This window comes from Aethalodelphis obliquidens, unplaced genomic scaffold, assembly GCF_003676395.1.
Source record: "Aethalodelphis obliquidens isolate GAN/ISIS:26980383/991018 unplaced genomic scaffold, ASM367639v1 scaffold4, whole genome shotgun sequence".
NCBI lineage: Eukaryota > Metazoa > Chordata > Mammalia > Artiodactyla > Delphinidae > Aethalodelphis > Aethalodelphis obliquidens.
Window position 1 is genome coordinate 37,912,611 of NW_020837948.1, and position 144,179 is coordinate 38,056,789.

At 37.8% G+C, this 144,179-nt stretch overlaps 2 long non-coding RNA genes across 2 annotated transcripts in view; both read right to left on the reverse strand.

Annotated features, from left to right (window-relative positions):
• Positions 1 to 23,463: 23,463 nt before the first annotated feature.
• Positions 23,464 to 88,588, reverse strand: LOC113613734 (uncharacterized). Its single transcript, XR_003430350.1, has 3 exons — positions 88,425 to 88,588; positions 65,625 to 65,726; positions 23,464 to 23,525 (listed from the first exon to the last, which is right to left on the reverse strand). It is a non-coding gene; the product is annotated as an uncharacterized LOC113613734 (long non-coding RNA).
• Positions 88,589 to 123,870: 35,282 nt separating this feature from the next.
• Positions 123,871 to 144,179, reverse strand: part of LOC113617304 (uncharacterized) — a 122,619-nt gene continuing 102,310 nt past the window's right edge. Inside the window, exon 3 of the long non-coding RNA XR_003431577.1 lies at positions 123,871 to 123,969. This is a non-coding gene — a long non-coding RNA (uncharacterized LOC113617304). The remainder of the gene's footprint in view (positions 123,970 to 144,179) is intronic.

Consider the following 144,179-nt stretch of genomic DNA (forward strand, 5'->3'; position numbering starts at 1 on the left):
TTTGTTTTTTTTTTCCAGTATTTGGCTTTTGTTCAGATTTTACTGGGCCATTTGTCTTTTCCAGAGTTGTAAGAGTTCTTTATATGTTCTGGATACAAATCTTTTGTCATATAGATGTATTGCAAATATTTTCTTTCAGTCTCTGCCTTGAATTTTCATTCTTTTAACAGTAATTTTCAAAGAGCAAAAATTCTTAATTTTGATAAAGTCCAATTTATCAACTTTTTCTTCTATCAATTGTTTTTGTGTCTTATTTAGATCTATTTTCCTACTTCAAGGTTACAAAGATTTTCCTGTATATTTTTTTCTAGGAGTTTTATAGTTTTTAATTTGACATTTGAGTCTATCATTCATTTCTGGTTAATTTTTGGTATGGTGTGAATTAAGGATTAATGTTTATTTTTTCCCACATAGATATCCTGTTGTTCCAGCAGCATTTTGTTGAAAAGAATTTCCTTTGTTACTGAATTGCCCTGGCACTCTTGTAAAAAAATCAATTGACAGTATGAGTCTATTTTTGAGCTCTATTCTGTTCCATTGATTTATGTGTTTATTCTTTTACCAGTATCACTTTTTCCTGATTATTGCAGTTTTATAGAAAGCTTTGAAATCAGGTAGAGTGAGTCCTCTAACTTTATCCTTTCTAAAAAATGACTTTGGCTATTTCAGGTCATTTGCATTACCATGTACATTTTAAAAACAACCTGATGATTTCTACAGAAAACCTGCTGGGATCTTTGATTGGAATGGCATGGAATTATAGATTGATTTAAAGGAATTGATATATTAACAATATTGAGTCTCCCAATCCATGAATATAATTGTATATGTGTTTAGGTTTTAATTTCTCTTAAAAATGTTTTATAGTTTTCAGTGTAGAGTTATTTTGTGAAGTTTTTGTTGATTTTTTTTACAATATTTTTGTAAAATTCATTCCTAGTACTTTATGTTTTGATATTATTTGTAAATAGAAATATCTTTTAATCTTACATTCTAATTGTATGCCGATGATACATAAATTATTATTGATTTATATATATATATATTTTTAACATCTTTATTGGAGTATAATTGCTTTAGGATGGTGTGTTAGTTTCTGCTTTATAACAAGTGAATCAGCTATACATATACATATATCCCCATATCTCCTCCTTCTTGCATCTCCCTCCCACCCTCCCTATCCCATTAACCTTATATCTTGTGACTTTGATAAATTTGCTTAGTAGTTCTAATAGTTGTTTTGTTGATTCCTTTGGATTTTCTAAATGTAAAGCAATAAAAATCAGGAACTTAGCATATGTTGGTCATCTATTTAAAATTTCAATTTTCCTCTGAAATCTCCAAAGCCTTTCAAATAGTTGTCTTTTGTATTTTTTCCAGGGTTTATAGTTATTATCTATACAGGTAGCTCCTAATTACTATTGTTATTTTATAATGAGGAAATTGAGACTACGGGAAATTAATAAATTTGCCCAGTGTCACACAGTAGTAAATGGAAGCCATATTTTAATTCCAGGCCTGTCTTAATTTAGAGCTTTCACTGCATATGCATCTATGAAACTACCACAGTGCCAAATAAGTGCCCACTGAATACTAACTGATTACTATTCAAAATGTCTATTTTCTGTTTATTGTTGATTACTTGAATTCTGATATTTCAGTGGGAATGATAAAGTTCTATCTGATTGAATGTCATTTGTTTTGGTTTTGCTTCATTTGTTTGTTTTTGTTTAATTTGTCTTTCACCTGGTATGGACATGGTCAAGAGTTAGTAATTGTATACTTTCCCACTCTTTGACATTCAGTGGTATTTGCTGAAGTAGAGAAAAAACATCCCACCCACTTCGCTAAGGGAAAAGAGAAAAATAATTTATCACATATACTTAAAACTTAAAAAGTGAATTTTTTTCAGGAAGCAATTTTCAAAGACATATTTAACATAAAGATGAAAGATATACTTCAAAAGACACACTTAGATATTTTTACCTTTTCCAGCTGAGGGTATGAAAAGGTATAAGTAACATGCATATTTTTCACTATTGGAATTCTTTTGAGTCTGGGTGGGTATTGGGGGCATGCATGCCTTTTCTTCTTTTTCTAGAAGAATGAATGTATTAAAAATTGTGGCAATCCACTTCGTTTTTTAGCTTTAATGAGTTTGATAAGACTTAATTATATTTTTTAGAAGTTTATTTAGTTTATCAGTCTTTTCAAAAAGCTAGCTTTAGATTTTTGATTTTTGCTCCTAATTTTGGAATTTTTTGGTGTGTTGTGTCTACTTTTCTGTTTTCTTTTTTAATATTGGGTTGGCCAAAATGTTCGTTTGGTTTTAAGTGAAAACAGAAGACACATTTTTCATTTTCACAAAGAACGTTATTGAACAACGTATTCACTAACCAAACAAACTTTTTGGCCAATCAATAATTTCTGATTTTATCTTTATTAATCTCTTTTTCTGTCACTTTCTTTGGGTTTGGTTGGTTGCTCCCTTTCTAGCTTTTTGAAATCAAAGCTTAGTTCATTTATTTTCATTCTTTCTTGTTAACTCACATATGTACCAAAGACTATAGATTTTCTTCTGAGTTTTTCTTTGGCCATATCCCACCACTTTTGATATACAGAGTTCTTATTTATGTTTATTTCTAAATAGATGCTAATTGCCATTTTAATTTACATCTTAGTCTGGGTTTCCTTGAAAGCAGTTCCTGAGACAAAAGCCTGGGTGTGGGTAGTTTATTTGGTAATGTGACCTTATGCATCAGGTGTGAGGAACAGTAGGAGTGGATAGGGAAGAAAAAATACCAAGACCAGGATTATCAAAATGGGCAAAGGTGATCAATCTCATGGGGACCTTTGAGGAACGTTTTAAATTATGTCTTAGAATTGTCCACCCGGAGGTAAAATGTGGATACACCATCTACCATCAGCTCCCAGTCTTCAATAGCTCAAGAGTAGTCCTATGGGTCTTAAGTCCCTTGTACTTCAAGGTTGAACATACCTAAGTACAGAACAACCCATGCCACAGCATCAGAGAAGTCCCAGGGCAGGGAGAGAGGTGAATAAGATGTGACCCAAGGCCATGGTGCTCTCAGGTGCATATGCTTGAATATACCGAAAGCTTGTGTGGAACTGATTATCAAAGGGTGGCTGCATTAAGAGGGTGCCCAGAGGATATGAAAGTACACAAGGCCTCTGATACAATTTCCTTTTTAACTGAAGAGCTGTTTAGGGGTGTAATTTTTTAATGTCCATAGAGTTATTTTTTGCTCTACTTTTGCTGTTAGTTTCACATTTTGCACATCAGTTTTTTTAAGGGTAGATTCCATACTTTCTGTGGATTGTATCTCTCCCAGAATTCCAACACTCAACATGGAAGAGATGCCCTTTTGAGGAGAAAGTCCTATTTACCAGAAGGAAATATAGAAACAAAATTTATTTACCCTAAGGTCTAGTAACTGCTAATATCTAGACTATTTCTCAAAACCCTCCCAGTCTAATCTAATAAACCCATATTTACAGTGCATCATGACCGATACTACAAGGAAGTATACAAAGGGCAATGGGAGGAGAGGGGAATAAAAAATGAAACTAGACTGGGTAGTTCAGGAAGCAGTCAGAGACAATGTGACTTTTGAGTGGGGTCTTGATGGCTGACTAAGATTTGTCAAGCATAAGGTACAGCATGAGCAAAGGCCCAGAGATTTGAATGAACTCTGTGTTTACAGAGAGTTGATATTGCCTACATCAGTAGGAAAGCAGCTTATCTGGTCTGTTCACTCTGGGCCCCAGAATTTTTACTATAATTTCCAGGTACGGTCTACCTACCCTAATCATCTATCCAAAACAATAAGTAAAATGACTTTATTATATGTACTTTATAAACACAACAGGATTAATTAAAAATAATTGAAGACACTGTGGAATGAGGAATATATGCAGTTTATAAAATGGTCCAACTATATATATAAAATACATATGTAGTACATATATATACATGTGTAGTACATATGAAGTTGATATTAACTTTTAGTTTTATTTTTACTAGAGAATTGGCAAAAGCTTTGGTTAGGTATGATCACGGAAATTTTTTTTTCTGCTCTAATTTCTATCCCGTTGATTTTTTTTTTTTTTTTTTTTTTGGTCTATTCTGAAGGTTCTAGGTTGGTGTGCTCTGAAATGGTGGTTTCTCTGAATTGGTATCTTTTATAGAAGTTCTAAAGCTTGAGGTTTCATAAATTTGACTCTGTTAAGAACAGTTTTTATCAACTGTATTTCCAGGGAAGTTTTGCAAGCCCCCAACATAATTTATAAAATGTCTGTCTCAGGTTACTTATTACCCAGAAAAAAGCTTCCATCTTTATTTTATATTTCCGTTGCTTTATATATCTGTCCATTCAATTAGAGTACTCTACTCTTTCTACCCTTACTGTATTGAGTCAGAGGAAAAGAGGCTTTTAACTCTTTCTGTTTTTTGGAAAGTGAGAAAACTTCCACACATAGGCCAAATTGAAAAAAAACTATTTTAATTTGGAAACATGGACTTGGTGGTTCTCCCTATGTATCATAAGGACACATACCTTCTGGCTGTAGCAGCCTGTGATTTAATTAATTAATTATTATTTTTTTTACCATTGTATATCCATAGACACATAGGTGACATCTTGTTATAGAGACACTATGGTTTTTAGAGAATTGTCATAACTGGAACTGTGGTTTTAAAAGATTCTTCTGGGATGGAATGGAGAGAGTTAGTCAAGTGAGAGGTGATGAGGGCCCACACTAAGACACCCTAAGAGAGGATGGAACAGATTAAAGACATACTCAAAACACAGATTGACCTGGACCTGGTGAACTGATTAGATTTGGAAAAAGTTAGTGAAAGAGGAAACATGGATGATTCTGGGGAAAATAACTCTGAGATTAACATCATGAAGTTATTTCCTATTATTTGAGAAAATTTAATTCACCTGCCAAGGCTATTTAATTATTCAAGTTAGAAAGTAAACTACTTCAGTTTCACACTTTAAAATGGGAGAAAAAAATCTCAATGGCAGGTACAAGTTTCAGAAACATGATTCAGCAAATCAAAGGGCTCTGTATGAGCCTTACAGTATTTGTTTATTTTAGGTAGGTTGAGGGAGGCTTATCTAGGAAGAAATAGACTCAGAGTTAGCTTAAAGATAGAAAAAGTTACAAGGAGACTACATAACTGGCAGGTCTGTAGTACGTACTAAAAGGGAATATGCAGAACAACTGACTCTGTTTAGTGAAAAATAACAACAAAACAAACCAATTCTCCCTCACACTTTCATTTAAATATTTAAAAGTGATTGATGGAAGCTAGGTTCTCCAAAATCAGAAAAAAATTTCTACTTGTCAAAAAAAAAAAAAAGTTGTGAAAAGATCATTTGTTCTTTGGATCTTTCAGTGAATGACCACTGAGCTGTTTTGAATTAATGTATCTTTCACTATTATAGCACAATTTCACATATAGACAACACTAATGTACACTATTGTTTTTACCTATTTTCTGTCTTTTTCCTCTTTCCCTGCCCCCTTTTCTCTTGACAACCAAAGTCTATGGGGACAAATTGGACTAAGTGTATTAAGAAATGCTTCATAGACTGAAAAAATGGGGTGAATTGTCCATGAAAGTTCTGCTCATCATCATGAAGATTCTCTTAGAAATTTAATTATTCTGATAGGGTGATAACATTTTCCTGGAAAAAAAAAACTTTATATAGTGTAAAATATTTGTGTGTATGCTGAACATCAGATGCTAATAGGTCATATTATAGCTAACCATGAGAACAACTCTACATGACTGGCCAACAAACTTCCGTAATTCTTATACTTTTGCTTCCCAGTCAAAAGAAATCATCAAAATTACTTGTGTTCTCAGTCCTTGGAATTAAATCCATGGACTACCCTTAGAGGCAATACATCTACAATATTACTTTCTCTTTCTCTAGCAACTGGTTTTTAGAGTCCTTAAGTGCCTATAATTTTGGATTGGTAGAAAATATTTGTACTACAAATTGTAAGAGCCTGTATTAAGGGATAATTGCTTTTAATAGAGAAGACATTCTAGTGGTAAAGAAAACTTTACACTGTGAGAATTAAAGCAATTATCTGGCTACTACAGACAAGCTAATCCTTTCTTTTGTCAATATCTGGCTAATTTGAAATGCTTTTTGTTGAAAACCTCCAAATAATTCCTTTACTCTTCCACGCATTTTATGTTGTGAATATGCTATCTTAATGATCCCAGTGTAAGTAGATAAAATGAATTACCTCAAATAATATTGTGTTAGTCCTACGTAAAATTTTCTGAGTTAGGATAAAATAAATGTTTATTCTGTAAGTAGAACTTAGACTTTCTATCATCAAATCTGCCATCAATACTCTCATCAGACCATTGACCTCCATCCCCACAAGAGAAGCTGGAAAGTAATTTTTAAAAAGTAACGGTGAAAAAAAAAAAAAGTAACAGTGGTTCTTCCTCTTTCTCTTTCCATTTTCTGTTCTTTTTCTTCTTAAATAATTTGGTCTAAAAGTGCTTTAGGGGCAGAGCAAGGTAGGTGGTGGGAGGGGAGGAGAAAAGAGAGGGTTAGGTGGAGTGTCCTGGTGGCTGGGAGCAAGGTGTGGGAGTCTGAGGAGGGTGAGAACATGTGCACAGTGTGAGGGTCAGAGCCAGAGCTTGTTGAGGAGAACATATATGCATGGTGTCAGGTTGGCACAGTGTTTGAGGCACTGCAATAAGGAGGACATTCATACAAGGGGACAGCTCAGAGCAGGTGGCATAACTCAAAAGGGGTGAGGAGGGCTCCTATGTAAGGGAAAAGGAGGCATGGTGATGAGCAACTGGTTAATTACCGGGGATTGACCAAATAAATAAGTATATTAAGGATAATGTGAATCAAGTTTCTCACTGTAAGATGAGGGACTTACAAATACAAAAAGAGAGAAAACTAGGATGAACCTTATGGTGTTAGATTGGAATCTGTGTAAAAAACCAGGTGTTGGTGTAAACACTTGGTTTCCAGTATGCAGATAGGGAAATAATCATAAATGTAAATGAAGTACACACACTTGTATGTGCTCCCCAGCTTTGTCCACTAAGAGGGTTTGGGAGGAGCAACTCCCCAATGGACGGTGGCACATATGAAGTCCAGGTCTTGATTTCTAAACACCATTTTCCACTGTAAGGAAGGAATGGCTGATTCCAGGGTTTGGATGAGGGGATTACAAGGTGATGCTGAAATATCCTGTGCCATAAAGCAAGGAGGTGCTCAAGAATGATAGGGACATAACCGAAGGATCCAGGATCCAGCTGGAAGGGGCTGCCACTAACTAAATTTGGGATAAACTGAACATCAATATAAATAATGATAGTAATGTGTTGTAAGCCATTGAAAAAATTGGAATGCATGAGTCTATTTTGATATAAAATGAATGCATTAAAAATATGATGAGAAATAGTTTAAAAGAAGCTTCTCATAAAATTAATCACTAATTACAATGGGAAAAAAAGTTGTAGCATCATTCTATGATATTCCTGCCAAAGATGCATAATCTGAATCTAATCGTAAGAAAAATATTTCAAAGTAACCCAAGTGAAGGACCTTTTATAAAATAACTGGTATGTAATCTTCAAAAATGTGAGGAAAGCGAAAGTAAGACTGCGGAAATCCAGGGTGAAGGAGATTAAAAAGACACAATAAGTAAACGTCATGTGTAATTCTTCTAATATAAAAGACAATATTGAGATAATTGGCAAAACATGAATAGGGGACTTCCCTGGTGGTGCAGTGGTTAAGAATCTGCCAATGAAGGGGACACGGGTTCAAGGCCTGATCTGGGAAGATCCCACATGCCGCGGAGCAACTAAGCCTGTGAGCCACAACTACTGAGCCTGCACTCTAGAGCCCATGAGCCACAACTACTGAGCCCATGAGCCACAACTACTGAGCCCACGAGCCACAACTACTGAAGCCCGTGCACCTAGAGCCTGTGCTCCGCAACAAGAGAAGCCACCGCAATGAGAAGCCCGCGCACCACAACGAAGGGTAGCTCCCGCTTGCTGCAACTACAGAAAGCAACGAAGACCCAAAGCAGCCAAAAATAAATAAAAATAAATAAATTAATTTTAAAAAATACAAAAAAAAACATGAATAGGATATATGAGCATGAGATGACAGTAATATGTCAGTGTTAATTTTCTGGGTTTGACGGTTGTATTGTGATTATCTAGTGGAGGAATGTCCTTGTTTGTAGGAACTACCCACTGAAGTATTTGAGGGTGAATGGGCATCAGATCAACAACTTATTCTTCAATGAGTAGGGAAAAAAGATTTTTTGTAATTATTTGCAACTTTTCTGTAAGTTTGAGAGTAGTTCAAGATAAACATCCTAAAACAAACAAAAAATGTAACCCTAATCACATTGTTCAGGGTTCATTACTGGGTATGCCCAATTATTATAGGAGAAAAGACATCAACATTCTGAAGCCCACTTTCTTCTCTTTTCCCCTTGAGCTTTGATTCAGATTTTCAAATGTTATTTCACCACGTAAAACAACATCCTTAGGAGATCCCCACCCCCTCTGCCCTATACCTTACTAGCAGTTAATATTGTCCAAACCAAATTATTACCAACTAGCTAAAACACTTTAGAAAGGCTTGCGAAGTGCATGTGGACATTTTACTTTCAGGTTTTTGCCTATTAAATTACAAAGGAAAGCTTTCTCTCAGGCCCTGCACTTCACGTAATTTTAAGAGCTCCTTCCATGACAAGTTGCAACTAATCCTTTAAGGCATTTTTTGTGTCTCAGAATTCTTAAACTGCAGCCAATTACCGCCAATCATCTATTTGGTGTTAAACCTGAACAAGAACTTGTTAATGTATGTGTACCTTGACCTGTTTGTTTCTCCCTAATATTCTAATTCATAGCAGCAATGAATTTTGATATAAACATTATTGGAAAATCTTCCATGACTGAACGTTTCAAGGAAGAACATCACAAGCTACAAAGACAAATGTTTTAAATTAATTAAGTTCCCTAGAAAGATGTTAACTTGAAGTCATGTTGGTTAAGTTTTTCCTCATCATACCTTCAGAACAGATCTATCTAAACATGAAATGGCTCACCTTCTTTAGACTATACTATGGAAAATACTGCTTCATTACATATAGATAAACTTAGTTTATTTGTGTGTGTAAATCATTTTCATAATTTTGGTCAACATGGTATAGAACTGTTATTATGAAAATTAGCAAAAAAATTTCCAAAAATATTTGCAGGAAGAAGCATACTTGTGTGCTCTAATTTGTGATGATACGCATGTAGAATAAGTCCTGCTGACTTGCAGAATATATTAACAACATACATGTATAAAACATTCTGACTTATCTGAAAATATTTAGATTCTTAGTTTTATATTGTGAAATGTTAAGCCACTTTCTTATTTATTACATCATATTTGTTGAATACTGATTGTGTACAAGACAGTATATGGCCAGACTATATGTATTTTTCATGCTTGTTGGGAATATTTTACCCAGTTTATATGCAAAAAATGCATGTGCATTTACCTATTCCTGAAAAAACTAAAATATAAATTAGTTCAAGGAAATAGCTAAATCTGTGAAATGTTCATTGTTCTCATAAGCAAAGATCAATGATAATGACTGATTGAAAATTGTACAGTGATTGTTGGGCTTTAACTGTGTCTGCTTTTCTTATTCTATCCTAAGAGCCTGGTAAGTTAGGTACTTTGGAGAGCAGTGTCCTTTTATTTATCCTTCTAAGTTATTTTAGCTCTGAGGAAGATGGGAAAATATTCATCTAGAAGAGTATGGTTGCTTTATTTGAATAAAACAGGAATTTAAATTTGTATTTATTATGTTGTATCTTCTTAACTATTTGTCTTCCATTTTTGGATAAGAAAATTTATGTTTCTTTTTTCTAATTCGTTTTCCACACTCCCATCCATCGTTGGTTTTGAAATAGCAACCATGGTTGCATTAGCACAGGATTCTTGGAGATTTTCATACTGTTGATTAGTAGAGTCTGTTTTACCCAGGGTTCAGAAACATAGATCAGTGAAAGAAAGACGAGGCTACTGTTGAAGCTACAAGTACAGTTTCTGTGTCTCTGTAGGAGTTTGGTAGTACAAAGCAAATGAAAAATCTGTCCTAATATCAAGGCTGAGTAGTGACAGTTGCCAAAGTTTTCAATACAACCCAAATTGCTGTTAACAGTAGCCAAAGGGAAGATCCATAAATTCTTTCATTTATTCAACACTGCCAGCCACTTTGCAGGGGAATGAGGTTATAATGGTACCCAAATCAGATGTGATTCCTGTCCTTATGGGGTTTATAGCCTGGTAGTGGAACAAAGAGTGAAATAAGCAAGCAGACATTATACATTGTGGTAACAATATGAAAAATGACAGAAATAAAGAGGAAAGATAGAGGTGGCTATAACTTAGGAGAAATAATAAGCAGAGAGAAAAACTTTTCAAGAATGGGCTGTGAAGGAATGGTATTGAGTGTAGGGAGTGTTTCCTTGGGCAAACGGATACGTAGGAGCTCCGGACACATAGGTAAGACCAGATTCACTGTAAGGGAAGAGAGGTTACAAACAGAAGAAGGGATGTGTGGTAGTCAAGATAAGCTTTGCTCTCTTTGTATTTTGATGGAGGAGTACAAGAGCTTTGATGAAATGGTTCTTACTCTACCTGAACATTTAAAAATGTACAAATGGCTTCTGCTACTTAAAACGCTCCTATAGCTCCCCATGCCACTAGAATATGTTCCAAGGTCCTTACCATGGCTTTCCAGGCTCTGAATCAGGCTTCTGACTATTTCTTTAATCTCGTTTTGTGTCTCTGTCCTATTTGCTATGCTTTAGAAACATTAGGTACCATACACTTTCCTATGAGGCCAAGCTTTTTCTTGCTGCAGGCTCTTTGCACTTGTGAGTCTCCAGTCTGAAATCTCTTCCTCCCTTTCATCAAATGGCTGTCTTCTTATCATCCTTTAGGTTTCAGTTCAGTATCACTTACTATGGGAGGCCTTTCCTAATCATGTTGTGAAAAGCAGGATCTCCTCTGCCCTTTGCAGCTTTATGTTCTTTCATAGAGCCTTATTTATTTATTCTATAATATCTTTTATAACTTGTAATTATTTTTGTCATTGTTTCTGTTTAGTATTTGTTTTTGCTTATTAATCTACTCCAGTAGAACATAAGATTGTGAAGTCAGGCTCTTCCTTGTTCACCAGGCAGTGTCTGTCACATAGACTTACACTAATAGACAAGAGGCAAATGAATAAAAGGAACCAAATGACTCTCTGGTTGAGGTTGCTGGTCCTGAAACTGAAGCTCTCCAGCACTACCATGGCAGTGAGCTTTTTAACACAAAGTAAATTTCATTTATATAAGGAACTTAGATTATCAAAGTCAAGAGCACCATATACTTTATAGTAGAAAGTATATTTTAAGTCACAGTTTGACAAGTTTCAGAGAGGTCACTAATATTTTCATGTGAGCCAGAGTTCATCTCTATGGCACGCTTGTTAGATTGTGGTTTTTGAAAAACTTTCAAAGATCTGTTTATTCACCCAGGAGCTTTCTATTTAGTGGGAAGAAATGAATTTGATAACACGAAAATACAGCAGCGATTATCTGTAAGCGTAAGACTTATTCAGAGGGGCAGAAGTAAGCATGTTACATGCAGCAGCTACTTAGATATCTAAAATCCACAGGATGGAAGAGTCATCACAGCCAAATCTCATTTATCCTCAAGATCTCAACATTTCTAAGAAAAAATCTAATCAATACAGATTGTTTATGTCATGATAGCTTTTGCTTTTTTCATGCAGTGTCATTGAAAATGTTTCAGGATGCATTATTTTTCCTTACAAATACATGGCATCCTTTACTAGATTCTCTAAGGTTAGCTCCCATAAAGGATTCTGCTGTTAACTTTGCCCTCCCTTTGAACTGCATCTGAAATAAAGCTCTTTGAAATATATTGATATTCTTGGCTGGTTGGATTCTGAAGGAAACATAGAAATATCTGTATGTGGGAAGGAATGACTTTTTAAAATTTTATCATCAGTATAAAGAAAGCCAGATACTCAAAAATTATATTTTTGCTTCCAGACTCGTACTCTATAGCTCATTACTACAAATAATCATCATTATAATTTTGTCACTCTGTAGGAGAATTCTATTTCATTTTAATATAATCATCACTCCATCTTCTATGTTCTTCTATTCACAATTTTTTAAATGCCATCCAATTCATGACCAATATAGTTAAATAAGATGTGGCTTTCTTAAAAAAACAATGGCAACATTATGTAAAGTTTGTTTATTTATGTTGATAGGAACTAAACGGTGAGAGATATATAGATGAGTGGAGAAAAAGCTATTGATACACTTAGGTAGCTTTTTAAAGATTAATTGTAATGATCTCTGCTTTAAGTTTTACCCAAATGGGAGCTGTGTCTGGCAGGGTTAAACATTTGTGTTACAGACTTCTTTGAACTCATGCCTTTAATATTTTCCTTAAGCATTAAATTATTACACCAAACATATAATTATATGAACACACACACATATCTATATATCTATATATCTGTATCTATATATCTATATAGATATACCTATTATATATACATATATATATGTATATATATATATATATATATATATATATACACACATATATATATTTACATGGTGATTTTCAAAATTCAGTGGGGTGCAGGTAGTACTTTGTAAAACTGCAGATATCCAAGCCCAAACTCCAGAATCAAACTGAGTAGCTGGAGGGTCAGGCCTGTAAATATAATCACCCCAAGTGATTCTGAGGCCAGTGATCCATGGTCTGCTTTGAGAAATCCTGCTGCAGGTTATGTTTGGAAGCAAAGAAGGGGATCCCAAACCTTGTGATGATACAATAAGAGGTCCCTGGGAGTTGGACTCAGGAAGTGAGAAAAGCTCTTTTCAGAGAACTTTGTGGTCCCAACTGTGACTTTGTTACAGATACCCTCCCTCCCAGAAGTTGTCTCTAGGATAAAAGCAAGACTGAAGCTTCCTGTATACTGTCAAGGCAACAGATGTCAATTGGCTTTGGGGAGCAAATTGAACAGCCTAGTTTAGAGGACTCTAAGCTCTAGGAAGACCATGATATCCTCTCACATATAATATAAAAGAGTTCATTTTTCTAAATGTCATAAAAAACCATATGCATGTTGAAATTAAAATACCTTCTTAAAGATGTTCTAATTGCAAAAATTAGAACTGCCAGTAAATTCACCAAGGCAGAGATGTTTGCTTTCTCTGTCTCTCTCTCTCTGTCTGGTGCCCCAGTTTTGCTGGAGCCCTTAAAGCCTGATGACTCTGCCTACAAATTAATCTAGCCCTGGCCTGATTGGCCATTCATTTTTTCTTATGCTCTATTTATTCAATCAATAAGTATAAAAGTTGTGGTGTATGCATTATCGTCACAGAAGGTAACAGAGCAGGGGAAAGTTGAAGGGTATGCTCTAGGGAAATGGCGATCAACCCCACCGGGGTGAAGTTTGGGATGGGAGCTAGATGAAGCCAGTCTGGAGACTCAAGCTCCCTATTTACCACTTTTATATGGGAGTAAAACAGTAAAAGTGAAGCTTAGGAGACCATATTATCACTATTTTCTTTTTCTTTTCATTTGAGAAATCTTAGTTCAATTTTTCAATATCAGAAAGCAATTGGAAAGTGAAGACTGAGAATAAAAGGCCCCCCAAAAGAAACGTTTTACAACATTGTTTCAATTGTATCTGACAGCCTTCTGGAAAAAAAAAACAACTATAACTCAGTTTTCATTCTGCATCCAGTTCACCATTTGTCTTATGCTTAAATTTCAATAGGAACATTTTTTGTTCTTTAAGTACAAAGGTATATATTCTATATTCCTATAGGATTTTTGAGTCTAAGCAAAGTGTTAAACATGGTGTTGAAACTATTAAAGAATACAGGCTTTTCAATTCTCATTTAAAGCCTACTTAATTGAAGTACAGATTCTTCTTTTCTACATTCATTGCAACATAAAGGACAGAAATGAACTATTTCGTTTGTCTGGCAATATTGGCTAGGAAGTTAAAGTTTTAAAGAAAGGGAAGTAATAGACTTTTGGCTGAATTTTTACTACTAGGGGATGGTCCAAAAGAGTGTTTCCTCTTTCCTTTAAAGCACAAAGTGCTGGGATTTAATTGCATTATAAACCATTTCCTTAACATATCCATGAAATAACAAGCATCCATATACTTCGTCCTCTTTTTACTGTAACATGTCAGAGAGTCAGCTGAAATTAAATGGAAAAAAAAGGTTTTGAGGTGAAGAGACCAGCAAGTTAATATTCCCAGAGAAATAGAAAGAGACAATCATGAATAGGATCGGGGCTTTCTTTTGTCCCTTTCTCATTGGAACCTGTTACAAAAATGACGTTGGTTCTTTTGCGGGATCTTAACCAGCTCTAAAAGGATAAATGGACACTAATGCCTCACTATCTCAATCTAAATCCAGTGTATTAGGGGGAAAATGGAAAAAAATCTTCTAAATGGACAGGAATTTGGAGTTGGACTCTGGTGTGAACACTTGGCTTAGAAGGGAGAAATTGAGGCCTGTGTCTCTTTCTCAGTCACCTCCAGAATGATCTAGGACAAATGTACAATGTCCATCTCCCTTCTTCCTGTCCCCCAAAATGAAGTCTCTTTGGAGGATTGTGTTTATTTCTGCTGTTATCGTGGCAGAAACGGGTCTAGTTTTTCCCATATGCCTTTTCCGCAGTCAAGGTGTTAGTAGTTTTGAATAGCAAACACTTAAAGAATCATGAAGGATGATCCAAGAGCAGTGCCCTCCTCCTTTTAATGCACAAAGCCTCATCTCTGTTCTTTATAGATCTTCATTGTTTAGCTGGGGAAGTATAGTGGTAAAAACCTCAGGTTCTTCAGCAAGAAAGTTTAATTGTTAGAGATATTTACTGATCACGCTCCCTAGCACCTATGCACCCTATTCCATTAACAGCATCCTGGATAACTGCACCCTTGTCTCTAGGTTTGGCCATTTAGTGCATAACATTGCTCAAACTGCAGCAGTTCCTTCAGGAACAGGCTTGTGACCCAATCACAATGAAAGGATGCAGTGAGGCTTTTCCTGGGACTGCTGGGCAATAGACATTTGTGTTTTCCTGCTGGTGTTGGTTGAGCCTGGCTGTGAGGCTGGATCTACTGGAGACATTCTGACATCACAATAGGAGAGGTTATTTGAGAACTGAGCAAACACAGAGATATGTGGATAAGAATGAAGAGAGGGACACCATATACTGATCACATTGTGTGAGTTACTTGTTAGGTTCCTTGTGGAGTTAGCCTTAGTTCCGCTCCTGGACATTTTAGTTATGGGAGCTCATAAACTCCCTTTGTCCTTAAACTACTTTTGTCTGGAGTTTCTGTCATTTGCCAAAACATGAAGCCTAACTGATACAGTTGAATTCTAATCTCAGCTCAGTCATTTTCTACTTGGTGAAAGTGGACAAGGAATTTATCTTCTCTCAATGTAGCTTTTATAACCTAAAAGAAAGCTATACTAGGGACTTCCCTGGTGGTCCAGTGGCTAAGCCTCCAGGCTCCCAATGCAGGGGGCCCAAGTTTGATCCCTGGTCAGGGAACTAGGTCCCACATGCCGCAACTAAGAGTTCACATGCTGCAACTAAAGATACCGCACGCAGCTATGAAGATCCCACATGCCACAACTAAGACCTGGTGGAGCCAAATAAATAAATAAGTAATTTTAAAAAAAGAAAGCTATACTAAAATTATCTACCTGATAGATTTTTTGTGAAGATTAAGTGAGGTTGTACTTGTCAAATGCTTGACTGCAGTAAATGCTCAATAAATACTAGCTATTTTTACTATGCAAAAAAAAAAAAAAACAAAATGTACCACAACCTCACTATCCAGGACAATAAATATCTCCAAAAAACTTTAGAATCTGAGTGTCATTCTTTTGTCAAAGTTATACAATTTCTTGTAATACTGAAGTATCATTCTAGTTCAAATTTCATTCTTTCTCTCTTCCTATATTTGATGAAAAGACTTAAATCCTTTAGGCTCAATAACTGCTATTTCATAACTTTTTAGCTCACCCCAATTTGATGTGATGCTGAACCTAACTGAAGTATGTGGTAATAGAGAAATGCACTAGTAGAGAGGATTTTGAGAAACTATGAGATTTTTCAAAATAATAGTATTAGAAGTTGACAGTTAAGGAAATGATGACAACAAAAAGCAAAGTTCATTGATCAGGATACATCTAGGAGAGATACCTTTCAACCTTGGAGCCTCTCAATAGAGGAGCTAAACTAATGAAGGAGAATCAAGTGGTGGAGGTGCTCTCCACTCAAGAGTTCTCTCTTCCACTCTCTCATCTTTGACAATTCTCTCAGCTCTGACCTTCATCCAGATGACTCCTAGGTGTACCTCTTTAGGCTTTGCCAATTTCACACTCCAGATTTCCCCCACATCTCTGCCATTTTTACTCTCTCTCTTTTTTTTTTTTTTTTTTGGTACAGATAGCCCAGTGGCTCAGACTATAATCTTAGCTTGTACATTCACTCAACTACCGATCCTGTAGATTCTAATTCTTATATCCATTGATTTCTTTCAGTTTCGTCAATGTCCTGGTTAGGTCCTGATTGCTTCTTGCCATAGATTTCTTTTGTAATTAATTATTTTTGGTTGTGTCGGGTCTTCGTTGCTGGGTGTGGGCTTTCTTTAGTTGCCGCAAGAGGGGGCTACTCTTCGTTGCGGTGCACGGGCTTCTCATTGCAGTGGCTTCTCTTGTTGTGGAGCATGGGCTCTAGGTGCGCGGGCTTCAGTAGCTGTGACGCACAGGCTTAATTGCTCCGCAGCATGTGGGATCTTCCCAGACCAGGGCTTGAACTCGGGTTCCCTGCATTGGTAGGCGGATTCTCAATCACTGAGCCATCAGGGAAGCCCTGTTGCCATAGATTTCTAACAACCTTCCTCATATACTGTCATTATCTGTCTCATTTATTGCCTTCCTTCCTACCTTTTCCCTCTTTTATTAAAAATGTTATTACTTCCAGAGTTACGTTACCTAAAGAACAATTTCCATCACGTTGTCCCCCTTCCGAGTCCACATTACCTTTGGAAGTGCCCCCCAAAGTTTGGATCTCATGGACCAGTGAAACAAAAATCTATCAGGGAGCTCAAAACTGTGTTTCCAACTTTTATTTTGCCAAATAAGAATATTAGAGCCTCTTGCCAAACTGCCTTATCTATTCTTACCATCACTTCATAACAGCAATTGCATTTAGTTCCAAATATAAGTGGAAAGACAATCTCAGAATAAAGGAAAGACCTTTGAATTAAATGCATTTTGTTTCATTAAAAAAAAAACAACAGGGCTTCCCTGGTGGCGCAGTGGTTGAGAGTCCGCCTGCCGATGCAGGGGACATGGGTTCGTGCCCCGGTCTGGGAAGATCCCATATGCCGCGGAGCGGCTGGGCCTGTGAGCCATGGCCGTTGAGCCTGCGCGTCCGGAGCCTGTGCTCCGCAAACGGGAGAGGCCACAACAGTGAGAGGCCCACATACCACAAAACAACAACAACAACAACAACAACAAAAAACCTTACAAACTGTCTTGATTTTTCTCATTTCTCCTCAGTCCAGTGAAAATTTAGACTTAAACCATCACTGGCCCATGAACAGCTTTTGGGAATCATTGATCTACAGAAAAAAGTGGAAGTTCTGAGCATAGCATGTGAGACCCAATCCAACTGGCCTAAAGAAAACTTCAGTTTGTGAGGCAAAATGTAATTATTTATTGTTTCACAAATGCATTTTGAAAATTCCCTCTTCCATGCCTCACCCATTCTCTTGTCTGAATTGTAAGTTTCTTGGTTATTCCCCATGCCACCCCCCTCAATTCTGAACTCTTACTGAGAACTAGCTCACACGCTGTCTTTCTCCCCATTAACGGTAATTCTCCCATTCATAATTAATCTCACCTTTTGTTCTCAGGTCCATTACAGCTGAACCTTTCATACATTTTATATTCTACTTGCCGTGTGTTATGTTATTACTTATGCACAGTTTACTCTGTGGGCAGGGACTATTTCTTATATCCATGAATATGCTGCCAAGTAAATATCTGTGGAATTTGGGTAGAATTTAGTAACCTCAATTTTATGGGAAATGTAGTTTTTAGAAGATACAAAAATAACATCATTCATAGTGTTTCATTCAGTATCAAAGGTTTAGTTACAGAAAGCATTCCTATGCCAACAGAACAAGAAGAAGCCCTTTGGTCCCAAAGGGCTAACAGAAAGGAGCAGTAAGAGGGATAGTGATCCTCCCATAGGAAGGGCAAGCTTGGAATCCTGTGGTTATTTATGTCTGATTGTCACTGGATGATGCGAGCTGATGGTTACTGGAAAAGTCCTAACCAGGAGGCAGGTAGCCAGGTTTACCTTAACTGACTTGCAGGCAACGTTCCTATGTAGTCTCGCTTGCTGATTAGGAGAAATGCCAAGGTAAGTGCAGAGGGTTGACAGGAAGATAAACAAAAGTCAGGCCACAAGGAATGGAATTAAAACAGAACAAAGCACAGACACCTTTTCTGGCAATTCATTTGATTCCAGCACATGTATTCCAAAAGGAAAAGTGCTTTGTCAGTTTAACTGGGAAAGGATTAGCAGGTTTGAGGTGTGTGAACGATATTCCTCCCCTAAACATGATATTCCTTGACTCTTTGCTCTGGTTCAAAAACTACAGTGTAGTGAGATAAAGAAATAGGGAGAAAGAAAAAAAAAGTGTGAATCAATTTACCAAAAGGAAATAAATTCAGAGCTAAGACTATTTTGCCTCTGACACAAACAAGTGCTATTTTTTTTTTTCAAATGCCATTGAATTGGAAGTCTGGTAGCCTCGTAGAGATGCCTATCTATCTATCTATCTATCTATCTATCTATGTATCTATGTATCAATCTATATCTCCATCTATCTATTTAATGACCTGTACTTTCAGTCAACTTGCCATTCCTCACAGTGAGATTCTACAAGAGCAGGAAGCTGCTATGATATTCATCTGGGCAAAATGTTTCTCATCGTGCAATACTTGGTACCTGCTAATAGAGATTCTGGCTGCCTCTAAGGTCCTAAATTAGTTGCATAGATGCTTAGAGGTATCTCTGCCTGGCCAGCCTAACACTGTATATAGTGGAAAAAATAAATTTGAGAAAATTCATAACATATTTCTTGATTCACCATTGTGAGAGCAGAAGGCTGTGTAACAGCAATATTTATAGGCTATGGTTTCAAATACTGTGGTATGCTTCAATGTGCTGTTGAAAAATATAGACAGCAAACATCATAATGAGTTGAGTAGGATTTGAAACCATGTCAGACAATTGAAATTCTAACAGAGGACATGTTTTTATAGAGGTCTAAGAGCTTCATTTCTAGATATCTTCCTTTCTATTGGTTGATTCAATAACTGTATATAATATACATGCTTGCTCCTACTCTCTTGTCTTTCCATGTAAATCATTCAATGATTATGGCTTAAGTAAAAAAGAAATGTAAACTACATTTCTGGGAAATGCTACAACCGATTATTTTTTATCTCTGTTATTTTTAATTTGTGCGCTAATCTCTTCTTTAAGTGTATAAATATACTTGTTCCTAGATTATAACATGTGATTAGATTAATGGATTTCATAATAAGTGAAAGCAGAGCATACCCCAGTCAGGGTGATGGTATGGACTTAACACTACAGGCTGATGAATTTATCTGGAGTCTCATCAGAGCTGACCTCCCAATGACTCAGATGTTTTGCTTGAATTTTTGCTTTAGTTCTCTGATACAGCTCCCTTCAAAGGTCAACCATTGTTCATCTAATTACCTAAACTGATATGAGCAATGAAGAGTATCACTTCTTTAATCTCTGTCCATGAGGCCTGTAGTACATGTGATATTTCAAAGTTTTGTTAAAGAGAAAATTTTGGAATTGAGAAATACCTATTGGTTAACATCTCAATGAACTTGGAATAATTTTCTTTTGGAAATACACTAAGTTACGTGTGACTATGGACTGTTTGTGTCCGCCTCTCCCCACCGCCACCCAATTTATATGTTGGAACCCTAACTGTATTTGGAGATGAGACCTCCAAGGAAGTAATTTAAGATTAACTGAGGTCATAAGGGTGGGGCCCTGAGCTGATAGGATAGGATTAGACAGCATCAGAGTCTTTATAAGAGACACCAGAGAGCTCTCTCTCCCTGTCTCTTTTTCTGCAGACTTACAAAGAGGTTTATGTGGGCCTACAGTGAGATGGCAGCGGCTTACAGGCCAAGAAACAAGGCCTCAGATGAAACCTACCTTGCTGGCACTTTGATCTTGGACTTCCCAGCCTCCAGAATGGTGAGAAATAAATGTCTGTTGTTTAAGGCACTCAGTCTATGGTATTTTGCCATGGCACCCCAAGCAGACTAATACAACTGGAAACTTGTATGAACTGTGAGAAAATGCGAACTTTACTGACAAGAGTGGCTGTAGCACACAATCAGTGTGATAATTAAGATCCCAGGAACTACAGTCCCTCAGAACAACTTTCCTATTACCCTTGTTTTGTTCCCTCACCAGACTTCACTTTCTTCATTTGCAAAATTGGGATAGTAATAGATTCAACTTAATGAGGTTGATACAAAGATCAAGAGTCAACAGAGGCTTGGCAGACCTTAGGTGCTCAGGTAATATTAGCTATTATTATTAGTATCATGACCTCAAAATAGGCAAAACATGAAGTGTCGACTTCATGTAGTGAAAATGAGCAAACGCACTTACGATCTTCCGTAAACTAAAACCGCAAATGCTGTACTCAAAAGATTTGTTATTCTGATTTAACAGTGCAAACAAAAACTAGTTTTTCCTCTTCTTTTGGAATTGTATTGGTGGTAGCAATATTTCATTTTTATGAAATTCTTTTTTTATAGTGTACTAAAATAATTTTTTAGCATAGGTCGTATAGCATGTTAGATACTTCATAACATATTCTTTATTTGGAAGAATAATTACCTGTTCTGATAACAGGATATATGCAAACTCACTGAAAATAACTCAAGACTGGAGCTGAAGTCACACAGCAAGTTTGTCAATGCTGAAGCATGTGGAGAAGGCCTCCTCTACAACCAAAGCTGTTGGGATGGTGATGTTACATTAAAGAGCAATGGGATTAGAACTAGGGAGGAAAGATTCCTCCAGTCAGGACAAGTGTGTCAGCCCTACTGCAAAGATAAACCTGCAAAGCTTCAGAACGTGCTGCATAAAAGTCTGTGTAGTGACCAGTCTAAACTTTTGTTGGAATGGGTCTAACAAAATTTCTGAGGTTCTGTATACCGGGAAATTCAATTTTTTATTTCACAACTTGGCAAAAATCAACTGGTAGTAGAATTAAAACGTGCAAAAGCCAGGGAAAGAGAAAGAATAGAAAGCCCATCTTTTCCATCCTCCCAGTCACAAAATTTGTGGTTGATGGTTCATTGAACACTACAAAAAAACAGCTTTTGATATGGGTCAGTGGCAGGATTTGTGGCTTATGCCCGCCTTGGCCTTGTGGAAATGTTTCCACAAAATTTTATTTGAAAATGCCCCTCCTAAGAAACAAATTAACAAAGGAAGGACCAGACATGAGATTGGGAAATACTGTAGGGAATGGCGTTCTTTAAGAGCAGGTCTGGGTCTGCCTGAAAACTAATGAATTACTTAGTCTCTTCCACTCTGAAGACATGTTCTTTGATTAGTGTCTGGGGCTGTTGTAAAGGGACTCAGTTTGTGGCTGCTTCTCTTTCTCTAAACTTTGTAAGAGGCAAGAAACACTGGTCAGTATTCCTCACAAACTAAGTATATCTCCTCCAATTATCACAACTACAATTGACACCAAGCAATTTAGAGGAGAAACTAATTTAACCTTCAAGCATTTCAAGGTGCTTTTTAAACTACTTAATGTAGATCTAGATATCACAATGACTGACAAAGTATTATCAGCATCACCATAGGAACCAGAAGTGTTTTACATAGTCCTAAAAGGATCTAACACATTTTCAAAAGACAAGCCCCACTGATACCACCTGCTGTTAAGACGTTTCAGTTCTTTGGTGTCTGTTATCTCTAGCAGTCCTTGATCTTCATATTTTAAGATTTGTTTCACTGGTGAGAGGAAGAAAGGTCCTTTTCTATTGTTCAGTAGTTCCACTGTTTATCTCAGCCTTACAAATGCCAGTTGAGGTGAATGCCTATTTCATTTGGTTTCTGGTATGGCTCCAGTTCATGACCCTTTGAATACTAACAGGCCAGCTAAAACACTGCCTGTGAGCCAGGGACACTTAGAGATAGACCTGGCACCGCAGGGCAGGCTAGAATTGCAAGCCAGAGTCCTATTGTAAACATAAATGCATTTATTGTAAACATAAATGCTGAATTCTGGGCAGTTGAGACTTGTACAATATTTGAAATCTTTTCCTTCGACCTTGTGGGTAGAAAGCCAAGGGCCTATATTTCCTGCAGTCTGTGATTTAGGATTCTGAAATGTATATTTGTTTCACCCCTGTACTTTTCACAACCAAATTTGCAGGATCAGCTAAGCTCTCCTGTGAATTCAGAGAATCTTGTTACAAAAGGCAAATATTTTTCTTAGAGTGAGTAAATAAACATAACAAATCCGAGCAAATATCAGTTCATAATTCCTTTGGTGCTAAATTCCATGTGCTCTAAAACTCTTTCTTGTGTTTGGGTAGAGAGGTTAACATTTTTGTTTAGGCTTTTTTTTTTTTTTTTTTAGTGAATTAAGGCAATAAAATTCACTCGACTGAGGTTTGATGAGGCTAACTAATTGGTCTACAGCCATTCCACGGTCTGATTTAGGCTTTCTTGACTCACTAATGCTACTCATCAGCCTCATTTGGTGAATCATGTGGGCAAACATCCCACTGATGTGAGAAGTCATTCTGAGGTCAGAATTATTCAGACTGTTTTGTTCAGTGACACCAGTCTCTCTCTTTTGTTTCCCCCAATCTTTTGTTTTGAAAAATTCCAAGCCCGCGGAAATGTTGAAAAAATAGTGCAATGAACACCCACGTACGCTTCATCTAAATTCACAAATTGTTAATATCTTATAACATTGTGTGGTCTCTGTTGATCACCTACCTATGTAAGGATGAATATATATATGTGTTTATATAACACATACGTGTATGCGTATATGTGTGCATATACATATGAGTGGGTGTGCATGTGTCTATATGTATTTTTAATGAAAAATTCATTCTTCTATTTACACGAGGGGATGAATAAATGAAGGGTTAAGAGGAGAGAATATATTCCCTTACCTGCTTGCACTCATGATTTCTGCAAAATCACCTTCCATCCATTTCTTACTAGGCACCAACTCTGCAAAAATTACATAGATTCACCAGATAAAGAGGAAATTTTATTAATTTAAATTTATTTTATAATTTTAAATTTATAGCATTTTCTTATTATTAATTCAATTTGTGAGATTCATGAGCCTATTTTAATGAAGACAATATCTTAATATCGGGGTGTCTAGTTGGTATTTGCAGTCATGTCAGTCTCAACACCCAACTTATAGGTGAATTTTGTTTGGCTGTTTCAGTAAGAAAAAAAAAATGCTGACTTAGATAAGTATTTGTGAAAGGTAGCACCTTATTGTGAAATCTCAAGATGCTTTTAATAAATTTCTCTGGAAGCTTTAAAGAGATATAAATGACATTGTTTATTTTGAGTTGCAATGGGATAACAATATTTCAAAAGTAGTTTGCATTCCTTATCAATAAAGGTAAGTCAGGTTAGAAGTAATGTAATCTAAAAATGATGGTTAGAGCTAATTATAATATAGTGGTATCAGTAAGTTATGGATTTACTTCTTGTTGGAAAAGTGACATAAGCAGATATACCTAAGCCTTGTTTGGCATGTAATTTAACTTAGCCCACATTCGTTGTCATAAGAATGTAGTGTTTGCTTGAAGGAACAAGTGTAGGCCTGATTTTGAACAAGACAAGTAAATAAAATAAAATCTTGTTCGGTGTTAGTGCCATATTCAAATGTTTATGAAGAGAATACTGGAAAGCTCCACATAAAAGTACTGTATAAGCAGTATTGAAAGGCATTGTGTTAAAAGGTGTGATGACCCACAGGCCTCTATTCCTTCTCTTGGCCTCTTCTTTCTCTGTCCCCTTTTTCCAGAGGTGCTGGTAGCCTGGCTGCTCCTCCCACTCCCCAGGCATGCTCCTGCCTCAGGACCTTCGCTTCGGCTGTCCCTCTGGCTCCCTCCCCACTTCCTTCAAGTCTTTACTGAACTGCCACCTTCTCAGACCGATCTACTCAAACCTCTTGAGTCATTTTGCAGCCACTGCTTAATTTTCTTCCATTGCCCTTATAAAATTTTAATATGCTATATAATTTACTTATTTTGACTATTCTTTTTTGCTACCACTACTAGAATGTAAATTTCATGGAGGGAAAGGATTTTTGTCTGTTTCTGTTCATTCCTGAATCCTAAGACAAACTATTTTCAACATATAATATGCACTCCATGAATATTTGTTGAATAAGTAAACATAATATTTTTGAATATATACATATTTTATATATAAAATTTACAATATACATTTTAAAAAGTGAAATTCAGATCAAATATTTGCAACCCCCTGAAGGGCTTTATAGAGCTCTAGGGTTTTACATGACCAGTTTGAAATCAGTTGCTAAAGACTTTGTTCTTCCTATATTTCTGGCAGTTGAAGATTGTATAGGAAGTCCAGGAGTGAAGGGGAAAAAAATAAACTTTTGGCATTCTTTCAAACTGTTCCTTTGAACAAAAGATATCAGAAAATATACCACTGCCACATACCAATGTTCTCACATACTTGTTTTACTCAGTTCCAAATATAAAAAAAAATGTTTAGAACCACTTTATATTTCCTTCCAATACAATTTAAAGCTCTATTATTAAGAAATTAATAGAAGAGTTCCCTTTCTAAGCTTCATATAAATTAGACAATGAAAGGCCTTTAGTGATCATCTAATACAAATGCCTCATTTCCAGGTGAAAAAACTGAAGCCTCGAAGATGGAGGAAGAGTAAGACGCGGAGATCACCTTCCTCCCCACAGATACACCAGAAATACATCTACACGTGGAACAACTCCTACAGAGCACCTACTGAACGCTGGCAGAAGACCTCAGACCTCCCAAAAGGCAAGAAACCCCCCCACGGACCTGGTTAGGGCAAAAGAAAAAAATAAACAGAGACAAAAGGATAGGGATGGGTCCTGCACCAGCGGGAGGGAGCTGTGAAGGAGGAAAAGTGTCCACACACTAGGAAGCCCCTTCGCGGGCGGAGACTGCGGGTGGCGGAGTGGGGGAGCTTCGAAGCCGCGGAGGAGAGCACAGCAACAGGGGTGCGGAGGGCAAAGCGCAGACATTCCGGCGCAGAGGATCAGGGCCGACCGGCACTCACCAGCCGAGAGGCTTGTCTGCTCACCCGCCGGGGCGCGCGGGGCTGGGAGCTGAGGCTCTGGCTTCAGTCGGAGCACCGGGAGAGGACTGGGGTTGGCGGCGTGAACACAGCCTGCAGGGCGTTAGTGCACCGCATCTAGCCGGGAGAGAGTCCGGGGAAAAGTCTGGACCTGCCGAAGAGGCAAGAGACTTTTTCTTCCCAATTTATTTCCTGGTGCGCGAGGAGAGGGGATTAAAGACGCTGCTTAAAGGAGCTCCAGAGACGGGCGCGAGCCGCGGCTAAAAGTGCGGACCACAGAGACAGACATGAGACGCTAAGGCCGCTGCTGCCACCACCAAGAAGCCTGTGTGCGAACACAGGTCACTATCCACACCCCCCTTCCGGGGAGCCTGTGCAGCCCGCTACTGCCAGGGTCCCGGGATCCAGGGACAACTCCCCCGGGAGAACGCACAGCGCACCTCAGGCTGCTGCAACGTCATGCGGCCTCTGCCGCTGCAGGCCCGCCCCGCACTCCGTGACCCTCCCTACCCCCCGGCCTGAGTGAGCCAGAGCCTCCGAATCAGCGGCTCCTTTAACCCCGTCCTGTCTGAGCAAAGAACAGACGCCCTACAGCGACCTACACGCACAGGAGGGGCCAAATCCAAAGCTGAGCCCCTGGGAGCTGTGAGAACAAAGAAGAGAAAAGGAAATCTCTCCCAGCAGCCTCACAAGCAGCAGATTAAAGCTGCACAATCAACTTGATGTACCCTGCATCTGTGGAATATATGAATAGACAATGAATCATCCCAAATTAAGGAGCCGTGTGGATGAAAGGCTCTTGGTGCTGCAGCCAGGAGTTAGTGCTGTGCCTCTGGGGTGGGAGAGCCAACTTCAGGACACTGGTCCACAAGAGGCCTCCCAGCTCCACATAATATCAAACGGAGAAAATCTCCCAGAGATCTCCATCTCAACACCAGCACCCAGCTTCACTCAATGACCAGCAAGCTACAGTGCTGGACATCCTATGCCAAACAACTAGCAAGACAGGAACACAACCCCACCCATTAGCAGAGAGGCTGCCCAAAATCATAATAAGTCTACAGACACCCCAAAACACACCAACAGACGTGGACCTGCCCACCAGAAAGACAAGATCCAGCCTCATCCACCAGAACACAGGCACTAGTCCTCTCCACCAGGAAGCCTACACAACCCACTGAACCAACCTTAGCCACTGGGGAGAGACACCAAAAACAACAAGAACTACGAACCTTCAGCCTGCAAAAAGGAGACCCCAAACACAGTAAGATAAGCAAAATGAAAAGACAGAAAAACACACAGCGGATGAAGGAGCAAGATAAAAACCCACCAGACCTAACAAATAAAGAGGAAATAGGCAGTCTACCTGAAAAAGAATTCAGAATAATGATAGTAAAGATGATCCAAAATCTTGGAAATAGAATAGACAAAATGCAAGAAACAGTTAACAAGGACATAGAAGAACTAAAGATGAAACAAACAATGATGAACAACACAATAAATGAAATGAAAAATACTCTAGATGGGATCAATAGCAGAATAACTGAGGCAGAAGAACAGATAAGCGACGTGGAAGATAAAATAGTGGAAAATAACTACTGCAGAGCAGAATAAAGAAAAAAGAATGAAAAGAACTGAGGACAGTCTCGGAGACCTCTGGGACAACATTAAATGCACCAACATTCGAATTATAGGGGTTCCAGAAGAAGAAGAGAAAAAGAAACGGACTGAGAAAATATTTGAAGAGATTATAGTTGAAAACTTCCCTAATATGGGAAAGGAAATAGTTAATCAAGTCCAGGAAGCACAGAGAGTCCCGTACAGGATAAATCCAAGGAGAAATACGCCAAGACACATATTAATCAAACTGTCAAAAATTAAATACAAAGAAAGCATATTAAAAGCAGCAAGGGAAAAACAACAAATAACACACAAGGGAATCCCCATAAGGTTAACAGCTGATCTTTCAGCAGAAACTCTGCAAGCCAGAAGGGAGTGGCAGGACATATTGAAAGTGTTGAAGGAGAAAAACCTGCAACCAAGATTACTCTACCCAGCAAGGATCTCATTCAGATTTGATGGAGAAATTAAAACCTTTACAGACAAGCAAAAGCTGAGAGAGTTCAGCACCACCAAACCAGCTTTACAACAAATGCTAAAGGAACTTCTCTAGGCAAGAAACAAAAAAGAAGGAAAACACCTACAATAACGAACCCAAAACAATTAAGAAAATGGGAATAGGAACATACATATCGATAATTACCTTAAATATAAATGGACTAAATGCTCCCACCAAAAGACACAGATTGGCTGAATGGATACAAAAACAAGACGCATATATTTGCTGTGTACAAGAGACCCACTTCAGACCTAGAGACACATACAGACTAAAAGTAAGGGGATGGAAAAAGGTATTTCATGCAAATGGAAACCAAAATAAAGCTGGAGTAGCAATTCTCATATCAGACAAAATAGACTTTAAAATAAAGACTATTAGAAGAGACAAAGAAGGACACTACATAAGGATCAAGGGATCGATCTAAGAAGAAGATATAACAATTGTAAATATTTATGCACCCAACATAGGAGCACCTCAATACATAAGGCAAATACTAACAGCCATAAAAGAGGAAATCAACAGTCACACATTCATAGTAGGGGACTTTAACACCCCACTTTCACCAATGGACAGATCATCCAAAATGAAAATAAATAAGGAAACACAAGCTTTAAATGATACATTAAACAAGATGGACTTAATTGATATTTATAGAACATTCCATCCAAAAACAACAGAATACACATTTTTCTCAAGTGCTCATGGAACATTCTCCGGGATAGATCATATCTTGGGTCACAAATCAAGCCTTGGTAAATTTAAGAAAATTGAAATCATATCAAGTATCTTTCCTGACCACAATGCTATGAGACTAGCTATCAATTACAGGAAAAGATCTGTAAAAAATACAAACACATGGAGGCTAAACAATACACTACTTAATAACGAAGTGATCACTGAAGAAATCAAAGAGGAAATCAAAAAATACCTAGAAACAAATGACAATGGAGACACGACGACTCAAAATCTATGGGATGCAGCAAAAGCAGTTCTAAGAGGGAAGTTTATAGCAATACAATCCTACCTGAAGAAACAGGAAACATCTCGAATAAACAACCTACCCTTGCACCTAAAGAAATTAGAGAAAGAACAAAAAAACCCCAAAGTTAGCAGAAGGAAAGAAATCATAAAAATCAGATCAGAAATAAATGAAAAAGAAATGAAGGAAACGATAGCAAAGATCAATAAAACTAAAAGCTGGTTCTTTGAAAGGAAAAACAAAATTGATAAGCCATTAGCCAGACTCATCAAGAAAAAAAGGGAGAAGACTCAAAGCAATAGAATTAGAAATGAAAAAGGAGAAGTAACAACTGACACTGCAGAAATACAAAAGATCATGAGAGATTACTAAAAGCAACTCTATGCCAATAAAATGGACAACCTGGAAGAAATGGACAAATTCTTAGAAAGGCACAACATGCCAAGACTGAATCAGGAAGAAATAGAAAATATGAACAGACCAATCACAAGCACTGAAATTGAAACTGTGATTAAAAATTTTCCAAAAAACAAAAGCCCAGGACCAGATGGCTTCACAGGCGAATTCTATCAAACATTTAGAGAAGAGCTATCATCTATCCTTCTCAAACTGTTCCAAAATATAGCAGAGTGAAGAACACTGCCCCACTCATTCTACGAGGCCACCCTCACCCTGATACCAAAACCAGACAAAGATGTCACAAAGAAAGAAAACTACAGACCAATATCACTGATGAACATAGATGCAAAAATCCTCAACAAAATACTAGCAAACAGAATCCAACAGCACATTAAACAGATCATACACCATGATCAAGTGGGGTTTATTCCAGAAATGCAAGGATTCTTCAATATACGCAAAGCAATCAACGTGATACACCATATTAACAAATTGAAGGAGAAAAACCATATGATCATCTCAATAGATGCAGAGAAAGCTTTTGACAAAATTCAACACCCATTTATGATAAAAACCCTGCAGAAAGTAGGCATAGAGGGAACTTTCCTCAACATAATAAAGGCCATATATGACAAACCCACAGCCAACATTGTCCTCAATGGTGAAAAACTGAAAGCATTTCCACTAAGATCAGGAACAAGATAAGGTTGCCCACTCTCACCACTCTTATTCAACATAGTTTTGGAAGTTTTAGCCACAGCAATCAGAGAAGAAAAGGAAATAAAGGAATCCAAATCGCAAAAGAAGAAGTAAAGCTGTCACTGTTTGCAGATGACATGATACTATACATAGAGAATCCTAAAGATGCTACCAGAAAACTACTAGAGCTAATCAATGAATGTGGTAAAGTAGCAGGGTACAAAATTAATGCACAGAAATCTCTGGCATTCCTATACACTAATGATTAAAAATCTGAAAGTGAAATCAAGAAAACACTCCCATTTACCATTGCAACATAAAGAATAATATATCTAGGAATAAACCTACCTTAGGAGACAAAAGACCTGTATGCAGAAAATTATAAGACACTGATGAAAGAAATTAAAGATGATACAAATAGATGGAGAGATATACCATGTTCTTGGATTGGAAGAATCAACATTGTGAAAAGGATTCTACTACCCAAAGCAGTCTACAGATTCAATGTAATCCCTATCAAACTACCACTGGCATTTTTCACAGAACTAGAACAAAAATTTCACAATTTGTATGGAAACACAAAAGACCCCGAATAGCCAAAGCAATCTTGAGAACGAAAAACAGAGCTGGAGGAATCAGGCTCCCTGACTTCAGACTATACTACAAAGCTACAGTAATCAAGACAGTATGGTACTGGCACAAAAACAGAAATATAGATCAATGGAACAGGATAGAAAGCCCAGAGATAAATCCACACATATATGGTCACCTTATCTTTGATAAAGGAGGCAGGAATGTACAGTGGAGAAAGGACAGCCTCTTCAATAAGTGGTGCTGGGAAAACTGGACACATACATGTAAAAGTATGAGGTTCGATCACTCCCTAACACCATACACAAAAATAAGCTCAAAATGGATTAAAGACCTAAATGTAAGGCCAGAAACTATCAAACTCTTAGAGGAAAACATAGGCAGTACACTCTATGACATAAATCACAGCAAGGCTCTTTTTGACCCACCTCCTAGAGAAATGGAAATAAAAACAAAAATAAACAAATGGGACCTAATGAAACTTAAAACCTTTTGTGCAGCAAAGGAAACCATAAACAAGACCAAAAGACAACCCTCAGAATGGGAGCAAATATTTGCAAATGAAGCAACTGACAAAGGATTAATCTCCAAAATTTATAAGCAACACATGCAGCTTAATAACAAAAAAACAAACAACCCAATCCAAAAATGGGCAGAAGACCTAAATAGACATTTCTCCAAAGAAGATATACAGAGTGCCAACAAGCACATGAAAGAATGCTCAACATCACTAATCATTAGAGAAATGCAAATCAAAACCACAATGAGATATCATCTCACACCAGTCAGAATGCCCATCATCAAAAAATCTAGAAACAATAAATGCTGGAGAGGGTGTGGAGAAAAGGGAACCCTCTTACACTGTTGGTGGGAATGTAAATTGATACAGCCACTGTGGAGAACAGTATGGAGGTTCCTTAAAAATCTACAAATAGAACTACCATATGACCCAACAATCCCACTATTGGGCATATACCCTGAGAAAACCATAATTCAAAAAGAGTCATGTACCAAAATGTTCATTGCAGCTCTATTTACAATAGCCCAGAGATGGAAACAACCTAAATGTCCATCATTGGATGAATGGATAAAGAAGATGTGGCACATATATACAATGGAATATTACTCAGCCATAAAAAGAAACGAAATTGAGCTATTTGTAATGAGGTGGATAGACCTAGAGTCTGTCATACAGAGTGAAGTAAGTCAGAAAGAGAGACAAATACCGTATGCTAACACATATATATGGAATTTAAGAAAAAAAAATGTCATGAAAAACCTAGGGGTGAAACAGGAATAAAGACACAGACTTACTAGAGAATGGACTTGAGGCTATGGGGAGGGGGAAGGGTAAACTGTGACAAAGCGAGAGAGAGGCATGGACATATAAAAAAAAACAAAAACTGAAGCCTCAAGAAGTTGTATCAAGCCCTAAGTCATGCAGCTGTTTAGTAGAAACTAATCAGGATTAAAACTGGGTCTTCTGTAGCCCAGCTGAGTTCTCTTTTCAATACATGCATGAAATGACATGCTCTATTTTTATAAAACGTGGAGTCATTTAAAAATAGAAAAATAGCTCTCTAGCACAGGAAGCGATGGATTAGAGATAGGATTTCACTAAAAGGACATGCTCAGGTGTCCTCCTATACTGGAAGGCCAGCCTTACATCCTGTTTGTCCAGATGAGAAGTCGCAGAATCAACTTAAACAGTTTTTATCACCACTTTGAACTTTGAATTCCTTAAAAGAGAATTTTTGTTAAAGAAGAGAGAACACAAAACTTGTAACAAGAATTGGACTTAAAAAGGGAAATACCATGCAATTTTCTTTCTGTTATGCCAAAGAAGTAATGCTGATAAGAAAGAATTAACAGCATGTCAGCAGATAAGCTCTTCAACATCCCCTGGTAAAATCTTTGTGTTGTGGAAGAGAGCTTCAAAGCAGGTGAAAATGTGGAGGAGACCTGAATATGATTTTGTTTAAGTATGGTTTTGAAGATTAAATACTTTTTGGTTTCCAGGTTCTCATTAGTTTCACTTTTCAAAATATGTAGGAAAAGAAACAAAAAATATTTATATTTTTTCAGTGGAAAATCACTAGTTGGGAAGAAAATAAATTTTTTTAAAACATTCAGATCCAGATAATTATTATTGTTACAAAACCCATTTTGCATATCCAAATATTCTGAAAAAAGCTAAGGTAAAAACTTCAAATGAAGTGTAAGTTTGTGAAGATCCAGTCCTCTTCATTTGTTATCCTGACACAAGCCTCCTTGGAGTGTGAACAAAAGCCTCAGACTATGAGGATGGTTGGCGGATGCAACTGTTCCCAGATTTGTGGAGTACATCCCTGCTCTTAGTTTTTTTTCTGTGTCATTAACCAAGATCTTGTTAAACAAAATAAAAATGCATTTTTGCTCATGTACACTTAAGTAATTTTAATGTTTTCATGTTAGTTCATTTTAAATACTAGTTTTATTTTATCTGTTTATCTCCCTCCCCGTCTCCCCAATTTCTTCTCCTGGGAAACTAAAACAATATATGAATAATACACAAGAATATACTAATGATATAAAGAATGTAACAACACAGAGAAATATGGAGAAAACCAAATATCTCCTCCTGGATCATGCTTTCTGTCTAACCCTACCCCCTTCTCAAATCTCTCTGTTCTCACTTTGTTCTCAGAAGCAAATCTCTGTACTAGTTTTGTCATTTCTTCCAGTGGTTGAATTCTGAAACGGAAGTGAGAATGAAGAAAATATTAAAATAGACTATATTTTATATCCCTGATTTCAAACTATACTAGAAAGCTACTGTAATCAATAAAGTATGGTACGAGCACAAAAACTGACACATAGGTCAATGGAACAGAATAGAGAGCCCAGAAATGAACTCACACTTATATGAGCAATTAATCTATGACAAAGGAGGGAAGGATATACAGTGGAGAAAAGACAGTCTCTTCAATAAATTGTGTTGGAATAACTGGACAACTACATGCAAAAGAATCAAACTGGACTACTTTCTCACACCATATGCAAAAAAAAAAAATTCAGAATGGATTAAAGACTTAAATGTAAGACCTGAAACCATAAAACTTCTAGTAGAAAACATAGGCAGTATGCTGACACTCATCTTAGCAATATTTTTTCAGATGTGTTTCCTCCAGCAAGGAAAACAAAAACAAACAAATGGGACTACCTCAAACTAAAAAACTTTTGTACAGCAAAGGAAATTATCGACAAAATGAAAAGGCCACCTATCAAATGGGAGAAGATATTTGCAAATGGTATATCCAGCAAGAGGTTAATATCCAAAATATACAAAGAACTCATACAACTCAATCTCAAATAAAATAAGCAACTTGATTAAAAAGTGGTCAGAGGACCTGAATAGACATTTTTCTAAAGAAGGCATTTTTCCAACAGGCACAAGAAAAGATGCTCAACATTGCTAATTATCAGGGAAATGCAAATCAAAACCACAATGAGATATCACCTCACACCTGACAGAATGGCTATTACCAGGAAGACAGAAATAACAAGTGTTGGTGAGGATGTGGAGAAAAGGGAATCCTTGTGCCCTGTTGGTGGGAATGTAAATTGGTGCAGCCACTATGGAAATCAGTATGGAGGTTACTCAAAGATTAAAAATAGAAATACCAGGCAATCCAGCAATTCCACTTCTACATATTATTTGAAGAAAACAAAAGCACTAATTTGAAAAGATATAAGCACTCCAATGTTCATTGAAGCATTACTTACAACAGCCAAGATTTGGAGGCAACCTAAGTGCCCATGGACAGATGAGAGGATAAAGAAGATGTGATATACATATACATATACATGTACATGTACATGTACACATATATATATAAAATGGAATATTACTCAGCTATAAAGAAGAATGAAATCTTGCCATTTGTGACAACATGGATGCACCTGGAGGGTATCATGCTAAGTGAAAGTGCTTTCAGGCAGAGAAAGACAAATACTATACGATTTCACTTATATGTCAAATCTAAAAAATAAACAAATGAACAAATATAACAAAACAGAAACAGAGATACAGAGAACAAATAGCTGGTTGCCAGAGGGTAAGGGGGTGGGGGGGATGAGAGAAATTGGTGAGGGATATTAAGAGGTACAAACTTCCAGTTATAAAATAAATGAGTTAAGAGAATGATACCTGCAGTGTGGGGAATATAGTCAATAATAATGTAACATCTTTGTATGGTGACCAATGGTAACTAGACTCATTGTGTTCATTATTTTGAAATGTATAGAAGTATTGAATCACTATGTTGTGCACCAGGAGCTAACATAGTGTTATAGGTCAATATACTTCGAAAACAAACAAGCAAACTCATGGAAAAAGAGATCAGATTTGTGGTTACCAGATGTGGGGCTTGGGGGAAGGGGATTGGCTAAAGATTGCTAAAACGTACAAACTACCAGTTATAAGATAAATAAGTACTAGGGATGTAATGTCCAACATGATAAACATAATGAGCACTGCTCTATGTTGTACATGAAAGTCGCCAAGAGAGTCAATTGTAAGAGTTCTCATCAAGGAAAAAAATTTCTTTTTCATTTCATTTCTTTTTCAGTTCTTCTATTTTGTAGCTATATGAAATGACTGATATTCACTACACTTATTGTGGTAATTATTTCATGATGTATACAAGTCAAATCATTGTGCTGTGTACCTTCAACTTATATAGTGCTGTATGTCAATTTTATCACAATAAAACTGGAAGGAAAAAAACAGACTCTGAAGTGTTTGGGTCAGGAATGGACAAGAATTCTTGCACTCACCAACTTCTATTCAACATTGTACTGTAGTTCCAGTGATAGCAATAGGATAAAAAAGTATGGTTGCAAAATAATAAATAAAACTGTCATTATTAGCAGATGATATATTTCTGTATGTAGAAAATCCCAAGAGTCTACAGATGGGGTCAAAGTAAAAAAGAACTATTTTATTTCTATCAACAAGGACTATAAAATTTTAAAAATTTAGAAAATTTAAAATGACATTTATAAATAGCATTGAAAAAGTATCAAATACTTAGGAAGATTCTCAAGAAAGAAAACTACAAAATGTTACTGAGATAATTATAAAAGATTTAAATAAATGGAGGGATGTATATGTTCACTGATGGAGAGATTCAACATTTAAAGATGTCAACTTCCCCCAAATTAATCTATAGAAACAATGTATTTCCAATCAAAATCTCAGCATTTTTACTTTGTGGAAATTAAAAAGCTGATTTTAAAATTTATGTGGAGATGCAGAGGGCCAAAAGAGCCAAGACAATCTTTAAGAAGAACAAAGTTGAGGGATATCCTCTAGTGAATATCAAGGCTTCATATGAAGTTAGAACAATTAAGATACTGGTATTGTCCAAAGAATAAATGAAAAGCTCAATGGAAATAAATAGAAAACCCAGAAACAGACCCATATAAGGATGCTATGTGACATAGGTGGCACTGCAGAGCAGTAGGGAAAGAACAGTCCTTTTAATAAAGGGTGCTGGGTCAATTCAGTCAAGGGGGCTGGGGAGGTTGGGAGAGGACCTGACAATTCCACCTCCTCCTGACCCCTACTCAGCTCATAAAGTAATTCCCAGTGCACTGTGCTATAAATGTGAAAGGCAAAAAACAAGGCATCTGTAAGGTAACATATAGGAGTATCTTTATGAACTTAGAATAATCAAAGATTTCTTAAATATGATGCAAAAATCGCTAGCCATAAAGAGAAAGATGGATATAATACCGTAAGAGTAGAAACATCTATCAAAACATTCTCTTAATAGAGAAAAAGCAAGTCATTGTCTATTTTTAAAAACTCAAGATCTGCAGTGTTTTTTATTCCAAAATATATATTTTGTTTATATTTTTAGATGAGATTCTCCCTTATGTTTATCTTCAAGTGTTAATTATGCTAATTTAAAAAAAGCTCTGTTTTCTCTTGGATTTTTATTCTTCTGTTGCATAGTATCTTTCACTGTGTTTGTTTTCTTCAAATGTTTGATTATTGCTTGTGAGTTCATTTTGCATTGGTATTTAAATTTCCCATTTTCCCATTTGTGAATGAAGGTTCTGATTAGAGCAATTTTCCTCCAGTTATTGTGAAGAAAGTTGTTTGTGCCACTAGCATGGGGGTGCAAGGGCTGTATCTTTTCGGTTTGTGCGTTCCTCCTACTCTCGGTAAATACTACAAACCTGGAGAATTCCTCTGCCTCTGCAACGCCCTTTTCCAACATTCGTTGCTTTAGTCCAGAACTAAATGCTACTTTGAACTCTCTGCTGTCATTCAGCATAAGCAGAAATGGAAGGAGGTGCTGAATTGCCGTGTTGCTACTTGTCTTCCCCAGTTCCCGTTGTGATCACTACCAAGCCCTACCCACTCTGGATCTATTTACTCATAGTTTGGAGCATCATTCAAACTTCATAGAATTCTCCTCCTTTTCATATTTCAGACTAAGGTTTCTCCTCCAATCATCATGGCTGGTTTCAGGGGTAGGTGACTCGTGGAGTCCCACAGGGCCCAGCACTCTGAAGGGCCCTGCACTTGGCTTAATGTTCTCCTGTTGCCATCTTGAAGTTCTTAATGTGTTTTGAACCAGGGTGCTGGATTTTCATTTTGCACTGGGCCCTTCAAATCATTTTAGCTAGGCCTGTGGGTCTGATACCTCTTCAATACAATCTTGATTCCTTAATAGCTTTCAGAATTTCTCAAACATTTTCTTCTGTTATAGTAATTCTTTCCTGTATCCAATACAATTACATTTTTTAGTTTGTAAGCTTTATTGAAGTATAAAATTTACTTGTTTTAAATGTATAGTTTGGTGATTTTTAGTAAGCTCACGAAGTTATGCAACCATCCTCACAATCGAGTTCACAATCTAGTTCCGTCACTCCAAAAAGATTTCATGTGACCATCTGAAGTCACTCCCTGTTCCCATCACTAGCACCAGCACGTCTCATATTTTAAATGTATTTTTAAAAATATGATTCTTAGGTATGTTTGTGCATGGGGAGAAGATTCTAAATTCCTTTTAAAGGAAGTTGGAGAAGAAAAGCCTTAAAGAGAATGACAGTCTTCAAAAAAGTAGTGTGGGAAAGAATCTTTCTGAGAAGTCAGGGACCTTCCTCCTCTTTTTCTTCCTAGTAGGTCATTTGTGAGAGGCCATTTTTGTGTGAATTCAAGTCTGATGACAAGAGAATGAATAGGAACTGTTTAGAGTTTGGCACTTCTAATTAAACAAAATCTGTTTCTCTTTGTATTCTTTTAGAATTTCAACAACAAAAAATTACTTGAAAACAATACAGCCATACAGCTTAAACTTATAAGTTGGTTCATTGCTAAACTCAATAAAACAATAATTAGAGCTATATTTTTCCAAGCAGACTTCTTATAATCATTCGGCTTTTGATTTTAATTTTTATAAAATAATCTTTTCTGATTATAAAACTCCTAAATGGTTATATTAATAGAATTGCACAATGTAGAATGATATATAGAGGAAAATAAAATCTCCAATTTTTCTAATACTGTATCACATTTCTTCCTAATATTTTCTTTTGCATATATGTGTGTATGTAGCAGGTTTTTTTTTTTGGTCCAGTCCAACATGGGATCATAACTCATATACAATTTTCTGCTTGGTGTATAACATATATGTGACCATTTATACACATTCATAAATATTCTTCAAAAACATAATTTATTTGTGTGAGTAGCAGCTGATTTTGGACAAGAGAAGAGCCTCGGAGCAGGGTTCAAATACTAGACTGAATATGAGACTGATTAACACCTATACATGATTCAGATCTTTCTCTGTAGCCAGAAGACTCAAGATGATAGAAATTCCCCTGTAGGCCCCCTCATTACAGAACCCTAATAATGAAACAGGCTAGAGAAAGGAGAATATTCTTTTAAAGAATTTACTTAGGCAGATTAAAATAACACTAATTCCTTAAAGGTGATTACTTTCTACATATTTCCTTTTTTTTTTTTTTTGATGATTTTGTTTATTTGAAATGACCAGAATGGGCAACTCCATAGAGACAGAAAGTAGATTAATGGTTTTCAGGGTCCAGGGAAGCAGGGAATTGGCAATGACCACTAATGGGTAGAGGATTTCTTTTGGGGGGTGATAAAAATGTTCTAGAATAAAATGATGGCACATTGTGAATATACTGGGTTGGTCCAAAATTTCATTTGGATCCCAACAAACTTTTGGGCCAATTCAATACTTAAAATTTGTCATCAAGTTGTACATCTTTAAAAGGTGAATCTTACAGTATGCAAATCATACATATTTGTTAAGATATTTACACTACAGTATTTGTAAGTTTCTGCTTTCAAGATCTATACCTAGTGTAACTCCTAGCACATAGTAGATGTTCAATAAAGTTAATTGGTGAGAGAATGAGGGAGAAATGAGAACAAAGTATTCTATTTATTCTTAATCAATATTTAGGCTGCTGATCTCCCCAAATGCAGAAAACACACAAATATCTAATTTATTAGATAAGTCCTGTAAAGTCATATAAAATCACTTGGCAAGTTGTCTGGCACATAATAAGCATTCTATAAATACTAGCTATTATTATTAATAAAAATAATCTGCCTCTGTAGAGTTGGAAGCCCGAGCACACAGCAGTGGCAGCCAGGAGCAAGTTGTAGTTGCAAATGGGTAGCAATGGTGGTGGCAACACCCAGGGATGGGGACGGGCCTCTCCAGTCTGGTTTGTCCAATTGGAAACTTGCTGGAAGTACCCCTCAGGACACCCTTCTTTTCATCTGCAGATATATTATTGAAAATTGCAGCTCAGCCCTGTCAGTCTAAATTACATTAGGAGGATTAGGAGATGCTCTGAAAGGAGAAAACAGGATTTGGCAATTTGATTTCAGGAAAACTTGAAAGGTCAGAGATGGAAGGCCAAGGTGAAAAAAATAGAGCTTTGAGCTTCTGCAGTGAGAACCAACCATCAGAGCAATGACGGTAATGAAAGTTTAGGAGTAATGTCTTCAGTAACAATCATCAACCATGATAGAATTTTGTCTGTTTGGGGAGGTGGGAGATGTAGTGAATTGTCTAAAAGGAATGCTGTTTGTTAATTTTGCTGTTCTCATAGGATTTCTAGTTAAAATAGTATTTTTGGTTCATCAGAACTGTTTTCCTTATTTAGTAAAGCTAAAAAGTTATTTTAATTGCCCCTTAGCATTTCTCATTATTTTTGTCAAATTTTATACAAAACTGCTTTTAAAAACAGTGCTAAAACTTTCATGCTTTTTCTTTCTTATAAGCAACTGGTAATTACTAAGAAGTTAATGAAATAAAACACCTCTGTGAGATTTTCTAGAATATGTTTTTCACACATAGTCAGTTGTTTGTTTCACCACTAGTTATCATGTCATGTTTTGTTGGTTGTTTGCAGATAAAAGTTAGGTGGTTGTTTTTTTTTAAAACCAAGTAGTATAGTTATATAAGTAGACATATGAGCCAGAAATATAACCATGTATTCTTGATCATTAAGTGGTTATTCTTATGGGCTTGGTGTCTGACCCTGGATGAGTACTCAATATTTCTGAGCTGCAATTTCTTATAAAATATATAAAATAAAAATAATGGTGAGATAGCTTCATCCACTAGAGGACACACAGCAGAAGCAAGAAGAACTAAAATCCTGCAGCCTGTGGAACAAAAACCACATTCACAGAAAGATAGACAAGATGAAAAGGCAGAGGGCTATGTACCAGATGTAGGAACAAGATAAAACCCCAGAAAAACAACTAAATGAAGTGGAGATAGGCAACCTTCCAGAAAAAGAATTCAGAATAATAATAGTGAAGATGATCCAGGACCTCAGAAAAAGAATGGAGGCAAAGACGGAGAAAGATGCAAGAAATGTTTAACAAAGACCTAGAAGAATTAAAGAACAAACAAACAGAGATGAACAATACAATAACTGAAATGAAAACTACACTAGAAGGAATCAATAGCAGAATAACTGAGGCAGAAGAATGGATAAGTGACCTGGAAGACAGAACGGTGGAATTCACTGCTGCAGAACAGAATAAAGAAAAAAGAATGAAAAGAAATGAAGACAGCCTAAGAGACCTCTGGGACAACATTAAACACAACAATATTTGCATTATAGGGGTCCCAGAAGGAGAAGAGAGAGAGAAAGGACCCGAGAAAATATTTGAAGAGATTATAGTCGAAAACTTCCCTAACATGGGAAAGGAAATAGCCACCCAAGTCCAGGAAGCGCAGCGAGTGCCATACAAGATAAACCCAAAGAGAAACAGACTGAGACACATAGTAATCAAATTGGCAAAAATTAAAGACAAAGAAAAATTATTGAAAGCAGCAAGGGAAAAATGACAAATAACATACAAGGGAACTCCCATAAGGTTAACAGCTGATTTCTCAGCAGAAACCCTACAAGCCAGAAGGGACTGGCATGATATACTTAAAGTGATGAAAGGAAGAATCTACAACCAAGATTACTCTACCCAGCAAGGATCTCATTCAGATTCAATGGAGAAATCAAAGCTTTACAGACAAGCAAAAGCTAAGAGAATTCAGCACCACCAAACCAGCTCTACAACAAATGCTAAAGGAACTTCTCTAAGTGGGAAATACAAGAGAAGAAAAGGACCTACAAAAACAAACCCAAAACAATTTAAGAAAATGCTCATAGGAACATACATATCAATAATTACCTTAAACGTGAATGGATTAAATGCTCTAACCAAAAGACACAGGCTTGCTGAATGGATACAAAAACAAGACCCATATATATGCTGTCTACAAGAGACCCACTTCAGACTTAGGGACACATACAGACTGAAAGTGAGGTGATGGAAACAGACATTCCATGCAAATGGAAATCAAAAGAAAGCTGGAGTAGCAATTCTCATATCAGACAAAATAGACTTTCAAATAAAGACTATTAAAAGAGACAAAGAAGGACACTACATAAGGATCAAGGGATTGATCCAAGAAGAAGATATAACAATTGTAAATATTTATGCACCCAACATAGGAGCACCTCAATACATAAAGCAAATACTAACAGCCATAAAAGGGGAAATCGACAGTAACACAATCATAGTAGGGGACTTTAACACCCCACTTTCACCAATGGGCAGATCATCCAAAATGAAAATAAATAAGGAAACACAAGCTTTAAATGATACATTAAACAAGATGGACTTAATTGATGTTTATAGGACATTCCATCCAAAAACAACAGAATACACATTCTTCTCAACTGCTCATGTAACATTCTCCGGGATAGATCATATCTTGGGTCACAAATCAAGCCTTGGTAAATTTAAGAAAATTGAAATCATATCAAGTATCTTTCCTGACCACAATGCTATGAGACTAGCTATCAATTACAGGAAAAGATCTGTAAAAAATACAAACACATGGAGGCTAAACAATACACTACTTAATAACGAAGTGATCACTGAAGAAATCAAAGAGGAAATCAAAAAATACCTAGAGACAAATTACAATGAAAACACGACAATCCAAAACCTATGGGATGCAGCAAAAGCAGTTCTAAGAGGGAAGTTTATAGCTATACAAGCCTACCTCAAGAAACAAGAAAAATCTCAAATAAACAGTCTAACCTTACATATAAAGGAACTAGAGAAAGAAGAACAAACAAAACCCAAAGTTAGCAGAAGGAAAGAAATCATGAAGATTAGAGCATAAATAAATGAAATAGAAACAAAACAATAGCAAAGATTAATAAAACTAAAAGCTGGTTCTTTGAGAAGATAAACAAAATGCATAAACCATTAGCCAGACTCATCAAGAAAAAGAGGGAGAGGACCCAAATCAATAAAATTAGAAATGAAAAAGGAGAAGTTACAACAGACACCGCAGAAATACAAAGCCTCCTAAGAGACTACTACAAGCAACTCTATGCTAATAAAATGGACAACCTGGAAGAAATGGACAAATTCTTAGAGAGGTATAACCTTCCAAGACTGAACCAGGAAGAAATAGAAAATATGAACAGACCAATCACAAGTGATGAAATTGAAACTGTGATTAAAAAATCGTCCAACAAACAAAAGTCGAGGACCAGATGGCTTCACAGGTGAATTCTATCAAACATTTAGTGAAGAGCCAACACTCATCCTTCTCAAACTCTTCCAAAAAACTGCAGAGGAAGGAACACTCCCAAACTCATTCTATGAGGCCACCATCACCCTGATACCAAATTCAGACAAAGATACTACAAAAAAAGAAAATTACAGACCAATATCACTGATGAACATAGGTGCAAAAATCCTCAACAAAATACTAGCAAACAGAATCCAACAACACATTACGAGGATCATACACCATGATCAAGTGGGGTTTATCCCAGGGATGCAAGGATTCTTCAATATACGCAAATCAATCAATGTGATACACCATATTAACAAACTGAAGAATAAAAACCATATGATCACCTCAATAGAGGCAGAAAAAGCTTTTGGCAAATTCAACTCCCCCCCCCCCCAAAAAAAGGTATCCTGTTTATAAGGTTCTTGTGAGGAGTAAATGGGAAAATAAGTGTTAAGCATAAGACTTGGTGCATAGTAAATGCTCAACAAATAGTTTTTTAAAAAACATTTTATTTAAGTGTGTGAATGTGAGAGATAGTCCAAGAGGCATTGTTTTCCTGACAGACCATGTCTATATGACTGTGCAGGAGGATTGTAAACATCTGTGCCTTGGTTACTGTTTGCCTGATTTACTTAACCATGTGGATTTTGTCAACTATTTTCAACTAATCACATACAGGTAGTACCATCTACACTGCACAGATGGTTTCTTCAACCCATCAGTAATGCCTGAGTGGGGCATCACCAGGGACCAGGCATGTTAAAAGTTAGAGGCAAGGAAATTTGGGTTTTTACATTTTAAGTCTCCTAGAGTGCTTATAAAGTCCTACATGGCTCAGCTCTGATTATGGAAAAGCTGATCTTTCTAAATACATATTTTTTTTAGAGATTCAGAACCATCAGTGTTGCCTGACTCATCAGGAAGTGTTCTGAGTCTGTGACAGCAGGCAAAGCAAGTAGAAATGGTAGAGGGAGTTAAAAAAACAATTTAATGCTTATTTCAATGTTCATTTTTATTACTAAAATATTAAATGAATGTAAACATAAGGGAGCAGAATTTTTCATCTTTCCCAATTTCCTGTTTCAATTATCCATTTTTGTAAAATGTCACGTGGGCTTGTCACTGGGAGACAAGGAGGCAACACAACTACGTGCTTTGCAGTCTGTGTGTGGATTGAGTAACAATCGTGCAGTGACCAATCACTGACAGGCTTCACAAGAAGCGACATAGTTGGTCATTGATCAGGATACGTATCTGTTATCTATGTAGTGATTTGTGGACTGAAGAGCTAGCAGCGAAGTTTGTACTTTATGCAGTTACTCACAGTTAATATACTGTGGTAATGGAAACGTGAACCCAGTTGCCTGGGACCAGTGTTTTTAATTAAACCATAATAACTGAAATGTGCATACTGGAACTGTGCAAAGCAAGGATTGCCAGGATATAGTTACATACAATGAATGAAGGGGATGACTTCCCAATTTGGTCTTGACAGGCTGTGAATGGCAGTACCTCTTCCTATCCCAACCCACCTGGGGGGGCGGGCAACGTTGGTCTCATGGAATCTGAAGAACATGGTGCATTTAGTTCTCTGACTATGCCATCCCCCATAAAAGGGGAATCATGCTGGTCTTGATTGAGAAATGAGATAGAAATGAGGTAGAATCTAGAAACTGTATTTACTTCTGCTCCTCTTATTCTATAGTACAGCTGAGATCACTGAGGATTTCAGTCTAACTTGGGGATTTGATTGTTTCCTCCATTCTCCCCTCGGAACTTTCCCTCCTCCCCGCTGGCCCCGCACACCTCATGGACACTGACAAAAAGGGCTCAAGTCCTACAGGGTCAAGTCTCTGTGACAGTTCCAGAGGGATAATATTTGTCAAGGTCAGATCAATGATATTAAACACAGAGGGGCAAAGAACCAAGAAAGGTGAGGAATTCATAGCCCAGTCTGTAAATGAAGAGGATTGATGGTAGCTGGAGACAAAGAGAGGATTCACTGGAAAGAGGGTGATATGGTCTTAGGAAATAGGAGCTCGAGAGCTTGGGGAGATTCCTCACAGGGTTGTGATAAATGGTCTCATATTTGCAACACAGTGTCTTTCACATAATAAGACATTACAAATATTTGTTAAATGAAGCAAAGAGTATTGTTGGGATTCCACCACAAAGACAAGCATTTTTAAATTAATATTAAGTTTGGAGAAATAATATTTTATAAAACCTAGACTGAATATGAATATATAGAGCATGCAAATAAAATGGACCAAAGATAAAAGTTAAACCCAAGGATATTCAATGGGAAATTCTTTTTTTTCTCTCTCTATTTGATAATTTGTGTTCCTTTCCAATGTCCCCGAGGGAGTCCGGTTGCTCTTTTGGAAATGTAAATCATGACATGTAGTTTTTTGCTTAAAATTTTCCAGTGGCTGCCACTGCACCAAAAATAAAATCTGAAGTGCTTCCCATGGCTCACCAGCCCTATGTAATCTGATGCCTCACAAATTCTTTAATCCCATCTCTTATCCTCATCCCTCACCACTCTCCCCTATGCTCCAATATTCTTTAGTTACATTGGCCTTTTTTTCTGTTTCACAAATATGCCAAACTCATTGTGGTCTTAGGGTCTTTGTTTTTGCTGTGACCTCTGGCAAGTTCAACCTATAGATCTTCACATGGAAAACTCTTAGCACAGTGTCTAACATATGGAGTCGGTAAATATTATTTATGATATTGTTCTTTGGGATTTCTTCTGCCCGTAGAATGTCCAATTAATTCTGTATTTCCTCTTTAATTTTTGCCTGTTTTTGAGGTAAAGGATGCATAATAACAAACCTCTCTATTGGGAAAAAGATGAAAGGTGTGTCTGCCTCAGTCAGGAAAATCTGGTTATGCTGCAGTCACAAATAGTCCCCCAAATCTCAGTGGCTTAAAACAACAAAGGTGTATTTTTGCTTATGCTACATATCCAGTGTGGATTGGCAAGAAGGTTCTACTAACTGCAGAGATGCTAACATTTTATGATACCACCAACTCAACATGAAGTTTCAGGGTTTGCATGTCAGAAGAAGAGGATGCAGAGTAGAGCATTGTCAATTAAATTATTTATCCTAGATATGACACAAATCATTGCTCAGATTTTATTGACAGTAAGTCAGGATCTGTTGTCTCCTATCTGCATTCCCATCTTTCTATTAGGTCTTGATGGCAGGGACTACATTTTTTAATTGGGGTTTCCAAAATAATTTGGGAATACTTTTAACAGTTTAGATTCCTAGGTTCCACCCTCCAAAGTTCTAATTTAGTTGGTCTGGGATGGGGAGTGGTCATCAATTTATCTGTAGTACTTCTAGTAACTCAGTTTCCTGTGATTTGAAGACCACACTTTGAGAAACACAACTCTAATGACTAGAACAATGGTTTATTGATTGTAAGTGCTTAATAAATATTTTTTGATTGACTGTACAATTAGGGTTCCCTTATGAATAAAGATTTAAATGACTAAATCAGTAATCTAAATGAAGAGCATCTGTATATGCTAACCTGCATTAGGAGGAAGATAAAGGTCCTGAGTTTTTATCATTTACCCTAAAATAACTTATAACTTTGGTGGGGAGGTGATGTTGGGACTATCTTCCTTTCACTTCATTCAGGTCACTAGGTTGAGCCACACAGGATCCCAGCCATGTCATGTCCCTCATTCAGGAAGAAAGCCCAAATTAAAGGATATTAAAAAAAGAGCAAAAAATGTCATGAAAAACCTAGGGGTGAAACAGGAATAAAGACACAGACTTACTAGAGAATGGACTTGAGGCTATGGGGAGGGGGAAGTGTAAACGGTGACAAAGCGATAAAGAGGCATGGACATATATACACTACCAAACGTAAGGTAGATAGCTAGTGGGAAGCAGCCGCATAGCACAGGGAGATCAGCTCGGTGCTTTGTGACCGCCTGGAGGGGTGGGATAGGGAGGGTGGGAGGGAGGGAGACGCAAGCGGGAAGAGATATGGGAACATATGTATATATATAACTGATTCATTTTGTTGTGAAGCTGAAACTAACATACCATTGTAAAGCAATTATACTCCAATAAAGATGTTAAAAAAAAAAAAAAAAAAGAGCAGATGAACACTTTGATTCATTCCATTTGAAATGGACTATGTAGAAAGCAATATAATCTCTTGTAATTAGAAGTTACTTTGTGTGAATCAAGCCCACATTTCTTTGACCATGACAGATAATAGCCTTCTTTTTATGTTGTATTAAAAATCTAATGGCAAATAACTTTAAAACCCTACTAACTGGCAACTAAACTTTTTGTCACTTATCTCAGCGGTATTTTCACATTCTGATCACAGAATAACAACACTAGGAGTAAAGATCATAATGGTGTTATAAAGTAAGAACCATAAATGTATGCTTTTTAAGTGAAGTTAATGGTCCCTTATGATAGATTACTCATCCCCTTGAAAAGCTCAACCATTTAAAAACCAGATCTACTACATTTTCAATTTTCAGGCTTTTCTCTGAAAGGCAGCTTCAGAGTGAAGGTCTCCATGGATATATATTCACAGCATTATGTTTTGGTTCATAAAATCTGAAGGCTGCTATAGTATTAAAATGTTCATGTAAAGCATGCTGGAGTAAAACACAGCAAAAACCAGTGCTTAAAATATCCATTAGTTGTTTTAAAAATTAATTTGTAGGAGATTCTATTTTCATAACTGCTGTGAGATCTTTAATAGTATCACTGTTTCCTCCCTCTCTGGGCATGTCAGGCTACGCTAATAGGCTATGTATGAGTATGGGCACTCACACTGGAGTATGGGCTAAAGAGAAGATAACAAGAGAATATATGTTCGATTATTGTCTTGCTAGAAATATTTGTTGTTTCTTTAGTATCTGTATTCTGACCAGTGAATCTAAGTATCTTGGCTGGGAATTGAATAGGTAATTTTGCCTTTGCCTGAATGTGGATCAAGTTTAGTTGATACTTCTCTAATAGATAATGACAAACTAAAAGAGCTGAAAGAAATGCAAGAAAATCACATATACTCAAAGACTTGTTTCCTTACTGCATGAAGATTTGTGCTTTTCCTGGATCACATCTGAGAAGGCAATGTGCACAGTGGAGTCATGGTCTTTCCTGTAGATTGCTCTGTAATGTTCTTGTTAAAAAAAATGGCTTTACATATTTAGAATATACTGTGAACAATAGTAGTCAAAACAATTATACTTGTGACTATTATTGTTCATGGTTTATTCTAAATACAGAAAGAGTCATTGTGATGTGCTTGTTGATAGGTCTCATAATATTGTCATAAAGCACAGAGTGGGATTAATATTGAGAGTCAGGAGTTTTCAGCGTCTACGTTGCTTGGGATGTTTAGTGTGACACAATTTTTTTTTTTAATTCAGGTGCAGAATTGAGATAATCGTATCCCTCAGCTCACAGCTTATTATAATTACTGGTCCTGGGAAAGCCTCTCTCTTTATTTCTTTCTCTATTTTATCTTTATTTTCCATGCCTATTTCCTTATTTCCTCCAAAAATAATGTACTGTTTTTGTTATGTATCTTTGTATGTGTTCTTGTGAAATGTGTATTGTTGTTTTGTGCACCTGCATTTTTAATATTCATAAATGGAGCTAGGTAATAAATCTCAGTCAGTTTTACCTTGTTTCACTCAGTCTCTATGTTGCTCTGTATTTCTACTATTCGAGGCTGCTCGTTTCTGTATCATTTATTAAGCTCTGTGTAGTGTTCACACTCACTTTTTAGAAATACAATTTTGCTTGTCTTCTCTGATGCTCACGATTTATTAATTTGTTCACTTTCTATCTCCATCTTTCTAAAAATCAAATGTATTTTGAAAATGAAGGTCATTACATACCAGGATAAGGTCAAACAGCAGCATTTAACAACATTTTCCAGTAAAGTTCCAAAATGGCACAGGAATATCACAGCTCTCCGACCAGGGAGAAGACTTCCCTTATTAGATGAAGTCATCATATGCATGAAATATCCCATACTGCTCTTTCAGTCTCCCCCATACTTTAATTCTAAGTATTAGCCTAACAGTAATTATGAAGCTACCCTTCAGAATGTTCATTTTCATTGAGACATAGAAGCTTCTTGTGCAGATGTGGGATCAGGGATGCTTGAACAAATATATATGTTTAAAATAACATAAAGCCAGGGCGACCTGGAATCAGACCTGCTTGTGACTGGCTTTTGCTGTCACTGCGCAGGTCATTAAATGACTCTACCTTTTTTCTCTTCGTAGATCTTGGACAATAACTCAGAGTATCTTGAGTTTCTTAAGGAAGAGTGATGATTATTATTAAGGAGAACCATCTCCTATTCTCTTTTTTAAGACCTTTGGGACCTAATGAGGAATGTGAACCGACCTGATGAGGACCCACCTCTGAGAGCACCCAGCTTGCACCTCCATCCTCTGGCCTGTGCCAGGAGGTTGTGTGCCTAACCTGCTCAGAAATCATTCCTTTCTGTCTGTCACTGAAGCCTGAACACACTCCAGGAATTATGCACTAATTAATGTCAGCACATTACAGGTGAAGAAAAAAGGGAAATTGCTTGGACTTATTTCTGAGGAAACCTTCAGCAATTCTCTTTAGTGCCAGTTAATGTGTACCTCACGGCAGCAGTGAACCAAATCATAAAATGGGGCTCATGTAGATGAGTGCCCTGGAGGTGACCCATGTGAGCCTCTTGACCAGTATTTGTTTCCATATTGTGTCTATTTTGTTAGGATGCTACTTACAACACAGGATGATCTATTTGGTGGCATCAGATAGGCTAAGAATTTAAACTGCAGCTTTGTTAGCAATAAGTTCTAGAGTGCATATGCAAAAATCTAGGAAATAACTTTCAAAATGGCACTTTCCTGATTTTAATTTGTTGCTGCATTATGATCTTTGATAAATAGCTTTTCCAAGAGTGGAACACATAATAGATCATTACATGGATCTTAGGAAGTCTTCCTCTTTTAATAAAAGCAGTTTCTAATATGTTTTTATGTCTATAAAATTAGGAACTGGATGCTAAAATCCAAATAATCACTTTGGATAATCATGATAATAGATGTGTACTAATATATCATGTTTGATCTAAAGTTTTGAGAGTAAATCCAATATATGAGATACCAGTCAGGAGTGAGTCTGCAGTTAGGAATGGGAGAGTCATTCTGCAGAAAAAGCAGTTGGAGCTGCAGTAAACCAAAAAGGGGGGTTCAGTTTTATGTTTATTGTTCTTTAGCCTTTGTTATTATTTCTTCCCCATTAGGGATGCCATTGATGTGCACTTTAGACTTCACCTGAGTAAGAAAGTCTGGGCTTGGACAGTAAGGTCTGCTTTGCTCAGACCTTCAGCTCTTTAGAGAAGATTCTATGCCATCTAATCCCTCCATCTCCAGCTCAGCACGGCACCTGGCACACAGGATGGGGCAAGATTATTTCATAAATGAGGACTACAGAGTCAGGTAGACATACCTACAAGGTCAGGCCAAGTTTTGAGCATATTAGTAAACTGTTGGAGAACCATTTTGGTACATGGACTTTGGAGTTAGACAAATCTGGATTCCAGTCCTGACAACTATATCGCCATGAGTAAGTACTCCTTTTAGGTCTCTATTTCCTCATCTGTAAATTAGAGTTAATAATGGATTAGCAGAGAAGAAGGGAGAGGGGTGTAGTGAAGACGTATGTGACCACATCAACCCCAACGATTTTGCTAAAATTAAAAAAAAAATTAAGTTCTAAGAAATTTGGCTCTTAATTAAATACTGCCTTGATTGTTCTCTAACAGATTTTTTTCTAAATCTTAATATGTTAACTAGAATGAAGGGATTCAAGAGCATGAACATTTCTCTTTGTTCTCCCAAGTATCTAGTACAGATTACATGGAAGCCTTAGTCTGTGTGCTTTCTACAAACCACACTATGTAGGGGCTGGATATGGAAGAACATGCAAGTGAAAAAGTCATGAAAGACTTGTGACCACGTGGCTAGCAAGGAATTAACTTCTCCAAGGAGAGATTTGTTACCTACCAACGGATGCTTAGAGACCACAGAAAGAATCTCAACTCGTCTAATAGTACCTCGTTAGGAATGAGATACTTGGGCGCAGGAATGAACATTTGCAGCCCTATCCGTATTACTCTTCCAAACTCTGCACCACGTTGTGTGCCCCTTTATTTTCCTCTGTCGAGAACGTTTAAACTTTCCTATCCAGGCACAGTTCTCTGCAGTTTGCATAAAAGTTTTAGCAAGTAAGCAACAAAATTAAGAACCAGAATCCTGGACAGTAAACCAAAGTGAAGAACTATATTCCTTGGCTTGGCAGGTAGATATCTGTGTGGATGAAAGGCTCTTGGTGCTCCAGCCAGGAGTCAGTGCTGTGCCTCTGAGGTGGGAGAGCCAACTTCAGGACACTGGTCCACAAGAGACTTGCCAGCTCCACATAATATCAAACGGAGAAAATCTCCCAGAGATCTCCAACTCAACAACAGCACCCAGCTTCACTCAATGACCAGCAAGCTACAGTGCTGGACACCCTATGCCAAACAACTAGCAAGACAGGAACACAACCCAACCCAGTAGCAGAGAGCCTGCCTAAAATCATAATAAGTCCACAGACACCCCAAAACACACCACCACACGTGGACCTGCTCCCCAGAGAGACAAGATCCAGCCTCATCCACCAGAACATAGGCACTAGTCCCCTCCACCAGGAAGCCTACACAAGCCACTGAACCAACCTTAGCCAGTGGGGACAGACACCAAGAACAGCGGGAACTACGAACCTGCAGACAGCCTACAAAGAGGAGACCCCAAACACAGAAGGATAAGCAAAATGAGAAAACAGAAAATCACACAGCAGATGAAGGAGCAAGGTAAAAACCCACCAGACCTAATAAATGAGGAGGAAATAGGCAGTCTACCTGAAAAAGGATTCAGAATAATGATAGTAAAGATGATCCAATATCTTGGAAATAGAATAGACAGAATGCAAGAAACATTTAATAAGGACATAGAAGAACTAAAGATGAAACAAACAACAATGAACAACACAATAAATGAAATTAAAAATACTCTAGATGGGATCAAGAGCAGAATAACTGAGCCAGAAGAATGGATAAGTGACCTGTAAGATAAAATAGTGGAAATAACTACTGCAGAGCAGAATAAAGAAAAAAGAATGAAAACAACTGAGGACAGTCTCAGAGACCTCTGGGACAATATTAAACGCAGCAACATTCGAATTATAGGGGTTCCAGAAGAAGAAGAGAAAAAGAAAGGGACTGAGAAAATATTTGAAGAGATTATAGTTGAAAACTTCCCTAATATGGGAAAGGAAATAGTTAATCAAGTCCAGGAAGCACAGAGAGTCCCATACAGGATAAATCTAAGGAGAAAAATGCCAAGACGCATATTAATCAAACTGTCAAATATTAAATACAAAGAAAACATATTAAAAGCAGCAAGGGAAAAACAACAAATAACATACAAGGGAATCCCCATAAGGTTAACTGCTGATCTTTCAGCAGAAACTCTGCAAGCCAGAAGGGACTGGCAGGACATATTTAAAGTGATGAAGGAGAAAACCTGCAACCATGATTACTCTACCCAGCAAGGATCTCATTCAGATTTGATGGAGAAATTAAAACCTTTACAGACAAGCAAAAGCTGAGAGAGTTCAGCACCACCAAACCAGCTTTACAACAAATGCTAAAGGAACTTCTCTAGGGAAGAAACACAAGAGAAGGAAAACACCTACATTAAGAACCCAAAACAATTAAGAAAATGGGAATAGGAACATACATATCGATAATTACCTTAAATGTAAATGGACTAAATGCTCCCACCAAAAGACACAGATTGGCTGAATGGATACAAAAACAAGACCCATATATATGCTGTCTACAAGAGACCCATTTCAGACGTAGAGACACATAGAGACTGAAAGTAAGGGGATGGAAAAAGATATTTCATGCAAATGGAAACCAAAAGAAAGCTGGAGTAGCAATTCTCATATCAGACAAAATAGACTTTCAAATAAAGACTATTAAAAGAGACAAAGAAGGACACTACATAAGGATCAAGGGATCGATCCAAGAAGAAGATATAACAATTGTAAATATTTATGCACCCAACATAGGAGCACCTCAATACGTAAGGCAAATACTAACAGCCATAAAAGGGGAAATCGACAGTAACACATTCATAGTATGGGACTTTAACACCCCACTTTCACCAATGGACATATCATCCAAAATGAAAATAAATAAGGAAACACAAGCTTTAAATGATACATTAAACAAGATGGACTTAATTGATATATATAGGACACTCCATCCAAAAACAACAGAATACACATTTTTCTCAAGTGCTCATGGATCATTCTCCAGGATAGATCGTATCTTGGGTTACAAATCAAGCCTTGGTAAATTTAAGAAAATTGAAATTGTATCAAGTATCTTTTCCAACCACAACGCTATGAGACTAGCTATCAATTACAGGAAAAGATCTGTAAAAAATACAAACACATGGAGGCTAAACAATACACTACTTAATAACCAAGTGATCACTGAAGAAATCAAAGAGGAAATAAAAAAATACCTAGAGACAAAATACAATGAAAACACGACAATCCAAAAGCTATGGGATGCAGCAAAAGCAGTTCTAAGAAGGACGTTTATAGCTATACAAGCCTACCTTAAGAAACAGGAAACATCTCGAATAAACAACCTAATTTGCACCTAAAGCAATTAGAGAAAGAAGAACAAAAAAACCCCAAAGTTAGCAGAAGGAAAGAAATCATAAAAATCAGATCAGAAATAAATGAAAAAGAAATGAAGGAAACGACAGCAAAGAACAATAAAACTAAAAGCTGGTTCTTTGAGAAGATAAACAAAATTGATAAACCACTAGCCAGACTCATCAAGAAAAAAAGGGAGAAGACTCAAATCAATAGAATTAGAAAAGAAAAAGAAGTAACAACTGATACTGCAGAAATACAAAAGATCATGAGAGGTTACTACAAGCAACTCCATGCCAATAATATGAACAACCTGGAAGAAATGGACAAATTCTTAGAAATGCACAACCTGCCAAGACTGAATCAGGAAGAAATAGAAAATATGAACAGACCAATCACAAGCACTGAAATTGAAACTGTGATTAAAAATTTTCCAAAAAACAAAAGCCCAGGAGCAGGTGGCTTCACAGGCAAATTCTATCAAACATTTAGAGAAGAGCTAACACCTATCCTTCTCTAACTCTTCCAAAATATAGCAGAGGGAGGAACACTCCCAAACTCATTCTATGAGGCCACCATCACCTTGATACCAAAACCAGACAAGGATGTCACACAGAAAGAAAACTACAGGCCAATATCACTGATGAACATAGATGCAAAAATCCTCAACAAAATACTAGCAAACAGAATTCAACAGCACATTAAAAGGATCATACATCATGATCAAGTGGGGTTTATTCCAGAAATGCAAGGATTCTTCAATATACGCAAATCAATCAACGTGATAAACCATATTAACAAATTGAAGGAGAAAAACCATATGATCATCTCAATAGATGCAGAGAAAGCTTTCGACAAAATTCAACACCCATTTATGATAAAAACCCTGCAGAAAGTAGGCATAGAGGGAACTTTCCTCAATATAATAAAGGCCATATATGACAAACCCACAGCCAACATCGTCCTCAATGGTGAAAAACTGAAAGCATTTCCACTAATATCAGGAACAAGACAAGGTTGCCCACTCTCACTACTCTTATTCAACATAGTTTTAGAAGTTTTAGCCACAGCAATCAGAGAAGAAAAAGAAATAAAAGGAATCCAAATCGGAAAAGAAGTAAAGCTGTCACTGTTTGCAGAGGACTTGATACTATACATAGAGAATCCTAAAGATGCTACCAGAAAACTACTAGAGCTAATCAATGAATGTGGTAAAGTAGCAGGGTACAAAACTGATGCACAGAAAACTCTGGCATTCCTATACACTAATGATTAAAAATCTGAAAGTGAAATCAAGAAAACACTCCCATTTACCATTGCAACAAAAAGAATAAAATATCTAGGAGTAAACCTACCTAAGGAGACAAAAGACCTGTATGCAGAAAATTATAAGACACTGATGAAAGAAATTAAAGATGATACAAATAGATGGAGAGATACACCATGTTCTTGGATTGGAAGAATCAACATTGTGAAAATGACTCTATTACCCAAAGCAATCTACAGATTCAATGCAATCCCTATCAATCTACCACTGGCATTTTTCACAGAACTAGAACAAAAAATTTCACAATCTGTATGGAAACACAAAAGACCCCGAATAGCCAAAGCAATCTTGAGAACGAAAAACAGAGCTGGCGGAATCTGCCTCCCTGACTTCAGACTATACTACAAAGCTACAGTAATCAAGACAGTATGGTACTGGCACAAAAACAGAAAGATAGATCAATGGAACAGGATAGAAAGCCCAGAGATAAACCCACACACATATGGTCACCTTATCTTTGATAAAGGAGGCAGGAATGTACAGTGGAGAAAGGACAGCCTCTTCAATAAGTGGTGCTGGGAAAACTGGACACATACATGTAAAAGTATGAGATTAGATCACTCCCTAACACTATACACAAAAATAAGCTCAAAATGGATTAAAGACCTAAATGTAAGGCCAGAAACTATCAAACTCTTAGAGGAAAACACAGGCAGAACACTGTATGACATAAATCACAGCAAGATCCTTTTTGACCCACCTCCTAGAGAAATGGAAATAAAAACAAAAATAAACAAATGGGACCTAATGAAACTTAAAAGCTTTTGCACAGCAAAGGAAACCATAAACAAGACCAAAGGACAACCCTCAGAATGGGAGAAAATATTTGCAAATGAAGCAACTGACAAAGGATTAATCTCCAAAATGTATAAGCAGCTCATGCAGCTCAGTAACAAAAAAACAAACAACCCAATCCAAAAATGGGCAGAAGACCTAAATAGACATTTCTCCAAAGAAGATATACAGCGTGCCAACAAGCACATGAAAGAATGCTCAACATCATTAATCATTAGAGAAATGCAAATCAAAACTACAATGAGATATCACCTCACACCAGTCAGAATGGCCATCATCAAAAAATCTAGAAACAATAAATGCTGGAGAGGGTGCGGAGAAAAGGGAACACTCTTGCACTGCTGGTGGGAATGTGAATTGGTACAGCCACTATGGAGAACAGTGTGGAGGTTCCTTAAAAAACTACAAATAGAACTACCATACGACCCAGCAATCCCACTACTGGGCATATGCCCTGAGAAAACTAGAATGCAAAATGAGTCATGTACCAAAATGTTCATTGCAGCTCTATTTACAATAGCCCAGAGATGGAAACAACCTAAGTGTCCATCATCGGATGAATGGATAAAGAAGATGTGGCACATATATACAATGGAATATTACTCAGCCATTAAAAGAAACGAAATTGAGCTATTTGTAATGAGGTGGATGGACCTAGAGTCTGTCATACAGAGTGAAGTAAGTCAGAAAGAGAAAGATAAATACCGTATGCTAACACATATATATTGAATTTAAGAAAAAAAAATGTCATGAAGAACCTAGGGGTAAGACAGGAATAAAGACACAGACTTACTAGAGAATGGACTTGAAGATACGGGGAGGGAGAGGGTAAGCTGTGACAAAGCAACAGAGAGGCATGGACATGTATACACTACCAAACATAAGGTAGACAGCTAGTGGGAAGCAGCCGCATAGCACAGGGAGATCAGCTCGGTGCTTTGTGACCGCCTGGAGTGGTGGGATAGGGAGGGTGGGAGGGAGGGAGATGCAAGAGGGAAGAGATATGGGAACATATGTATATGTATAAGTGATTCACTTTGTTATAAAGCAGAAACTAACACACCATTGTAAAGCAATTATACTCCAATAAATATGTAAAAAAAGAAAAAAGAAAGATTGTAAGTTCCCAGGAGGCATGAACCAAAAAAAAAAGTCATGACAAATATGGTTTATTAAGAAAAGTCTGTTTGAAGCTTCCTAGCTCTATTCATGCACTAGTATTCCTGCAAATAATCTGTGTAATTTTTATTATATTTTGGTAAAGTCCTGAAAGATGAGAGAGCTGGAAGGTAAACGAGAGCAAAAAACTTTGGTCCTCGTTCTGGGTGGGTAGCAGGTAGACTAGGACAGGCAGAGAAGTCACCCAGGGGGATTAATTTGTTTCTAACAGTGATAGTATTGGAGGAAGAGGCTTTTTTTAAATAAAGGTGGGAGCACAAGATGCACTTTGAAACATTTCAAAGCTGAAAGAAATAGATGTTTTAAAAATTTAATAGAATGATACCACAAACCTATCAAATGTCTTATATATCATCCTTATACATGAAAGATAGGTATTAAACCCATTAGAATGGCTTCTTGTAATGGAGGAGAAAAAGTGGGGCCACAAGGGAATAAAGACACAAATGCAAGGGGCCTTCTTCAGATCACTGGTGATCAAGAGCTCTGAACTGAATATGATTAACTTGACTCTGCACTTGGGGGTCAAAAGAAACCAATCACCACCACCACCAAAACAATGAAACTAAAATACATGGTGTGAGTGTGCAGAGTTCCAATGTGACCTCTTTTCATTTCATACACTGGGGAATGATGCTTCAGGCTATGGAGTTCCTGGGATTCCCAGGTGCACGGGTATGTGTGTGTGTTTGCTTTCCTGTGACTAAACTGTCAGGAAGAGAAATGGAGCCTGAGAAAACTGCTGGCTTTTGATTGATTTGGCTTTCTTGAGTTAGAATATTCACAGACCAATCATAGCTTTTCCTTTCAAATAGGAGCTCTTCTTAATTCTCCCATGTCGTTTTTTTTGTGTGTATGGTGTGTGTGTGTGTGTGTGTGTGTGTGGGCACGTGCATAGATCTTTGGAGTTCAAAAATAACAACAGCCACCAATTCAAGACCCACAGACTCTAAGGGTTAAAATGCTGCTGCAAAAAAAACCCCAAAAAATGAAAAACCACAAAAAAAACCCCAATAACATTATTTACTCTATTAAATTGTGGTTAGACAAACAATTGCTACATACTTGAAAATCTGCCTTCTTTACCAGGTGAATTGGAATCTCTCCACATTTAATAAAAAGGGAAGAATGTGGGAACTTGGCTGAAATGTAAGACAAAGGGAAATAAAATACTATTTTTCAGAAAGAAATGTATAGGGATTTCTCAATACATTGAGAAAGTGATCAACCAGAAATATGGATCATTGGTTTAAAGATTGAAGATTAGGTTTTATAAACTACCTGTCTCAGTTATTCTGTTCCAAAGAGAGCAAATGCTGTATGTGCCTCCAATAAGATAATGAGATTGTGGTCATAAAAAATCTCAAATATTGTACTATATCTTGTATGTTTTCTATACGTGACCATTTAGCTATCATTTTACCTCATGTCTGATAGGTTTAAGGTAACTCCACAAATATGCCTAGAGGCATGAATGTGCTGGTGAATGAATATACTCAGCCCGCCTGTACCCCTATACGACCAAGTTTTTCTCCCTATCTGTTCACTTACCCAGAGATTCAAAAGTTAAAAAAAAGAAACATTATCCCAAAGTTTATGCCCAAGGCTGTGATCCATCCTACTTCATGAGCAAAACAAGGCTGGGCCTGATCTGTGCATTTTTGGGCACCAGGCAGCAGCTGCTTGTCATCTACCATCACTGGAGTGTTTCCTCATTGATTGCACTCCTTTTTCGACTCTTTCCTCATAAAAGAGACAGAGAGAAGGAGAATGGAAGTGAAGGAAGGAGGGTAGAAGGGAGGGGGAGAGAGAGAGAGAAAGGGGCCATCATGAAGACCACAGCCACCTCACAGCACTTACAGACTGACTGGTGGATATGCAGGGTGGAGAAGGCACACCCACGATCAAAGCCAAAACTCACCTGCCTGCTTCACTTCTGTGTGTGTACAACCACATGCCAGCTGAGCATTGGACAGTTTTGTCAGATTATCTACTTTTGGCTCAATTCTACTGGCTTAGGTAGCTTGAAGAAGAAAGAGGTCTCCTTCATATGTTGCCCTCAGTGTAGAAAATGAGAAATGATGCAGCAGCAATAAAACCTTTACAAATTCAAGGGAATTTTTCCTGAGTGCATAAAAGTCAAGATATTAAGGCAGAGATTAAATCATATCAACATGGAGGAAGTAAGTACATTCTTAAACTGTAACTTCAACAGTTTGCTCTTATTCAGTGCAAGGATAGAAGGTTAAGTCTAGATGTTGTTTTCATTATTTTTGTTGTTTATATTTACAATATGGACTAGACACAACTGTTCAATGTATTGAAAATGTTTCTTAAGTAAAATATGAGCATGAAAGTTTCCATAAACAGTTCCACTTAAAGGAATATTGAACTGGGAATATAAATTGGTAAAGACTAGACTTTCTGAAAGACAATATGAAAATGGCTATCAAAAACCTTAAAAATGTGCTTGCGGGACTTCCCTGGTGGCGCAGTGGTTAGGAATGCACCTGCCAATGCAGGGGACACGGGTTCGAGCCCTGGTCCGGGAAGATCCCACATGCCACGGAGCAACTAAGCCCGTGTGCCACAACTACTGAGCCCACATCTAGAGCCCATGCTCTGCAAGAAGAGAAGCCACCACGATGAGAAGCCCGCACACGCAACGAAGAGTAGCCCCACTCACTGCAACTAGAGAAAGCCTGCGTGCAGCAACGAAGACCCGATGCAGTCAAAAATAAAAATAAATAAATGTATAAAAATAAAGGTGCTTGCCAAACACGTAAAAGTCTATTTTTAAAAAAAATATTCTAAAAGAATTAAAGTTGGTACAAGGTAGCCTTATTTGTAATAGTATATTTTTTGAAAGTCCAAAAATAGGAGAGTAGTTAAGCAGATGATTTTATATCCATAAAATGGACTTTGTAGCCTTAAACAATCATGTTATTAAAAAATATTCATTGTGGTGAAAAAATGGTTAAAAATATGAACAAGTGAAAGATGTGGCCTACAAACTGTTTGAATAGCATGCCTATTTTGTAAAATAGAAATGTAGAAGCATTTGTAAGTGTAGGAAGGACATTCAGCAAAATATAAAACGTTATTTTTCTTTTCATGCTTTTTTGTATTTTCCAAATTTTTTCTTTGAGTACTTTCTTATGTGCTAGGATATAATCCCATAAATGCTACTAAAAATACTCATTAATGTTCAAAGGGCTTTCTCTTTCTGAGGCTAATAATTTGGTTACACTCAGAGGTTGTGTCCCACATGATATACTCTGGATACTGGGATAGACGCATTCAATGGAAAGACCCTCACAGCTGTCTCAAACTTACATTACTTTGGGAGGTTGTGAGTGTAAAAAGATGAATTAGAATGTACTATAATCTTAAGGGAGAATGGTTCTCCCTAGGTTTACCATCTTGTACATCACCCATAACCAGATGTTCATACTATAACACAAACGGTAACAAACTATGAGTTTATAAAATGAAAGGCACTTTCATACATTGCTGATAATGAGGAGGGGGAGGTCTGACTTTCAATTGCTTTGGCAATCCTAACCCTGTATTTCCTGATTCTGATACAACTGAAACCTTGACTTTCTCATATTACAATGGTTTATATAGTATATTTAAAGATACCCACAGAAGTAGATGATAAAGCAGTGTTTTATGGTTGGAGTATGTAAGCAGCTGGATACCACTTTGTTTGACTTGTACAGAAGACTGGAAGTTCAAACATAAACTCAAATGATTACACCTTTGTTTAGCTATCTACGACTGTTTCTTTATCACAGTCACGTGAAATCCATTGGAAAGTGTAGGGGTAATAACAAACACAGTACCAAACTCCATTATAATAAGTACTGCTCCAGTGTATAATCTCTGGATTGGTATCTCTTTAGATTCAAGGTAAGGGGAATAGCTTCCTATAGCCCACTTTCTGTTTAATCACACAGTGATTGTTTAAGGCACATTCAAAATCCGTATTCAAGGAGCACTCATTCACAAAAGCTCATGTACTCCCATTCTGACTCTGAGGATGAAAAATCTCTGCCAAATCCTTACCCGACCTCCTGTCACTTTACCAAGCAGCCCTTACTTAAAACCAGAGTTAACAAATGTAGTACATCCTTCGCATGTTGCTTTATATTTGGAAAGAGTAAATAAATTAAATCAAAGAATTTAATGACAAAAGTCACTAAACAATTTTAATTTAAGAGTCTTGGGTTGGACCTCATATTTTCTTAAGTAAAATGAAGGGAAAACGTGCTTTATAAAACAATTTCTATTCTGTTGGTATTTGAGAGGAATCCTGTCTGCTGCTGATAAAACCTTTTTTACCTTTGTGAACATGGCCAGTCATGACAGAATGCTCTCAATAAAGGGATTAAAAGACTCAAACAAGAACCCCAATGAAGCAGTGGAAAACATTAAGATTTCAGACTTTTTTCATCACATCTCTTATTTCACACAATAAAAAGCATGACTCTGTTCAAGTTAAATGTCCTAGCACTGATTGCTGGATATCAGAGAATGGCTGTTATTTAAGGTGTTATCAGATTACCAAACACTTGCATTGTTTGCTTGATTGACAATTTTACATCTGGTGTACTGAAATATATTCTGCTTAGCAACTAATATTAAGCATAAGAAAATGTTCTGACTATGGCATGGTTGTGAAAACAGGTGCAGGGTATCTGGAAAAAATTTTACTCTAAAAAGAAAGACAAAAGTGGTCTTCAAATGAACAGCTTGAACCCAAAGTATGTTATTCCATCTAATAATAAAAGCAAGTGAAACTTTCTATTTCTAAAAGTTATGTGTATTCCAACAAAAATAAACTTAGTTTCAGCTACCAGGGCAAACTCAATCAACTAATTGAGTTATAATAATTTTTCTTCAAAAAGTGTTATTTAAGTCTAAGGACACTTTTATAATCATTACAGTAATCTATGTTATATTTTGATTCCTCTGTACTAGGGCTGAGTAAAATAGTTCCTACAGTTTTTTGAAATGTAGGAACTCAAACATAAACTGTAGGAGTTAAGAAAAATTGAAGGCATTTTTACCTTTTTCGACTGTTGCAGAAACTGTATTTTAGACTCTTTAATTTTAGGCTCTTTAATGAACAAAATGAATAATGGCCATATCCTTGAAGTAACTAGAACCAGGAGACTCTGGGGTTTTTCTTGATGATTTCTAAGATGTATGGGAAGCTTGAGTTAGGATAAGTAGTAATGTAATTCCCAGGCTTTAGATGGTACGAAACATGTCAGCAGTGGTTCCTGCAACTAAAAATTGTTTATTCTTTTATTTTTAACCCAAATGAAAATTCTGATGCCCCACTTCACATCTATTCTTATGTTACTTCTGATTGATTCTGGCAGCAATGGACTTTAATAAAAAATAGGTTTTTTTTAAAATTAAAACTATTTAAATTAAACCACAATCTAGTGTAGAAATATAAATACCTATTTTTTGTTGGTTTGAAAATACTGGAAAAATGCCTTTTCACCATTTAAACAGACTTGGAAGTCATCAAATGACCATATTCCAAGTTAATCACAAGCAAATAAAAATGAACTGCTATTTTAAGGTTTTTTCCCCTGGTGTCTTCTACCCAACATTTTTCAGATTCTTTTCTCCCTAAAGTTATTCAGTTTTGACTCAAATACAGTTATCAGCCTGGTACAGAAGTTCCCAAAGAATGATTCATTCATTTAATGGCCTCTGTCTTCTTCCAGGCAATGTAAGAGGAACAATTGTTTGGTCTCCTTTCTGTGCTATTCTTTTGCTCAGCGGGAACAAACTGGCCTCCATATCTCTCAGCGCAGCCTGCCTCTTTTCAGCCCTCCTAGTTTAGTGTGAGAGCACAAAGGGGAGTGATAAGCTTGGGGTACACCTTCTCCCACTCAGAGGTGCACAGCTGGGAAGGAAGGCAGGAAAGTTCTTCTCATAGCCCACACAAAGTACTCCGCAGCAGGCTGCAGCTCTGACAAGCCAGCAATCCTTCCTTCAACACCTAAGGTGCATATTTCATAGAAATAAGTGCTAAGAATAGAAGTGATTACACTGATCAAGAGTGGGGAGGGGCATGCTGACAGAGTTACCCTCATATGGCTGGGGCTCAGATGCATAAAGCTGTCAAGAGATCTGGTTTTAATTGAAATGCAAGCGTTTGCCATGTGGGATTCTACACATAGGGCCGTTTTGCCTTATATGGTCAGTAGCATATGTTTTGGCAAATTAAAACAAAACAAAACAAAATTAGTGAATATGAGTTGCAACAAGAACTTATCAGGAACCCTAGAAAAAAATTATATCCACCGAATGCTATGTAAAAACATGATATTACATGTTTGATTGTTGTACAGATTTAACATGGCATTTAAAAAAGTATTCCACAATTCATTGCTGTTTTATTCACTTGTAGAGAGGTAATTCTCTTAGAGATAGGTTTTTCTTGTGATTGATATGTGAACAACTGGCAAAGCACTTTGGTGTTTTTGATTACTTATTTGGCATTAGGATTACTTCTTTGAGAAGGTCTGAACAGTAAAACAAAACTGCTACAATATTTTTATTATCATGATACAAAGTAAACACTGAGAACTGACTCACCATCCAACTGATGTAGAAAGATCAAAGAAGACCCATATCATAATTTAACCTTAAGTGAAGGTTTGTGTGGCGATAACAATTAGGCTATCAGGTCAATCCTAAGATATAACTTATTTAGTCTACTTCTCCCTTTCAAGTTTTAAAACATAAAGCCTTCATTGGCAAATTAGTCCAGTTGTGGGTTTAGAATAAAAGCCAAGTTCCACGAGGAAATGGTACTTGTTTTTAATTTCTAAGAGGTCTGTACCTTCTTTTGACAAAACTTGAGGACTCCGCATTTGCAAACTCACTGCTGGCATATGGACTGGCATGAAATCTGGCCGTTCTGTTTTTGCCTTTTTGTAGCCTCTTAGTAAAAATGTTTTTAGGAAAGTGTATTGCAAGATGAAATGTAAATACATTCTTAGTAGGGTGAAAAGCTTCTGGCTTTATTATTGGTAAAGGAATAGTTACACCCTTGGATATAGTAGATCATGTTTGTGTCCTGACAGTAGGTGGAATTTACAGTTGAAGCACTGTCCTTTCTTGCCCTGTACTGCTTAAATCTCACCTGGCCTGTGGCCACCCACTTTACCTAGACATAAAACAGACTACATAAAGAGAAGGTAATAGATATGCCACATAATTATCTTACCTATCTGCATATTGTTGACTAATTTGTTGATTAATTAAAAGCCATGTACAGTGATCATCATGATCCAAGTCTGGATAAACCTGACATTCAGCTTCTGGGAGGCTGTGAGAACATAGTCTAGATTGTTGTCATACCAGATGTCAGGTGCTTTCCTGAGAGGCTTCATTGTTTGCCCAGGAGAATTCAGGGCACCTTCAGGAAACCCCATCTTACCTGGGCGACACTTATCAGACTGCCAACTGGGGGAGAGGAGGACCTATAGTTATTGCCACAAAGGAATCAATTATAACATCTTAGTGCTCCTTAAGGTTTGCCACTGTATAACCCAGCTACAGTCACATTTGCTTCCTTTGTCTAAGGAAGAGGTGAAGACCCTAGGTGTCACAAGCTGGCACAGAAGATAGGGCAGAGGGTCACCTGGTTAAAAGGCCAGTAAAATCCAGCTACAACCAAACCGTCTTCCCTCATGGTTAGCGACGAACTGTGGGACAATGCCCTCGCCCCCGTCATCCTCTGATACCAGAGAAACCTCAAAACCAGCCACTTCCTTTGCCCACCTCACTGTTAGGTACCTGGACTTGGTTCCTGGAATGTGGAACTGTTCAATTACTGGACTCTTGTCTTTAAAATTCACTTTTGTTGTCATTGGTTCCTGGACACCAACTCCCTTCTGACCACTTGATCTCAGAATCCTGCCTTTTCTGGCCACTTTCTCGTGAAAGTTTGTTTCCCACTGTCTGCCACTTAACCTAGCACTAGAAAAACCAGAGTCAGAGCCTCCCCAGGAAACTTCCATGCAGGCCAAGTCCTGGTCCAAACCCTTGGCTAGGTGTTGACCTCAGATTTCAAATCCTATATGGATCACTTTGATCCAGTAAAAGGAATCTGAGTAGATGAGTTGGGCCTTCAGCAGCAGGCCACATTGGGATGAGGGTGTTCTGGTGTTCCTGAGAGTGTATCAGTAATGAGTATGAGTATGTGAAAGTGTGCAAATGCACGTGTGAGTGTGTGTGCAAGTGGGAAATAGTATGACAGGAAAACCTTTGCTGGTAGCAAAGTCTGAGAGAGAAGTGGATCTCCTGGATGAAAGACAAGTGATCCAGGTTCTAGTTTTGCTTCTACTGCCATCTCTCTGGATGACCTAGAGTAAGCCACTTTCTGTCTCTTGGATCATAGTTTTTATACTCAAAAAATGGAAAGTACTATAAATTCCCTGTCCTACAAAAAGTATGTCCTACAAAATCACCATCATGATTATCTTCAGTCTGACTAACTGTATACTAGAAATTCCACATAGAGCTGGAAACAGGAGGCTCTGGTTGAGAAACTCAATGGCAGGCTCAAGCCCCACTGTCACACACTTTTGGGGTTTTGTTAAAAATAGCACAGAAATAGAAACTGAAGGATTACTGGCCTCACCCTAGGTGAGAAGAGGACACCTACGGGAGTGACATCAAGAGGAATGTGAGCACCCCAATGCTCCTCTGCAGGTCCCTTGGCTGAGACATCCCTCTCCTAAAGTCTTCCGAGACCCAGACATGGAAATAAACTCAACTCCCTCTCCTATTGATCTAAAAAAGTGCTTTGGCTCTTTAATACAAAGAATTGGGTGAGTAGGAGACATGGCATGCCATCTTAATTTGAGAGCAAATGAAACATGCCCCCAAGTGGCCTCCATCAATTACAACAAAGAAAACAAGCTTGACTCACCTCACTTCTCCCATTGACCATATTGACGGCTTTCCCAGACTTCCACATAGAAGGCAGGCCCAAGAAGCATCAAACATTAGGTGATCCTTTCTTTTCTGGCTGCTAAAAAATAAATCGCAATTTAACAGAGGTGCTATTAAAGACTCAAACCAAAACCAGAGACAAATGTAAACATCACCTCTTTGAGTAAGAAATCATTAATAAGTTCACAGATCTCTGTTCTAACTCAGACTGGGCAATGGGATGATCAATTTATAAGCAACATAGATGAAAGAGAGAAGTAGATTTGTAAAGCAAATATATTGGAAAGTCATAACCCACTACCCCTCTCAATTTAAACTTAGACCATTAAAGCAAGAATGGGCTTTAGAGATGAACCAGAAGAAACAAGATGAAGATCCAGAAGACTGAGCTCAGAGAGGGCAAGTGACGGCCACAGGATCCAGCAGCTTAGGGCTGAGTGTCACTTCCTGCCTCTTAGATTGATGCCTTTGCCACTATTTTCTGCTGTTTGCTCTATCATTATACTTTAGGAAAGTCAAATATTTTCCCAGGGTTGAGATTTTAAGCAGACATTACTGTGGTTCTTTCAATGTTCCTTTTTAAAGTTTCCTCCTTGGGTTTGGCCTCTATTTCCTAGTAGGATTTTCTACCTGCCCTCTCCTCCTGACCGCAGACTTGCAAGTTGGCACAAACCCCAAGCTGGCTTTCCTCTTCCCCAGACTCCCTCTACCTGAACATTTTGCTTTGCTCTCTTAGTGTCCCATTGCCCCCCTTTTCTCTCTTCAGTCACACGGTAGCATCTCTAGTTCCTGTAATCTCCACCATATATATCTCAATTTTCCTGACTTCCAGAATCACATCTGTGGTTCTAAAAGTGTGGGCCTCAGGCCAGCAGCATCACATTACCTGGGAAATTGTTAGAAATGCAAATTCTCAGGTCTCAGACCAGACTTATTGTCTCAGAAACTCCAATGGTGAGGCCCAGCAATCTGTGTTTTAATGAGCCCTCCTAGTAACGCTGACCCTTGCCCAAGTCTGAGAACCACTAACCTACTGACCTACATTATCTTCTGGTAGCATGAATTTCAGGGAGGAGTTCTGCATAGGACTGCTTGTATTAAGATCCTGCTTTCTGGCTGGTACTTTGGACAAATTAATATCTCTGTGCCTCACAGTCCTCATCTGTGAAACCGGGATAATAATAGAGCGCTTCAGAGATTTGTTGTGGGGATGAAATGATACAAGATATGTATGTAATGTACTTAGCACTGAGCAAAACCTAAGAAATGCTCAAAAATATTAGGACTTACTTTTTCATAAGATAGTTCTACTCATAACACATGAAATGTAGTCACTTTCCATATTGTACCCTTATGAAACTTGTAAACAAAAATTAATCAATGTGAAACCATGTTACTTAAGTATGTAAATTATATTCCAAATCAAGTCTTGATATTATCAATATCTATGAAATTACTATGTTTGCATTTAAAATAGTTATGTGAATTTTTAATTTGTATATTTCAACACAATAAAAATGATGGCATAATACAAACTCATAAGAATCAGTTTAGAGAAAGCTATTTTATTGCCACATAGGAGTAACCCCAGAAAACAGTTTGCAACTTTGTTCCTGTAGCAGCTGATATCCTAAAAGGAACACACACGTTTGTTGTTAATAATAAAGCACCCTGGTCTTTTTCAGTCTAGGACAACTGTAAACTTGCCTGTGTAGAATGTCCTTGAGGCATAAAGGCAAACTCATCAGAACAGGACCCCCCAAGCAACTCTTCAAATCTGAATCATGCATTTTTCTTGCATGTAAATATAATTTAATATTAATTGATACTACTGAACATGCATTCATAATTGCTGCTATGCTTGCAATATAAAGAAATGAGTTCATAGAATTTCACATATAAAATGATTCCTATGTATATGTTTCTGAATATATAGTTAAAGTTGTGGGATCCCTTTATGTATAAGGTCTCCTTACTTAATGCTGAAGTGTAGTTTGTTTCTCTTCCATGCAGATTTCAAACACTTTATAATATCATTTATTATACTTCTAATTAAAAAATCAAAATGCTAGATATGTCATTGCTCTCACTCCAATGAGGAGTTCCACTGATTAGCAGAGAGCTTTATACGTGATACCCCAATTTTATATTACCTACTGTTTTCCAGCATGACCATTTAGTTGATGGCTATTGCAATTTTAAAACTCGTGTTACTTAGAACATATGTACAGCGTATCGTCCTGGTGAAATGGCTCAGACCAATAATAAAAATAAAAAGCTCGCCCAGAAGGGACCTTTTCTAAAGCAGGCCAAAAACTGTATGTGCATAGCAATTTTGGCAAGTCAGTGGTAAAGTCCTCAGCTGCGAATATCTTGGACATAAGGTTATGCAATTGTGGTTATGGAAATATGGTGGTTGTTAATTTAATTCCTAGCTGACCCAATTTCCATTCATATAAAATATGCTTTAGGGCAGTCATCAGGAGACCACTTTGACTTTGGTTTAAATGGAATTTCCTTGCCTTTTATGACATTTCAAATTTTCACTAAAAGACAGAAGAATTCTATAAAATAAATGGCTTAAACACGTAAAAAATGTGTAGGTAAAGTTTACAGTGTATCAACAAAGATTTGTATGTAGTAGTTAAGTAAAAGGAATTCTAGGACAAAAAATTAAACATAATGGAATGGAAACCATAGAAAAACAAGTCTAAATATCAGACGTGAATGGGAGCTGCTCCATTTGGAGGACACAGTTCCAAGAGTTCTCTGAGCTCTTTCTCAGTCAGTTTTGGCCCTGAAACCACGCTGTTTAGTGCTAGGGAGGAGATCTGGAAATCAGAAATCCGCATTCTGGTCCCAAGACACTTACTAAGATGCCCAAGATTCTCTTTTATGGGGTTAATTATTGTTAATTTTATTAATAATCACCTTGGAATAAGGAATCTGTACTCGAATTCCCATTGTGAAATCAATCCTTTTAAAAAATAACAGAACCACTGTTAAGACTGAAACACTGAGAGAGAGGATAATGGAATCAAAAGAGCTAGAAGAGCTCTGCTGTAAAAGAACAGATTTATAAAAACAAATAGGGCCAGACGTCTTGATAGTGTTTTCAATAGAATTAAAAACTTAGTGAGCACAATGAATGTACCTTAACACACATATATTTTTGTAATGCATTTGATACAGTATCTCAATAAATCTTGTTTGCCAACCTAATTAGCATTGGCTTTGCAAAGTGCTCTGTCACGTGGACTGAGAACTGGCTGGAGGACAAGTCCTAATGACTCAGGGCAATGTGTTGACTATAGGGTCAGTGTGAGGTCTGGTTTTGTTTAATGTCTTTATTAACGACCTGGAAGAAAGAGTAAATAATTCTTGAATGAAATGATATTTTAATGACAGGCACATGGGCTAACTAGAGAACACAAGAAGTAAGTACCAGTTCCAGGCTTGCTACTGATTTGAAGGAGGCCAGTCACTTGATCTTTCTGAGTATGTTTCCCCATGTGGAAAATGGAGATAATGGTGCTCTTGTGAGAAAGCAAAGATAAGATTTTATGATTTCAAATACAAAGTATGATAATACTCCCTCTGATAGTATTTGGTGCTTATCTACTCCTTACAATACTTGTTAGGAGTCACTTTAACATGGCAGAACATAGGGTAGGGGCAGTGTCAGAGAGGAACAGAGCAACATTGTAAAGGGACAACATGTTTGGAGGACAAATGGCTAAAACTCCCTGAAAAGGAGCTTTGTAAATAGGTAGAGGAAGCTTAGAAAGAATAGAAAGCTGACGAACAGCAAAAGAATCTTTTGTGGGAAAGTAGATGCGAGGGTGCAGAATGATGCAGAAGAGGGTGAAGCTCTCTTGCTGAGTTTTGGGAAGTGACCTCAGGGAGACTTCCCACGCCATCCACCTTTTCATCCTTCTGGTCTAGGGAGACTGCACATGGAAAATGCGTTTACATTAAAGTACTCCTTAACTGCTGTTCAGTTTTTATATTTAAAAAAACTGAGCTATTTAAATGCAAAGGTAGAAGTCAGTAAACTATTTCAGATCAAACCCAAAAAGTGATTTTCTTGGTAGGGTCACTTCTAGTCTGACGTGGTTGTAGTTTCAGGAACAGTTTTCTCGGTTTACACAGGGCACTTAGCTAGAGGGAGGTGAAATGGGTGGGTGGTGGTGCTCATTTACACAAATGAAGCTAAAAATGATTTACCAAGATTTTTTTTCCCACTGAAATATTATCAAACAGACCAGAATTCTTGTGACAGCTGAAGAGAATTTTTTTTTAGTTACAAAGAATCTCAGGAATCAAATTACCATTGGAAGATCACTGGTTCTTGCACTGTAAAGCAGGTTTGCTCAAACCAGCCTGATCCTAAATATTTCCCAGGACGGCCTCTTAAAAATATAGATCTCTGCGTCTCAGCCCCGATCCACCAAAGCAGAATCCCCAAAGAAGCTAAAGTAATTGTTATGATCAGGCAAGTGTGAGAAACTCCAAGGTAAAGGGGACTGGATTGTTCTAAAGAGTTAGCTAATCAATCTACAATAGTCTGACATAATTCTATCTACTGAAGTGTGGTCCTTCCAAGCTGACCCAGAATATTTATGTTAGGGCTTTTTTATTTTTAGTTTTTTTCCTGCATAGAATTAAAGATTACATACAAAATAGAATAGTCCATTGCTTTTTCAGTTTTCCTTACCAATCAGCAAAGTCTAAGTTATTGCTCTAGAATCCCCTTTTATATTTTTTTCTGAGTACAGTTTATTTTTCATCAGTTATTTATTTTGAATTCATTTATAATTTATATCCTGCCTGTGTCCAAAGAACAGTTTGAGGATTGTATCTCAAATTGTCTTTCAAGTAAAGGTTGAGGAAAAAAAGTTTAGAATCCCTGAGGCAACTGGAGGGGTCTCATCAGAAACATTCTTAAGGCACTGAGACTAAAATTCACGTCTCTCTCCCTTAAAACAGTGTTCTTTATGCTAAGCCACACATTTTAATTTATTTGGGAGACAAAGCAATACAAAGTAAGGCACAAATATGATGATATGATGCTCTGATAAAATTGTAAAAATGGTAGAAAGTTAGAGGGAGACTCAACAGGCACTCCCAACTAGCACATTAGGATCCTCTTTACATGGGAATCCTTTTCTGGTGGTATGTGGGCTGGTGAAAGCCAGCCCCATCTCTGACAGTACTCTTGGGGCTCTATCCTTACCATTTCCAGAAATAAAATTTTCAGGATTAATTTGATGTTTAGAAAACATAAGACACAACCTAAATTAGCATATGTGGGAGGGTGGGTTCAGGAGAAGATCCCAGAAAAATATACAGGAAAAAGCCCCAACTCACTGAGGAAGAAATAAAAAGTTATGCTATGGAATAACATGGAAAAGAACCAAGATTTTTAAGATCCTTAAGATTTTTATGATCCACTATTAAATAGGTTATAAAATGATAAAAATATTCTTTGCAGAAGTAAATCTACCATAAATGATCATTTGTGGCCATATTTTACTTTGACTAAATATTATCATCATTGTTTTAAAAGATTTTTTGGTGTATTTTGTATCTGAGGGAAGTTTTGTCTATTTAATGTATTTTCTCCAAGGATATCTAACATTTTGCTCTCTTCCCTTCCTGATAGGCTGTGGCTTGTATATCTTGATTAATCTTTTTTTTTTTTTTTTGAAATAGAAAAAAAATAAATCCCTCAAAGAGAATTCAGCTTGTGTTGTGTATTGGTACTGGGTCCCAGTGACGTTGGCAGAAACATGGTATTGTGACTCAATTGGATTCAGGTTACATGTATTCGGGACCTTTAAGCCGATGTCTTTCGGTAGATTCCTTTCCACCTCCGCTTTCCTTCATGAATAATCTCAATTCTGCACTCACACATCTTTATGTTTTAGGGGAGGCTCATAGAGGAGAAAGAGTCTCTTTCTGACCAGGGCTCACCTCTTTGCCAGGGATGCTATCTGCTCAGCGCCGTCCTTCTGTGTGGAAGGGCTATGAGGGTGGAGTTTATTTTCTCACAAGTCTTTTTTTCTTCCCACTTTTTAAAGAGTCTAGCCACCCTTTAACAAAACATTTAAAATAGAAATCATACTGAATTTTCTCGCCTTTCAGTTTTAGCTCTTTTATCTACTAGCAGTGTGAATTGCTGGTAGCTTCTGAGTCCTAATTTCCTCATCTCTAAAATGAGGACATTACCCAGCATTTGCCATACAAGGAGGGGCTAATGATCTCAATACATCCAGGAGAGTTCCAGGCACATGGTCGGTGCTTTATAAATGGTAACTACTTTCATTCTGATAGAAATATTCTATTTTTATTGGTTATGATGCTGGGGACATAAGCAGAACTTAAAAGCCAATGTAAGGACTCTCGATGTGCCATGAAAAACTGTAGAAGAGTTTTGATCAGAAGTGTCATATAAACTGACTTCCTGCTGCTCTGTGGGGAATGGATGGTAGAGGAGACAACACTCTTCCAACATCCTCCCTCCTTTGCATTCCTATACAACATTAATAATACATCTCCTATTGCACTTTTCCTTTCTTACCTTGTTTTTCAATTATTCAATTCAAGTCTTAGTTCTACTATCTGGGAAAAACTCAGTCTGATTCATCTTTACCTCTCCCATAGTCTCAGCACAGGGCCTTGAACATAATAAGCCCTCCATGAGTATTTATTAAATGAATGAATCATGGAATGGATAATTCAAACTCTGCTTGAATACTTTCAATGACAAAAAGGGCATAGCTTCATAAAACAACCCATTCTGTTGTTACAAGTTTCTTCTAAGATGTTAAAAAAATGTTTTTAAATGGATATGAAATGGATGTTTCTTTTATTTTTACTTATTCAACTTTATTCTTTCATTTGCCTGTGGAAGAGCAGAGAAGAAATAAATTTTGTCTTCCAAAAGATATCCTTTAACTTATTGGTGACAGCAACTGTTTTCACAAATATTTTTATCTTTGTCATTCCCAAATTTTTCAATATCTTTAGACACAATTTTCTGTTCATTTGCTCTCCTCATCACATTTCTCAGTTTACACTTTAGTTTATCATAACCCCTTTAAAACAGGATGCCCAGAATTGAATACAGTATACCACATGGGGAATTCCCTGGTGGTGCAGTGGTTAAGAATCTGCCTGCCAGTGCAGGGGACAATGGGTTCCATTCCTGGTCTGGAAAGATCCCACATGCTGTGGAGCAACTAAGCCCATGTGCCACAGTTACTAAACCTGCGCTCTAGAGCCCACAAGCCACAACTATGGAGCCCATGTGTCACAACCACTGAAGCCCGTGCACCTAGAGCCTGTGCTCTGCAACAAGAGAAGCCACCGCAATGAGAAGCCTGCACACCGCAACGAAGAATAGCCCGCTTGCCACAACTAGAGAAAGCCCATGCGCAGCAACGAAGACCCAACACAGCCAAAAATAAATAAATAAAAAAAAAAAATATATACCACATGAATCTGAAGAGTCAGGGTATAATGAACCTATTACTAAGTTTGGTGGAGAGTCATATGTGACTGCATGCTAAACATTTTTAATAGCTTCATCAGAATATTGGTTCATATTGCAATGTTTAATCAGATTATTAAGATGACTCAACTGGTTGGAAGTGATGACTGGGTACTTAAGACTCATTGCCCTGGGCTTGTCTGTGGTTCATGGAAGCAATTGAAATTGGTAGGGTAGAGTCAGGAAACATCTCATAGAGCCTTCTGATGGTGTGAGTTAAGATTAATCAATGAAAAAAAAAATTAATCAATGAGTGCTAAATTGGTAATGAGCATTATCTTTCTAAATCACAGATATTTATTTAGCAGGGATCTTAATTCTCTTAATCCCCTATTTCCCAATTTAGGCTTTGTGAACCACTAAATATTAGATGGTTTGCACATCTAATGTAGTCCATGTCTTGAGCAGGAAATTTTAGAGAATAAGAAAGCTATTTGGAACAGAAAGTCCTTCTTCATAGCACATCTCATAGGTAGGTGTTAATTACACTTGTCTTCAGAGTTGGCCTGCATTATAGAATCACAAAGTTGGAGGTAATCTTAAAGACCACCTCCCAATCTATTTAGAAATTTCTTTTTTCAAGCTGTAGGAAATGAACCATAAGCATTAAACCTACTTCCATTGATTGGTTCAACACTACCTTAAAGGATGAAGAGAAAAGGATGAATAAAATCTGAATGTTATTTGTTGGAATGAAGCATGATTATTAATAAACTGCATGGCTTCCTTGCTTTGACCCGTATAGCATGCATTACTTTTACCTAACTTCATCTGTCTTCTTTTTATTTTTTCTTTGACCTGATACCTTCTACTCTTTTAAAATGCGCTTTTAGTTTCTATTTCTGTAAGTCATTTTGAATCTTTTTTGGAACAAGGTATGATATAATTCCACTGGTCATGAGGCTCAAAGGTAACAAGCTCTTACCCTTTCCAGGATAGAAAATAATGTTTGTAGCAGTGATCCATTAACCTAGAAATTTCTGGGTGGCCTAGAATCATTCTATTTCTTTTGCCTGTTCTAAGAGGAATAGCTCACACTGCTGATTCAGAAACAAGAATTACTAGAAGTTTGCTCATTTTGTCTCAATTCCATCTTGAGTGATAGTAAATCTGTTATTGTTTATGCTGAATTTGTTTTGATTGCTATGCTTTCGTTATAAATTAGTCACATCTCGTCATGGTCTCATTGACTAGATTCTTGAATATAATAGTCTCAAAAATGCATCTCCTAAGTCAGTTTTTAGCCATATTAAACAAAAACAGGTTCCTGTGTAAAAACAAGTAAATTTTTGACAGCAAAGTTAAAATTCTCAGATATTTCTAATTCATTTGGTCTATTCACAATTAGAAATAGAATTTGTTATTGAGAAAATACATCCATGAAAAATAAAACTTTCTAAACAGAAATACGATTTTGATCCCCTAGTGCTTAGAAATAAACTGAAGGCATACTTCTTTTTTTTTTCAAGAATGTTGAATGAAAATTATTCTCTCAGTGAAAGTGGGGAACAAAAACTGTTGTTTAATAGCTAAACAAATAAAATTAAAAGCTTCTAGGTAGAATGAAGTGACTGTGGCCAACCAAGAACAGAATAAACAAATGAAAGGCAAAAATAATCTATTAAAGGCATCTGAGAACTGCTGAAACAACAGCAAGATCTGGAAGAGTTAATAATCCGGAGAAGGGATATTCTGCAGCTGGGTACATGTGTTAATTCTTGGTGTAGGCAAGAAGATGAATACACTGGTTATGTATCAAACAGAAAATTGATGGCAGAAAAACCAGCAGAGCTTCTGGAAGACCTGAAAACAGTGTGATAAAATTGGAGATTAAAGGAGCTTCAAACACAGGGCTGCTTCACTCTCAAGTTATTTACCAAATTTTGAAGCTAAATAGGGATACAGTCTAAAAGCGCAAGCAAAAAAACGCTAGAAAATAGAGCAGAATTTGTGTTAGTCTCTACTGCCAAGGAGACAATGATTAGAGTTTAAGACTTTCGGGGGAGAGAACACAGTAGGTGTATTTGGTAGCAGATTTAAAGGGCAGAAGACAAGATTAAGGAACTAAAAGACAGGTTATTAGGAACTAAGAGGACAGGTTATAAGAAATGTCATAAACTTAAACACACACACACACACACACACACACACACACACACACAACCTAAAGTACATTATAAATGAGCCTTAGATCCATGTGGACCACAGTGGAAAGTTCTAAAATACATGTATATTTGGAGTATCAAAAGAAGAGAGAAAGAGACAGAAGCAATATTAAAAGAGATAATGACAAATAATTTTTCCAAAATTGAAGAAAAACATCAACTCAAAGAGTCAGTGTTTGTGAACCCCAAACAGATAAAAAAAATTAACTAGACACACAGTAATAAAATTGCTTAAAGCCAAAGAGAAGAAGAAAAGCAGGCTGAGTAAAAGACATCGGATCTTCAAAGAAGCAACAATAACAACAGAAAGAGGAGATAATGGAGTGACAACTTTAAAGCATTGAAAGAAAAACCAAACAAACAAAACTTTCAACCTAGAATTCTATCCCAGGGAAAATATCCTTAAAAATATTTTTTAGGAAACATGACCTGAGAAAATTAGTCATCAGTAGGCATGTCTTAAGAGAAATGTTAACAGCAGTTCTTTATGCAGAAAGACAATGATCTCAGATGGAAACATGGAAATGGGAGGTATAACACAGGAGAGGAGAGGAGAGAACACAGGAGAGGATGAACAGATGGATGAATTGAATATTTTTTGTTCAAAATGTATTTAAAAATTATGTACAATTAAAATGCATGAGAGTAATAATACAAAAGACAGAAAGAGTAACTATAATTAACATGTTTAAGATAATAGCATTATGAGAAAAGAGGAAGAAAAAAGTTTGTAAACAGCCTTTGTGGAATTGAACTTGATTTTTTTTCCATGTTAATTACTTGGATAAACTTGAATAAATGTGAGTTTTTCCAGTACAGCACCATAAATATTTGGGTACCCATATTGCAATATCATTGCACAAAATGGTTATCATGATTTATGCTTGGTTATGCTGTCAGACATGTTCCACTAAAATTCTAAAAAGGAAAAAAGCCCTGGAAACAATTCCAGAATAAGCTATATATTATGAGTGTCATTAATAATGGTGAGAATGCAAAACTAATTGAGTTGAGAAGACATGGTTCTTTCCTTTTATGGTCAACGTGCAAAACTTTGTGGTGCCTCACCAGATAAACATTAAGCCCATTATTACACACATTAAAGATCAGAAATTTCTTCCTGCCCAGACATAAGCACCTGCAAGGGCAAGGCAAAGTCTTTGTGTTATTTATCAGTGGGAGACCCTCTCTTTACAGAACAGCTGCCTGACACAAAGTCCAAAATGTGGCTCCCTTGTGTTTTGAAAAAGATGATGTCTCCAGTGAAAGGACAGGCATACATTAATGGAAGTTTTGGCTGGGAGTTGCTCTGGCTGAATGACAGATCTTTACCGGTGAAAAATGGACCTACATAACCTGCTCTGTATCACAAACTCAGAAAACAGTGTTTGAGATGCATAGGTTGACAACCTGCCTAGTTCTTATTTCAGTTTCAGTGGAAAATATGACAGTCAAGGAAGTTCTGTTTTTATTGACCAAGTTGAGATTTTCCATCCTGCTATCCTCTCTTTCCTCCCTTTTTCCTTCCAAGGATAAATCTGTTTCCTTTCTTGGTGATTTATATTGCTACATGGTCTATAGTACTGCTTTACGGGGATATTTCTATGTATGTAAAGTTTTATTTTGACTATCTCAAGATGATAAATTGGCTCTCATGGCATTAAGAGGATTTAACTTAATGTCCAGAAAGACCTAGTCAGGTTGAGGATGAAGTTCGTGGATAGGAGTTTTAAAATCTATCTTTTAATCTAGTGCATTGAGCTCTTTTTTGAAGAAGCATTAAGTGTAAAGCTTTATTTATCATATTAATTTTGTTCATGATTTCTGATGTCTATTTTAAAAATAAGTACAGGGTGACCTCTATCAAGAGACATAAGATGTAAGCTTTTTTTATTTTTATTTTTTTATTTTTTGGCGGTACGCGGGCCTCTCACTGTTGTGGCCTCTCCCGTTGCAGAGCACAGGGTCCGGACGCGCAGGCTCAGCGGCCATGGCTCACGGGCCCAGCCGCTCCGCGGCATGTGGGATCCTCTCGGACCCGGGCACGAAGCCGTGTCCCCTGCATCGGCAGGCGGCCTCTCAACCACTATGCCACCAGGGAAGCCCCAAGCTTATTTTTTTAGAACAGACTTCTAGACTTTTTTCTCAAACTTTTAATAACTGGTAGAATTCATAAATGCCATATATACCAATCTCTAAAGCTTAAATTACATGTATTTTGACTCCAGGGTTGTTAGATAAAATACAGAACACCCAGCTAAATTTGAATTTCAGATAAATAATGAATATTTTTTAGTATAAGTATGTCCCAAATATTATATTTTTATTTGTGAAATCTAGCAACTCTACTCTCTGACACTTTTTTAAAAAGATAGTCTGATTTAGAATCACTATGTTGTACACTTGAAACTAATATAATATTGTAAATCAACTATACCTCAATAAAACTTTTTTTAATTTAAGGAAAAATAAAATAGTCTGGGTGTCATCGGCTCAAGGACTATTAACTACAACCTAAAAATGAGACAGTTTTGTCTGCGTGCGATAAGACTTCAGCACCCTACACTAGTAGTTTATGGGGCCATCATAAAGAAAAATAGACCAGACTGTTTCTAAGGCAATTTGGTGCAAGATCCAGTTCTTCAGCATATATGTATGTATATAGCTGCAGAGTTCAGGAAACTGGCTTCCATGTTAGCACATACCTTTTTCTTTCACACTTTAATGATAATGTTATTATTATTAAGAAGACAATCTAGTACACAGATTTTAGAACCAGTGAATCTGGGTTTTAACTCTAACTCGAACATATTGTAACAATATAGCTTTGGAAGAGTTACTTAACCTCTTTATGCTTCAGTTCCCTCCTGTTAAACAGTGGTAATAATGGTATCCACTTTGTAAGTTTGTTGTGAGGATTTAATATGTTAATGTATACAAGCTCACCAGCGTTCGACACATAGTCAGTGCTATACAAGTGCTAGTGGTTGATACTTTTTTCTTTTCTATGTGCAGTTAACATGTCAAGGTTTTTACAAATATTACATTTAATCTTCATGACAACCATCTGAAATTAATGTTCTTAATATATTTAATAATGTTATATAATTTGACTACATAATAGGGCCAGGATTCAAGCCCAGTGCTTTTAATCAATATGTTTTCCTGTAATACGTTGATTCTACACTCCCCCAGACACACACACACGTTCTTCCAGGATGAGTGGTTATTTTTGAGACGCATGTACTAGTGGCCAAACTAAATCTATATAACAAAGTCCATTTAATGGGAAACTGTTCAGTGATTCTGCTGCCTTTTTCTTCCTTTTGTCAAGGCTAGGTTCACGAAATCCCAGGACTACACAACCTACCTTTTACTTGTCTCATTGTTCTTATTTGTTGTATTAATCAAGTAATCATGTTTGCAAATGTGTTACTTTGAAAAGTGCTGAGACTTCTCTTGATTGTGAATGATCCTTAATAGTTCTTCACATTCGACTGGGGCCTCCTGTGGCTATGTGCCAATTTACTATCCCATCCATGGACACACACTCACAAGCATGAATGCATGAGCATGAGCACACATGCAGATATTAAACTTGTTCAATTTAGTGAGAAGCTGATTACAAATTATCTGATGACATCCTAGATTTCAAGACAACAACAAAAGAGAATTGTTCATTCACTTGTTGGATGGTGGAGTGAGGACAAATACAGAGAACACATTTTAGGAAATTCAGTGAACAGAAATATCGAATTGGGGGGAGTTACAGATCAGTCAAGTGAAAGTAAAGGAAGTTATTAAAATTGTGCAACCACACTGAAGCCTGGTTTTAAAGGGGTATTTGATCAAAGAAACACATTGCAACAATAGGGAGTTTTGAAAATAGAACAATTAAAAAAAAAACTTGAGTTTCTCAAAATACTGTGAGGAAGACATGTGATGTTTACTGATATTTCTTGAAGAATCATTTCTTATCTCCACTTCCTTAACCTTTTATAGATGTTTCTATTCCTCTCTCTCCCTAAAATCAACAGGACTGTCTCTTCCTTGCTCTGGATAAAAACTCCCCTCCCAACCTTCTCCCTGGCCCTTTAAGTCTCCTCTTCTCCCCATTTTATAGCCTCTACCCTCCTGTCTCTCCATACCCCTTCCAGAGAGTATGCATCACCATGGATAATCTCCAGTCCTCAGAGGACAGAAGAAGGTGAGAAACCATGCAGGCAAAAAGAAGATCCTCTTGGAGAAGGGGAGGAAAGAAAGGCCAGGAACATTGAAATACTCATTCTTCCTTCCTCTCCCCTCCTCTCCCCTCCCCTCTTTTCCTCTCCTCTCCTCCCCTCCCCTTCCCTTCTCTTCCCTTCCCTTTCCTTTGCTGTCACTTTTGAAACACTTTGAAGAAACATATATGGAAAAATTATTTCAAGCATTATTGTAGAAATGAAGTAAATACAATTTATATTTACTCATTCTACTAATGACATATTAGCTGAAACTATCAAAGTATAAGGTATTTATGATATTGATTCTTTTTCTTAATCTGTCTGTCTGCCCTTCCCTCTCATTTCTCTTTCTTTGTCTCTCTCTCTCTGTTACCCTCCCTCTCTCTCTCTCTCTCTCTCTCTCTCTCACACTCACACACACACACACACACACACACACACATACACACTGTTCTCTGGTTTATATTTGCAGCCAACCCATGCACCTAATTCATTTTGCACTGTGGATAACAGACAAATAATCTCCCAACCAGTTCTAACTTTTCATTCATAGGCATGTTGTCTGAAGAATAGTGTCAAATTGCTAAGTGTGACTGAGAGATGTGGCAAGAGGGGCAAGTATGTGATTTATAATGGGGTATTTTTTACAGTTTAAAATTAGTGATGCCCTGCAATAAAGATGTACAAAATAATCAAGAATATGGTCTCTATACTCTTGTGGTATACAAAAGCTTAATATTAGTAAATTAAGGTCTTAATGTTTGTAATGTGGGAAACAAGGAAAGCAAGTGGAGAAATTTTAATGGACAGAGAGGATTATAAAATACTAATATTAACAATAATTACCTTTTATTGAGTACTGATTTTACTAGAAACTTTGAAAATCTTTAAGCATACATTATCTAATTGAACTCTTGGATCAGTACTGATAGAAGTATTGTTATCCACATTTACAGAGGGAGGAGCTGAGGTTTACATGGATTAAGTAACTCCCTATCATCTATCATAGGGCTTGTAAATTGCAAAGATGGGATTCAAATCCATACCTACCTGATCTAATGTTGTGTTTTAAACTTTGTGATAAATGTGTGTATGTGTGTGTGTGTGTGTAATACATGTATACATATTTACATATATGCAAATATAAACAGTGATTGCCTCTGTAGGCAGTTTATGATTTCAGATAGAGAGAAGATGTTTAGGAGGTGGGGACAGATTTCATAAGGTTTTATAGTATGGGACAGATAGAGTATAATTGGTTACATAACTGTGTGTTTGGAGAACAGAAGATTAAAGAGTAAAAATAAGGCAACTGAACAGTGGATTCTGTCAGGTGTAGTAGTTCATCATTACCTTTGCTATCCTTTCCCTGGTGCCTTCTCTCTCAAGTTTCATCTACTTATTTCCTTCTCATCGATTCATACTTGAGTTGAATTTTCATTGATCTACTTTTTCTTTTTGCCCCTCTTGACATCTGACCTCAATGTTTTTTTTTTTGTTTTTTTTTAAAGTCTTTATTGAATTTGTTACAATTCCTTCTGTTTTATGTTTCTGGTTTTTTGGCTGCAAGGCATATGGGATCCTAGCTCCCCTACCAGGGATCGAATCCACACCCCACCCCCCCAGCATTGGAAGGCAAAGTCTTAACCACTGGACCACCAGGGAAGTCCCTGCCCTCAATAGTGAGTGTCCTCATTAACTACTGTCTCTGGCCATCAATGAATTGTGATTAAACAGAAGGATATGCACAGGAAAGTAAATGTTGTTTCACAGGTGGTCTCATAGAAGGGTTTGTGCAGAGTATCACAAAATTCCCAGGCAGTAAGGACTGGTGCCTGTGGTTTAATGAGCCTAAGATTCTCATTCTTGAAAGAACAGAATAAGGAACCAGGCTGGTCATGCTTTAACACAAACCTTGTATAACACCATTTGGTACCATGAATAATATCTGACTTTAGTTAGTCTCGGAAGCCTCTTATATGAACATCAAATAGCTAAATGTGTCCCTAAACTCCTGACATGAGGATTGGACTATAATTCTATATTCCACATTCTCTGCAGTCGGTGGGAAGTCCAGGGGCCAAAGCACTGCATGGAGAGTCAGACACATTGATTTAGGTTTTCAGCTCGGCACACTAGTAAATGATGTGGAATTGCTTGGGGCTCTGGTTTCCCACAGATAATAGGAATGCATCAGCATCATAGCACCTCACATTTGCTGAGTACCCAGAAGTCATATACGAGATGCAATGGGTTTTTACAGCATTTAGGCATGGTCACTAGCCTTCCAAATGTACTGTTTAGTGGGGAGACAAGACAGACGGCTAGAGAATTGGAGCACTGGAAATAGATATGCTGGAAGTTCCCATTGGCTGGAATCTTGTGAAGTGTTTGAGGGCAGGGATAATTTATAGTATTGCCACAAAATGCGCCCTATCTTATCTGCAGTAGAGGGCTCTCCTGGAGTCTGGAAAGTATCCTAATGATTACCCAGAACGTATCCAAAATAATGCTTTCAATAATGCTGCAAAATATTGTGTTATAAACATAATGGAACATCCAGTATAACAAGTATTGTTTTCTTACTTTCTCATGTCACAGCTAAAGGCATTGACAGAGAAGAATAAAAACTACATATCAATTCTACAATTCTGAGTCTTCCTTTATTCTATCTCTAGTGTACAGGCCAGCTTAGCAATAACAAAGTGAATTACACAGGGAGAAACAGGAGCTCTAGAACAAGGGCTGTCAAACCTCTGTGTGCATCAGCATCACTTGGAAGGCTTCACATACACAGCTCTCTGAACCTCACCCTCAGAGTTTCTGATCCTCTAGGCCTAGAGTCAGGGTTCATAATTTGCATTTCTGACAAGTTCCCAGGTGATGCTTATGCTGCTTCTCTGAGGACTACCCTTTGAGAACTACTATCCTAAAATACAGGAAGGAATAAAATGGAAACAATGTTTTCCTGCTGGAGTGTTCTTTTTTTGAAAAACAGTGGGTAAAGAAGAAGGACTAGGGACTTCCCTAGTGGCCCAGTGGTAAAGAATCCATCTTCCGGGCTTCCCTGGTGGCACAGTGGTTGGGAGTCCGCCTGCCGATGCAGGGGACACGGGTTCGTGCCCCGGTCCGGGAAGATCCCACATGCCGCATAGCAGCTGGGCCCGTGAGACATGGCCGCTGGGCCTGCGCGTCCGGAGCCTGTGCTCCGCAACGAGAGAGGCCACAGCAGTGAGAGGCCCGCGTACCGCAAAAACAAAAAGACAAAAAAAGAATCCACCTTCCAATGCAGGGGATGCAGGTTCGATCCATGATCGGGGAACTAAGATCCCACATGTCGTGGGGCAACTAAGCCCGCACGCCACAATTACTGAGCCCACGCACCTCATCTACAGAGCCCACGTGCTCTGGAGCCCACGCACCACAACAAAAGATCCCGCATGCTGCAATGAGGATTTTATTACTGCACCTAAGACCCGACGCAGCCAAAAAAATAAATAAAAATACATAAATATTTTTAAAAAGACTAAATGTCCACTTTATGAAAAGAATTTATCATTCTTTTAAAGCAATATTAACACTGTAGAAGAGACTTGGCAGCTCTGGTGGTAAGTTCTAAGCCAGTATTATTTCATTTGAAGATATCATCTGCTACTTGTGTTTACTTATTCTGAAGAAAGTGTTTCATTGTTTTCTTCTTTTCAACTGATTTTTACTATACTGCCATATTTTAAGGAAAATTATAGACATTGTGATATCCTACCTCCTAAATATTTCAGCATATATTTGTAAAAAATGAGAACGTTTGCCCATATAACCAAAATAGCATTATTATACCTAAGAAAGTTAACAATAATTATTTATTATTATTTAATACTTATTCTATATTCACATTTCTTAAAATTGTCCCTAAAATGTCCTTTTTAGTTGGTTTGTCCATAGCAGGATCTAATCCAGGATAACGGATTGCATTTGGGGGTTGTGTCATTTAAATCTTTTCAGTTTAGAAGAGTTTTTTTGTTTCATGACACTGACTTGACAGAAAGAAAGGGTCATTTGTTCTGTAGAATATTTCATATTTTTGGATTTGTCTTGCATCCTTGTGGAGAGTCCCAATTAGATCACAGTAAATATTTTGGTAGCAGTATATACTAGCTGTACTCCATACTGCATTATGTCAGGGGACATATAATACCTGGTTTCCCATCATTTGCATTGCTCTGACTATTATGTTAATGCCTTCCTGACCATCCACTATGTTATTACGTTTGCTCCCTGCTGCCAGAAAATAATCTGTGTGCTGTTACTTTGGTACTACACAAATGTCTGATCCCTCCATATATTTACCTTACTGTTTTAATATCACTTGATAATTCTTGCCTAAATCAGTAATTTCACTAAAGTTTAGAAAGTGATAATTTATTAGTTCTATCACTCCTTCTATGTATATTATCTGGCATTCTTTTTAAAAATTAGAGCTTTTGTTTACAACTGAGGCTATTTAATCACCTTAAGATGTATTTCTACTGGGAAGCTCAGTCTTTCCCATAATTTACCAATTTTCAAAGTGAGGAACTGGTTTAATTAAATGTCTCAAACGTTGACAAGTCAGATAGTCTAGCTTTCTCTGTATAAGTATCGTTTAAGACACGTGATGTTCACAGATTAAATGTGGTTCAGTTGCCTACAATTACTCTGAAAATGTATTCGCATGACATGAGTAAGCTGTCAAGAAGCAACGAGCTGAAGACCAAAAGGACAACTCATTATGACAGGGAACAGGTGACTGAGCTGGCAAGGAATCTCAAGGCTTCAGATCTCCTTATTAGCCGTTTCTGGGTAAAGCATTCAAGGAATAGGCACCTAACCAGCGAAGCACTGACAAGAGAGAAGACACATACCATTTGCTTTGAGAGGTATTCATTCCAACGTGGCTAATCCAGGAAATTGTGGCCACTAATTTTTATTAGTAGAAATAGTCTTTTAAAAAGTCAGGGTAGTAAGAAAACTTTAAGGGGGATGTAATCTTTGCAGTGTGTTTGGTTTGAGCCTATTTTGGGAATGGTGATGGTGGAAGAAATGCTGTTCTTTATTGTATTTATAACCATGCTGAGCTTGCAAAGGGAAAACAGACTAAAGTCATTAGATGAATGCAACAAGGCAGTTAAATGTAAACATACGGGGAATCATTTACATGGAAGTCTTCAGCATTTTTTCTATCTCCTGGGGTTGATTTTTTTTTTTAAAAACCAACAACCAAAAAACCTAGCACTGAAGAATTAGAAACCATTTCCTGTTACCTTGGGTTGAAGTAAAAGTAAGTGCCCAATTATTTTGGTAAGACTGCTGGTGATAGTCACAGTCATAGGTTTTAACTATGTAGGTTCAAGTAGTGGAACTTCTAGCAGATGTTTTAGACTCATTTCACTTGGATGCTGTCATCCCTTCCTTTTGTTCAAGTCTCAGCTAAAGGGACATGAAATGTCTTTTATTTCTGTGCTCTGTATGGAGAAATTTACCATGATGGATTTGTTGATGTAAAAGATAGTCCTCCCCTTTCCTTCCCCTTTTGCTGGAGAGCCAGGTGTTATTCCCTGGAAAGCCACACAGAGCTCTGGACTGGGTGAGCTTTCAACAGCAAATGCCATTAGCTTGGGTCATATCCACCCTTACTAGGACCCGTGCCTCGGGACTTCTCCTGTTGGGTTAACCTTAAACCCAAGCCACGCTGTCATCTTTCGTCTCTGTTAATACTGTCACGTCCATTCTCTAGATCTGAAATGAGTTACTAGTCTTCCAGAAATGTGTGCAAAAGTAACATTCTGAAAATTTTCCAGGTTGAACTTTCTGGATGCACAAGTTTGTCCTTGTGTGGAAAGTTGCCAGTGTGTCAGAGTTGACAAAAAATAGTGTCTTGCAGAATAATAGTAAAGATAACGTAATTTCTCATTCTAGAAACGGTCAATGAATATTTACTGTGTATCATGAAGGAATAGCTCTCTTAAACCATTAAACATTGTATCTACTCTCTATTAATTGTCTTATTCAGAGATCATGACTCTTCAAAGCAATTAAGTCTATAACTAAAGATGGAATTATGTTTTTTCCCTGGTAGGTAGGGTCTTCAATTTAAACTTTATAGCATCCAAACAATAAGATAGCAAAGGATCCAAAATGCTTCTAAGTCTCAGCTTATTGCCAGTTTTATAGGCATTTGGAATGTTTGTTTGTTTCATACTTTAACATTTATTTATTTATAACAAAGAGCTTATTATAGTGCATAATTTCATAATAATTATCCATTGATATATGCAGCTCCTTGCTAAATTCAGTTCCAGGTGCATACTTTATCTTTTTTCATCCAAGGTTCAGAGTTGCCTTTGAGATAATTTATTGTTGGTTTAAAGACAAGAGAAAAAGAAAATGAGAGACACTGCATCTTTGTGGATCCTTTGGGTACAATAAACATTGTAATTAAATCAGCAATTCTGAGAACACTGAAGTTGTTTTAAGAACAATTTTTCTCCAGTGTATAGAAATATAACAATAAAAATGCCATCCACTGTAAGGCTTCTGAAATCAACTGGTTGTATCTTACAGCCAATGAAGTCTTCCACTGGAGATTTTAATGTGTTAGTTATGTCGACTTCAAAAGGAAATTTCTGTAGTGTGGAATGAAATATAATTTTAAGAATTTTAATTCTGTTTCGGTTCAGAACTAGAGGCAATGTAATTAGTATTCTCTGCATTGGCAAAAGTCTTTGAATTTAGATAGCCATGACTGTTAAAAATGAGAACGTTTAATTGTTTAATTGAGAGTTGGAGTTGCATAGAGTTTCTTGGGCAAAGGTTGTGATCCTGCTGCTTCATTAACAAAGGCAAAGTTTTAATATTTTCTAAACCTTGGGTAAAAAACCATATATTGTAAAGAAAAACATCATTTTATTATACTACATCGGTACAGAAAATTTGAGATCATTTGCGAGGTCCTAGATATGGGGAGGAATTAGTTATCAAATCTTTCAGACACTTCCAGGGATTGCAGAGCTCTTTATGTCTCCTATAAAGGTCTGCTCACCCTCATGCAGAGACAAGAAAATGCAGTGATGTCTGCCACAGAGGCAAACTCGCTGTCCCAGATGCCTTGCTTATGACTCTCCCAAAAGACTCACTCTGTTCCTGACTTTCCCCATTTCCTAGGACCTGGGCCACAAGAGGATATTTATTCTCTCCTTCTCCTACCTTTAGTCTGATCCTAGGAGAAGATGCTCAGTGTCCCTTATGTAGAAACAGATGGTGCTGCGCCCTAGATCTGCTGGAGCACAGCTCAGAGCCTCCACCTGGAGAAGACTTTATGGCCTCAGGACATGAGCCCAGCTCAAGGTGAAACATGCCTGAGAATCACAGAATTCCAGGCCTGGGAGGTTCTTTTAAGTTTAGGAATTTACCACCTTGCCCTCCCCACATTACTTTCCAGGTGTGTTTGTGCAGTCCACTTGAGTTCACAGAGCTCTGTTACATTTTTGAAACCACTGTGAGAAAATCTCTGAATCTCTCTTTAGTGTCCCCCCATTGCTCCTAACTGGAGAATTAGATGATTCTGAATGTGTTTTTTGGCTCTGATATTTGGTGTTCCCATAATGCTGATGCCTTAGTCTCCTTCATGCCAGATTGGGTCAGTAAGATCCCATGGTGTTAATGAAACTGAGCAGGACCCTGTGGGGCTCCTGGGATGGGGCTTTTCCGTGTCCCCTGTTTCTTGTAGGGAACAAACTCCAGCCTCCATGACCTTCCCTGAGTTTCAAAGTGCAGATTCGAACAGTTGTTAATCCGGGAAGGGAAGGGATACAGAGTCAAGGGAGGAATAGCCAAGAAACAATAGTGCAGCCTTGGGGCAGCTCCTAGCTCTGCCTCAAAGGTTACACAATACAATGTCTTTAAGCCCTTTATAAAATTAAAAGCAGCAAATAGAAGATGTCAGCATTCTTCATACCAGAGAAGACCACCTGAGGCCAGGTTAAAGGAACCAGAGAAACTCATCAAGAAGATTACCTGAGATGAGATTAAAGGCCCTGCCCACACCCTAACCTTATCAGCAACCCCACCCTTGAACCACTGCCATAAAACTCTTCATCAAACCCTCCTGGGTTGGGACACATAGTTTTCGAGAGCAGGAGCCTGCTGTGGCCCCCTTTGCCTGGCAAAGCAATAAACCTATTCTTTTCTACTTCACCCAAAACTCTGTCTCTGAGATTTGATTTTGGCATCATTGAGACATAGTCATTTATTCAACAGACATTTATAGAATGCCTAGTAGGTACCAGACACTGTTTTAGGTGCCAGAGAGACAGAAGTAAACAGAAAAAAAAAAACCCCCAAAACCCTGCTCTCAAAGAACTCATGTTGTTCTTGGAGAGGAGAAGACATCTGAAAGGCAAAAAAAAAAAAAAAAAAAAAAAAAAAAAAAAAAATTTTAAAGTTGGTCTGTTAGATGGTAATAAGTGCTATGGAAAAAAAAAATTAAAGTTCAGTAGGCAGGTTGCAACTTAAAATCGAGTGGTCAGTAAAGCCTTGCTGAGACCGTCATTTTGAATAATGACCTGAAGGAGGTGGAAGTGACCTGAGCTCAACAGACATTTCTGGAAAAAGCATGCCAAGTAGACGGTGCAGCAAGTGCAAAAGCCCCCAAGCCGCGATTTGAAGAATGGCAAGGAGGTGGGAAATAGCAACGGGACTGGTGTGGTCTTATACAGGCAACTATAATTATAACCTTGGCTTTCATCCATATTGAGCTTGGATATTTTTGAACAGAGAAGTGATGCACTCGCACTTACCATTTCAAGGAGGATTCTGGCTGCTGTGTCACATGTAGACCAGCAGGGGCCATGGGCAGAAGCAGGGAGTGCAGTTAAGAGAAAGCTTCCAGGAGGAGCTTCAAGATGGCGGAGGGGTAAGACGCGGAGATCACCTTTCTCCGCATAGATACATCAGGAATACATCTACACGTGGAACTCCTCGTATAGAACACCCACTGAATGCTGGCAGAAGACCTCAGACCTCCCAAAAGGCAAGAAACTCCCACGTACCTGGGTAGGGAAAAAGAAAAAAGAATAAACAGAGACAAAAGGATAGGGACGGGACCTGCACCAGTGGGAGTGAGCTGTGAAGGAGGAATGGTTTCCACACACTAGGAAAACCCTTCACTGGCGGAGACTGCGGGTGGCAGAGGGGGGAGGGGAGCTTGGGAGCAAAGGAGGAGAGCGCAGCCACGGGGGTGCGGAGGGCGAAGCGGAGATTCCCGCACAGAGGATTGCTGCCGACCAGCACTCACCAGCCCGAGAGGCTTGTCTGCTCACCGCGGGGCGGGTGGGGGCTGGGAGCTGAAGCTCTGGCTTCGGAGGTCGGATAGCAGGGAGACGACTGGGGTTGGCAGCGTGAACACAGCCTGAAGGGGTTAGTGCGTCACAGCTAGCCGGGAGGGAGTCTGGGAAAAAGCCTGGAACTGCCGAAGAGGAAAGAGACTTTTTCGTCCCTCTTTGTTTCCTCGTGCGCGAGAAGAAGGGATTAAGAGCGCTGCTTTTTAAAGGAGCTCCAGAGACTGGCGCGAGCCGCGGCTATCAGCGCGGACCCCAGAGACGGGCATGAGACGCTAAGGCTGCTGCTGCCGCCACCAAGAAGCCTGTGAGCAAACACGGGTCACTCTCCACATCACCCCTCCCGGGAGCCTGTGCAGCCCGCCATTGCCAGGCTCCTGTCATCCAGTGACAACTTCCCCGGGAACACACACGGCGCTCCTCAGGCTGGTGCAACGTCACGCAGGCCTCTGCCGCCGCAGGCTCGCCCCGCCCTCCCCCGCCCCCGGCCTGAGTAAGCCAGAGGCCCCGAATTAGCTGCTCCTTTAACCCCATCCTGTCTGAGCGAAGAACAGACGCCCTCACGCGACCTACACGCAGAGGCGGGGCCCAATCCAAAGCTGAGCCCTGGGAGCGGTGAGAACAAAGAGGAGAAAGGGAAATCTCTCCCAGCAGCCTCAGGAGCAGCAGATTAAAGCTCCACAATCAACTTGATATACCCTGCATCTGTGGAATACCTGAATAGACAACGAATCACCCCAAATTGAGGAGGTGGAGTTTGGGAGCAAAGATATATTATTTTTTCCCCTTTTTTTCTTTTTGTGAGTGTGTATGTGTATGCTTCTGTGTGCAATTTTGTCTGTATAGTTTTGCTTTCACCATTTATCCTAGGGTTCTGTCCATCCATTTTTGTTATTAGTTTTTACTTTAAAAAATTTTTTTCTAAATGATTATTTTTTATTTTAATAACTTTATTTTACTTTATTTTATTTTATCCTCCTTTCTTTCTTCCTTCCTTCCCTCCTTCCTTCCTCCCTCCCCCACCTTCTTTCTTATTTTTTCTCCCATTTATTCTGAGCCTTGTGGATGAAAGGCTCTTGGTACTGCAGCCAGGAGTAACTGCTGTGTCTCTGAGGTGGGAGAGCCAACTTCAGGACACTGGTCCACAAGACATCTCCCAGCACCATGTAATATCAAATGGCGAAAATCTCCCAGAGATCTCCATCTCAATGCCAAGACCCAGCTTCACTCAACGACCAGCAAGCTACAGTACTGGACACCCTATACCAAACAACTAGCAGTACAGGAACACAGCACCATCCATTAGCAGAGAGGCTGCTTAAAATCATAATAAGTCCACAGACACCCCAAAACACACCACCAGACATGGACCTGCCCACCAGAAAGATACAATCCAGCCTCATCCACCAGAACACAGGCACTAGTCCCCTCCACCAGGAAGCCTACACAACCCACTGAACCAACCTTAGCCACTGGGGACAGACACCAAAAACAACGGGAGCTACGAACCTGCAGCCTGCAAAAAGGAGACCCCAAACACAGTAAGTTAAGCAAAATGAGAAGACAGAAAATCACACAGCAGATGAAGGAGCAAGGTAAAAACCCAACAGACCTAATAAATGAAGAGGAAATAGGGAGTTTACCTGAAAAAGAATTCAAAATAATGATAGTAAAGATGATCCAAAATCTTGGAAATAAAATAGAGAAAATACAAGAAACGTTTAACAAGGACCTAGAAGAACTAACGAGCAAACAAACAATGATGAACACCACAATAAATAAATTTAAAAATTCTCTAGAAGGGATCAATAGCAGAATAACTGATGCAGAAGAACGGACAAGTGACCTGGAAGATAAAATAGTGGAAATAACTACTGCAGAGCAGAATAAAGAAAAAAGAATGAAAACAACTGAGGACTGAGAATGAAAACAACTGACAGTCCCAGAGACCTCTGAGACAACATTAAATGCATCAACATTCGAATTATAGGGGTCTCAGAAGAAAAAGAGAAAAAGAAAGGGACTGAGAAAATATTTGAAGAGATTATAGTTGAAAATTTCCCTAATATGGGAAAGGAAATAGTTAATCAAGTCCAGGAAGTAGAGAGTCCCATACACAATAAATCCAAGGAGAAATACGCCAAGACACATATTATTCAAACTATCAAAAATTAAATACAAAGAAAACATATTAAAAGCAGCAAGGGAAAACCAACAAATAACACACAAGGGAATCCCCATAAGGTTAACAGCTGATCTTTCAGCAGAAACTGTGCAAGCCAGAAGGGACTGGCAGGAGGTATTTAAAGTGATGAAGGAGAAAAACCTACAACCAAGATTACTCTACCCAAGCAAGGATCTCATTCAGATTTGATGGAGAAATTAAAACCTTTACAGACAAGCAAAAGATGAGAGAGTTCAGCACCACCAAACCAGCGTTACAACAAATGCTAAAGGAACTTCTCTAGGCAGGAAACACAAGAGAAGGAAAAGACCTACAATAACAAACCCAAAACAATTAAGAAAATGGGAATAGGAACATACATATCAATAATTAACTTAAATGTAAATGGATTAAATGCTCCTACCAAAAGACACAGACTGGCTGAATGGATACAAAAACAAGACCCGTATATATGCTGTCTACAAGAGACCCACTTCAGACCTAGGGACACATACAGACTGAAACTGAGGGGATGGAAACAGATATTCCACACAAATGGAAATCAAAAGAAAGCTGGAGTAGCAATTCTCATATCAGACAAGATAGACTTTAAAATAAAAACTATTACAAGTCTTCAAACAAACAAAAGCCCAGGACCAGATGGCTTCACAGGCGAATTCTATCAAACATTTAGAGAAGAGCTAACACCTATCCTTCTCAAACTCTTCCAAAATATAGCAGAGGGAGGAACACTCCCAAATTCATTCTACAAAGCCACCATCACCCTGATACCAAAACCAGACAAAGATGTCATAAAGAAAGAAAACTACAGGCCAATATCACTGATGAACATAGATGCAAAAATTCTCAACAAAATACTAGCAAACAGAATCCAACAGCACATTAAAAGGATCATACACCATGAACAAGTGGGATTTTATTCCAGAAATGCAAGGATTCTTCAATATACGCAAATCAACCAATGTGACACACCATATTAAGAAATTGAAGGAGAAAAACCATATGATCATCTCAATAGATGCAGGGAAAGCTTTCGACGAAATTCAACACCCATTTATGATAAAAACCCTGCAGAAAGTAGGCATAGAGGGAACTTTCCTCAACATAATAAGGGCCGTATATGACAAACCCACAGCCAACATCATCCTCAATGGTGAAAAACTGAAACCGTTTCCACTAATTTGGGAACAAGAAAAGGTTGCCCACTCTCACCACTATTATTCAACACAGTTTTGGAAGTTTTAGCCACAGCAATCAGAGAAGAAAAGGAAATAAAAGGAATCCAAATCAGAAAAGAAGAAGTAAAGCTGTCACTGTTTGCAGATGACATGACACTATACATAGAGAATCCTAAAGATGCTACCAGAAAACTACTAGAGCTAATCAATGAATTTGGTAAAGTAGCAGGATACAAAATTAATGCACAGAAATCTCTGGCATTCCTATACACTAATGATGAAAAATCTGAAAGTGAAATTAAGAAAACACTTCCATTTACCATTGCAACAGAAAGAATAAAATATCTAGGAATAAACCTACGTAAGGAGACAAAAGACCTGTATGCAGAAAATTATAAGACACTGATGAAAGAAATTAAAGATGATACAAATAGATGGAGAGATATACCATGTTCTTGGAGTGGAAGAATCAACATTGTGAAAATGACTCTACTACCCAAAGCAATCTACAGATTCAATGCAATCCCTATCAAACTACCACTGGCATTTTTCACAGAACTAGAACAAAAAATTTCACAGTTTGTATGGAAACACAGAGGACCCCGAATAGCCAAAGCAATCTTGAGAATGAAAAACAGAGCTGGAGGAATCAGGCTCCCTGATTTCAGACTATACTACAAAGCTACAGTAATCAAGACAGTATGGTACTGGCACAAAAACAGAAATATAGATCAATGGAACAGGATAGAAAGCCCAGAGATACACCCACGCACATATGGTCATCTTATCTTTGATAAAGGAGGCAGGAATGTACAGTGGAGAAAGGACAGGCTCTTCAATAAGTGGTGCTGGGAAAACTGGACAGGTACATGTAAAAGTATGAGATTAGATCACTCCCTAAGACCATACACAAAAATAAACTCAAAATGGATTAAAGACCTAAATGTAAGACCAGAAACTATCAAACTCTTAGAGGAAAACATAGGCAGAACACTCTGTGAATAAATCACAGCAAGATCCTTTTTGACCCACCTCCTAGAGAAATGGAAATAAAAACAAAAATAAACAAATGGGACCTAATGAAACTTAAAAGCTTTTGCACAGCAAAGGAAACCATAAACAAGACCAAAAGACAACCCTCATAATGGGAGAAAATATTTGCAAATGAAGCAACTGACAAAGGATTAATCTCCAGAATTTACAAGCAGCTCATGCAGCTCAGTAACAAAAAAACAAACAACCCAATCCAAAAAGGGGCAGAAGACCTAAATAGACATTTCTCCAAAGAAGATATACAGAGTGCCAACAAACACATGAAAGAATGCTCAACATCATTAATCATTAGAGAAATGCAAATCAAAACTACAATGAGATATCATCTCACACCAGTCAGAATGGCCATCATCAAAAAATCTAGAAACAATAAATGCTGGAGAGGGTGTGGAGAAAAGGGAACCCTTTGCACTGTTGGTGAGAATGTAAATTGATACAGCCACTATGAAGAACAGTATGGAGGTTCCTTAAAAAACTACAAATAGAACTACCATATGACCCAGCAATCCCACTACTGGGCATATACCCTGAGAAAACCATAATTCAAAAAGAGTCATGTACCAAAATATTCATTGCAGCTCTATTTACAATAATCAGGACATGGAAGCAACCTAAGTGTCCATCATTGGATGAATGGATAAAGAAGATGTGGCACATATATACAGTGGAATATTCCTCAGCCATAAAAAGATACGAAATTGAGTTATTTGTAGTGAGGTGGATGGACCTAGCATCTGTCATACAGAGTGCGGTAAGTCAGAAAGAGAAAAACAAATCCCATATGCTAACACATATATATGGAATCTAAGAAAAAAAAAAAAGGTCATGAAGGACCTAGGGGCAAGATGGGAATAAAGACACAGACCTATTAGAGAATGGACTTGAGAATATGGGGAGGGGGAAGGGTAAGCTGTGACAAAGTGAGAGAGTGGCATGGACATATATACACTACCAAACGTAAAATAGATAGCTAGTGGGAAACAGCCGCATAGCACAGGGAGATCAGCTCGGTGCTTTGTGAGCACCTAGAGGGGTGGGATAGGGAGGGTGGGAGGGAGGGAGACGCAAGAGGGAGGAGATATGGGGACATGTGTATATGTATAACTGATTCACTTGTTATAAAGCAGAAACTAACACACGTTTGTAAAGCAATTAGACTCCAATAAAGATGTTAAAAAAAAAAAAAAGAAAAGAGGAAGGTACCAGTAATAACACAGGTTGGATGTGCAGGGGGAAGTGGGAGCTTAGAGCAGGCTGGAAACAGCAGAGCGGTTGAGAACTGTTCCAGTTCTTAATACATTTTTAAAGTAGTACAAATACAGTCTGCTAAAGGATTAGATGTAGGATGTGAGAGAAAAAGAGGACTCAAAGGTGACTGCAAGGGTTTTGTCCTGAGCAACTGGAAGAACGGAACTATGGCTTACTGAGGCAGAGAAAGACCTGGGTCAAAATCCGTGTCTTCCGGTTACTCAGAGTGTGACTTTGGATACGCATCTTAACAACTCTGTGCCCCACAGCCTTGGTTCCGCTTATAAAATGGAATAAACTTACCAACTTAGAGGCTGATATAAAAATTATAGATAATGTATTTAAAGCTTTTGCATGGTGCCTGACACTGGTGGGTACTCAGTACTAACTGGAACTCTTATCATGATCGTTCCTTAGGAACAAAAGAACAAGTCTGGATTTCCCCCCATGATAGTCCTTCAGATATTTGGAGATAACTCAGTGTTTCCTCTGAGTCTTCACAGAATGAATTCCATTGTCTCTCCTTGTGGGCGTTGGCTGGATTTTCTGACTTTCCTTGCTGCAGGTAGGTTTGAACCACTCTCCTGGTTTATAAAAGGAATGAGAGAGGTTTAAGAAAAGGACTTCATACATCTTTCAATGGTGAGCTAAATGATCAGAAATCCACGTGTGAGCAGTCTGTATTCCCCCTTCTCTCTCTCCCCATAACATTTGTGAATGGAAAAGCTTTACTTTGGATGTAGTTGACATAAACATGAATCAGAATAATCGGAGTCATTATTTATGTGTATTTTCTTTTTGTCGTAAACCTTCATTGTATCTCAGGGCTGTAATGCAATTTTAGTGCAACCAAACTTAACACCTCCAAGTTATAAAATCAATTCTATCCAGCCACAATTATTGATATAATTACTTGTAGTTCCGAGCATGCCTCGGTGGCTGTCATTTACAAAAGACTGGTGGCTGGTCTGGTCCCTCAGTCCTGCAAGCTGGCTACATGGGCAAAAAGTTCTAGAAAGGATGAAAACATCAGATGAACTCTATTTGACTAGGAACCATGCGTCAAAAGCCATATGGTTGGAGCAAAAGCCTGAATACAAAAGGAAATATGGGAGAATGTACAAAATCAGACTATGTCTTTGGTCCTCATTCTTTTTTTTTAAGCTAAAATTTATGGGCCTGGACTAAATAGTTTCTTAAATTCTATATCACATTAATACTTTTTGTTCTGTTTCCTTCCTTCTGGTGCCGTCTCAAAAGACAGTAAAAATAAATGTTAACATTCCACTTGCCATGGTGGAGATTATAGCCTTCTGAAAACTTTTCATAGATAATCAAGCTTCATGGGTTACACTACAGTCAGCACACAGGCAGGGTCCAAATCTTAATCTCTGTTGGCAAAGCAAAGCAAGGAATTTAAACCAACATATGGAGAAGACAACACAGAGATTCTTTGATACAAGTTGGATTCTCACAGTCATCTATAACCTCAATGTTCCTTATCCAGAAAAAAAAAATCTTTACTAATTTATCTAAACAATTAAATAAACCTGATGAGGCTTCTAAGTCACTTAGCACAATGCCTGGAATATAGCACACATCCAACAGGTGCTTTTTCTAATAGTAATAATGGTCATATTTTAATTTTTTATGTGTCTTTCCAGTGCAGTGCTGCTCTATATTCACTGAGATTGGCCAGTCTATTAGACTCCTCAAAATGTACAACACTGACTTAACTTGTTAATAACCTGGAACTTCACACCTGCTCCCAGCAGTCCCCAAGAGGCCCTGTGAAGTAGAAACACAGCTGAAATGGCCCAGGGATTGCTGGCTGATTTTAAAGTCCTCAGCTTTCATGTTGGTCACACATGTGTTCACACTCCCAAATGAAACATGTCTTTGTGCAAAAGCAAAGAAGGTGAGTGAAGCTGGCAGCTTGCTTCGTAGATGCTTTTATGCTTTTCACCTCCTCCCCACACTAATTTTTATTTAAATCAAGAAAAGTATACATTTGTGACTCTCCTGTATATTAGCAGTGAAATGTGGAGTGTGTAACCAGCAATTTCAAGTGAGTCTAGGGGTGGCTTGGTAGTAAAGGTTTCGCTTGAATGCTGGGAGCAGCCATGTGCACACATCCAGCCTGTGTATACTCTGGGTACGTGCCCTTGGTGCCTGTTTGCTGGCTCACAGGCTTCCTCTTGGTGCTGCTTTTCTGATGGGGTGAATTAAGGTTTATGTCTATCACTAAGAATTTTTCTCTCACTTCTCTGTATTTAAAATTTTTCTCTCAGTAAAAACAGATACGCTTTATGGCCTATACATAAGCCCTTAAAGTTATATTCTAAAAAGACTCCAGAAGAATCTGTAGTAATATTCTAAAGTAACTCCTGGAAATTAAAAGAATATAAACTAATCATACTATTAATTTTTTATTTTATGTTTTCTTATTGTATGTGAATATAAAAATACATATAAAATATATATGTATTAATGCACTTGTGTATATATGTATGTAATCTTTGTTCCCCAGGAAGTGGCTAGGACTCGTTTTCAATTTTCATTTTATTTTCTTGTTGTGATGACCACAGATCTCTGTTTTCCCACCAGAATGTAAAATTCGCAATGAAGGAACTTATCCATTCATTCTGTGCTGTATCTCCAGTGTCTATAAAAACATCTGTTAAATACCGTACTGAGTATAGAAAAAACTTAAATATTAGACACCCAACAAGCACACAATAAAGAATAACTGCTTTTAAAGGACAATAGAGACAACTGTACAGTGTTCTTAAATTTGAATGTGCATTAGAAAAAGAACTAGGAGTTTATCAAAAACTCATATTCTTAGTAGATAGTCAGAGATTTCAGTTCAATATGGGGTAGAGCCTAGGACGTGATCAAGCGACCTTCCCCCATCTCCCACCCACACCTTTGCACAAATGATTCTGAGACAGGCAAGTCCCTTGAACCACACTTTGAGAAACACTGCCTCAGAATCTGCTTTTTATTTACACAGCCTGAATAACTAATACTCTAAACTTAGTGGCTTATTTCTGTCCCCGTTCCACTTTGTGCTAACTTTCCTCACCCAAAGTACATCAATGCTTCCTAAATTCCTTTTAGCCTTTGTTCACCTCTTTATCCCCTAGATTAGAACCACAAGGGTTTGGCCACCAATCAAAAAGAGTGTCCCATCTATTGACAGAAGATTAAGAGGTGTTGGGGCCGACTGACATCAGGAAATGAGACCAGGAAAAAATGTGATTGCCTAGGTTTGGGAGAGAAAGAGAACAAGTGAATCTGCCTGGAAACAGCAAAGAGAGAGGAAATGAGATTTGAATTAAGAGCAGAAGGGGACAGGAATTGGTGGAAAAGGACTGTGTGGAAAAGCACCTGGACTGTGTGCTTAAGACAGGCACTCAAGAGGATCTCGTGACAGAAACAACGAAAGGAGAAGCTACCAGCGTAGGTGTTTCCAGTCAATGCCAAAACTGAAGCTGTGCCTTGAGCTTAGGGCGTTTTTTCTGGGATTCAGCCAGAAAGGATCTGGCTTCCCCACGGAACTGGGAATAAGGAAAATAGCTGGGCTAGTTTGTGTATGAAACAGGTTGGAACTAAAAAACAGGTTTGTGCATTGTAATTTGCCAAGTTGGACCCTATGACTAAGTTTGGTAGTTGTAAGTGATCTGCCTGTGGGCTCTTTAGGCTCTGAAATCTTTTACTCTCTAGAAGAGAACTGTTTTTATTTTATTTTTATTTATTTTAAAATATCAGGCTGACAACAGAAGAAGGTATGGACCAGGAGCATGGACGCAACATTGCTGGAGGCAAGATTGTGATTGAAAGGTTGCCTTATAAAAAGAAAAACTTAATCTCCTTTGACATTGGGAGTGAAACCGATAAGTAGCAAGCAGGGAGGTTTTGTAGGTGCACTTCTGGTGCTTTAGCACATAGCTGTCAAGAAGTGCTAATTGAGAAGCTGAATGGATGACTGGTGACTTCAGGACACCCTTGCCTAGAGCAGTGGGTGGGTATACAAGATCATTTTTCAAAATGCACTTATATTTTCTGCTCATTCCATTCACAACTTAAATATTACAGATGATTCCACTAACTAGCTGTGTGAAAACTTGCTTAAGAAATTTAATACTTTTAAATTTTGCTTTTCTTTTCTCATTTAAGAGGAAAGCATATTGCCTTTACAATGGGTAGAAAGTAACATCCATTCCAAAATTACAAGGATACATTCTGGCTCTAGAATTCAATGTCCAGATTCTAAAAATAAATGAAAGTCACTTGTTACCAAAAACATTTATTGCATAGTATGTAAGACATGATGGCTAAGCTTTCTTGCCCTCAAGCGTTTACAGTCAAGTAAAAACAAGATAAATCCCAAATTTTGTCATGGCACTAGTCTAGAAGCAAGAATTAAATTTATTTTGCATAACATTTTAATAAGAAAAAAGGAGAAAAGCTATTGGACTAGGTTACTAAATAAGGAACTGGCAAAACACATGGAATGAATGAGCATGTTTCCACTGGACACACGTATAAGAAAGAACAAACACAAACAAACACAAAACAAGGCTCCAAACAAGTGCACATCTGTGCAGCTTGAGCATTGAAAACAACCATTAGTATCCTAGAGGGAGTTAAATACATTCAGCTCCTTCCTTATACTTGGTTTCAAGTAGAATCTCTCTTCATTTATTGTACAAATGATTAGTGTTTTCTGCTTGGCATTGTGTTAGTGGGAGAAGGAAGATAGATTAGACAGGATTCCTCCTTTCAAGGAGCTCAAACCTAGCTGTATTGTGAGGTAAAAAGCTCGAGGGGCTTTACAGAGGTTCAGGTAAGATGTGTGGGAGCTCATAGGGAAGTCTGGATGGCTTCAGGGAAAAGGTAGGGGATTTGGACTGGACCTGTGGACAGATGCAAGTGGACAATCAGAGTTTGGAGAGCTGGCATGTGTTCTAAATAGAGAGATTCTAGTAGGATGATAATGGAACAGAAAATAAGTCATATTTGGGGCTAACCAATGAGTAATCTTGTTGGCTTGGACTAAATGGATCTAAGAAAAGGCACAATTCAAAAGAAAAGTTGAGGAAATATTTAAATAAATAAAATGAGTGATGAACATTTGATTATTTACTTAGTCTAGTGACTTGATGAGCAGAAGAACCAGGGTAAGGAACGCATTGAAGAGGATTTTGTAAAATGATTGCCGAGATTTTCTCTGTAGAGTGGCAATTGCAAACTCGACTGTCCAGGAGAGTCTGGTAAGTGATGCCAATGAGTGAGCTAAGCCAGGAGTAGGAAAAGCAGCAACTCAAGGGAGATTATCAATGACAGCAGACTCATGGTCTGCATGTCAGGATGTGACAGGGACTGGGCCTAAAAGTGGCCAAATGGATGGAACACATTACTTCTGAAAAGGGCAGCTGCTACTCAGCTCCAGACACTTGTTGCCTTGTGGAAACTGAGGCCCAGTAGGGCCAAATGTTCAAGAGACATTACAAGCTCATATTTTATGTTGGCAGTGAATTCAAATTAAAAACAAAACAAAATAAAAAATAGTGGACCTCAGCATTGTGTGGGTCACACAAAATAGGTCTGCAGGCAGTTTAAGGCCTCTGATGATTGCTTAGGAGTCCTTAAGAAAGGTGGAATAGGGAAAAGCCTTCCATTTTAAAAGAAGTCAAAGCATCACACTGCTAGGAATAGCAAAGAGCCGTGTGGAAAACCCACAGCTTGTTTGATTATTTGTTCAGTGTCTGTCTCAGTAGACTGTAAATACCCTGAGAGTGGAGAGCCTCCCTGTTTTTCTCCTCAACACCCAGCATAGTGCCTAACATAGCATAGGCATGAAATAAATATTTATTGAGTAGACATTATTCTTAGAAATGTATTCTTAAGGCTAATGAGAAGTCCTAGATTCTGTTTTTTTCTTTTTTTTAAAATTAATTAATTAATTAATTTATTTTTGGCTGCGTTAGGTCTTTGTTGCGCGGGCTTTCTCTAGTTGCAGTGAGTGAAGGCTACTCTTCGTTGCAGTGCGCGGGCTTCTCATTGCAGTGGCTTCTCTTGTGGAGCACGGGCTCTAGGCACGCGGGCTTCAGTAGTTGTGGCACGCAGGCTCAGTAGTTGTGGCTCGTGGGCTCTAGAATGCAGGCTCAGTAGTTGTGACTTGTGGGCTTAGTTGTTCCGCAGCATGTGGGATCTTCCCGGACCAGGGCTCGAACCCGTGTCCCTTGCATTGGCAGGCGGATTCTTAAACACTGTGCCACCAGGGAAGCCTCTCTGGTTTTTTCTTTACTTTAGATGAGGGAGAAGTATATTGATGTCTGAATAATTAATGACTTGTAATTTTATCATATCAATATCTTATTAATACATATCCTTTTTATTTTCATCAGAATCTGTTCATATACATTATTACAAAACTATTAAAATGTATAGCCTATGTGAAATCCATGAAATAACTGTGATCATGACGTTCCTCTAATCAAAATGCTTCAATGACTTCCCATCCCCTACTAAAGAAAGTCTAAATTCAACATGATCCAAATTTACTTATATGATCTGGCTCTTGAATGTTTCTATGTCTATCTTTTCTTTCTGTTTCCCAGTCTTCGGATAGTGAGTAGGTGAGTGGTTCCTGGTTGCCGAGAGCTATTTCAGAGAATAATTTTTAGGGGATATATGTTCATATTTGATAGTAGTCAAAGAAAAGACAATGAACCCTAGTACCTAGGATATATTACCAGTTGTCAAAAGAATCACGTGAAATTGGGCAAAGGCTCATGATAGGGTTTAAGGCCACTGCCCTTGGTACCTAGGTATCACTGGCATTCCAAACTTGAGTTGTGCTTAGTTTCCCTTTATAGGTATAGGACCTAATAAATAAGGACACACATTATTTTTAAAAGGTTTCATAATATCCAGAGTTTGTGTGGACAAACACTTTTTTCTGGTTTTCTGGTTAAATATTCTAATATGTTTGTGAATGCTTGTAGGCATTATATAGGCAGTATTCACATAATGAGAGAATGGCTGCAAACTTTATAGGATAAAAGTATCTTTTATTTTCTAGATGTTCTTTATCCATTTTATTCTGTGTCTTAAGGTAGTATTTCTCAAAGTACAGACTAAGGAACAATTATATTAAAATAACCTAGAATGTTTGTTGAAAGCAGGTTTCTGGAACATACCATAGGTGTATATTGAAAGTAAATATCTTGGGGAAAGGCTCAGGATTCTGCATTTTTTAAATTAATTTATTTTTTTGCAATACGTGGGCTTCTTACTGCTGTGGCCTCTCCCGTTGCGGAGCACAGGCTCCGGACGCGCAGGCTCAGCAGCCATGGCTCACGGGCCCAGCCGCTCTGCAGCATGTGGGATCTTCCCAGACCGGGGCATGAACCCGTGTCCCCTGCATCGGCAGGCAGACTCTCAACCACTGCGTCACCAGGGAAGCCCGATTCTGCATTTTTATAAAGTGTCTCAAGAGATCTTGATGCCTATGAAATTTAAGAACAATTCTTTGAGGGTACGTGGTCAACCAAAAGTGGCACCATTTATTATCGGTGGGTGGTCCCCCTCTCTTTCTCTGTCCTAGTGTGGAGCCAGCTCCACAAAAATGCTACCCCCTGGAAGTTTGGCTGGGGAATATCTGTGCAAACACCTGCGTACCAGATGGGCACATCTGTACAGCTTGTACTGCTGATCCAACTTCGGTACATGTCACGCACCACTTGCTTAATTCAGAGTGACTGGAAAAGCTGATGAGGATTTCACACAGAAGTCTTCAGCACATTAGAGTCATTTTCTTTTTTTGGTTCTTTTCTTTTTTTTTTTTTCTTCTCTATTTACCTTGATTTGTGGTCTTTTTCTTTTTCCTGAACAAGAATTGCAGGGATTGAATACCCAAAAGTAAACAACTCATCTAGCTGAAGGCATTGCTTTGTGAATACAAGTCACTTAATGCAGAAAGCCTCAAGCTGGTGGTATTGCTATTTGCAAGGATAGACTTGTTTTTTAAATAGATCCAGTTTTCCATTAAAACCATCTAACAGTTTAAGGTTATCAATTACCAAGTGTAAAAGTATGCATAGTTGTACTAAAATAGGAACTGAAGACAAAAGAATTATAATTTTTTTTTCTTTCTTTCTTTTTTCTCTAATGCAAGTGACCTAAATATCAAATAGATGGTTAATCTCAACCACCACAATGAGATACCAGGATAAGGTCACACAGTATTCTTTTAGGCAGTCAAGCATAGCGTATATCTAGCTTTCTTTACTTTTTCTTTCTTTTTTTTTTTCCACCTATACTTTTCCCTCTTACATTCTTTTTCCCACTGCTAGATCTAGACAGAAGGATGCTACATTGAAAGATGGAAGGAAATAGTAACAGTTTATTGATGGAATCACAGAGAGCTAGGAAACACTCTATTAGAAATGGTTTAGAAGTCATAGATCATGGGAAGGGGAACTGGGTTCATGTTGTTTAGCTCTAAAGAAAACGCTGCCTACTGGTTGAACACAAAGGGAAATAAGTTTCTACAAGATGTTTTAAAAAGGCCATCATAAAACATTGTGACAATTAACAAACGATTACAGCAGCACACAGGAATGGCAGACGGGTTTTGTATGGTGTTTGACCAGGGAAGTCACCAGGGAGTATTTTTCTCTGTCTTAGAAAAAGTCTCCTGGAACATGTACAAGCCAAGCTTGAATCTCCATGATGGGGAAGGAGCTGATGGGAAGAGGGGGAAATAGGAAGGGGATAGAACCCTGGCTTTGTCATCACACTGCATTTCTGCTTTCAGTGCTAGGAGCATGCTTTCATGGCTTTCAACATACAAATGCCATTGGGATCTATAAGTCAATCATAGGCTCTTGTTTTGTTCTTTCTTGTATTACAGAAAGTTCTGGAGTCCTTGGAGGAGATAATGATCTCCAAGGTGACAAATCAGAATCCAAAGTTCTGGAATACCTGTCATTCTTGAATAAAAATGAAAAGAACTTAAACTATCTTGTGGAATTACTGTTTTATGTAATCCAAAGCAGGGAAAGTAGTCATGCATAATACATGAACAAATGGGTGTGGCCATTTTTCTGATAGACTTTTATCTACAAAAACAGTTGGCAGTCAGATTTGGCCCACAGGCTGTGGATCTGGCCCCTGTCACATGGTAGAGAGAAGCAGTTACTTTGGACCCTGTCCCCAATCCAATATCAATCAGGTAGTTCCACTGCATTTGCAACGGCTCAGTGATTCTATCAATGATCTAGCACAGAAATAGAGAATGAGCTTTATCTCATCTGTCACTTTCAAACGACTGGTAGAGAATGAATATAACTGTGTTCAGAAGGATTCTGAGATTGTGCCTGGGCTAAGCAGAAAAATATGTCATAATCAATTAGCAATGTTTAAAATAGGCACCAAGGGGGATATAGTAGCGCATACATCACATTTTTGTCATTTTTGCTTCAGAATACAGCACCAGCAATGGCCTGATCTTGCTTCATACATTGAAAAATTTCCACTCAAAGGCCTAGAAAGATTTTTCTAGCTTGATCATTTTCAAGATCCTAACAAAGATCCAAAGTCGGCTAAGATGTCACCCAATGCAATTGCTCATTTTTTTCAACTTTTTTTTTTTTTAAGTTTAGTACAGAAATGATAAGATCACTTAAAATATTTTATCAAGTGGAATTAATCAGAATTTTGGAGATAATCCATCTTACAAAATACTCAAATGAGATACCTATTACTTTTTGTTATACTGGAATGGAATGGCAATGTAGTATTGTATTTTTTAAAAGACTTCTTTTAGCTCTCAATGATTTTGCACATATTTTACCTATGATGTACTCTTACTAACCTTTCTAACTTGTTTTTTTCCTTTCCTGGAGAAGGTCATAGACATTTTGAAAGCTACCAGGAGGAGAGATGATACCAAGTTGGCTGTTGTAGAATCCTCCCTATAGATGAGCAAGCACCACCTGCAGCTGTGCTATAAAACAAATGGTGCTTCCTGAAAACATAATCATTGGGAGGCAGTCGGCAGCTGTTAAAATTGAATCACCATTGCTCAGTCCAAAGGGAAGGAAATTTTAACCATTAGTCTCTCTAAATTGATATTTAAATACCCTCAAAAAGAAGAAAAATATGAAATTTCTCTTCAGAACGACTTATGTGCCATATCCAAAGTTTCACAAGACAGGTTTATTGAAGTCTCAACAGTAGCTGTGTGAGCAGAGTGAGAGAAATAAATCCATGGTTCCTTTTAGTTGAAGTTTGGCTTTAACCAGCTCTATTATCAGTTATTTTACTACCCTTTTCTAAAGGAGCAAATAAGGTTTTAAAAAATATATTAAAAATATTTTTGAACACTGTCTTATGATTTAGATTGGAATGTTTTTTTCTTACCAGAGAATGAGATGTGACAAAATGGAAAAAAGAATGGAGAGAGAAAAGAAAGAAAGAGAAAACAGAGAAAAGAAGGCTGAGACAGCAGTTCTTATCCTAGGCTGGCTTCAGGGAGAATTTATAAATTACCTGAAATTGGATGCAAAATTTTACATTTGTATTTATATGTACACATGCACTCAAGTGAAGTATATTTTGGGGATGAGTATTAGCCCTTCAATTGAAAATCACCGTTCTACAGATTGAATCCTTATCCAGACAGGGTAGCCTGAATAAGTTCTGGAATGGCCAAGTCCAGCCCGAGGCCTAGGAAAGAGTAGTGGCCAAGGGAAAACAGATGTTAACTAAGGAAAATATTATGTACTTCACAAGTTTGCCCAGAGGTGGCCCTGATCCTAAATACATGATGACCAGTCCTGGAACCAAGGAGGAACCATCGTAGTCAAGGCAGGCTTTTTTTTGGAATCAGTGACATATGACTACTTCCCTCTTTCTCTCCGTTAAGAGAACAGCTGGTACACCCTGGAGAGGCCCTGACAGTGAATGATAGTCCAAGGACAAGGGACCAGCTGAAAGCCAGCTTGGCTGCAAATTAGAGTATAATGGCAGAGTGGTTTCTGCTGTGAAGCGATTTGCATCAGAGCCCACTGACAATGCATGTTCTGTAGGGCAGGCATTTGCAAGAGAAGGAATTCATAAATGCTGCATTTCTAAATAATTTAGAAGAAGATACATCAAAGGAAGAGAAGCAGACAAGATAGGGAATTTATAGTATCCGTTTTTAGGTTATATTATATGAACACTCATTTTGCACCCAAAGAAGTATATCTATATCAAATTTACCTCCATGTACTTACTTGCTAGTTGCCCCCCCTTCTGTACTCTCACAGTACATAACTCATAATTCTATTATAGAACTATATAAATGCAGTTCTTAGACATATATTTCATTAAATTGTGCGTTTATAATGCTTAGGTATGTTTTCCCAAAGGTCAGATTACTGTGGTTATCACATCAACACTCCAGCATTCTAAGAATCTCGTGTGTGTGTGTGTGTGTGTGTGTGTGTGTGTGTGTGTGTGTAATAAAATCTTTAATTGTTTTAGGAAATGCACAAATGGCTGAACCTTGTGGAAGAACTCTGATAATGTAAAACATCAGAGAAGAGATCAAATAAAAGCTAAATGAAATTCTGTGATAATGGAGACAGAAAATGCTGAGGTAAGGAAGCAGTTGGAAAGGGGAACAAGAGAGAAACACGGTAAGATTCATGAAATAGTACTAATTATCAACATGGAGGAGCATAACATATTTCTGTGTTATAGCTATCAGGAAGCTAATCCATTAAATTGGACATAAGATAAACATCAAATAAACAGTATTATTTTATTAATGTAACTATGAAAATCTGCTAGAATGGCATATAGATACATGGTAATTTATGACAGTTGATAGGCTGAGTTTGTATTTTCCATCTGATGCTGATTTTCATGGGGGCAGAGACTGTATCTTACTCCTTTTCTAACCTCCAGTACTTAGTTCAACACTTATCACACAGAAAGCAATGAAGAATTACTGGTTTAAAAAAACAAATGTCTGACTTTTCAATTTTTGTAATCAGCCTGATCTCATCCATGCTTCTTACTTTTCCACTTCTTCCTATTCATACCTCCTGCTCTGCTCATCAGTGCCTCATGAAGCCATGCTAGAATGCTTTCTCTTCTTTTCTTTGCCTTTCCCAATCTGCTCTATACCCATTTAGGCTTCAGCACAGCTTACGTCCCACCTAGTCCATGAGGTCTCATCTGTCTGCTCTTTGTATATTGGTTTCCTTCTCTTTTAAGTTAGAACTCATCATGTTCACTTCTTTAAAATTTATTTTATTGAAGTATAATTGCTTTACAATGTTGTGTTGATTTCTACAATACAGCAAAGTGATTCATATATATGTTCTTTTTCATATTCTTTTCCATTATGGTTTACCACAGGATATTGAATATAATTCCCTGTGCTATACAGTAAGGACCTTGTTGTCTATCCATTCTATATATAATAGTTTGCATCTGCTAATCCAGACTCCTAATCCATCCCTCCCCCCCAACCCCTTGGCAACCACAAGTATGTTCTCTATATCTGTGAGTCTGTTCTGTTTCATAGATAAGTTCATTTCTGTCATATTTTATATTCCACATATAAATGATATCATATGGTATTTGTCTTTCTCCTTCTGACTTACTTTACTTGGTATGATAATCTCTAGGTCCATCCATGTTGCCACAAATGGCATTATGTCATTTTTTTTAATGGCTGAGTAATATTCCATTGTGTATATATATTACATCTTCTTTATCCATTCACCTGTCGATGGACATTTAGGTTATTTCCATGTCTTGGCTATTGTAAATAGTGCTGTAGTTAACACCGGAGTGCATGTGTCTTTTCAAATTATAGTTTTCTCTGGGTATATATATGCCCAGGAGTGGGACTGCAGGATCATATGGCACATGTTCATTGTTCATTGACTGTTTCACTTGTTCAAGACTCGTTTCCTTGCCTAGACTACAAGCTCTTTGTCAGAAGAAACCATATTTCAAAGAAAGTAAATTTCTATATTTCCCATGTTGCTGAGGGCACATTGGATACTTCATAGACAGATACCTGCCTGCAAGGTAGAGAGCATTTCTGGGAAGGAAGGGGAATCTAATGCCACAGCAGAAGTGATGCTTAAAGGATCTGCGAGCTGGCAGGTGGGTGGGGATCCAGGCTTAGAGGTTTTCCCAGGGTGTTGGGTAGTTTCGCCATTTGCAGGGAGCTCACATCTACAGAGATTTGATAAAACAAGAGGCTAGGCCCCTGAATATAGTGTCCTTAGTGGAGAATCACACATTTTGCTAAGCTTTCCATTCATTTCCTATCTCAGCAGCTGTAGTCACAGAATTGACATATTGAAATTAGATGGGATTCTTTTACATGGTTACAACTTTTAGCTTTTCTTTCTCTCTAGGGCATAAATTAGTAGCAGGTAAGTAAATAGTGGCATAGAAATTTAATCGGTTTTCTGTCATTGGAAAGCTCCTTTTGTACCTTTCTCAACTTCTAGGTGGAGAACATAAAATAGAAATAAAATTGTTCCTATATTTTCATCTGGTATTTACTGATTTGACAGCATTTTCAGTACATGGAATACAAACAATAAAAAATCTGGTCTATATATTGTGCTAACCTTAAGAATTTTTTCCTATGTTTTTTCAAGGGAATTTGGCTATATCAGTTGATAGATAGTGTTCAGTAAAAAGAAAGAAAAAAATGTAGTCTTATCTTTGTCAATTAAAAAGAACTGAAAACATGCTGTATAAGTTCTAATCCTTCTGTCCTTGTGAACTCTACTTTGGGAATAAGGCAGTCTGTACCCTCCTGAAATTGCAGAATATTTTTGTATAGTTAAGCAATGATGTAGCATTCTTTAACCTTGTTTTCCATAAAAACATCTAATAGCCTATTGGAAGAATAAAGAAAGGCAAGATTCAAGATCTATCCCAATCCGATAGGATTGTTCTACCTGGTGGTGGCTTACTAATAGCTTTATTATTAAACCATGTAAGCAAAAGAAAGCACTACAGCTTAGAGAGAACTCAGACGGATCTGCTTTCAGCATGTAACTAAACCAGTGTGTAGAAACAAGTAATTAAAAGGACACAAAGCCCCTAATCAATTGCGTACCGGTTATCTTTGATTGCTCTTGCAAAGGACAAATTACACACAAGCCTCTTGAAAGCCTGCAGAAAAAGAGGTTCTATTATCTTCTTTTTGAAATCATTTCTCCACAAAGACAAGGGCGTCCCTATTCCAGATCTCTTGGTTTAATTAAAGAGACACAAACATCAGATGATGTTGCAGCATATCGAATGTTTCCCTGTCAGTGCGGTGGAGTGAAAGAAGAGCAGGGGGAAGGGGGGTGAAGTGGGAAGTAGGGCCTGGGGGTGGGGGTGGGTTGGAAGAATTTCTTTTCCATAAAGACTAGCCTTTTTCACTCTGACCATCTGTTTTCTCATGGTGAAAAGCCCCATTGCTGGTATCCTGGCATAGCTTTGCACGTCTTTGTGCTTGAGGGACATTCAATCTTGCATCTGATACATGCTGATCTGTGACACTTCCTAACAAATGAGGCTTTGTTCAAACAAAGAGACTCCCTGATAGGAACTGTAAACTTGGAGCTTGATATCCTGCAGGAAAGGCAGGCTATGGCTGAGCTGGCACAGGAAATTCTCTCTGCAATGCAACAGAGCCGAAGGAGGCCACACCCCGTGCACACATACAGCCTTTCAGATCTTCCCAGACCTCTCATCTCTGTTTTCCCTTCAGATATGGCAGCTCTAGAGCACGCCTGCCTTCGAACCCAGCAAGAATGGGACCTATCTCTATTACAGGCTGAAGCTCACTCTCAATAATAATGGCAATTATTTGTATAGTTTCTTCATTTTACAAAGCTCTTTCACAATTGTTAATCCATTTGATACAATAACCTCATAAGGCCCAGTCCAAATGTGACCATATCCAAGAGAACTGTTTTATAAATACCAATGCCAGTTGCTGCTTGTCTCTCTTTCTCCTTCTATGTCCTCTCTCTCTCTCTCTTTTCTTTTCTCCCTCGTTTTTTCCCCCAACTGATGACCTTGAATTCGAGGTTCCCAACTTCAAAACTACCCGTCTTTTCACCATACTATGTTTCTGTGGTCCCTTACTTCTTAGACTTAAGCTGTGGAATAGAAAATGTATAATGAGCTGCTGAATATAGATTGCAATTCAGAGAAAGTAGCAGAGAAGGCCCAGATTAGGAAAATACTGCTTGCTCTTTCTAGTTATGATTTGGAATCCTGTTAGAATGTAATTAAGCATCCTTAGAAAGAATGCCACTTTTTCTTTTTTCCCTTTAATGTGCTGTGTCCTCTCCTTGGCAAACTCCTACACACTCACTTAAGACCTAGCTGAGGGGAGCTTCTATTGCAGGCATCCCCTCCTTCCTCTAGTCAGTTAATTGGTACTTCCTCTGTGTTCTCACCCCACTTTGCTTCCCACTCAGCACCAGTATGTAGCACACTGTAGTCTGAACTATTTGTTTATGTATCTATCTCCCCTACTAAGCTGTGAACCACAGGGCTGAAATGTGTATTTATTATTCATCCTTGTATATTTCCAGTATTCCATGAAGTGCCTGACCCATAATAGGCTGCCAGTAACCGTATGTTGAATAAATAAATTTTATTGGTTAAACACTGATACAGTTGAAAGGGAAGAAACAGGAAAATACGGCAAAACAGGGAAAATTGACTTCACTGCACACTTCTACAAATTTTTCCTTGGCCTGCGCCCGTCATTTGGCTTTCTGTTTCTTACCACTTCAACAATATGAAGCAGTGTGTGATTCAGGAATTATTTTAGACCCAGTCTCTCAGTTTTCTGGATCAGTACTTTTTTACAAAGATGCTTGAATTGCAGAGAACTTGAGTAACCTTTTTAAAATTCTGTCTTCGATTACTTAGTGGACCTATTACCAAATATAAAGATTTTTGCCTCAGTAAGGCCCTGGAGTTACAGGAATGAAAACTTGTCCTGTGCAGCACTTTAACATGAGAATTTCTTAGGGAGGGCAGTGAGCTGCAGGAAAAAAAGTGGTCACATAGACTTTCAATCTCACTTTTCAACTGGCTTGCTCAATCACAAGTTTTTTAATGTTTCTGAACTTTGATTTCTCTACCTATGAAAGGAGAATATTAACACTAGCATGCGTCAATGGGATTTTGTGAGGATTAACTAAATGTGATTGTAAAATATGTTGGGAATATAAAGTACTGGATAAAATAATTAATATTCAAAATTTTGAGACTGGATAGGATTTCAGAGGGTAATGGTGTAGGCAAGTTGTGACTGCACTGCATTTTTAAAGGGAGGGGCTCCAACTCACTTTGTCCCTTTTCTAATCCCTTTACCTTATGTGCTGGTAAAAATATAACAGAAAATTGATTAACCAAAGTTCGGTAGCACATTGGAATTTATTTGAAAATAATTTTTAAGAGTAATAGTGGTCAGCAGACAAAGGGTAGAGCAACTATAACGGCCTCGTTGTTGCGGCCAGTTTGAACATTACCATGTAAAACACTGGAAAGGACCACAAAGACAGCAGGACAGACCCCTTGGCTTTTTTTTTTTTTTATTCAATCATTTATTGTAGCAGTGTGGACTTACAGAGATTTGTTTTATTCTTTGAATTACAATCTAATATTATCATTATTTATTACATTGCTCATATTGTTTCAGCTTTGGCCGTTGGAAAATCTTCTTTTTTTAATTTCAATGGCTTTATTGAGGTATAATTTTTTTTTCATCTTTATTGGAGTATAATTGCTTTACAATTGTGTGTTAGTTTCTGCTTTATAACAAAGTGAATCAGTTATACATATACATATGTTCCCATATTTCTTCCCTCTTGCGTCTCCCTCCCTCCCACCCTCCCTATCCCACCCCTCTAGGTGGTCACAAAGCTCCGAGTTGATCTCCCTGTGCTATGGGGCTGCTTCCCACTAGCTATCTATTTTACGTTTGGTAGTGTATATATGTCCATGCCACTCTCTCACTTTGTCACAGCTTACCCTTCCCGCTCCCCATATCCTCAAGTCCATTCTCTAGTAGGTCTGTGTCTTTATTCCTGGTTATTCCTTTATTCCTAGGTTATTCATGACATTTTTTTTCTTAGATTTCATATATATGTGTTAGCATACGGTATTTGTCTTTCTCTTTCTGACTTCACTCTGTATGACAGACTCTAGGTCCATCCACCTCACTACAAATAACTCAATTTCCTTTCTTTTTATGACTGAGGAATATTCCATTGTATATATGTGCCACATCTTTATCCATTCATCCGATGATGGACACTTAGGTTGTTTCCATCTCCTGGCTATTGTAAATAGAGCTGCAATGAACATTTTGGTACATGACTCTTTCTGAATTATGGTTTTCTCAGGGTATATGCCCAGTAGTGGGATTGCTGGGTCATATGGTAGTTCTATTTGTAGATTTTTAAGGAACCTCCATACTGTTCTCCATAGTGGCTGTACCAATTCACATTCCCACCAGCAGTGCAAGAGTGTTCCCTTTTCTCCACACCCTCTCCAGCATTTATTGTTTCTAGATTTTTTGATGATGGCCATTCTGACTGGTGTGAGATGATATCTCATTGTAGTTTTGATTTGCATTTCTCTAATGATTAATGATGTTGAGCATTCTTTCATGTGTTTGTTGGCACTCTGTATATCTTCTTTGGAGAAATGTCTATTTATGTCTTCTGCCCATTTTTGGATTGGGTTGTTTGTTTTTTTGTTATTGAGCTGCATGAGCTGCTTGTAAATTTTGGAGATTAATCCTTTGTCAGTTGCTTCATTTGCAAATATTTTCTCCCATTCTGAAGGTTGTCTTTTGGTCTTGTTTATGGTTTCCTTTGCTGTGCAAAAGCTCTGAAGTTTCATTAGGTCCCATTTGTTTATTTTTGTTTTTATTTCCATTTCTCTAGGAGGTGGGTCAAAAAGGATCTTGCTGTGATTTATGTCATAGAGTGTTCTGCCTATGTTTTCCTCTAAGAGTTTGATAGTTTCAGGCCTTACATTTAGGTCTTTAATCCATTTTGAGCTTATTTTTGTGTATGGTGTTAGGGAGTGATCTAATCTCATACTTTTAATTAATTAATTATTTTTTTTTTGGTCTGTGTTGGGTCTTCATTTCTGTGCAAGGGCTTTCTCTAGTGCGGCAAGCGGGGGCCACTCTTCATCGCGGTGCGCAGGCCTCTCACTGTTGCAGCCTCTCTTGTTGTGGAGCACAGGCTCCAGACGCGCAGGCTCAGTACTTGTGGCTCACGGGCCTAGTTGCTCCGTAGCATGTGGGATCTTCCCAGACCAGGGCTCAAACCCGTGTCCCCTGCATCGGCAGGCAGATTCTCAACCACTGCGCCACGAGGGAAGCCCTAATCTCATACTTTTAAATGTACCTGTCCAGTTTTCCCAGCACCACTTATTGAAGAGCCTGTCCTTTCTACACTGTACATTCCTGCCTCTTTATCAAAGATAAGGTAACCATATGTGCGTGGGTTTATCTCTGGGCTTTCTATCCTGTTCCATTGATCTATCTTTCTGTTTTTGTGCCAGTACCATACTGTCTTGATTTCTGTAGCTTTGTAGTATAGTCTGAAGTCAGGGAGCCTGATTCCTCCAGCTCCATTTTTCATTCTCAAGATTGCTTTGGCTATTCGGGGTCTTTTGTGTTTCCATACAAATTGTGAAATTTTTTGTTCTAGTTCTGTGAAAAATGCCAGTGGTAGTTTGATAGGGATTGCATTGAATCTGTAGATTGCTCTGGGTAGTAGAGTTCTTTTCACAATGTTGATTCTTCCAATCCAAGAACATGGTATATCTCTCCATTTGTATCATCTTTAATTTCTTTCATCAGTGTCTTATTTTCTGCATACAGGTCTTTTGTCTCCTTAGGTAGGTTTATTCCTAGATATTTTATTCTTTTTGTTGCAATGGTAAATGAGGGTGTTTTCTTAATTTCACTTTCAGATTTTTCATCATTAGTGTATAGGAATGCCAGAGATTTCTGTGCATTAATTTTGTATCCTGCTAGTTTACCAAATTCATTGATTAGCTCTAGTAGTTTTCTGGTGGCATCTTTAGGATTCTCTATGTATAGTATCATGTCATCTGCAATCAGTGACAGCTTTACTTCTTCTTTTCTGATTTGGATTCCTTTTATTTCCTTTTCTTCTTTGATTGCTGTGGCTAAAACTTCCAAAACTATGTTGAATAAGAGTGGTGAGAGTGGGCAGCCTTGTCTTGTTCCTGATCTTAGTGGAAATGCTTTCAGTTTTCACCATTGAGGATGATGTTGGCTGTGGGTTTGTCATATATGGCCTTTATTATGTTGAGGAAAGTTCCCTCTATGCCTACTTTCTGGAGGCACAGAAATATCTATCACCTATTTCATCTTTAGTTTCAAACTATATGAGGTGAAATATCTATACTAAAAATAGAAAATAAGAAGAGGAAAAATGGAGGTGAGATGTACTTTTAGTAAGACCAAGGTGGAGCTAGTTACTATAATGGTTATTAAGTTAAATCTGAGTGGTTTGCAGGATGGACTGGACAGAGCAGAGTTCGTGATAGTGGTCGTCACGAAATCGCAAATATTTTCCTCTTTGGGCTTTGTTTTCATATCTTATAAATGGGAGAAATAATACCACCTTCTTATAGGGCTGTGGGGCACATTAAATGAATTAATACCCATGATGTACTTAGAACAGTGCCCTGCACAAAGCACCAGTAAATATCAGCTCTTGTCAGTTGCTTGCTTTATCTTGACAGAGACTAGGGCAGTATCTTGTACATTTTAGGCACTTAAAATATTTGTCAAATGTAGTACATTCTTTGGAGCTTGCAAAGATCCCAAATACCCATACTATAAATATTTGATAGGTGATAATCTTCAAGTCATTTTTACAGCTACTTGAAGGAGCATGTGGGCCAAAGTGACCTGATATTTTGTTTGAAAAAATAGAAAACATAATTTCTGACAGGCTTGGTATCTCATGTTGAAGTTCTTCAGTCCCATAGTTAGTGCTAGAGGTTCACCTCTGTGAAATGCCAAAACTGTCAATCATAGTGGTTTATTGCATACTCAATTCCACAGACATTTTTTAAAAATAGTTGAAAATCCAGAAGCCATTGAAATTCTTTAGCTTAAAACAGGTATGTGCAAAGAGACTGAATAGGCAATTATGTATTCTGAGAACAAAACTTCTCTATGTAGATTTCATTTAATAATACACACTTCACAGGTCTTTGGAGATAGGACTAAAAATATGACTGTCAGATTTAACCAATAAATATTTTAACACCAGCACATCTTAAACTCATATGCATTTATATCTCAGATGTCATAAAATTGAATTGCCGTTTAGTTTTTCAGACAGAAAAAAGAATACATAAAATGATCAAGTCCATGTCATGTGTGACTATACAACCAGTTACTGGGGTTTTCCCCCACCTACATTGACTTTTGAAGGGATTTTTTTTTTTGGAAATTAATAATTAATCTTTTTCAGGTGTTCCTTTTGCAGGTGGTGAGGGCAGTCAATGTTAAAGGAAAAAAGATAAGAACAGAGGACAAGTCCTGCCTGTCAGAGGCAAGGTGTTTACGAGGTAATAAGACACCACAGGGATCAGACTGTGTGGTATTTGTACCCTAGATGTTAATGTGATCTTTGTCTTCAACCATTTCCCAGGAAACCTTGTCAACGAATTAACTCTGGAGGTGATGTTTGTGCAAAGGAAGTAGAATAGTAAAAGTCTGAAGTAACAGTTTATAGTAACAGAGAGAGGGAGAAAGAGAAAGAAAGTGAAGGAGGGAAAGAGAGAGAGGTTATGAGAGTCAAGCAAGGCTTTTCAGAGTAATGCTGAAGATAGTTTATCCTCCAGGAGTCACATATTGAGAATGGCACATGGGAATTTATTTTGTTTTGGGTTTTTTATAACCATCATTTTTCACCTTTGCTGACTATTTGAGTCCTCTTTGTTCCAACAGTTTATTCATGGGATTACACTCAGATTCACAATGGAATATCCAGCATGTATACTCCTGGGTGGGAGTATATGTCTTTATCAGATCCTTATATAGGGCTCATTACGTGCCAGGCACTATGCTCTAAGTTTTACTAAAATATAATTACTAAGTTAATCCTCAGAATAGCTCTATGAGGTAGATACTCTTATTGTGCCCATTATACGGATGAGGTAACTGAGGCCCAAAAATGTTAAATATCTTGCCCAAGGTCACAGAACAGGGCTAGGAATAGGACACAGGCTGTCTGACGGGCTGTCTGACTCAGGCTCATAAACATTGCGTTATGTTGCTTCGGAAGGAAAGACACAGTTATCTCAATAGCAATCAGAGCAGGTAGGTTCCCCCTGCAGTTTAAGCGTTTTTTGCTCTTGTTATGTAACTCTAAGCAGTACTCCCTTTTGAGGATAATAGGAGGTAATGGTGCTAACCTGATAAAGGAAAGGAATTAATCAAAAAATGTGGCAAAGGAACACCAGGAATCTAAATTGACTATAAAGTTAGTGCAAAAGTCTCAAAGTGTTTTGGCCCAGGGCCTGCACTGATCTATGGGAGGAGCTGGCAGCTCAGGGAAAGTCATACAGTGAGTGTAGGTGCAGTTTTATGAGAAAGTGGCAAGGTACAACAAATAGGAGAGAGAACACTAAAGGCCAGAAATGTGTGAATTCAGGAAGGACATTGTGTTACATCAGAGAACGCTTTCGCATATCCTAAATACCATCCCCTTCTCTCTAGCCTTCTCCAAAGTAGGAAAACTATTAATATTATAAGGATATTCTGTAGAAGATAACTGTCTGGAGGCCTAAATTTAAATCCTCAGTCCACAACTAATTGGATTTATGGCTTTGGTCCAGGTATTACATTTTCCTTGATCACAGTTTTCCCATTGGTGAGACAGGGTTAATAATAGTACCTACCTCAGGGTTATTGTGAGAATTACATGAGATAATCTATATGAAACATTCCCAGCACAGTGAGTACTCAATAGCACTTAAAAAAAATTATTTATTTATTTGGCTGCGCTGGGTCTTAGTTGCAGCATGTGGGATCTTTGTTGTGGCATGCGGGATCTTTTAGTTGCGGCATGTGGGATCTAGTTCCCTGACCATGGAGCGAACCCGGGCCCCCTGCATTGGGAGTGCAGAGTCCCAGCCACTGGACTACCAGGGAAGTCCCCTCAATAGTACTTTTTAACTTTTTCTCTCCTTCATGACATTTGATGTCATGAATACAATTTTATATTTCACAAATATTTATCTTCTACTGGTTAGGTACTGGGATATACAAAGGTAAACAAAATATGGTCCCTGCCTCGAGTTAAAAGATATTCATGATCTACACAATACGTGCAAATATTTGTTACAGGGTTGTACAAATAAATGAACTACAAATACTGCAATAATTTCTAATCAGTTTCCCAGAGCCAAAAATAAAGTTTTAAAGATACATAATAACTTGATAAAATGCACTAAGTGTTCTCTGCCATGTGTGTCTCTGTGACATTCCTGGCAGCATGGTGGATTTGCCAGGTGGAGGAGAGTTCTGCACCCACAGTCTGTGCACTGGATGTCTCACAGGACAGGCTCAGGCGGCGGAGTTGTCCTTGAGATTTTTCTTAATTATGCCCAAAGGGTATCAAATATCCATTTTAAAGGGGAGACATGATGGAAAGAATGGATTTATAAACACAGTTTTCTTAACTATAGTAACAAGACCATATCTAAGGTTTCTAAGGCCTAAATCATAATTCCTGGGTAGCATGTCACAAAAGTTCTTTGTACATTTTTCAAAAAAGTTTCAGTTTGTGTATGCCAATATGCTATATGCTTCATAATAAGCTATGACAAATTAATTTTAAATATTTAATATGAATACCAAATTTATTCTCTTGCTTCATGTTCAACCTTTCAGCCTACCTTTGATTTTAGCCACAGCTGCAGGGCACACTTGTATATAATCTTAGCTTCAGGCTGGCGACATCCTGCACCAAAGCCTCCTCAAGTGTCTTCCCATTTTCTACTTGAGACCCCTCCAAAGCCACAACTCCTGCTCAGCACAAAGCCAGTCTGGGAACATCTGGGTGTAAATATCCCAGATGGGTTGATGGCTATACTGGGCCTCCCATCCTTCTAATGGAATAATTGTGGGACACACTCTCTATGCTCTTAGAGATCTGGCTGAACTGTACCAAATACATTTACTTATATACATTTATATATATTATTTATATATATTTATATATATTATTTTTTTCTCCTTCCCTGTTTTAATCTCCTGCTCCTCCACTCCTGTTTTTGAGGTCATCGCTAAGTAAATAGTCCGCATCCAATGCATCCAAGCCCTTGTCTTTAGCTCTGCATGGAAAGAGTTCATATTAAGACATAAAATCTCAATACCCAGGTGGCTAATAGTCTTAAATTAGTTAAATAAACTGAGTAAAGGAAAATGGGTAGATTAGGAAATCTGGGTATTTCACTCAGTGGGACTGTGAGTTAGAGATCCTCAGTGGAATCTCCTTTCAGGCCAATTAACATCATAGAGACATTCAGGGTAGCGCACATTACAACTTTTAGGAAAAAACTGTTTAAGTGAACTCATCCTTCTGAGAGGTGTTCAGTGGTTACATGTTTCTATAATAGGAGCAGAAATATTATGTTTTAAACACATGAAAAGAAAAATTAAAACATATCTTTCTTCTCGATAAACAGTTTTAAGTTCTGACTGAAGTTGTGCTAAAAAGACTTAGAGACATATGGGCCACTTTCACTTAGTTTGAATCAACGAGACCGACATAATGATCTCATTCTTCTTTGGCTGGTTTATGACAGCTGCTTGTGTTAGAATGTCAATGAAAGCCTGCGACAGCAATATAAAAGCTATCGTACTGATTGTGACATAAGCTTTGAGCTGATTAGAAGAAAAGTACACAGTACAAAGTATCATTTTTATCATTTTATAATCATTATAAAAAGACCACAATGATTATCACTGGCAAAGCTGTTTACATCATGGTGCCTGAAACTGACAAGTATATAACCCAAACCGATGCAAAGGACAGAAGTTAGGGATAGAGCAAATACACCTGCTCTGAATTAAGAGAATAATAAAATTATAGGGTCCTTTCTGAGAAGTGGTCTATATACTTTTGCATCCCTAAATTTGAAGTTCTTCATGAACCTGATTATACTTCAGTTTTAAGTTACCACTGGTGAGCTAAAGAATTTCATTTTACATCCATTGACTGGCTTTCCCTATTTTAGCTGTAGTGATGTCACTGTTGATATGCATAATGCATTTTAGATTACCTATGACTCTAAGTAAGCCCCATGACAACTTTTAGAAAAACAGTCACCTTAGAAATGATAATCAGTCCTTTTGATATTCTGGGTTTATGGGAACACTATCAGAGCAAAATTAAAGAGAACCTAGATAATTTGAAGTCATGGGATTTCTCCTAGAATAAAACCAGAAACTGAATTTGGCCAAAAGCTGTTGAAGCCTCTTGAAGTAAATTAGCAGAAGGGCAGATGTTCTCTGAATATTATGGGGGAATCTGGTCGGTGTCATGAGGCTGTCATTCCTCTTAAAAGTTGCTGGAGAACTGTGTTCAATCTCTGCATTTAGTAGCTGTTCAAAAGTTATCTGAGTGTTGTTTAAGAAATGAGCATGTTTGAGGTAGTGAAGTTGACAGAAAATTGCTATGTGACAAATGACCTGAGAATTGTTAAATGTTGCAGTTCAGTTCACTTCAGATGTCTCTGCTATAAACAAATGGCATTCTGTGGAGCATGCCTCTTAAATGGGCAGGCCTATTTGTCTCATAGGATATGATAGACATTACTCACTAACATTGTCCATCAATCCTTCTGGGAGCATGGGAGGATTGCATGTCTTTGCACCATTAAAGTTAGACAAACATCTAACATCCTCTGACCAAGAAAATAAGAATAAAGTAATTAGTGTCACCTGTGACCTAAATCATAGAAAAGCATGTGCATGATTCTTTTCCTTCTCTTCTTCACCCTGCTAAAATCTGAAGGCTCTTGTGAGACAGCAGCACAGAGGAAGCTAGAGCCTTTATCTATTTCAGTCGCTGAGTGACTACCATAAATCAAGTTCCCCCTTGACCCATATAAGTCATGTGCTGTGCATGGGAAATAGATCTTTGCTGCATTAAGTCACAGAGAGGCTGGTGTTTTTTGTTATTGCATATAAACTAGCCTATTCTGACTAATACACAGCATCTGTTTTAAAAAGGCACTGTTTATGTGAACCAGCTACCTGGGATTGAAGTTAGCTCTGATATATAGAATATATGGGCATAATATTTAATCAACTATAACTCTAACTTTATTAAAATTATCATGTGTTTAACCTCCATGCTTATGGCAAGATAATACCCCAGGAAAGAATAAAATCCAAGTTAGTGGCTTTTTCAGTTCTTTCAGTGAAGAACATAATAGGTGCTCAGAAAATGTTGTTTGAATTGAGTTAGGTTGTATTAGAAAGCAAGAGTGCAAGGAAGAGGTTTTTTGGCCAAATACCATCTTATACCACAGAGAAAAAATGTGGGAGAGAAAGACAAAAATCATGATGAGATAAAGAAGGGCATCATAAGCAGTAGGACTGATATATCCTTAGCCATAATGTAAGTAGCTTCAGAGCAGAAAAATGGGAATATACTGATTGAGCCAGCCCAAAGCCTGAGGAAAGATAAAGCTAGTTATACAGGCTTCAAAGGGGTTTTAACTGAAGCTGTGTCTACATGGTATCAAAAATTTTATCTAGTTCCATATTAGTTTTACAGACCTGATTGATTTTTTTTTATCAAATTCATTGATTAGTGTTATGTAGACAGATTGATTTTGTTTTTTTCTCTCAGAGTTGTATGTCATATCTAATCATATGCCTTATCTCACACAGGTTGGCAGTAATTATTTTTATGGTTAAAAAAGCTTCTTTCCCAATATCATCAAATTTTATAAGATCAAGAATAATATAAGGAATTTCAAAACTTTTGTATTTCCCCTTTTTAATGTTTATATTTCCTGAAGGTCTGACATTCTATGAGGGCAGGAATGATATTAGTCTATTCACCAGAGAATCCCCAGGACCTAGCATAATGCCTTGTACACAGTAGATGCTCATTATCTTCTGAATGATTATATGAATATGTATATAAAGCTTCTAAGCTCCTTTCGATATGGTGCTACTTTATCCTTCTGGTTTTATGTCCATTAGACTCCCTCACATACCTTGTACCGTGGCCAAACAGATCTGCCTATAAACTTCATCCCATCTTTGTTCTCTGACTTACTCTCTTTCCTCAATATGTCCCCATGTCTCTGCCTAATATTAATAGATGCCTTTTAGGGCTAAGCACTTTTCATATATTTTGCCATTCCCTAAAATAAAATAAACAAAACTATGAAGTAGGTACTATTCATAATACCATTATACAGATGAGAAAAATAAGACTTAGAAAGGTGAGGTATTCTCTGAGCCCCATGGGTCCCCAACTGCAGGGCTGCTAACATTTGCGTCCTTACAGAACCATTGCTCCTAACCACCTTGCTTACCACTAGTCCCTGTTGTTCCTCCCTCAAGCCTCATTCAAACACCACTTCCTCCATAAAGCTTTTTCTATTATGTTGATCTTCACTGATCTCTCCTTTGTTCCAAACACCTATCACCCTTAAACTCAGCAGCATGCTGTTCACCCTTACTCTTTCTGTACATATTTCATGTGTACTAACTTTACGTCTCCAATGAGCCCTTGAAGTCTCCAACAGGAATTGAGCACTACTTCTTTCGTATATTCCAGTATCTAGCACAGGAGAGATGATCAAGCAAAACTTCCTAGATAAAAAGTTGATAAAGAATAAAATAATGTTAAATTTGCCAAATTTACCCTGGAATTCTCATTTAGAAATTTTCCTCAAAGATCAAGTCTGACAAAGAAAGATCTAGCTTTTTCTTTTGACATCCTTTATTAAAATAAAAGTTTACTTTCTGTCACTCAGAAACTTAAAACCATATCTTCAGCTTTGGAATCGTTAGAAATAGTTTGGATAAAATAGGCTGCCTTTTCAAGATGAGGCAAAAACTGTTATTTCCAGTCATTAAAACTGTTTAGGAACAAAGGAATCAACTGACAACTTGTGACTGGTAGAATCAGAGAAGCCGGAGATTGGGATGTTTATTTTTACACATTGGGAAGGAAGAAGCAAGGATTAGCCCCTGAGTTTGACACCTTGGATGAGCTCAGTGGTTTTGCATCATATCACATGAACATAATGCCTCTCTTCATGCCCCCTTAGAAGTAGGCAGAGGCACAGAAGAAAGCCCCAGGCTAGAGCTCTGAACATAAACTGGATCTAAGGTTTAGTAACTGAATCTGATCATATAAACAACTTAGAACAAGTGAAGAAGTGCCAAACTTGTCCTTGTGAGTTCCCTTGTAAGTTAAAAATAAACTAGAACAATTATGTATTCAGATTATGGAAAGGTAATGAAACTGAAGCTAATTTAAGTAAATGATTCATGATTCCAAAATACATAAAACTGCTACAAATTAAGTTTAGTTTGTGCAAAAGGAAAAACAAAAGAAATGAAGCCCTTGGTTAGGTTTGATACTCTTTAAACATATTACAAAATATTCTACCATGTCACCTTAAATCATAGATTCAGATTTAGACCAGGTCAGGGGTAAGCAATAGTTATTACCTGAGGGCTCTTTTGTGATCTATGGACAACAAAATCACAATTTAAGTTCATTCTCAATGGAAATGTGTCCACTATAACTGCTGATACTTTAGGCTGAGGCCTTGAATAAGTCACAAATTAGGTAACAGTATCCTCCTCTTATGTAGATGCATGTTTTTAATGGGAAACACATTTTTTTTAAATTATGAATTGATTTCAAAATAGAGACTCACTTAAAGATCACAGAGTTTGTGTTGAGAACATAACAAATGGGAATTGTGAGACCAGGCCAGACGCATGCCCACTTTGGACAGTACTATCTTGCTAACAACACTCCAAAGATCATGTTGTGGGAAAGTGGCACAGGCTTTCCTACTAGCAATTTATGGTCACTCATTAACTTGCCAAAACTTTTTGGGGATCATTATATTTTTGCTATTATTATCTGCAAAGTAAATACAATACCTGTTATTCCTACCACATTTTTTTTTTTTTTGCACCACGCAGGCCTCCCACTGCCACGGCCCGCCCGCCCCCTGCCACGGAGCACAGGCTCCGGACGCGCAGGCCCAGTGGCCATGGCCCACGGGCCCAGCCGCTCCGTGGCACACGGGATCCTCCCGGACCAGGGCACGAACCCGCGCCCCCTGCATCGGCAGGCGGACTCCCAACCACTGCGCCACCACATTTTTTGATTCACAAGATATCAGGATGGGGATGGTTGCTTGCCCTGAGGGACTTCTCTATAAGATCTGTTCTAGTCTTACCCCTCCCACCACCCTTCTGTCCCTTTCTATGTTCTGTCTCTGACAGAATTTATTCACAGTTCACATAAATTTGTAGCTCTCAATCACAACAACTCTCAGGCTATGCGGTTTTTATAGCTTCATGTTTAAAATTTAGTAGTCTCCATGACTCTTGCTCGTTCTAGTTGTCCTAAATCCAGACCTCCTCAAGTTCTCTTTGTATAAAATTACTGAAGTGGAATGTTTTTGGTGGAGTTCAAGTCCCCTGGTAAGAAGTCCAGATAAACTTATATGTGCAAGAGACTGATGGAAGGAAGTGCCTGTGAAGGATAAAAGGGGAGATGGAGCAGAAGTAGGCAAGGGAGTGCCTCAGACCATGATGCAGGTCTGACACTGGAAAGCAGAGGGAAGGAAGGAGGATTTGGTAGGAACAGCCTTACACAGCAGTGCAGTTGGGAAGAAGTCATACTCAGGTCAGAGCAAAAGTGTCCCATTAAAGAAGTTATCCTTGGGGTAGGAATGGCCTAACTCTGTCATCCCTGCTGTGCTCGACCATTGGCTAGCAAGTGTCCAGGAAGAGCATGGCCTCCATGTGAGAGCTGTGATAAATCCCACTGGGTTAGCAGCTGAGGTTGTTACTACATACACTCAGAGCAGATTCTCTCTGGAAGGGAGATCTGAGTAACTCACCTTCATGGCTTCCATAATTCACCCTTTGTGCTGCACAGGTCCAATTCTCCATCTGTGTTTGGAGCCCAGCTTGTCCATAGTTCTTTGGACTCCTTTTCTGAAGGATAAATTAGAAGATGGTGGTTAGTGGAATGGAAAACTGCTGTATTGCTTCATTTGGTCTCAGGTCTGCAACAGGTAATCATTGTCTCCCTCCTCCACTGTTCATTCAAAATGTGCCTCATTCACAGCTATCTTCTTGGTAAGTCTTTGTAGTTAACCTGGTGGTGTGACCAGATCTTCATTCCTGAGGGGTCTGAGCCCCTGCTAGTCATTCCTTTATGAGGTCAGGTAAGGGTTGCTGAATGTGTGCACTCACAGCTGGGCAAGGGAGTATCAAGAGAGGCTCAAGTAGATCACTTAGGTTCCACAGGTCCCCCCTCAGTCCCCATTATGTCAAAATGGCACTACTTCCTCCTACTGCTCAGGGTCAAACGTTTGCTATGTTGTGTGGGTTTCCATGTCTGTGGGTCAGGTACTATGTGAATACCTGGACAGTGATCCTGGCTGAGGATCTGTGGGCAGATAAAGCGAACTCATACCTGAAATCAGTATTTTTCTTTGTGAGGACAAACTCTCAGTCCTTTCAAGATAAAAGAGACCCAAAGTAGTCAGATTGCCTCCAAATGACTTGCTGGTCTCCTGGACGAATAATGCTATACTTGAGACTCAGCACTGACGGCCATTTGGATATTCAGAGATAGCCGTAGTTAAGTGGGCCTGGAGAGGTGTGAGTCTATGTTAGGTCCCTGTGTAGCTTCTAACGCTGACACCTTGGCGTACCTGAATTTTTAAAGAATTTCTCTCTCACCCTCTTGACTGCAGGTGTCTGACCAAGGCCTCCAGTGCTCTAGCCATTGCCTGCTCATTCTGCCTGAAGTCACTGATGTAATGGATCAATGTGATTTTCTGTACAATGTCTAGACAGCCCATATCTCCTTGAATAATACTATGACAGAAGGCAGGAGAGTTATCATAATAGAGTTTTCAGAGCCTGGAAATAAAACTGTACATGAGTATTTCTGTCTATTCCATGTAAATGCAATTGTGTCTGATCTTTTTTCCTAACTGTGGTAGAAAAGAGGCCTTATTAATATCTTCTAGCTATGAAACCGTGATTGGTCTTCGAGATGTAATCGTGGCTATTACTCAGTTGAGCTTCTTGTAGAATACAACCATTCTCCCTGATCTATCCAGTTTCTGCAGGGGCCAAACTGGTGAATTACACAAAGGTATGATAGAGACTGTAAGTCCTAAAACATTTAGATCTTAAAAAACAAAAACAATTTAGATCTTTAATGACAACAATAATCTCCATCATCCCTCCATGATATGGCATTGTTTAGATTTACTTTCTCTGCTGAGGGGTGATGGCTGTTTTAAAGGCTTTCACTTAGCTTCCTCCGTTGTGCTAGAGCTTACTCCACAGGCCAAGGATCCAATGTGAGGGATAGTCTGACTTTGAATCCTAACTATACACTCAAAGTAAATGACTACTTGATGTGCCTGTGGACTCAGTGGCTGGGATCACTGTAGTGGATAAAATCCACTGTACTAATCTTTTATCAAAGATTCCATTTATTACCTGGATCCCTCTCTAATGAGGGTGTTATAATGATGGTTTTGGTTTCAGGTATTAATGTCAACTCAGAATGTTATATCCAGTAGTCGTCAAAATGTTAGATAATACACTTTTTCCAGTAGTCAGTCATCTGAGTAAAAGGCTACAGGTCCCTCTGTGGAAGAACTAAGTGAATTTTTACCGTATAGAGTTGTCATAGTGTTGCGAGATCTTTCTTCTTGGGACCCATTTTATTTATTTATTTATTTATCTATCCATTAAAAAATTTTTATTTTATTTGTTTATTTTTGGCTGCGTTGGGTCTTTGTTGCGGTGCTCGGGCTTCTCATTGCGGTGGCTTCTCTTGTGGAGCACGGGCTCTAGAGCGTAGGCGCATGGGCTTAGTTGCTCCGCAGCATGTGGGATCTTCCTGGACCAGGGATGGAACTCATGTCCCCCTGCATTGGCAGGCAGATTCTTAACCACTGCGCCACCAGGGAAGTCCCTTGGGGACCCATTTTAGTCAATGGATTTTGTTTCTAAACATTGACCCAGATTCAGGAAATGAAAAAGGAATTGTGACTTTTTATTGGAGTGACTGCCCTCAGCTCCCTGCTCTTTCATTGTTGTTAGATATTTAGGAGAAATACTGCTGTCAAGCTATTTATCTTCTAGGGTGTGACAATCTGTTAACCATTTCTAAAAGTCCTTGTGGGTTAACTCCCCATGGCTGCTTCTCCTCCTTTGTCAGTTACTATAATTGTGGCCGCATGGCTTCTGGCCATTAAGTGCCACCTCCTGCCATCTATTGCTCCCTTGGCTATTAATGAGCCAGGCTCAATGATCCCCTCCCGCAATGTCAGCCCTGGACAGCAGAGGTGGCCACCACTGAGTTTCGTGAGGCTGGTGCCCCCCTCCCCAGTGCATTCCTGGTAGCCTTGGTGAACGCTGGGTCTTCTGAACCCTCTCCTGGAGCCTAATCCTTGGGTTGGATATTCATTCCCACATGTCTACTTCTTAGAGCCTTTTAATTCCATCCTCTACTATCTGTCATGTCAACTCAGGCATTTCGACTTTGCTCAGCATGGGCCACTACTTTCTCCAGGCTTCTAAAAGTCCTCCTAACAGTGAGTTTTCCCTATTTCCTGGGATTCTTGACAATTTATTAAACTTGTGTTTAATAATGTCCCCAGCTCAATAAATTATTGTTCATTCAGCCTTACGTTCAGGACCCCTTCCCTAAGCCCCCTCACAATCCAGTTCCGGGGGACTCCTCTGGATCCTGCTGACCCGTGCCTGCTAATTCGTGCCGTTTCTCTGGTGTGTGAGGTATTTGCCGCCTTATTTGGCCTGCCCATCACCAGCTGGATTATGCTGGGATCAAACTGTTAGCTCAGCCTGGTGGCCAGGAGAGGGAGGAAGAACAGCTCCCAAGGGGCATTGGTCATCACCTTGCAGGTGAGAGGCCTCTGTGGCAACACACGCACATGCCATCTCCCATGAGGCAGTGTCACCTCTGTAAGCTCCATAGTTTCAGGAGAATCTGCAGAGCCCAACCCTTAGGGCCATCTACCCAGTTCTGCCCGTCCCTTAACTCAGTGCCCTAGATCTTCTCAACCTGACCTTATAGTGTAACAGACTTTCCAGGGTTGGTCATTTAAATGATTCTGGAGTTCCATGACCCTAACTCTTAGATCCTGTGGTTACTCCTCAGCTGTGTCTGTCTTTGCACAAGATGGTGGTGGCTTCTTCAAAAGCTACCAAAAATGCCCTCTGGCTCACACGCTTAGCATTTAACTCTTTGTTAATTGATTTATCAATAAGTTTCTCATTGTCCTTCAGGGTGTCAATGCAACTCAGTAGTAACTAGCCACTTCTGCTGTCCTTAGCTGGCATTTTTCACCATACATTTTAAACACCTGAATCATTGCACCATCAAAAGTCTTCCCTTCTACTGGGTCATTTTCCCAGGTCGCCACTGGTGAAATTTTTAGCAGTTGGGATCCTTCCTTGTGCCAGAGACTATCTGTACCTCCTTTTAGATAAGTGTTAAGGGATCTAGTTCAGAGACCTCATTTTATTATGTTTTATTGGATCACTTCTGGTGTGTCACTTCTGGTGTGTCAGCTTGGGAACCAGATGCCAATGTGGAATTAGATGTGCAAGAGTTTTGTTTGGAGAATGGTTCAAAGAAGATAAAGGGGAGAAGGATCAGGATTATGCAGGAGTGTAAGGCATGTCTGATCCCTGTAAAGGGAGTTACAGAAGAAGGAGGATGGGATGGAAAGAGCCTCACATTGTGATCCAGCTGTGAGAAGGCACTGGGCAGGCTGACAGGTAGCCCCAGAGAAAAGACTGCCCATTAGTGAAGTCCCACTTTGGGCAGGAATGGTGCATCTCTAGAGCAACCTCTGTGCTCTGTTACTGGTCATAAGCAGTCTAGGAGTAGCATGGCCTCAGAGTGAATGCTGCAGTGGATTCTATGATGCAGCACCAGAGTGCCCTCCTCACAGCAGATTCTCTCTTAAAGGGAGACCTGAACAGCACACTCCAGTGGCTGCCACAGTTATATTTCAGGTGAGGACACACCATAATTTTATATGAGGGAAATACTAATTACTTGATTTTTTCCCTTACATACTAAAGTTGCCCAATTATATCTAATGTTTGATTCACTTTCAAAAGCATAGGAACCTAATGCAAACAATTTCCACTCTTCCTAAGTCTTTTTCTTGATCATAACTATTAGCTCAGAACTCTTTGTTTTGCACTTATAGTTTGAATTATTTATTGCTAAATGCGTTACCTTGCTTTTTCCTATATTAAAATTTATCTAACCACTTTCTACCCACTGTTGTGACTTAAATCATCTTTTCGTAGTGTCCCTACCACTAGAATTTGTGTAACGGGGGCCATATTTATAGCTTCCCATTTATAATGAATATTTGCAAGTTTTGACAAGTATTTTTCCAATTTCATGCCTAAGTTTCTCTATGGATTTACCCGTTGTCTGGCTTTAGACCATTTTGAGAACTCTGAGCAGAATCTTCTGAGAATGTTCCCTTTATACAGCAGCAGGAGACTCATTCTCTGCGTCAGCCTGGTGTTCCTGTACTGGAGAGATTAACTGAGGACCCATAAGCCTGAAAAGCCTGTGAAGTACATGCCGCCTTTTAAAGGGTGGAATTTCCTATATAGAGGGTCATGGCTTCAGAAGCAAATTGTGCAGGTGAAAACTGTCTTGCTACCTCAGACTCACTGTGACTGCACCATAGATACATAAAAAGGCAACAGTGCATCGTTACCCATGGGGTAAGCCAGTTGACTCTGGTGAGGCTTTGCTGATATTCTAGATGAACATGGAGAAAGTTGGTCACTTAAGTCCAAGCTGTTATTACAAAGTAAACAACTGCTCTCTAGGTAATCTTTTATGTGAAGCATGACTGCCTCTCTCATGAGGCAACTCGTCAATGTACTCCAGGTTGTGTGTGTGCTAGCAATACAACCAATATCTAGAGGTAATCTGTGCATACTCTCTCTTTAATGCTAAGGAATTTGATCAGCTTGATTAGTTTTACTTGGCTGTATAATTTCTATTTATGACTGTCCTATTCTGTCTCTTGATTGTACTTATGTATTTTTGAAAAGTTTTCATTTCTAATCCTTCTCCACTTACAGAGGAAAGTTTTTCTGGTGCCTGCTTTTTTGAGCCTTAGACCATATTAGTTTTTGGTTTTCTAAGTCATTCAATCATTTAGATGCCCACCAATCTCTGTGTCTCCTCCAGGGTAGAATTATCACTGGAAGCAACTGCTTAGTCAGACACTATATTTTCTAGGTACCCCAGCATCTAGATAAGGCTGTGTGTCTGGTTCTTGCAACTGAAATGGAGCAGAAATGATATGTGTCACCCCTTTCTGCTGGCTGGATGCAAAACATGATAAAATCCTTGGAGGTGGCACATTCCCAACATGGATGGAACAAAGGTCTCTGACTTACACATAAAGAAACACTGTTTGCTCATTGGGAATAACTGAACTGGACTTAGGGAAAAAATTAATTTCTATTCCACTAGACCTCTGAAATTTCAGGGCTTATTTATCATAATTACTGGCATTACACTAATGAATGCTAGACTTTTCAACAAGGAAAGATCTTAAGCATAATTTTAAGAAATATCACTGCATTTACCTTAGGGACATCTCTGAATATGAGTAGGCAGAATTTGTAATGTTCTATGGGACAGGTAAAAAAGATGAAACTTTTATATAAAAAAGTGAAATAGAGTTGGTATCTCTCTGGATAAAAGTATCAGTTTTTATGATGCAAACTGATAAGAATATATTATAAACAACCAAACCAAAATAGTGTGACTTTTTTCAAAAAAAGTCAAAATAGTCTTTTTTTTAAAAAAAAGAAGGATTTGGGTAAGCTGCAAAATCAAGTCAAGGTGTAAATCGAGAAACTTCATTTAACAAGAGGTAGACTGGTTGAATGTTACATGAGTTGGAAGACGAGGGAAGGATTTTGAATAAGACAGAGGAACTGTGTCAAGAAAGGATATTTAAGAGTTCGTGATTTAGCAGAAACAAATCCAGAAGGGGTTAGTGGGTGAACCAGTAAAAACTGGCAATCATAAATCAGTAAATCAGCATTTTAAATATGGAAAGTAAGTACCACAGATATGTCCATTTTTATCTCCTATACATCGGTGGAATCTAGCTAGAAGTAAAGATCCAGAAAGCCCTAGATGAAGTAAACAATACTTTTCTCTTGGCACGTTAAATGTTATAAAACATTTTTACATACTTTATCTCAGGTGTTTCTAACAATGTCCCTGACAATTAGAAATGTTGGATAGTGTTATAAGAATGATGAAGATGAAGAATTGAGGCTCAGAAAATATGAGCAATCATCTACACCAAAGGGCTTCCTGCCAACACTGGCAACAATGATATTTGAACTTGAGGTTTATGACTCTTAAATAAAACTTACACAAACAAAACTTTTACAGCTGCCTGTTGTAGGGAAAGGTGTGATGGACATGAAGTTCTCATCCAAATGTGAAGAGCCATCTGGGAAAACTCATGGAATGATTCAGGGCAGTCTTACCCTTTGCCATGATAAGGCCAAGATATTTGTGGACTAAATTTTTGCGTTTATGGAACTCAGGAGTAAATTAGCATGAGCTGTGGATAAAGTACTACACAGGCATCAAAGAGAAGTGTTGCTAGCTCTTCCTAATTGGATAGGCCACACGTGTCAGACGTCTTTGGAGGAAATGTGTTCGGTAACTGGCTTCCCAGCTTTATGAATAAAAGTAATTTGAAATAATGTCATTTGAGGAATAGTATAATAAGCCTTACTTAAAAAAATAATGCTTTACAGTTTTAAAAACATTTATTTCATTTTTTTCCCGTTTATTTTACAAACTCAGTATATGTTTTGAGGTATGAGAAGGTGTTAAGGATATGAATGTGGAAGTCAGTTTCTTTTCCCAAGGAGCTCTGAATCTACTGGGGGATCCAAACAAGTGAACAGATAATATTACTATGAAATGAAATGCTCTGATGTTATTTATTGAGGGAAGTGTATGTTTTTACTCAGAAACCATAGTAAAAAGAGTCAGAATTCATGGGAAGTCAAACCACAGTTTCATAGGTAAGTCATTACTGAGACATTTAGTTTTGGTGACAGGAAGCTAGACAAAAGCAGTTGGAATTCTCTTTTTTTTTTTTCTCTGATTTTCTAACAGCCTCCTGTTTTGCCTTTACTGTCTTCCTCCTCCTCTCTTCTCCCCACGTAATCCTCTCTCTCTCATTCTCTCTCCCTCTATTTTTAAGCTAATCTCAGACTTGCGTAAGCCTAACCTTACTTCCATGCAGCACAGTTGTGGTTTTAATATTACAGTCTGTGGAGTCAGACTGTTTGGGTTCAAATCTGGCCTCACCACTTACTACTTGTGTCACAATTTACTTAGAATGTGTTTAATCTCCTTGTCTAAAACATAGTATTCTCTTTATAAATTGTGTGTGTGCGTATGTGTGTGTGTGTGTGTGTAATGATTTAATGAGTTTATTATATAAAGTGCTTAGTGCCTGGCACATGGTAAGTGCTCTATGGTTGAGTATTAGTTTCCTTGAGGTTGTAACAAATTACTACATGCTTAGTAATGTAAAACAACATCCATTTATCATCTCACAGTTCTGTAGATCAGAGTCTAGATAAGTTTTACTGGGTTCTCTGCTGAGGGTCTAACAGGGCTAAAGTAAAGGTGTTGGCCAGCCTAGGCTCTTATCTGAGGCTCTGAAGGAGAATCTGCTTCATGGTTTATTTAGGTGATTGGCAAAATTCAGTTCCTTGTGGTTGTAGGACTGAGGTCTGTCTCCTTGACATGTGGGCCCCTCCATTTAAAAGCCAGCCATAGCATGTTGAATCTGTCTTGTGCTTTGATTCTCTCAGACTTCTTCTGCCACATCTTTCTGACTCACTATTTTGCCTTCTTCTTCTGCTTTTGAGGGCTCATGTGATTACATGGCCTACTCAGATAATCCAGGATAATCTCTCTTATTTTAAAGTCAGATAATTAGCAATTTTAGTTACATCTGCAAAGCCTCTTTTGTCATGAAATGTAACATATTCACAGACGTGACAAGGGGTGATGAAGGTTATAGGAACCAAAATTCTGTCTACCACAGACCATTATCTGTTATTACTGTTATAATTTAAGTGAGTGAAGGACTAACAGGAGTAGGGAATAGAATATTCTGGACTATAAAGTTTTCTAGTGAATTGAAAGTTATTTAATTTAAAGAGTTAAACTTTGGGAGTAAAGGAACTACTGCTCTGATGAACTCAAATCTTGAACTCTTATCTGTGTGCACATATATAATACTGATTTCTGTATTTTTAAGTGTAACACTCTGTTGCCTCTAAATCTTAACACGGATCTGTTGATACACTTTCAAAAATATTTATAAAATTACAGGTCATCTCTTATTTTTAAAAATGAATAAAATTTCTAAGAAGGAAATGTCTTTTCCACAAAATTTAACTTGGAGATAGTTTCAGAAATCTGAGAAATTGCACACCTTTCAAATATATGTTTTGAGGATGTGTAGAAAAGGGAACCCTTTTACACTGTTGGTGGGAATGCAAATTGGTGCAGCCACTATGGAAAACAGTATGGAGGTTCCTCAGAAAACTAAAGGTAGAACTACCATATGATCCAGCAATTCCACTCCTGAGTACATATCCAAAGAAAAGGAAAAACATTAATTTGAAAAGATACATGCACCCCAATGTTCATAGCAGCATTATTTACAATTGCCAAAATATGGAAGCAACCCAAGTATTCATCAACAGATGAATGGATAAATAAGTGATATATATGTATCACTTCTTTATTCCTTATGCATTTATACACACACACACACACACACACACACATACAATGGAATACTACTCAGACATTAAAAGAGAGTGAAATTTTGCCATTTGCAACAATATGGCTGGATTTGGAGAGTATTATGCTTAATGAAATAAGTCAGACAGAGAAAGATAAATACTCTGTGTCATCACATATGTGGAATCTAAAAAGTAAAATAAACTAGTGAATATAACAAAAAAGAAATTATATATGTTTTGTTCTGAAATGACTACAGTTGATTCCTGATAATATAAGAAATGAAACATTTATTAACTAATTAAGCTTTAATATAAAATGTAAAGATTTAAATTGTAATTACTTCTAGGTATTTCACAGTCAGAATAAACCTAAACTAGATCTTGCTAGAAATTGAAAACAGAAAACTTCAAAAGATCATGAGGAAGGAAATAAAAATAAAATATAGTGTTTAACTTATTCTGTATGCCTGCAGTATGAAGCTAGATAACTGTAAATCACATGGGTAAACTATTTCTAAAGATTTTTTTTCTTTTGGTTTGTAGTTACGCAGCTTGTGGGTGTAGTATTTGAATCTTCTGAGTATGGTTACTTCTCCCTAGCATTTGCTCAGGGCTCAGACTCTCCCTGTGGGGCTAGTTATTTGTATTTGGGAGTTGTAAGTGTCCAAGTACAGGAGCCACTTCATATTTTGTCATGGATGGTGAATCTGTATATATGTGTATATTCATATATACATCTGCACATGCACTTACACACACATACATTACTGATTTGACGAATTAACAATTGTAAATTTGTTTCTTAAACATACTTTTTAAAAAAAAATTAGTGTGTAATCTGTATACTAGAGGCAGCACAATATCAGCTTTTTTAAAAAATATATATTTATTTTTCTTTGTGTTGGGTCTTCGTTTCTGTGCATGGGCTTTCTCTAGTTGGGGCGAGCAGGGATTACTCTTTGCTGCGGTGCGTGGGCTTCTCATTGTGGTGGCTTCTCTCGTTGTGGAGCACGGGCTCTAGGTGCGTGGGCTCAAGTAGTTGTGGCATGCAGGCTCAGTAGTTGTGGCTCGTGGGCTCTAGAGCACAGGCTCAGTAGTTGTGGCACACAGGCATAGTTGCTCCATGGCATGTGGGATCTTCCCAGACCAGGGATCAAACCCGTGTCCCCTGCATTGGCAGGCAGATTCTTAACCACTGCACCACCAGGGAAGCCCCCCAGCTATCTTTAAACAGAGACATGTCACTGGGAAAGAAACGGACAGAGATGGAAAATGAGTAAGTCTAGACCTTCTAAGTTATACCATAACTTTCAATGCTCTTTCTATTTTGCTCTCATTTCCTGTTCCTATTTTTTTCCCACCCATTTTTATAGCTTACTTGCCAAAGTCTTTTTCTATGCATGTTTATGCATGCCATTACTGCCTTCCCTCACTTTCCTCACATAAACCAGATTTTGGCTTAGTACAGCCTTTGCTTTATATCTTGGAATAGGATGATTTAGCTCAATATTCAATATTTTTTTTATTTTTATTTTTTTTAGATGTTGGGGGTAGGAATTTATTTATTTATTTACTTTTCCTGTGTTGGGTCTTCGTTTCTGTGTGAGGGCTTTCTCTAGTTGTGGCAAGTGGGAGCCACTCTTCATTGTGGTATGCAGGCCTCTCACTATCACGGCCTCTCTTGTTGCGGAGCACAGGCTCCAGATGCGCAGGATCAGTAGTTGTGGCTCACGGGCCTAGTTGCTCCACAGCATGTGGGATCCTCCCAGACCAGGGTTTGAACCCGTGTCCCCTGCATTAGCCGGCAGATTCTCAACCACTGCGCCACCAGGGAAGCCCTTTTTTTTAAAATTTTTGAATTTTATTTATTTTTTTATACAGCAGGTTCTTATTAGTTATTCACTTTATACGTATTAGTGTATATATGTCAATCCCAATTTCCCAATTCATCACATCACCACTACCTCCCTGCCACTTTCCCCCTTGGTGGCCATACGTTTGTTCTTTACATCTGTGTCTCTATTTCTGCCCTGCAAACCGGTTCGTCTGTACCATTTTTCTAGGTTCCTCATATATGCGTTAATATACGATATTTGTTTCTCTTTTTCTGACTTACTTCACTCTGTATGACAGTCTCTAGATACATCTACATCTCATCAAATGACCCAATTTAATTCCTTTTTATGGCTGAGTAATATTCCATTGTATATATATGTACCACAACTTCTTTATCCATTCATCTGTCGATGGTCATTAAGGTTGCTTCCATGACCTGGCTATTGTAAATAGTGCTGCAATGAACATTTGGGTGCATGTGTCTTTTTGAATTATGGTTTTCTCTGGGTATATGCCCAGTAGTGGGATTGCTGGGTCATATATTAAATCTATTTTTAGTTTTTTAAGGAAACTCCATACTGTTCTCCATAGTGGCTGTATCAATTTACATTCCCACCAACAGTGCAAGAGGGTTCCCTTTTCTCCACACCCTCTCCAACATTTGTTGTTTGTAAGTTTTCTGATGATACCCATTCTAACTGGTGTGAGGTGATACCATATTGTAGTTGTGATTTGCATTTTGCTAATAATAAGTGATGTTGAGCAGCTTTTCATGTGCTTCTTGGCCATATGTATCTCTTCTTTGGAGAGATGTCTATTTAGGTCTTCTGCCCATTTTTGGATTGGGTTGTTTGTTTTTTTAATATTGAGCTGCATGAGCTGTTTATATATTTTGGAGATTAATCCTTTGTTTGTTGATTCATTTGCAAATATGTTCTTCCATTCTGAGGGTTGTCTTTTCGTCTTGTTTGTAGTTTCCTTTGCTTTGCAAAAGATTTTAAGTTTCATTAGGTCCCATTTGTTTATTTTTGTTTTTATTTCCATTACTCTAGGAGGTGGATCAAAAAAAATCTTGCCATGATTTATGTCCAAGTGTGTTCTGCCTTTGCTTTCCTCTAAGAGTTTTACAGTGTCCAGTCTTACATTTTGGTCTCGAAACCATTTTGAGTTTATTTTTGTGTATGGTGTTAGGGAGTGTTCTAATTTCATTCTTTTACATGTAGCTATTGAGTTTTCCCAGCACAACTTATTGAAGAGACTGTCTTTTCTCCATTGTATATCCTTGCCTCCTTTGTCATAGATTAGTTGACCATAGGTGCATCAGTTTATCTCTGAGCTTTCTGTCCTGTTCCATTGATCTATATTTCTGTTTTTGTGCCATTACCATACTGTCTTCATTACTGTAGCTTTGTAGTATAGTCTGAAGTCAGAGAGTTTGATTCCTCCAGCTCTGTTTTTTTCCCTCAAGAGTGCTTTGGCTATTCAGGGCCTTTTGTGTCTCCATACAAATTTTAAGATTGTTTGTTCTAATTCTGCAAAAAATGCCATTGGTAATTTGATAGGGATTGCACTGAATCTGTAGATTGCTTTGGGTAGGATAGTCATTTTCACAATATTGATTCATCCAAACCAAGAACATGGTATATCTCACCATCTATTTGTATCATCTTTAATTTCTTTCGTCAATGTCATAGTTTTCTGCATACAGGTCTTTTGTCTCCTTAGGTAGGCTTATTCCTAAGTGTTTTATTGTTTCTGTTGCAGTGGTAAATAGGAGTGTTTCCTTAATTTCTCTTTCAGATTTTTCACCATTAGTGTATAGGAATGCAAGAGATTTCTGGGCATTAATTTTGTATCCTGCTACTTTACCAAATTCATTGATTAGCTCTAGTAGTTTTCTGGTGGCATCTTTAGGGTTCTCTATGTATAGTATCATGACATCTGCAAACAGTGACAGTTTTACTTCTTCATTTCCAAATTGTTTCTGGAGAGTTTTTACCATAAATGGGTGTTGAATTTTGTCAAAAGCTTTTTCTGCATCTATTGAGATGATCATATGGTTTTTCTTCTTCAATTTGTTAATATGGTGTATCACATTGATTGATTTGCATATATTGAAGAATACTTGCATTCCTGGGATAAATCCCCCTTGATCATGGTGTATGGTCCTTTTAATGTGTTGTTACATCTGTTTGCTAGTATTTTGTTGAGGATGTTTGCATCTACATTCATCAGTGATATTGGTCTGTAATTTTCATTTTTTGTAGTATCTTTGTCTAGTTTTGGTATCAGGGTGATGGTGACCTCATAGAATGAGTTTGGGAGTGTTCCTTCCTCTGCAATTTTTTGGTATAATTTGAGAAGGATGGGTGTTAACTCTTCCCTAAATGTTTGATAGAATTCACCTGTGAAGCCATCTGGTCCTGGACTTTTGTTTGTTGGAAGATTTTAAATCACAGTTTCATTACTTATGATTGGTCTGTTGATATTTTCTATTTCTTCCTGGTTCAGTCTTGGAAGGTTATACCTTTCTAAGAATTTGTCCATTTATTCCAGGTTGTCCATTTTATTAGCATAGACTTGATTGTAGTAGTCTCTTAGGATGTTTTGTATTTCTGTGGTATCTGTTGTAACTTCTCCTTTTTCATTTCTAAATTTATTGATTCGAGTCCTCTCCCTCTTTTTCTTGATGAGTCTGGCTAATGGTTTATGCATTTTGTTTATCTTCTCAAAGAACCAGCTTTTAGTTTTATTGATCTTTGCTATTGTTTTCTTTGTTTCTATTTCATTTATTTCTGCTCTGATCTTTCTGATTTTTTTCCTTCTGCTAACTTCGGGTTTTGTTTGTTCTTCTTTCTCTAGTTCCTTTAGATGTAAGGTTAGATTGTTTATTTGAGATTTTTCTTGTTCCTTGAGGTAGACTTGTATTGCTATGAACTTCCTTTGTATTGCTATGAACTTCCCTCTTAGAACTGCTTTTGCTGCATCCCATAGGTTTTGGATCATTGTGTTTTCCTTGTAATTTTTCTCTAGGTATTTTCTGATTTCCTCTTTGATTTCTTCAGTAATCTCTTGGTTATTTAGTAACATAATGTTTAGCCTCCATGTGTTTGTGTTTTTTACGTTTTTTTCCCTGTAATTGATTTCTAATCCCATAGTGTTGCGGTCAGAAAAGATGCTTGATATGATTTCAATTTTCTTAAATTTACTGAGGCTTGATTTGTGATCCAAGATGTGATCTATCCTGGAGAATGTTCTGTCTGCACTTGAGAAGAAAATGTAATCTGCTGTTTTTGGATGGTATGTCTTATAAATATCAATTAAATCTATCTGGTCTATTGTGTCATTTAAAGTTTGTGTTTCCTTATTAATTTTCTGTCTGGATGATCTGTCCATTGGTGTAAATGAGGTGTTACAGTCCCCACTATTACTGTGTTACTGTCGATATCCTCTTTTATAGCTGTTAGCAGTTGCCTTATGTGTTGAGTTGCTCCTATGTTGGGTGCATATATATTTATAATTGTTATATCTTCTTGGTTTGATCCCTTGATCATTATGTAGTGTCCTTTCTTGTCTCTTGTAACATTATTTATTTTAAAGTCTACTTTATCTGATATGGGTATTGCTACTCCAGCTTTCTTTTGATTTCCATTTGCATGGAATATCTTTTTCCATCCTCTCACTTTCAGTCTGTATGCATCCCTAGGTCTGAAGTGGGTCTCTTGTAGACAGCATATAGATAGGTTTTGTTTTCGTATCCATTGGGCAACCCTGTGTCTTTTGTTTTGAGCATTTATTCCATTCACATTTAAGGTAATTATTGATAAGTATGTTCCTATTACCATTTTCTTAATTGTTATGGGTTTGTTTTTGTAGGTCCTTTTCTTCTCTTGTATTTCCCACTTAGAGAAGTTCCTTTAGCATTTGTTGTAGAGCTGGTTTGGTGGTGCTGTGTTCTCTTAGCTTTTGCTTCTCTGTAAAGCTTTTGATTTCTCTGTCGAATCTGAATGAGATCCTTGCCAGGTAGAGTAATCTTGGTTGTAGGTTCTTCCCTTTCATCACTTTAAATATATCTTGCCACTCCCTTCTGGCTTGTAGAGTTTCTGCTGAAAAATCAGCTGTTAACATTATGGGAGTTCCCTTTTATGTCATTTGTCGTTTTTCCCTTGCTGCTTTCAATAGTCTCTCTTTGTCTTTAATTTTTTTCCACTTGATTACTATGTGTCTTGGTGTGTTTCTCTTTGGGTTTATCCTGTCTGGGACTCTCTGTGCTTCGTGGACTTGGGTGGCTATTTCCTTTCCCATGTTAGGGAAGTTTTTGACTATAATCTCAAATATTTTCTCGGGTCCTTTCTCTCTCTCTTCTCCTTTTGTGACCCCTATAATGTGAATGTTGTTGCATTTACCGTTGTCCCAGAGGTCTCTTAGGCTGTCATCATTTCTTTTCTTTCTTTTTCCTTTATTCTCTTCTGTGGCAGTGAATTTCACCATTCTGTCTTCCAGGTTACTTAATCATTCTTCTGCCTCAGTTATTCTGCTATTGATTCCTTCTAGTGTATTTTTATTTCAGTTATTGTATTGTTCATCTCTGTTTGTTGTTTAATTCTTTCTAGGTGTTTGTTCTTTAATTCTTCTAGGTCTTTGTTAAACATTTCTTACATCTTCTCGATCTTTGTCTCCATTCTTTTTCCGAAGTCCTGGATCATGTTCACTATCATTATTCTGAATTCTTTTTCTGGAAGGTTGCTTATTTCCACTTCATTTAGTTGTTTTTCTGGGGTTTTATCTTGTTCCTTCATGTGGTACAAAGTCCTCTGCATTTTCATTTTGTCTATCTTTCTGTGAATGTGGTTTTCCTTCCAGAGGCTGCAGAACTGTAGTTCTTCCTGCTTCTGCTGTCTGCCCTCAGGTGGATGAGGCTATCTAAGAGGCTTATGCAAGCTTCCTTATATTATGGACTGGTGTTGGGTAGAGCTAGGTGTTGCTCTGGTGGGCAGAGCTCAGGGAAACTTTAATCCACTTGTCTGCTGATGCGTGGGGCTGCGTTCCCTGCCTGTTGGTTGTCTGGCCTCAGGTGACCCAGCACTGGAGCTTACCTAGCTCTTTGGTGGGGCTAATGGAGGACTCTGGGAGGGCTCGTGCCAAGGAGTACTTACCAGTACTTCTGCTGCCAGTATCCTTGTCCCCACCATGAGCCACAGCCACCCCCTGCCTCTGCAGGAGACCCTCCAACACTAGCAAGTAGGTCTGGTTCAGTCTCCTATGGGGTCCCTGCTGCTTACCCTGGTTCCTGATGCACATGCTACTTTGTGTGTGCCCTCCAAGAATGGAGTATCTGTTTCTCCCAGTCCTGTCGAAGTCCTGCAATCAAATCCCACTAGCCTTCAAAGGTGATTCTTTAGGAATCCCTCCTCCCGTTGTCGGACCCCCAGGTTGGGAAGCCTGACGTGGGGCTCAGAACTTTTACTCCATTGGGTAGACTTCTGTGGTATAAGTGTTCTCCATTTTGTGAGTCACACTCCCAGAAGTTATGGGATTTTATTTTCTTGTGATTGCGCCCCTCCTACCATCTCATCGTGGTTTGTCCTTTGTATGTAGGGTATCTTTCCTGGTGAGTTCCAGTGTCTTCCTGTCGATGATTGTTCAGCAGTTAGTCGTGATTCCAGTGCTCTCGCAAGAAGGAGTGAGCACATGTCCTTCTACTCCGCCATCTTGAACCAATCTCACAAGATGACATTTAAATCTCCAAGGGTTTATTTATGCAAATATCAAAAGTCACGAATGACCATGAGTCACTATGAAATTTCCTAAACCTCCTTTTAGCTGTAGTTAATTTACAGATTGAAGGATATTTGCTGGATTATGATCAAAGCCTTCAGACGAGAGGATATTGGGATGATAGCCTTTCACTACATAGTATCCATTTACATGATATCACTGAGACTTTTGGCATAGTTTTCACGCCCCAAATGTTTTTAACATCTGTGTCACTGTTCTTTTTTTAAGACTGAAGATTCAGTATTTATTAATCTCTCAAACCTCAATTGGCCTTTGGAAGCAGCTGAATACTTTCTTTGAGGAGTGAACAAAATGTAATCTCAAAATAAATCACAAGAAGTGTAAGGTAGTGGTTTTTAGTTCTAGGAAATGCAAGAGTTCCTGGTATGCTTAGGGAGTTAAGATTAATGTGGTGAAATATTTTATGTGGCTCTGCATTACCTTTCACTTAAACCTGTCATGCAAAAAGCAAAGAAAGTTGAAAATCTCAGCATCAATAGGCAGATTAGATTTAGGAGGGAATGAATTGATGCCTACTTTATGATATATATCAACCTAAAGCAGGTTTCCAGATTCTCTATTCTTCAGAAATGCATAGCCCTTGATGGTAAACATGTTAAAAGTGCTTTTGGAAAATGAGGATGACATTCATTTGACACAGAGGGTACTTAATCTCTGCAGGTATATCAGATTGGGGAAAAACAATTTTTTCATTTGGGTCACATTTATTATCATTTCTGCACCGTTGGTAAGACGGTTAAACTGAACAGATCAACTGGGCTGCATGCACCCAGAAGGCTATGCTCGTAGGCATGAAATGAATAGTTACTGACAGGGTTTTCAAGAGAAATGGAATATATTGAGCTGAACCCAAGCAGAATGCTAATTTGGAAACAGCATAGAGAAGGTTTAGTAAGAGGAATTTTATTTTGGGTGAAACATTAATGCAAGATGTACAATTCCACAAAAGGTTTTTTGTTTTGTTTTGTTTTTGCTTGAAGCTGTGATGAATGTCAAGTGATGGTATCATACTCTTTTCCCTTATAGATATTCTTTACTCAGTGTATCTTGCATGCACATGTGTTTGGTCTCCATTATTCGATTAAAGGGAAATGTAAACAGATTCTGATTATCTACTTTTATGGTCAAATCATATTGTCATGAAGTGCAGGAGCTTGAACAAATTCTTTCTTAAACTTTTAAATTAAAATTGTATATATTTAAAATATACAACATTATGATTTGATATACATATACATAGTGAAAAGATTACTGCAGACAAGCAATTTAACATATCATCCCCTCACACTTCCATTTTTTTGTGTGTGATGAGCGCCCCTGAAATCTACTTTAGCAAATGTTTAGTATTCAATTCAGTATTATTAATGACAGTCATCATGCTGTACATTAGGTCTCTAGACTTATTCATCCAACAAAACTGCAACTTTGTACACTTTGACCAGCATCTCTCCATTTACCCCATCTCTCAGCCCCTGGTAAACACAGCTTCTATGTATCTGACTTCTTTAGATTCCGCATATGAGTGAGATCTTGAAGTTTTTGTCTTTTCATATCTAGTTTATTTCACTTAGGTTAGTGTCCCTTTAGGTTCATCCACGTTTTTACAAATGACAGAATCTTCTTTTTTAAAGGCTGAATAAATTTCCATTTGACCAAATTCTTTAGTTGCATTCTAATTCTATTATGTCAGCTATTAATAAAGATAAACATCAACTAGAAGCTTAGAATTTTTCTTTCTTTTCTATGGATTTTTAGTACAGTGGAATTTTAAAAAATTAATCAGTTTTTACTTTTGGCTATGATGGGTCTTTGTTGCTGTGCGTGGCCTTTCTCTAGTTGTGGCAAGGGGGGGCTACTCTTCATTGCGGTGCAGTGGCTTCTCTTGTGGAGCATGGGGTCTCGGTGCGTGGGCTTCAGTAGTTATGGCACATGGGCTCAGTAGTTGTGGCTTGTGGGCTCTAGAGAGCAGACTCAGTAGTTGTGGTGCACAGGCTTAGTTGCTCTGCAGCATGTGGGATCTTCCCAGACCAGGGCTCGAACCCGTGTCCCCTGCATTGGCAGGAGGATTCTTCACCACTGTGCCACCAGGGAAGTCCGACAGTGGGATTATTTTAATCGCATTTGATGTGAAGAAAACATACTTAATTTTCATTAATATTTCAATATTTAGTTATTGATATCCTATGAAAAGTGGAAAAAGATCTTGCAATGAAGCTACAAAATTAGGAAAAATTCAAAGACAATATTCTAGAAAAATTCTCTGAAAGAGAACCACCTGGAAAACACTGAGAGAATCAAGAATATTTGGTTTTGGCTCTTAATCATGGATCAAAATGAGAGAATTCAAGTCAAAACTTTTAATATTTACATGCATTTCAACATTCAGCTTACTGGTCTTTGGAAAAATATCTATTTCTAAAATTTGATATACATTAACTCTCATGCTTAACATGATCAAAAACTAGAGCATTCCAAGTATGTTGAAACAGAATTTTATGGCCTTGCAGAAAAGCACATTTGCAATTAGTCTTAAAGTGATGGAGAAACCTGAGGAAACATGTAATACCTCAGAGAAATGGTCAAGAAGTGCTATTTTCAGAGATATTATCATTATTCTCATAGCATGGTTTAGAACATATGAATAACTGTATAATTAAATAAGAAAATCCATCCTTATTGTAAAACATATACTCCCACAATCAATTGTAAATGGCTGCTTTTATGTTCATGATTGCCATGGATGCGGTTTGCCAATGAATGTTTATTTGGAATGATATGAGAAAGAATAAGTAAGATACAATAATGAAGATGACTTGAAAACAGTTGAAATTTTTAAATAATGCCTTTGATTTTTAAAGAGAAGATTTCTACTAGAATAACAAAGATCCAGATAATAGGAACTCAGGAAGCAAAGTTCTGATAGTTTGCAGCTCCTTACCTCCATGGTTAAGCCACTTTGAAAATGTGCCTTAATGCTTACCTTTCTAAGTAAGCTGATGTGGTTATTCCTGGCTGAATGATGCTCTCATTTTTATCTCCATGTTTTTCTAGATTTTTATCAAAGTTGTACACAGACTAAAGATTCACAAATTTTACAAGTGTTGTTATGAAAAACAGCAGCTCCTTACCATCCTCCCCAGAAGAAACCAATTTTAGTTGAAACAAGTTTTATTTTGACACTTATCTCCCTGTTGCTAAGTAATGTAATTGCTATGTCATGATTTTTTGATGTCAGGTATGATCTACTGACTTTCCACTATTGAAAATGTTGTTTTTGTTCACTTTCTGCTCCCTACACCTCTAGTAAATAGGCTCACCCTTCCCATCTTTTGACATTCTCCCATTAAAGTTATATGGTAATTTTGAATAAAGCAATATTCATTATTTACATTATTATGACTATGTAAATACTTGTCACAGCTGACTTGTTTAGTAAAACATTAGTTTTCCTTTCTGGCACAAGTTTTAATTTTTTGAAATTTATTTTTTATTGATGTATAGTTGATAAACAATATATAAGTAACAGGTGTACTATATAGTGATTCACAATTTTTAAAAGTTGTACTCCATTTATAGTTATTATAAAATATTGGTTATATTCCCTGTGTTGTACAATATATCCTTGCAGCTTATTTTATACCTAATAGTCTGTACCTCTTAATCTC